Genomic DNA, 140,468 nt, shown 5'->3' with positions numbered 1-140,468 from the left:
AAAAGAAATCTTTTTTTAAGATTTTATTTATTTATTCATGAGAGACACACACACACAGAGAGAGAAAGAGAGAGAGGCAGAGACACAGGCAGAGGGAGAAGCAGGCTCCATGCAGGGAACCCGATGCGGGACTTGATCCCAGGTATCCAGGACCACGTCCAGGGCCAAAGGCGGGCGCTAAACCGCTGAGCCACCCAGGGATCCCCGGGACCCAAAAGAAATTAAGTTTTCTCCACTTTAATCAAAGTGGTAAAACATTGCTATCAGTAGACTGTGATAAGTATTGCAATCTGCACATTGTAATACTATAGCAACCACTAAGAAAATAACACAGATATACTCAAAAATTACATATATAAAAATAGAATTCTAAGAAATATTTGTGTACCCAAAGGAAGGTAAAAGGACAGAAGCAGAAGAATAAGAATCAGAGGGAACAAGTAGAAAACAAATAATAAAATGATAGACATAAGTCCAAACATATCTTACTAATTACTTTTAGTGTAAATGGTCCAAACATGTCAGTTAAAAGACAGAGATTAGCAAAATAGATACAAAACACACCCCAACAATATGCTGTCTACAAGAAAGTCACTTCAAATCTGATGACAAAGGTAGGTGGAAAGTAAAGGGAAAGAAAAAGATGCAATGTTAACATGAATTTTTAAAAAGTAGACCTCAGATCAAATAAACTTATAGGAACAGGGCAGCGCGGGTGGCTCAGTGGTTTAGCGCTGCCTTCAGCCCAGGGTGTGATCTTGGAAACCCGGATCGAGTCCCATGTCAGGCTCCCTGCATGGAGCCTGCTTCTCCCTCTGCCTGTGTCTCTGCTTCTCTCTCTCTCTCTCTCTGTGTGTGTCTCTCATGAATAAATAAATAAATAAATAAATAATCTTAAAAAAAAACTTATAGGGACAAAGAGGAACATTACATAACGATAGAAGAATATACCAAGAAAATATAGCAATCCTAAACATGTATGCACCAACAAAACAGCTTCAAAAATGCAAAGCAACAGAGATTGGGCTGAAAGGAGAAATAGATAAATTCACAATTATAATTAAGGACATCAACACCCCACATCAGCAATTAATAGAACTATGGAGAGAATTCCAGCAATGATAAAGAAAAACTGAAAGAAAAATTGATTAACAGGATCTAACTGATATATATAGAACATTCAACCCAGTAACAACATATTTTTAAAATTATTATTCGATCCTTGACATGCCAGGTGCCTAAAGTTTGGAGTTTTGAAACTCAGGTAGCCTGCCAGGGATAGAGCCCAAGGTGTACTGCCCTGCTAGGTGGGCAGATGGCCCAGACACAGATAGGATGAAAGTAGCGAGCTGAGGGACACCTGGGGCACACGAGGGGAGATGTGACTTCCACTGAAGTCTAAAGACTTCCCAGACAGTGGAGGTTGCAAACTCCCCTCTGGGACGAGGGGGCTGGCTGGCACCATTTCCCTCCCCCACCCCTCAGGATAAACTAACTTCAGTAAGCAAGTGTGCTAACCTGCTACACCAAGCCCCACCCCCCAGCCCTCTGCAGGTGCTTCTGAGTGTGTCTGAGAACCACAGCAGCGGCCCCTTCCCAGAAGACCAGCACAACCCCCCACCACATGCATCACGTCTACAGACCATAGAGGTCTAAAGCTTCAGCTCCAGTGGGAATAAGCATCAGGTTGGTTTTAACAAATAGACCCTAGAGCACACCTAGTTAAAACTTGCCACACTCAGGACAAGGTCCAAACACTCCCTACTGCAGGCAAGGAGAAACTGCAGAGGACTGACCTGAGGGAAAGAGCAGCCACAAAACAGCAGCAGAGTGCACATAGTATATACAAGGGATACTACCTGAAGTGCCAGGCCCTGGACAGTATATGACCTCTTCTTCATTAAGCCATTAACTGTCAGAAGCAGGAAACATAACATGCTTTCCTTTTCTTTTTTTAAAAATATATTTTATTTATTTATTCATGAGACACACAGAGAGGGAGGCAGAAGAAGAATCAGGCTCCTTGTGGGGAGCCCGATGTGGGACTCAATCCCAGGATCCCGGGATCTCGGCCTGAGTCCAAGGCAAACACTCAACGGCTGAGCTACCCAGATGCCCCTCCTTTTCTTTTTAAGTAGGCTTCCCCATGGGCATGGGGCCCAGCCTGAGGCTTGAACTCACAACTCTGAGATCGAGATCTGAGCTGAGATCAAGAGCCTGATGCCTAACTGCCTAAGTCGCCCAGGCTCCCTTGTAACAGGCTTTCCTAATACACAAAAGAAGACAGAGACCTAGACAAAATGCCAAGATGGGGGAATTCATCCCAAAAGAAAGAACAAGGAAAGGTCACGGCCAGGGATCTAATCAAAACAGATTAAGTAATATGCCTGATTCAGAATTTAAAGCAACAATCATAAGGATACTAGATGGGCTTGAGAAAAGCATAAAAGACACCAGAGAGTCCCTTACTGCAGAAATAAGAGACCTAAAAACTAGTCAGGCCAAAATTAAAAATCCTAGAACTGAGATATAAAACCAAGTGAATGCAATGACCAAAAGGATGGAAGAAGCAGAGGAACAAATAAGTGATAAAGAAGATAAAATTATGGAAAATAATGAAGATGAAAAGAAGAGGGAAAGAAAAATACTGGATCATGAATATAGACTGATTGAACTCAGCAACTCCATAAAGCATAATAACATTTGTGTTTTTTTTAAGATTTTATTTATTTATTCACGAGAGACACACAGAGAGAGGGGTAGAGATACAGGCAGAGGGAGAAGCAGGCTCCATGCAGGTAGCCTGATGTGGGACTTGATCCCGGGACTCCAGGATCACGCCCTGGGCTGAAGGCAGGCACTAAACCGCTGAGCCACCCAGGGATTCCCCATAATAACATTTGTATCATAGGAATCCCAGAAGAAGAAGAGAGGGAAAAGGGGACAGAAGGTTTATTTGTGGAAATGATAGTTGAAAACGTCCCTGATCTAGGGAAGGAAACAGATCTCCAAATCCAGGAGGCACAGAGAACTCCCAACAAAATCAGTAAAAGCAAGCCAAGACATGTTATAGTTAAATTTGCAAAATATAGAGATAAGGAAAAAAATCCTAAAGCAACAAGACAAAAGACATCCCTCCCTTACAAGGGAAGACAAATAAGATTAGCAGCAGGTCTTGCCACAGAAACTTAGCAGGCCAGAAGAGAGCACCAGGATATATTCAACGTGCTGAATGGGAAAAATCTGCAGCCAAGAATACTCTACCCAGTAGGGCAATCATTCAGAATAGGAGAGATAGTTTCCCAGACAAACAAAAACTAAAGGAGTTGGTGACCACTAAACTAGCCCTGCAAGAAACATTAAAGGGGATTCTGTGAGTAGGAAGGACCAAAGCATCAAAGACTAGAAAGGAAAGGAGAAAGTCTCCAGAAACAACAAAACAAGTAATAAAGTGCATTAAACTCATATCAAAAAATTACTCCAAAAGATAATAATAATTACTCTGGGGATGCCTGGCTGGCTTAGTTGGTGGAGGATGTAACTCTTAATCTTGGGATTATAGGTCTGAGCTCTTCATTTTGTGTAGAGATTACTTAAAGATAAAATCTAAAAAAAAGAAAAAATTACTCTGAATGTAAAAGAACTAAACGCTCCAATCCAAAGACACAGGCTATCAGAATGGATAAAAAAAAACAAGACCCATCTATATGCTGCCTACAAAAGACTTATTTTAGACTTTAAGACATCTGTAGATTGAAAGTGAGGGGATGGAAAAATATTTACCATGCAAATGAATGTCATAACAATACTTATATCAGAAAAACTAAAATGTTTTTTTCTTTATATATATATATATATATATATATATATATATATATTTATTTATTTATTTATTTATGATAGCCACACACAGAGAGAGAGAGAGAGAGGCAGAGACATGGCAGAGAGAGAGAGAAGCAGGCTCCATGCACCGGGAGCACGATGTGGGATTTGATCCCGGGTCTCCAGGATCGCGCCCTGGGCCAAAGGCAGGCGCCAAACCGCTGCGCCACCCAGGGACCCCCTAAAATGTTTTTAAGTAGGCCCTACTCCCAATGTGGATCCCAATGCAGGGCTTGACTTCATGATCCTGAGATCAAGACCTGAGCTAAGATCAAGAGTTGGATGCTTACTTAAATTGACTGAAAGACCCAGGCGCCCCAGAAAAACTAGATTTTAAACCAAAGGCTATAACAAGAGATGAAGAAAGGAACTACAAAGAAGATCTAACAACTGCAAATATTTATACTCCCAACTTGGGAGCACCCAAATATTTAAATATAAAGGACCTCATTGTTAATAATACAATAATAGTAGGGGTCTTTAAGACCCCACTCACAGTAATGGACAGATCATTTAAGCAGAAAATCAACAAGGAAACAATGCCTTTGAATGACACACTGGACCAGATGGACTTAACAGATATATTCAGATCATTTCATCCTAAAGCAGCAGAATACACATTCTTTTCCAGTACACATGAGATATTCTCCAGAATAGATAACATACTGGGTCACAGATCAGCCCTCAGCAAGTACAAAGAGATTGATATCATACCGTGCATATTTTCTGACCACAATGCGATGACTTGAAGTCAAGCAAAAGAGAAATGTTTGGAAAGACCACAAATACATGGAGGTTAAAGAGCATCCTACTAAAGAATGAAGGAGTCTACCAGGAAATAAAGAAGAAATTAAAAAGGGGGCACCTGGGTGGCTCAGTCAGTTAAGTGTCTGCCTTTGGCTTGGGTCATGATCTCAGGGTCCTGGGATTGAGCCCCACATTGGGCTTCCTGCTCAGTGGGGAGTCTGCTTCTTCCTCTTCCTTTCCCTCTGCCTCTAAACCTGCTCATGTGCTTTCTCTCTCTCTCTCTCTCTCTCTCTCTCTCTCTCTCTCTCAAATAAATAAATAAATAGGGGATCCCTGGGTGGCGCAGCGGTTTAGCACCTGCCTTTGGCCCGGGGCGCGATCCTGGAGACCCGGGATCGAATCCCACGTCAGGCTCCCGGTGCATGGGACCAGCTTCTCCCTCTGCCTGTGTCTCTGCCTCTCTCTCTCTCTCTGTGTGACTATCATAAATAAATAAAAATAATAAATAATAAATAAATAAATAAATAAATAAAATCTTAAAAGAAAAATATATGGAAAGAAATGAAAATGAAAACATGATGGTCCAAAATCCTTGGGATACAGCGAAAGCAGTCATAAGAGGGAAGTATATAGTACTACAGGCCTTCCTCAAGAAGCAAGAAAAATCTCAAATACACAACCTAACCTTATACTGAAAGAGTTAGAAAAAGAACACCAAATGAAGCCTAATGCCAGCAGAAGAAGGAAAATAATAAAGATCAGAGCAGAAATACATGATATAGAAACAAACAAACAAACAAGAAACCCAACCCAGTAGAACAGATTAATGAAACTAGGAGCCAGTTCTTTAAAAGAATTAATAAAACTGATAAATCCCTAGCCAGACTTATCAAAATGAAAAAAGAAAGGACCCAAAGAACTAAAATCATGGAAGAGAGAGCAGAGATCACAACCAACACCCACGGAAATACAAACAATTATTAAGAGAATATAATGAAAAACTTTATGCCAACAAATTGGGCAACCTGTAAGAAACAGATAAAATCCTAGAAACCTATAAACTACCAAAACTGAAACAGGAAGAAATAGAAAATTTGAAGAGACCCATAACCAGGAAAGAAATTGCATCAGGAATAGAAAATCTCCCAACAAACAGAAGTCCAGGGCCAGATGGCTTCCTAGGGGATTCTATGAAACATTTAAAGAAGAGCTAATACTTATTCTTCTCAAACTGTTCTAAAAAATAGAAATGGAAGGAAAATTTCCAAACTTACTCTACAAGACCAGCATTACCTTGATTCTAAAACCAGACAAAGATTAAAAAAAAAGAGAGAGAGAGAGAGAACTATAGGCCTACATCCCTGATGAATATAGATGCACAAATTCTTTTTTTTTTTTTACAAATTCTTTTTTTTTAGAGATTTTATTTATTTATTCATGAGAGGCACAGAGAAAGAGAGGCAGAGACACAGGCAGAGGGAGAAGCAGGCTCCATGCGGGGAGCCTGATACGGGACTCGATCCTGGAACTCCAGGATCATGCCCTGGGCCAAGGCAGGCGCTAAACCGCTGAGTCACCCAGAGATCCCAGATGCACAAATTCTTAATAAAATACTAGCTGGGCACCTGGGTGGCTCAGTGGTTGAGCATCTGCCTTCAGCTCAGGTCGTGATCCCCGGGTCTTGGGATCCAGTCCTGCATCAGGCTCTCCACAGGGAGCCTGCTTCTCCCTCTGCCTATCTCTGCCTGTCTCTCCAGGTCTCTCGTCAATAATGAAATAAAATCTTTTAAAAAAATTTTTATTTATTTACTCATGAGAGACACAGACACACATAGAGAGAGGCAGAGACACAGGAAGAAGGAGAAGCAGGCTCCACGCAGGGAGCCCGATGTGGGACTCGACCCCAGGTCTCCAGGATCAGGCCCTGGGCTGAAGGCGGCGCTAAACCACTACGCCACCCGAGCTGCCCGGAAATAAAATCTTTTAAAAATCTCCAAAATACTAGCTAGTCCAATCCAACAGTATATTAAGAGAATTGTTCACCTCAATCATGTAAGATTTATTCCTGGGTTGCAAGGGTGTTTCAATATTTACAAATCAATCAACATGATACACCATATTAATGAAAGAAAGGATAAGAACCATATAATCCTCTCAGTAGATGCAGAAAAAGCATTTGACAAAGTACAGCATCCATTCTTTGAAGATTTTATTTATTTATTTATTTATTTATTTATTTATTTATTTGAGAGAGTACAAGTGAGCCCAAGCAGGGGGAGGAGCAGAGGGAGAGGGACAAACAGACTCTGCACTGAGCATGGAACCTGATGTGCGGCCTTGATCCCAAGACCCCAAGATCATGACCTGAGCTGAAATCAAGAGTTGGACGCCTAAGTGACTGAGCTGCCCAGGCGCCCCTACAGTATCCATTCTTGATAAAAACCCTCAACAGAGTAAGAATAGAGGGAACATATCTCAACATCATAAAGGCCATAAATGGAAGACCTACAGCTAATACCTAAATGGGGGAAAAACTGAGAGCGTTTCCTCTACAGTCAGGAACAAGCCAGGGATATCCACTCTCACTGGTATAACTTCATATAGTACTGGAAGTCCTAGCCTCAGCAGGCAGACAACAAAAAGAAATAAAAGGCAATCAAATCAACAAGGAAGAAGGCAAACTTTCACTCTTCAAAGATGATGTGATGCCCTATATAGAAAACCTGAAAGACTCCCAAAAAATTGCTAGAACTAACATATGAATTCAATAAAGTCACAGGATGCAAAATCAATGTACAGAAAGCTGTTGCATTTCTTTTTCTTTAATTTTTTTTTAGCTGTTGCATTTCTATGCACTAATAATGAAGCAGCAGAAAGAGAAATCAAGGAATTGATGGCATTTACAGTTGCACCAAAAACCATAAGATATCTAGGAAAAACCTAACCAAAGAGATAAAAGATCTGTACTCTGAAAACTATAAAACACTTAAGAAAGAAATTGAAGAGGACAGAAAGAAATGGGAAAACATTCCATGCTCATGGGTTGGGAGAGCAAATATTGTTAAAATGTCTATACTAGCTTGTGGCGCCTGGGTGGCGCAGTTGGTTAAGCATCTGACTCTTGGTTTCAGCTCAGGTTGTAATCTCAGGGTTGTGGGATCAAAACCCGTGTTGGGCTCTGTGCTCAGCGTGGAGGCTGCTTGGAATTCTCTCTCCGTCTCCCTTTGTCCTTCCTGCTTGTTCTCTCTCTCTCCCTCTCTCTCATAGATAAATAAATCTTAAAAAAAATAAGTTGACTATAAAGAAAAAGAAACTAATGTAAGATTGTATGTTAATTTTACTCCAATTTAAAAAAAAAAAACAGAAAAAAAGTAAAGAAGGGAGGAAAGTTCTCAAATCAATAATCTGATTCCTACCCCCAAGAAACTAGAAAAAGAAGAGTGAAACAGATCCAAAGCAAGCAGGAGGAATGAAATTATAAAGATCAGAGCAAAACCCAAGAAAATGGAAAATAGAAAAGTAATAGATAAAATCAGTGAAAAAAAAAAGATAAAATCAGTGAAACAAAGGGGTAGAGCATTAGAAAGAGCAGTAAAACTGAAAACCTCTGGCAAGGGAATCCCTGGGTGGTTCAGTGGTTTAGGGCCTGCCTTCAGCCCAGGGCGTGAGCCTGGAGTCCCCAGATTGAGAACCACATCAGGCTCCCTGCATGGAGCCTGCTTCTCCCTCTGCCTGGGTCTCTGCTTCTCTCTCTCTCTGTATCTCTCATGAATAAATAAATAAAATCTTTAAAAAAAAACCTCTGGCAAGACCAAGAAAGATAAAAAGAGAGAAAATACAAATCACAAATATCAGGAATGAAATACAGGACCTCTCTGCAGATCCTATTAAAAAGATAGTAAGATAACCTGGTGAACAGCTTTATGTTCATAAATTCAACAACTTAGAAAAAAATCGACCAAGTGCTCTGAGAATACAAACTACCAGACTCCTCCAAATAGTCCTAGAACCATTGAAGAGATTACATGTGTTGTCTTGCCCTCAAGAAAGGAATCTCCAGGTCCGGATGTTTTCACTGGAGAATTCTACCAAACATTGAAAGAGAAATTAGCACCAACTTTGTAGAATCTCTTCCAAATAAAAGGACATTTCCCACCTCATTTTATGAGGCTAGTTTCATTTTGCTACCAAAACCAGGAAAAAAAGCACACACACACACACACACACACACAAAACCCCACAACAGACTGAAAGATCTCACTAACTCAGCCAGAGAAATTCAACAAAATAGTAACAAATCAAATCTGGCAATGTTTAAAAAGAATTATACAGTATACCACAACCAAGTAGGATTTATTCTAGGTAAAAAATCACTCAACATAATTCACCATATCAGAAGAAGACAAATCATATGATCATATCAGTTGATGCACACACACACACACACACAAAACCCCACCAGCATTTGACAAACTCCATCAGCCAGACTTCTGGTGCCCAGAAAAGATAGAGTGGACACACCTCTCCCTATTTCTAGTATTAGTTAGGGAACCCGGAGCGATGATCAAATAAATAGTATTTCTTATTATAAGTCACAATATCACAGTAACAAAGACAAGCTATTTACATTCCTGGCTATGAGTAATCTTCTGTCTAAATATTCCATCCAGAGGAAAAAAGCATCAAAGAGATTATTTTCCGTCAGTCCAGGTGGCTCAGTGGTTTAGCGCCGCCTTCAGCCCAGGGCGTGATCCTGGAGACCTGGGATTGAGTCCCACATCAGGCTCCCTGCATGGAGCCTACTTTTCCCTCTGCCTGTGTCTCTGCCGCTCTCTCTGTGTCTCTCATAAATAGATAAATAAAATCTTTTAAATAAAAGATATTATTTTCATCTGATTAGGGGAACTATGAAAAGGATCCAGAACTTTTTAAAAGATTTTATTATTTATTTGACGGAGAGGGAGCACAAGCAGGGGGAGGGTCAGAGGAAGAGGGACAAGCAGGCTCCCTGCTGAGCACAGAGCCTGACATTGGGCTTGATCCCAGAGTCCTGGAATCATAACCTGAGCCGAAGACTGATGCTTAACTGCCTGAGCCACCCATATGTCCCCAGGATTCAGAATTTATATGACTTAGCCATGGAGTTATGCATTAGGTTGTGTACCTGTGGCCTAAAGTACCTGTAATATTACTATTGGGAATTATACTTTAGAAATTTTCAAACTAGAAAGACAGTTGATTGCCTTTTTTGTTGTTTATTTAGTAATAATGGAAATCTGCCTTTGAGAGGAAACTCGGAATATTTTCTGCTTTAAGTTATTTTCGTGTTCTCTTAGAATAAGGACCAGCAAACTATGGCCCATGAACAAATATGGACTGCTGTCTGTTTTTGTAAGTAAAGTTTTTTTGCAACACACACACACACCCCAATAGCATTTCTATATGCTAACAAAGGTAAAAACACAATGCCATATATAATTGCTCCAAAGAACATAAAATACTTAGGTATACAGTTAACAAAAAACATACAGGGTCTGTATGCTAAAAATTATAAAATATTGATGAAGAAAGTAAGAGGAGATCTAAATAAATGGAGAGATATATTGTGTTATGAATTTTAAGAGTCAACATGGTAAAAAATGTCAATTCTCCCCAAATTGATGTATAGGGTTAATGCAATTACTATGAAAATACCAGCAAAGTTTTCCATAGATAGAGACAAGCTTTTTCTTTTTTTCTTTTTTTCTTTTTTTTTTGAGACAAGCTTTTTCTAAAACTTATATGGAAAAGCAAAGAGTAAAATACCAAAGACTAAGATAATTTTGAGCAAGGAAGAAAACAGCAGGAGAAATCACTCTACCTGATATTAAGGCTTATTATATAGCTACAGGAATCAAGAGAGCGTGGTACTGGCAGAGGAATAGACACATAGATCAATGGAGCAGATTATAGAACCCAGGCATAGACCCACACAAATGTGCCCAACTGATTTTGGTCAAGGGAGCAAAAGCAATTCAAGGGAGGGACAGCTTATTTGACAAAGGTGCTACAGCCAAGCGGACATCAATGGAATTAAAAAAAAATGCATCTGGACCCAACCTTGCACCTTATACAAAATTAACTCAAAATAGACCATAAACTTAAATATAAAATGTAAAACTCCTTAAAAAAAAACAGGAGAAAATCTTCAGGATATCAGGCTACAGAGTTCTTATAGATGACACCAAAAGCAAAATCCATAGAAGGGAAATGTGACAACTTGGGCTTTATCAAAACTAAAAGTTTTGGGGATGCCTGGGTGGCTCAGTGGTTGAGTGTCTGCCTTCAGCTCAGGGCGTGATTTGGGGTCCTGGAATCGAGTCCCACATCAGGCTCCCTGCAGGGAGCCTGCTTCTCCCTTCTGCCTATGTCTCTGCCTCATTCTCTGTGTCTATTATGAATAAATAAATAAAATATTTATTAAAAAAACCACTAAAAATTTTTGCCCTGGAAGAGATGAAAAGATGAGCTACAGACTGGGAAAAAATAGCCACAAAACATATATCCAACAAAGGACTTGTATCTAAAATACATTTAAAAACTCTTAAAACTCAACCAAACAACCCAATTAGAAAACCAAACAATTCCATTAGCAGATGGTGCAAAAGACATGAAGAAACATTTCACCCAAGAGGATGTACAAATGGCAAATAACGATGTCAATATCACTAGCCACCAGGGAAATGCAAATGAAAGCCACAATGAAATATCCCTGCATACCTATCAAAATGGTTAAAATAAAAAATAATGATAATACTAAATGCTGGAGAGGATGTAGAGAAACTGGATCACGTATGAAGTTGACTCTTGAATAATGCAAGGTTGGGGCACTGACCCACCCAGCCATGTATAACTTGTGACTTCCCAAAAATTTAACTACTAATAGCCTACTATTGACCAAAAGTCTTACTGATAATTAAAGAATCGATGAGGGATCCCTGGGTGGCGCAGAGGTTTGGCGCCTGCCTTTGGCCCAGGGCGCGATCCTGGAGACCCAGGATCGAATCCCATGTCGGGCTCCCGGTGCATGGAGCCTGCTTCTCCCTCTGCCTGTGTCTCTGCCTCTCTCTCTCTCACTGTGTGCCTATCATAAATAAATAAAAAAAAAAATTATTAAAGAATCGATGAACACATATTCCATATGTTATATGTACCTTATGCTGTATTCTTAAAATTAAGCAGCTAGAGAAAAGGAAATGTTATTAAGAAAATCATAAAGATAGGAAAATATATTTATACTATTGTACTGTATTTATGGAAAAAATTCCACCTATAAGTGGACCTGTGCAGTTCAAGGGTTAACTGTTCGTTGCTAGAGAGAATGCAAAATGATCCAGCTACCCTGGAAAATAGTTTGGCAGTTTCTTATAAAACTGAACATGCAACTACCATATGGTCCGGCACTGCATTCCTGGGCATTTATCCCGGAGAAATGGAAACTTACATTGACACAAAAACGTGTACATGAATGGTCTTAGCAGCTTTGTTCATAATAGGCAAAAACTGGAATTAGCCCAGATGTCCTTCAGTGGGTGACTGGTTAACAAGCAGCAGACACATCCGTCCGATGGAATATACTCAGGGATGAAAAGCAACAGTCTATTAAAACATGCAGCAACTTAGTCGGATCTCAAAGGAATCATGCTGAGTGGAAAAGCCAATCTCAGAAGGTTTCATATTGTGTGATTCCATTTATGTAACATTCTTGAAATAACACAATTATAGAGATGGAGAAAGGATTAGTGGTTGCCAAGGAGACAGGGATGGGGGAGGGGGACTGTAAAGGCAATAGCACAGGGCTCTTTGTGCTAAGGGAACAGTTCCCTGCCCTTACTGCAGTGCCATTAATCTACACTTGTGATAGAATTGAACAGCACTACACACACACATACACACGAGTGCACATAAAGCTGATGAAATCTGAACAAAGTTGGGTTGTGCCAATGTCAAGTTCCTCTTTTTTTTTAAGATTTATTATATTTATTTGAGAGAGAGAGAGAGAGAGAGAGAGAGAGAGAAAACGAGTGGAGGGAGGGGCAGAGAGAGAGGGAGAGAGAATCCTCAAACAGACTCCCTGCTGAGCGCGGAGCCCCAGGGGTGGGGGGGGGCTTGAGATCTCAGGACCCCAAGATCATGACCTGAGCCTATATCAGGAGCTGGCTGCTTGACCCACTGAGCCACCCAGGTGCCCCGAGTTTCCTCTTTGATATTGTACTATAGTCATGCAAAGCTAAAAAAAAGGACACACGGGGCAATTTGGTGTGAATTTATGATCATTTCAAAATCTAAAATTTAAAAAATTTGGGATGTCTGGGTGGCTCAGCGGTTGAGCATTTGCCTTTGGCTCAGGGTGTGATCCCGGGTCCAGGGATCGAGTCCCACATTGGGGTCCCTGTGTGGAGCCTGCTTCTCCCTCTGCTTGTGTCTCTGCCTCTCTCTCTCTCTCTGGGTCTCTCATGAATCAATAAATAAAGTCTTTTTTAAAAAAAACTCTAAAAATAAATAAATAAATAAATAAAAAATAAAAAAAACTCTAAAAAAAGTCTAAAAAATTTTAAGAATTAAAAAAAACCATGGAATCTCTTTGTATCATTGGGGGGGGGCAATTTGGTGTGAATTTATGATTATTTCAAAATTAAACATTTTTTAATTAAAAAATTTTTTTTAATTTTATTTTTATTTATTTATGATAGAGAGAGAGAGAGAGAGAGGCAGAGACATAGGCAGAGGGAGAAGCAGGCTCCATGCACCGGGAGCCTGATGTGGGATTCGATCCCGGGTCTCCAGGATCGCGCCCTGGGCCAAAGGCAGGCGCTAAACTGCTGCGCCACCCAGGGATCCCCTAAAAAAAATTTTTTTAAAGCAGCCTGTGTGGAGAGGAAGGCTGCATTCTGTGGGCAGAGTTGCAGGCTGTGGAGCTGCCCCAAACTCAGACAGGAGCCTGGCAGCGAGGCCACAGGGTGACCATGTGTCAGCCTCCACGGGGACAAGCTTTCTGGCAGATCGCACAAGACCTACACCCCTGTCTGTGACCTATGTAAACGGATGCCCCGGAACAGGACCCACTTTGGGATGTGTCAATGGATCGACCAGCTAGTTGGCTCTGCATTGCCTGCATCAGGACCACGGACACCCAGACACGGCTGCACAGGGCCCGGGAACTGGCCACTGTTCACGACTGGGCCCCAGAACAAGGCCCGTGATTCCAGCACAGGAGACCAGGAAACCCAGCAAATGTGCTGAGGCTGCAGGTTAGTTACACAGTAAGGGTGACAAAGAGAGCGTCAGGGCCCAGAGCTCTCTAGAATCCTTCCCTCTTCGACTCTTTGAAGGTGGGGGGCGCTGACTGCAGTAGGCGCCTCTTCAGGGCATGGCCTGGGCACTCAAGGTCTGCACAGCAGGTGGGGACCTAGCACCCTAGCACTCCTAACCGGGCTGGGCTACATTTTGAATTCCCCCAACACATCTGATCACACCAAATGGTGAGGCCTCTGAGCGCAGATGACCAGGCAGTGGGCTGTGTCGCAGAACGTTCCCTGGCCTGTATCACCTCCAGCTATGAATGCCATTAAAAAAAATAATAAAACAGATTCATGACAGAAAAAAAATTTTTTAAACATTTTATTTATTCATGAGAGTCATACACAGAGAGAGAGGCAGAGACAGGCAGAGAGAGAAGCAGGCTCCATGCAGGGAGCCTGACATGGGACTCAATCCCCAGTCTCCAGGATCATGTCCTGGACTGAAGGCGGCGCTAAACCAGCTGAGCAACCAGGGCTGCCCTATGAGAGAAAAAATTAGACACCTGGGCCACTACAGCACAGCTCCTCAGGGGGAGCACACATTTTAAGCAGGCGGTATGGGCTCCAGACGTGGCAATTCTCCGCAAGAGAACCTCCCACTTGAAGAAAATGTTTAATTACAAAGTTGAGGGCAAGAGGAGGAGGCCCAGACTGGCTGTAAGAGACCCGAATCACATGAGGGGTCCTTTTTACCTTATTTCTTCCCCTCCCATGCCTACCAGCAGGAAGCCAAACAACTGGAGTGGCTGAGAAGAGATGGGGTGAGGGGGTAGGAGACACTAACCTGGTGTTTCTCTTCCCATCCTGTTAGCCAGCAGGGCTGGATGGTTAGAGACTGATGACAATGACAGGAGACAGGAGGTGATGACTCCTCCGTTGGTCCTGGAGTGGTACACCCAACCCTAGGAAGGCCCGAACTACATAAAGAAACCACTGGACCGGGCAGCCCTGGTGGCTCAGCGGTTTAGCGCCACCTTCAGATCCTGGAGACCCGGGATCGAGTCCCATGTCGGGCTCCCTGCATGGAGCCTGCTTCTCCCTCTGCCTGTGTCTCTACCTGTTTCTCATGAATAAATAAACTCTTAAAAAAAAAAAAAAGAAACCACTGGACCATCTCAGGATGAGTCTAGACACACGGGGGCGGGGGGATATGGGGGAGATGACAATGCCTGAGTGCTTCAGAGACTGGACATGCCCATCACGCGGCCACCAGAGCACAGTGCCGTCCTGGGCGAAGGAACATGTCAGACTAGGGGGGTTTGGTGTAGCGAGGGGTGTGTGTGTGGGGGAACCATTAGGTTTGCTTGGCTCTTGCCACAGGACACCCGACTTGTCTTGTCATCTCCAAATGCTGGGGAAACCTTGCTCTAGAGCCCAAGTCAACAAAGTGCTGCTGTAGAGTTGGCTACAAACCGAATCCAGGTCTCACCGAGCAGGCCGTGGCAGGTGGCTGGGCTGCCTGGGCTAGCCTAATGGTTCTCTGCAGAAACATTTGAGCCCATTCAAACGGTTTGTCTGTATTAAGGGATGCAAAATTGGTTTATTCTGGTTATAATAAATGTAATAAATTATTCCATCCTGCTACAGCTTCTGTCCCAATAGGGTATCTCTTCTTCTTCTTCTTCTTCTTCTTCTTCTTCTTCTTCTTCTTCTTCTTCTTCTTCTTCTTCTTTTAGGATTTTATTTATTCATTTGAGAGAGAGAGAGAGAGAGAGAGAGAGCAAGCACAAGCAGGGCAGGGTGGAGGAGGCAGAGGGAGAGGGAGAAGCTGACTCCCTGCTGAGCCAGGACCCTGATTTGGGGGGGGTTTGTGAGACTTGATCCCAGGATCTGAGCCGAAGGCAGATGCTGAACGATTTGAGCCACCCAGGCACCCCTAGGGTATCACTTCTAACACGGACATCAGGCCTGTACTTGCCTGCCACACACAAACCAGTCCCAACTCGCCGGCGTGCCTAGAGATGCACAATCCCATTGCCCTGGACTTCCCGCTGGCCACCCAAGGCAGGCTGTGTGCCAACACCTCTTGCTACATCTGGATTCATGGCATATTTAGGTGGCTTGGCTCTGGACCAGGAGCCTGGCTGTGGTCTGTCTGTCTACTGGGAGTCATAGCCATGATACACCCATCTGATTTTACTCAAGACAAATGGAAAAGCTTTCATTCAAGCCCCTGTCAGTTACAATTGATGTAGTTTTTTAATATCTGTCTATCTATCTATCTATCTATCTATCTATCTAGTCTGGTGTGGTCTGGAGCTGACGACCAAGAAAGAATTCTTGAGACATCTTCAGTGCAAAATGGTGTTTTTTTTTTTTTTTTTTCAAAGCACGAGGACAGGACCCACAGAAAGAGCTGTGGCTGCCTGCTGCTCCCCGCTGCATCTGATGGCCTGAGATTGTTAGGAGCAGATGATTATGTATTTTGGGATTGAGGGAAGTAAAGATAAGGGAAATCCCAAAAGGATCTTCATATGCTAAAGGAGACACAGGATACCAGAGGCCTGGCTATTGTCAAACCAAGGTTACTTTCCCCTCTAGCAAGACATTAACAGGAAGATAGTTAGGAACTTCCTGGAGGAACCTGTACTTTGCCTGCCTCAAGTATTTGTCAATGGGCTACAGGTGATCTGGACATTTAATTTTATCTACATTTCCTTCTGCTTTTGTTTCCCACATCACAGTTACTTGGGCATCTGATGGGGTGGCCCATGCTTCTAAATTCTCAGGTGAATACATGAGAGATGCGCAGTCAGTTGTAGGGAAACAGCTCTTTTGTCATGGCGTCATGGTGACTTGGCACAGCCTCACACAGGCCACAAGGCGAAGGCCTGACCAAAGTCTGACAGGAGTCTTGGCAGAAGGACCTTTGATCTTCTTTGGGACATGACTAGACAAGCAGCCTGGTGAGGCCTGGTAAGGAGTGTCCCTCACCTCCCTGGTTCTGGTCGCAGCTGGGACTTCCCACCTTGACCACATGTAGGGTCCAGACTCAGGCTTCTGTGGAAGTCCACAAAACTGGAGTTTTGTAGTTCTGGAAACAGAACTCCTTCTGTTTAGAATTGGCTCTTCAGTAACAGAGTGGCTCCCTGCCTGTGCTGCCTGTCATCTGGCTTCTCTGGTTCGGTGTCATCCTGTAGGACTAGAGACATGCAGCTGTCACCACGCTGGTCTTACTTTCTGTTGCCTCCTGTAAGTAAAAAACTGAATGTATTTGGGCTTGTTGTCTTTTTCTTGGCTGGATCTGGGGACATGTGACAAGCTAGCCTAGCAGCTGCTAACACACTGCTGCTTAAGAACTGTTTGCCTGAGTGACATAAATGTTCTGAAATGCGAGGGAGGATAGGCTTCCTCATGCTTTGGCATTTGGATGAAACATCTTCCCAATGTCACCTTATCTTACAATTGCCCACGTCAGTTCCCGGAGTCACATTGCCCTGGACGCACCGCCACCCATGAGGAATGCAGAACTCTGCTGCACGTTAGCCATTGCAAGCCCCCTGGAAGCTGGGAGGTTGCTTAAGAGATTCTTTTTTATTTATTTATTTATTTATGATAGTCACACAGAGAGAGAGGCAGAGACACAGGCAGAGGGAGAAGCAGACTCCATGCAGCGGGAGCCCGACGTGGGACTCGATCCCCGGTCTCCAGGATCGCGCCCTGGGCCAAAGGCAGGCGCTAAACCGCTGCGCCACCCAGGGATCCCCGCTTAAGAGATTCTAAAGGGCAAGACAGGAAACCCTAACTGCCATTTTTCTTTTTTTTTCTTTTAAGATTCTATTTATTCATTTGACGGAGAGAGAGAGAGAGAGAGAGAGAGCCTGAGCAGGAGGGGAGTGGCAGAGGGAGAGGGAGAAGCAGAATCCCCGCTGAGCAGGGAGCCCATCCTGGGCCTCCATCCCAGGACCCCGGGGCCATGACCCCAGCGGAAGGCAGACTTCCAACCAGCTGAGCCACCCAGGTGTCCCTGCCATTTTTTCTAGACAACAACCCCAATGGAAGGAAATTAGTTCATCCGTGTTAATATGTAAGATCACAGATCACAGACGTTTGACAGTGAAAAGGGTATTTGGAGAGTAGTTCAGCCAACAGCAGCCTCAATCAAACAGGCAAGGATTTCTGGACCTGTCTTACAGGTCAGGAACGGAGCCACAGAACACCGTAAGGTGCCTTGTCCGAAATCCCAGGCCTGGATTTGGGATTGACGATTGTCCCTTTCTTGCACCTACAGCCTGGCTCCTTACACGAGCTGTTGTTGCTGGAGCAAACAGCAACAATGACAACAAAGAATATGTGCCCACTCTTCGGCTCTTCGGTTTCTGATTCTCTTCCCCTTTGAAAAGTTAAAGCCTAACTCTTAGATACCGAGAACAAACTGGTAGTTGCCAGAGGGGAGGTGGGGGGGTGGGGTGGGGGAATGGGTGAAATAGGGGGTGGGGATTAAGACTTCACTTACATCCTGGTGAGCACTGAGTAAGTGATACATGGAAGTGTTGAATCACTATCTTGTACATCTGAAACTAATATAACAGTGTGTGTTAGTTTTACGGGAATTGCAATTTTTAAAAAAGATTTAATTTATTTATTTGAGAGAAAGAGAGTGAGCGAGAGAGTGAGCACGCAAGTCGGGGAAGCAGCAGAGGCAGAGGGAGAAGCAGATTCCCCGCTGAGTGGGAAGCCCCAAAGAGGGCATTGATCTCAGGACCCCCAGATCATGACCTGATTTTTTTTAAGATTTTATTTATTTGTGAGACACACACACACACACACACACACACACACAGAGAGAGAGAGAGAGAGAGAGAGAGAGAGAGAGAGAGGCAGAGCCACAGGCAGAGGGAGAAGCAGGGTCCATGCAGGGAGCCCGACAGTCCCAGGTCCCCAGGATCACACCCCGGGCTGAAGGCGGCGCTAAACTGCTGGGCCACAGGGGCTGTCCCTGACCTGATCTGATATCAAGAGTTTGACCCTTAACTGACTGAGCCACCCAGGCACCCCTGGAATTAGTTTTTTTTAAAACATTACAGTGTTACATGAAACAAAGCAGGCAAATAGATGAACGCTTTCACCCTTACAGAAAATGCCTGCCTTACAAATGAGACTACTTGGCATGCTCTGGTCATGTTGCCAACACTAATGTGTAGCACCAGTAGGTGCTGTCTTGTAACAATTGGTGTGCAAGCCAGTCTTTGCACAGTGCACATACATGAAGGGCGCCAGTCGTCTACACACTGGTCTCCCTGTGTTTAGAATGACTTCTTTGTGCCTGGCCACCTTTTCCCTCCCAATCTCTGTTCTGAGGCTGTCATCCCTCCCCAGCCTGGTGTATTCTGAAATGGATATGCGGGCTTAGAGAAGGATGATTAGCAAGAGAACCAAAAGCTTATTTTATTTGCAGTTTTTGGCCAAATACATTAATCAGAATTGCACAATAGCTATACAGTTAGTTGACCCTTGAACAAAGCAGAGGTTAGAGGTGCTGGTCCCCACACCATGCAGTCAAAAATCCGTGTGTAACTTTTGGCTCCCTAAAAACTTAACGACTAGGATCACCTGGGTGGCTCAGTTGGTTAAGCATCTGCCTTTGGCTCAGGTCATGGTCCCAGAGTCCCGGGATAGAGCCCCACATCGGGCTCCCTGCTCAGAGGGAAGTGGCTTCTCCCTCTATCCTTCACCCAGCTCATGCTCTTTCTCTTGCTCACTCTCTCTCTGTGTCAAATATATTAATATTTTTTAAGATAAACTAAAAAAAATATTGAAAAAAACCTGAACTACCAATAGCCTACTATTGACCAGGAGTCTTACTGACAAAAGCCAATGAACACATTTTTTTTTGTTTTATCAGTTATATGCTGCATTCTTACAATCCAGTAAGCTAGGAAAATAAGAGGTTATTCAGAAAGTTATAAGGAAAAAATGATAAGGAAATGAAAATACATTTCCAGCACTATACTGCATTTATTAAAAAAAAATCTTGTATATAGTGGGCCTACACAGTTCATACCTGTGTTGTTCAAGGGTCACCAGTATAGCAACTCACAGTTTGTTATATAACATAGTCTCAGATAGTTGAGAAAGAAGCAAAATACTGGAAAGATCTGGCTTTTTCTTTGGCATTCCTATTTCTTTTCTGAGTTTCAGTGTGGCTGTTTGAAAAATCTCTACAGGGACGCCTGCGTGGATCAGTGGTTGAGTGTCTGCCTTCAACTCAGGTCGTGAACCCCAGGGTCCTGGGATTGAGTTCTGCATTGGGCTCCCTACAAGGGGCCTGCTTCTCCCTCTGCCTGTGTCTCTGCCACATAAATAAAGATTTTATTTACTTATTCATGAGAGACACACAGAGAGGCAGAGGGAGAAGCGGGCTCCATGCAAGGAGTCTACATGGAACTCAATTCCAGGTCTCCAGGATCAGGCCCTGGGCTGAAGGCCGCACTAAACTGCTGAGCCACCTGGGCTGCCCAATAAATAAAATCTTAAAAAAAAAAAGAAAAGGAAAGGAAAGAAAAATCTCTACAATTGTGAATTGCTTTGACTGAGCAGAGAACCTGATGCGAGGCTTGATCCCAGGACCCTGGGATCATGACCTGAGCTGAAATCAGATACCCAGCAGACTGTGCCACCCAGACACCCCACTTTTGTTTCTAAGTTATTACTTTTTCCTCCCTTTATATACTGGGGGTCAGTACAATGAAAACAAAATAATCCTACTGAGTCATAGCTAAATCCTACCATTTGGTGGAGGTTCTGAGCCTGAGGCCTGCTCTTCTGTTGTCATAAATTCCAAACTGAGGCTTTCTACCTGCTGTAGCCACAGATGCTGAAGGAGCCCGGGGAAGGTGCCATCTCTCTCATCCTTTGATTCACTGATATTTAGTGCTGTGTCCATAGTTACCATCAGTGATAAAAGCATCCTGCACTTAGGACTGAGCGTCATTTTATTTAACCTTCAAAATATGCATCTGTTTAGGGATGCCTGGCTGGCTCAGCTGGTGAAGCATGAGACTCTTGATCTCGGGTGTGAGTTTAGCCACCCCCTGCCGTTGAAATAGAGTTTACTTAAAGAAAAAAAAAACTAAAGTATTTTTAAAATGAGCATCTGTTTAAATAAACAGATGAAATGGATAACTTTTATGTGGTATATGGATATGGCAAAAGTAGTGATGGTTGCACACGAATTAATGAAATCAGCACTGCATCATCTTGTATGTATGTGTTTTTTTTAAGATTTTATTTATTTATTCATAAAAGACACAGAGAGAGAGGCAGAGACATAGGCAGAGGGAGAGGCAGGCTCCATGCAGGGAGCCTGACGTGGGACTCAATCCCGGGACTCCAGGATCACGCCCTGGGCCGAAGGCAGGCACTAAACCATTGAGCCACCCAGGGATCCCCTGTATATGTTTTATATGTATGTGTGCCACATAGGTATGTCACCTGTGTCATATGTAACAGATATAATATGAAATCCAAATATCTAGTTTTTATATATATCCTATATATTAAAGCTCTGGAAATCATGAAGAAAGCATCAGAGTCTCTGGATTTCCTTTTTTCTTCCATTCACACCTAAAATCTTTATGACAGAGGGGTACCTGGCTGGCTCAGTCGGTGGAGCATGTGATTGACTCTTGATCCTGGGATTGTAAGTTGGAGCCCCACATTGGGTCTAGAGATTACTTGAAAAAATAAAATCTTAAAAAAAAAATCTTGGGGCACTTGAGTGGCTCAGTGGTTGAGCGTCTGCTTTTAGCTCAAGCTGCCATCCTGGAGTCCTGGGATTCAGTCTTGCACTGGGCTCCCCATGGGGAGCCTGCTTCTCCCTCTGCCTATGTCTCTGCCTCTCTGTGTGTGTCTCTCAGGAATAAATAAATTTAAAATATTTTTTTAAAGATTTTATTTATTCATGAGAGACAGAGAGAGAGAGAGAGGCAGAGACAGAAGCAGGCTCCATGCAGGGAGCCCGACGTGGGACCCGATCCTGGGACTGCAGGATTATGCCCTGGGCTGAAGGCAGGCACCAAACCACTGAGCCACCGAGGGATCCCCCAAATTTAAAATAAATTTAAAAAGTCTTTATGACCGAGTGAATTGAGGGGAAGTCATTGGGAAAATTAGGCTATCAATTAATATATCATACACCAACTTCAGAGAATGGACTTCTGTGGCCCTTTGCCATAGTGTTTCTAGCCGTACTTGATCACTAAGCGGGGACTCCAACCAGTTCTCTGACTCCAGTGCTCCAGTAGTTTCTCCTATGCCTTGTGCGTGGTAAGTGGAAAAACCATAAAAGATAGGAAAAACACACAGTTAATGGGAACGGAAATTGATACATTCCACAGTGTTCACACAACATAAATGTGTCAAAGGAAGGATTTATGGTGAACACATTTCCATTATGACATAATTATGCACTGTTAAGGGTGAGATTTTTTTAAAGGGGGGGCATTAGGGAAGCCTGGGTGGCTCAGTCAGTTAAGCATCTGACTCTTGGTTTCCACTCAGGTCATGATCTCAGGGTTCTGAGATTTCGGGCCCTGAGGCAGACTCCCTGGAGTCTGCTTCCCCTCTCTCTCTCCCTCTGCTCCCCATCCCTGCTCGCGCTCTCTCTCAAATAATTAAATACATCGTTTTTTAAAAGAGGGGCTGGCATTATGGGACATTTCAATTCAAAATATTGCCCTGTGGTGACAAAAATTGGGTGGGGCGGGGTGGATATTTATTCCATTGAGTTTAAGATAGATCAGTCCTGTAAATTGATCCATTTGAATGGTACTCTCTGAAATCCAAATGTTCAAAGGGCCAATCTTAAAATTTATAAAAAGGCTGCAACTGGATCCCTGGGTGGCTCAGCAGTTAAGCACCTGCCAGGGCGTGATCCTGGAGTCCCAGGATCGAATCCCACATCGGGCTCCTTGCACAGAGCCTGCTTCTCTCTCTCTTTCTGTGTCTCTCATGAGTGAATGAATGAAATATGTTAAAAAAAAAGAAAAAGGCTGCAACCATCACTTTAACACCCATTCTGTAAGTTCTTTTTATTTTATTTTATTTATTTATTCACAAGAGACACACACACAGAGAGACACAGGCCGACTCCATGCAGGGAGCCCAATGTGAGACTCTATCCCGGGTCCCCAGGATCAGGCCCCGGGCTGACGGCAGCACTAAACCGCTGCCCCCCCCCCCCAGGCTGCCCTCGGTTGGTTCTATTCACTGACCATTTGTTCAAAGCCTAGCAAATGAGGGACCCTAACAGGTGGCCTTCTGCCTCCTTTCTCTGGCTACTTCTCATAGCAGCTGAGTTAATCTATAAGGTAAAGCAGTCATTAAGGAACAAAAAGTATAAGGGGCACCTGGGTGGCTCAGTCGGTTAAGCATCTGCCTTCAGCTCAGGTCATGATCTCGGGGTCCTGAGATCTAGCACCAGGTCGGGCTCCCTGCTCAGCTGGGGAGCCTGCCCCTCCCCCTGCTCGTGTTACTCTCTTTCTTAAATAAATAAAATCTTTTTAATTTTTTAAAATATTGTGTTTATTTATTCATAAGAGACACACCGAGAGAGGCAGAGACATAGAGGGAGAAGGAAGCTCCTCACAGAGAGCTTGATGCAGGACTTGATTCCCAGACCTGGGATCACGCCTTGAGCTGAAGGCAATTGCTCAACCGCTGAGCCATCCAGATGTCCCAATAAAATCTTTTTTTAAAAAAGAAACAAAACGTATGTTCACAAAATCCTCCAACTCACCTTTCAACTTTTTTCCAGAGGAAAACAAGAACTCTGCAATTCACATATTGAGACAATTTTATTACTAGGACTCAGAGGAAAAGCCTGTTTGGGTCTAGCAAAGTTCTACAGAAAGCTCCTATATTTGGTAAAGCAGAGAATATTTTTTTAAAGATTTTATTTACTCATGATAGTACAGAGAGAGAGAGAGAGAGAGAGAGGCAGAGACACAGGCAGAGGGAGAAGCAGGCTCCATGCAGGGAGCCCGACGTGGGATTTGATCCCGGGTCTCCAGGATCGCGCCCAGGGCCAAAGGCAGGTGCTAAACCACTGCGCCACCCAGGGATCCCTAAAGCAGAGAATACTGAGATCCAGCAGCTCACTAATCTTTTTTTTTTAAAGATTTTATTTATTTATTTATTCATGAGAGACACAGAGACAGAGAGGCAGAGACACAGGCAGAGGGAGAAACAGGCCATGCAGGGAGCCCAACATGGGACTCGATCATGGGTCTCCAGCATCACACCCTGGACTGAAGGCGGCGCTAAACCGCTGAGCCACCCGGGTTGCCGGCAGCTCGCTAATCTGATTAATGAAATGCTACCCTCCATACCACACCTGGATTATTAATTTTTCCAAGAATTGGAATGCAAAAAATTTGCCACTAAATCTGAAGATAATTTCAACTTCATTTCACAATGGAGAAAGTGTGTCACAATCCCGCTGAGTTATAGGTGCCTGCATTTTACCACTCTGCTAAGAAACAAAGATATCCTTTCTGGAGCACAAACTGTTCCCTGGCCATTCCATAATCTTTGTCGGATACATTAGGGTTCTGGGAGTGATAAAATGAGAGCTTCATTTGTTTGATTTTCTTTTAAAGATTTTATTTATATATTTATTTGAGATAGAGAGAAAGCATAAGCAGAAGGCAGAAGGAAAAGCCAACCCCCTGCTAAGCAGGGAGCCCAATATGGGACTTGATCCCAGAACCCTGGGATCATGACCTGAGCTGAAGGCAGATGCCCAATTGACTGGGCCACCTAGGCACCCCCATTTGTTTGCTTTTTAATCACTGTGGTCTTTAAAAGAGCAGCAATTGGACTTCCAAGAAAGTCGTGGGCAATAACAATATACCAGAGCAAAAGCTGAAATTATTTTCAAGGCCTAAGAAAAGCAATGCATGGTACATACTATGCGTTATCTGTTCAAATAGCCCACTGTGGTGAAAGATCTTTGGGAAGAAAAGTAGACATTTTTACCAACGCAGAAGAAAATGTTACTTCTCTGGGTCTAAGTACAGTAATGAGGACAAGGAAAAAAAATGTCAGAACAAGCAGGAAAATCAGGTTCTACATCTTGAGAATAGAAACCTCTTAGGAGTCTCACTAAGAATTACTGTGAGGGGCACCTGGGTGGCTCAGTCAGTTAAGCACCTGATCTCTTTGGTTTCAGCTCCTGTCATGATCTCAGGATCCTGGGATCGAGCCCCATGTCCATCTCCATGCCCAATGGGGAGTCTGCTTCCCCCTCTTCCTCCCTTCTCTCTCTCTCTCAAATTGATAAATAAAATCTTTTTTTTAAGAGAATTACTGTGAATAAGAGGCTGAGTTTAACAGCAGCATGGAAGCTAGAAAGGGAGTGAGAAAAGCAGGAAGCAAATTCAAATAGCCACTGGAGCAGCTTTGACCATGGGTCAGGATTTCAGGAGGGACAGAAAAAGCAGGCAGGCAGATGGCAGACGGATTTATTTGCTGGAAACTTCAAGCCATAAGCAAGACTTCTGAATATGTTATCATTGCTTTAGAATGCTTTCACAGCTATAGCTGTCTGTGAGGAAAAGCTCTGCTAGCCTTTGAGACCGATGAGGACTGGTTGTCCTGCCATGGGAAACGTGGGAGGTTTAAAATGGAAAAGCCTAGGGTTTCTTGATGAGAAGAAATCTGTGATGGAACATTCACATCCCAAGCATTATTTTTTTAAGATTTTATTTATTTATTCATGAGAGACAGAGAGAGAGAGAGAGAGAGCTACAGGCAGAGGGAGAAGCAGGCTCCATGCAGGGAGCCCGATGTGGGACTCGATCCCAAGGACCCCGGCCAGGATCACGGCCTGAGCCAAAAGCAGACACTTAACCACTGAGCCCCCCAGGATCCCTTAGCATAATATATATATATATATATATATATATATATATATATATATATATTTAGAGAGAAGCTAATTGGCATTTCTGCATGGTTGTTTAGGTGTTATAAGAAAAGAGGCTTCAGGGATCCCTGGGTGGCACAGCGGTTTGGCGCCTGCCTTTGGCCCAGGGCACCATCCTGGAGACCCGGGATCGAATCCTACGTCGGGCTCCCGGTGCATGGAGCCTGCTTCTCCCTCTGCCTGTGTCTCTGCCTCTCTCTCTCTGTGTGACTATCATAAATAAATAAAAATTAAAAAAAAAGAAAAGAGGCTTCAGGGTCGCCTGGGGGGCTCAGTTGGTTGAGTGTATTTTGGCTTGAACTCAAGTCCTAATCTCAGAGTCCTGGGATCCAGCCCAGTGTCATCATTGTCATTAGGCTCCATGCTCAGCAGGAGGTCTGCTTGTCTCCATCTCCCTCTGCTTCCCTCCACCACTCACGTGCTCCTGTTCTCTCTCTTTCAAATAAATAAAACTTTTTTTTTTAAAAAAAGAGGCGGGTTGGGCAGCCCCAGTGGCTCAGTGGTTTAGCACCGCCTTTGGCCCAGGGTGTGACCCTGGAGTCCCAGGATCGAGTCCCACATCGGGCTCCCTGCAAGGAGCCTGCTTCTCCCTCTGCCTATGTCTCTGCCTCTCTCTGTGTGTGTCTCTCATAAATAAAATAAAAGAGGCAGCTGGCTCAATCAGTTGGGCAACTGCCTTTGGTTCAGGTCATGATCCCAGGGTCTGGGACCTCCTGCTCAGCTGAAGGTCTGCTTCCCCCTCTCCCTGCCACTCCCCCTGCTTGTGCTCTCTCTCTCTCTCACAAATAAATAAATAACAGGAACACCACCTTTTGTGATACTTAAAGCCACTCAACTGCAATTCCACTTCTGGTGTCACCAGCACACAAACAAAATAAAAGCATGCTTCCTTAGGCCAACACAGATCACAGAGGGACTCCTGCTCTCTGTGGGTCCTTCTGATAATATGCGTTTTCACAGCTCACCTAGGGGATGACCGTGAAGCTTGGTAAATTCATCAGGGACTCTCGGTACATTTCTAATAGCACCGTGAAAGCTACCAGAAGGCCATGGAGAGAAATGACTTACCAGCTACCTGTGCCTTGATGAAGTCGTGGCCCGAGTGTACAACTGGCTGTTTTACTTATGAGCTCATGTTCACAATGTGACAATTTGTTCAGCCACCTGGTTTAAGGAGGGTGATGAGGATGTTTTGTGGTAGTTCTTAAACTCTCATGAGGAGACTTTACCAAATGAAGACCTCAGAGACTTGTCCCCAACAAGCATAAGATGACTGAGCAGCTCAGCCAAAAAGATTCCCCCAAATTCACTTAAATGCAAAGTGTTCTTAAGTCTAGGCAGCACTTGAAAAAAAGCTCCAGGGGCACCTGGGTGGCTCAGTGGTTGAGCAGCTGCCTTTGGCTCTGGTTGTGATCCTGGGGTCCTGGGATCAAGTCCCGCATTGGGCTCCCCCCAGGGAGCCTGCTTCTCCGTCTGCCTCTCTGTGTCTATCATAAATAAATAAATACATAAATAAATAAATTAATTAATTAAAGAAAAGAAGCCCCATCCTGACAGCCTTGGTTGAAGGACAGAGTCGATGCAGAAAGACATTACCATTAAAGAAAGGTTTTGAGGGGTGGTTGGTGAGGGGAAGTCGATACTAAAATCATCTTTTTTCTGAAGTAATCACGTTTGTTCCAGAAAAGGCTAAAATGAATCATCTGTCTCCCTGCATCTCTGCCACCCACCGCTTCCACAGCTCTTATGATTCCAGAGCAGAAACAAGACCAATAATCACTGCGATTACAAGTAATTGATGATCATGAATGCATGATCATGAGCATAAAATCATTTATATTTTAAAATACAAATTACAAAATGGGTGAAAGATGTACACTCAGAGCCAGTGGAGGTTACCATAGAGACAGTCAGCTATATTGTTCCCAGTTTTACTGTTTATCATTGCTCAGGAATGCATCCACATAACTATATTCTTCCTAGAATACCAACACACACACTGACGTGCCACATTTCTACAGAATTTAGGTTACATTGTTCTTTCATTTGTGCTCTTGGAAGCATGAAAACTCAGAGCAGCAAGAGCTCTGTGTTTAGAGCATCACCCAATGTATTATGTTTACAGATGTAGAGAATGAGAAGTCAGGGATGGGAGTTAGGAGCAGCCTTCTAACTAGACGTAGAGTAAGAGGGCATGGTGGAGACCTCTAGAAAATGCTAACATCTGACAGAGGAGGCACCCTGTGGCTTTGGAGAATGAGGTCTATCATAAATAAAGCACCATTCTGAAGACACTACTGGGCTCTGAAATGTGAATTATTCCTCTGTCTCATATTTTATCATCTAATAAAGCTTTAAAAGTGCAGATATCACTTTTTGATGCTATATTTTCACTGAAATTAATAAGTGACTGTTGTAGTTTTTAAAATTGTACTTCTAAAATAGAAACATAACTCCTGATTTCTTGGGAATACTTATCACATAAGAGACTGGCTCATAAAATTCCAACCTTAGGGGTACCTGGGGGGCTCAGTCAGTTAGGCCTCTGCCTTTGGCTCCGGTCATGATCCCAGGGTCCTGGGATTGAGCCCTACACATTGGGCTCCCTGCTCAGCAGGGAGCCTGCTTCTTCCTCTCCCTCTCCCTCTCCCCCTGCTCGTGCTCTCTCTCTCTCCCTCCCTCTCCGTGCCCTCAAATGAATAAATAAAATCTGCAGGCTCCTTACATGGATCCTGCTTCTCCCTCTGCCAGTGTCTCTGTCTCTGTGTGTGTGTGTCTCTCTCATGAATAAATAATAAAAAAAATCTTTAAAAAAATGAATAAATAAAATCTTTAAAAATTTTTCCACAGGGATGCCTGGGTGGCTCAGCAGTTGTGTCTGCCTTTGGCTCAGGGCATGATTCTGGGGTCCCAGGATTGAGTCCCACATTGGGGTTCCTGAGTGAAGCCTGCTTCTCCCTCTGCCTGTGTCTCTGCCTCTCTCTCTCTGTGTCTCTCATGAATAAATAAATAAAATCTTAAAAATTTTCCAACATTAAAAAAACACAGGTCTCCCACAAATTCTACTTTAGGAAACTGTTGGAAAAAATGTAGGTGAGGGGATGAGGAGGGGTGGCAGGAGGATACGATGGGAAAAATAAGAAACATCACAGCATTCCAATAAAAATTAAAGATGTCTGTTCTTCCTCCAAAAAGATCTTGCTGTGTGAGGTGACAGGTGTTCACTGAATGTATTGTGGTGATCATTTCACAGTATATATAAACCATATTATCATCTCAGAAACTGAAAACTAACACAATGTTATATGTCAATTATATCTCAATAAAACTGGAAAAACAACAACAAAAAAAACCCTAAAAATATAAAGATTTCAGGAGAACCCACACCTGCTGTGGGTTCAGCATTCACTTGCCCTGCAGATTCACCCTCTTTGCTCAGATTTGGGGCTTCAGATGTAGTCAGCAAGTAGTGCATACACCTACTACATTTCCTTGTCATCAAGTTAATTCAGTAAGCCCAATAAAAGTCACCTACCAGATGTGTCTAACTCTGTGGGGTGGTTCCTGACCTATTGCCAACAAAACAACTACTGTCGGTTTTCTGCTGAGTTTTATCTTATTTTTTTAAGATTTTATTTATTTATTCATGAGAGACACAGAGAGAGAGAGACAAAGGCACAGGCAGAGGGAGAAGCAGGCTCCCTCAGCAGAGGGGACTCCCCTGCAGGGAGTCTGACTGGGGACTCAGATCCCAGGTCTCCAGGATCACACCCTGGGCTGTAGGCGGCGGCGCTAAACCACTGAGCCACCGGGGCTGTCCTGAGTTTTTTCTTTTTAAAGTAATCTCTACATCCAACATGGGGCTCAAACTCATGACTCCAAGATAAGGAGTGACGTGCTCTACAGACTGAGCCAGCCAGGCTCCCCTTCTGCTGAGTTTTATTTTTATTTTTTTAAAGATTTTATGTATTTATTTGACAGAGATAGAGAGAGAGAGAGAGAGAGAGAGAGAGAGAGAGAGAGAGAGCGCGAGCACACGCACAAGCAGGGGGGAGGGCCAGAGTGAGAGGGAGAAGCAGGCTCCTCAGGCTCCCTCCTGAGCAGGGACCCCATGTGGGACTCGATCCTAGGATCCTGGGATCATGACCTGAGCTGAAGGCAGACCCTTAACTGACTGAGCAACCCAGGTGCCCCTCTGCTGAGTTTTATTTTTTATTTATTTATTTTTTTCTGCTGAGTTTTAATATCAGAAAAGATGTGAGTTTCTGGCTATGATTATATGATAAACTCTTCTAAACACAAAATAATCTTTATTTTCTTTTAACTTGTCTTGTAAATAAGATTACTGCAGCTAAGGGGGTGGCTGGCTGGCTCAGTCTGAAGCACACATGACTCTGGATCTCAGGGTCATGAGCTCAAACCCCACGTTGGGTGTAGAAATTACTTAAATATATAATATATAATTTTTTTAAAGAAGTTACTTCAGCTGAATACAACAGCACAATCTGAAGCTTCCAGTATTTCTGTGTCCTGTTAAAACAGAGAAGCAGCCCTGTGCTGTTCCATCATGGGAATTCACAAAAGCCAAAGATAGGGATGAAGACATGGAGGCCTTACATTGTAGTGGTCAGCGGTTGATATTCTCTCTGTGTGGGCAACAAAATAACCACCTCCTCTTTTGATTCTGGGTTAAAACAAAAAGCTACACAAATAGCTGAAATTTGGGGGGAAATATTTCTAGAGAAGGCAGGTTTTGCTAATCTGCTGATTTTCAAACCTCATGCCAGAACCACAAAGAGAGTAGCAATCCCAGAGACATCCCTCCCTTGACCATTTTATGACAAAGAGCCTTTCAGAAACTAGAATGGCATTAATCTCACCTGGCAGGATGCAAAGTAGTAAAGCTAAGCAATGAAACGATCTAAAATAATGAACTGATCTCTAAACATTCAGCCCTAACCAACATGGCTCACTCCTTCAAATTATAGGACTACATTTCCTTTTTTAAAGCTTACACAAGATCAAAAGCAGTAGGAGGGGGCACCTGGGTGACTCAGTGGTTGAGCATCTGCCTTTAGCCCAGGACCTGATCCTGGGGTCCTGGGATTGAGTCCTGCATCAGGCTTCCCGTGGTGAGCCTGCTTCTCCCTCTGCTTATGTCTCTGCCTCTCTCTGTGTGTCTCTCATGAATAAATAAATAAAATCTTTAAAAACAACAACAAAACAAAAAGCAGTAGAAGGACGGAAAGTGCTTTCTTTTTCTTTAAACAAATAAGATTGCTTTTTAGCACATGCTAGAAGGAATAGAGTAGTAGGAAAAGTAGGGCTTTGGGCAGAAGACTTGGCTAAAAAATACCACTTGTTTGCTACATGACCTTGGGCAAGGGCAGACTTGCCTAGCCTCAGCAGCCGCTCCATCATCTGTTAACATGGCAACAACACATTCCATAGTGTTATCACGAGGGCCAATGAGAATATATCTGGAATTCCTTTTAAATTTTTTTTATTTTTAAAGATTTTTATTTATTTATTCATGAGAGACACAGAGAGAAGCAGAGACATAGGCCTAGGAAGAAGCAGGCTCCCTGTGGGGAGCCTGATGTGGGACTCCATCCCAGGACACCGGGATCACGACCTGAGTTGAAGGCAGATGCTCAACCACTGAGCAACCCAGGCATCCCCTATATCTGGAATTCCTGAAGTTCCATCTACCTAATTGTATTTATGACAGAGCTGTACAGTTTTTAATAATTGTTAAAGTATTTTTGTTTCCAGGGCAGATTCAAAAACATTTTATTTTGAAAAACATATTTTACCTTCACTGAAACTCAAGCTCTATTCAAACCACACAGAAAGAAAGGGCTGGCTGAAAGCCAAGGGCAGGAGCTTGGGAAAAGGCAGGAGTGTTTCCAAATGGATACAAAATCTGCTGCTTTCAAAGCAGTCTCTTTTTGGAAGGAAAGATCCTCTTGATCCCTCCCCCACTTCCAACTGGGCACAGTAGAGCCTATTGACTGAGGTAGGGGGAGGAGAAGCCCCTTGGTGAGTATAACTGCTAGTAGCAAACCCAAACCGAAATTTTGTTAGGATCTAGAATGGAAAGAATCAAGATTCTAGAGCTGCTCAGAGATTGGGACATGGATCTTCTATGGCAATGGGGGGTAGGGGGAAGGATGGTCCCTTAAAACCCTGTTTTCAGACATTGTTCATTCTTCACACCAAAAACCTATATTCACAGTTAAGTTTTCTTCTATGGTGCTTTTACCATTTCATAGAGTAGTTAATGTAGGCAGCAACTCACTCGGTGGGGTGGCTGGCAAATGCATGTGGACTGTGACCAGCGGTACATCACGTTCTGAGGAAACTGTAATTGTAAACTTTATCCATGTGCTATTCATTTTTTCCTACTTTTCTGTTCCTCTTTCTTGCTTTCTTCTTTCCATACTTCTTTTTAACTTCCAGATTGCTTTCTCTCCTATCTCCTTACTGCACTGGAAGAATGTACAATTTTTAGAAGGTGATATAAAAAATGTTTTTATTTGTTTATAAACAATGGAGTTTTAATTGTGTTTTTTCAATTTCACAAATATTCCAGGTTTCCTTCTATAATCAATTAAGCAATAAATCTGCTTCTTTTTTTAAGATTTTATTTATTTATTCATGAGAGGCACAGAGAGAGAGAGAGAGAGAGGCAGAGACACAGGCAGAGGGAGAAGCAGGCTCCATGCAGGGAGCCCTATGTGGGACTCGATCCCAGGACTCCAGGATCACGCCCCGGACCAAAGGCAGATGCTCAACCTCTGAGCCACCCAGGCACCCCAAGAAAATGTTTTTAAAATATAGATACTTGGGGCACCTGGGTGGCTCAGTGGGTTAAGCGTCTGCCTTTGGCTCAGGTCATGATCCTGAGGTCCTCGAATGGAGCCCTGCATTGGCCTCCCTGCTCAGTAGGAAGTCTGCTTCTCGGGATCCCTGGGTGGCGCAGAGCCCAGCAGACCCTTCAACTCAAGGAGACAGAGCAGAGAGTCCATGGAGACCAGCATGACTATAGTCCATAGGACAGAGTCACAGAGGAGATTGATGTACAGAAGACCGTGGAGATTTGCAGAGAGTCCTCCTTGAACAGTCTTCAGAGTATGAATCAGAGCCTGTGTGTGAGGATACTACTCGAGCCTGGGGAAAGAGCCATCTGATTGGGTTATGGGAACCATGCCTAGCATTCATTCAGGGTGAGGAACAGAGGCTAATCCCACTAGCAAGACTGGAAATCCTCTTAATTTACAAGTCCTGGGCTAGAGAACTCAGTAGCGGGGAATAATTAGCCCTAGAACCAACATTTCTTTGGAACTGCCTAACAAGTCATAAAAGCAATACCTTAAAGGATCAAACTGTTTCTAAGAAAATTAGATGCCTAACAGAACAAAGATCCAGGAGATTTATAGGAAGACAAAAAAAAAAAATATCCAGCAACTAGTAAGATAAAATCCACAATATTTAGAATCCAGCCAAAGATGACCATAAATGCCTTTGCAGGGAAACATGACCCATAATAAGGAGAATCAGCAATTAATGAAAACTAACTTAGAACTGACTTTGATAAATTAGCAGAGAAAGTCACTAGTGGTTATTAGCAGGACTATATGCCATCTGTTCAAAAAGTAAAATAGAGACACTGAGAAGATAAAAAGGACCCCCCCTCAAAAAAAACTACTGAAAATGAAACATATTGGGCTCCTGACTGCCTCAGTGGATGGAGCATGCAACTCTTGATCCCGGGGTCATGAGTTCGAGTCCCAAAATGGGTAAGAGATTACATAGATAGATAGATAGATAGATAGATAGATAGATAGATAAAGATATTCTATATAAAGGAAAAGAAAATGAAACACATTGAGTAAAAAGAATTTTAAAAAATTAAAAGTGCATCAGTGAGCTATGAGACAACTTCAAGCAGCCTAATACATGAGTAACTGAAGTCCATGAAAGAGAAGAGAGAGGGGAACCTCAGAAAAAAACATTTGAAGAAATACTGGCCAAAATGTTTCCAAATCTGTTGAATACTAGACATCCAGAGACCCAAGAATCTCAAAGAAACCCAGACACAATAAACATGAAGAAACTACACCAAGGCATATCATAATCCAATTGCTCAATACCAGTGCTAAAAAGAAAAATATTCAGAGCAGCCAAGTGCCAAGAAGGACATACTAGGTACACAAGCACAAATGACAGATTTCCCACTGGAAACAAGGTAAGCAAGAAGACAGTGGAATAACATCTTAATTTAAAAATTTTTTTTAGGGATCCCTGGGTGGCGCAGTGGTTTGGCGCCTGCCTTTGGCCCGGGGCACGATCCTGGAGACCCGGGGTCGAATCCCACGTCGGGCTCCCTGCATGGAGCCTGCTTCTCCCTCTGCCTGTGTCTCTGCCTCTCTGTCTCTCTCTGTGTGACTATCGTGAATAAATAAATAAAATCTTTAAAAAAATAAAATTTTTTTTTAAAGATTTGTATTTATTTGAGGAGAGAGAGAGAGAGAGAGAGAGAGAGGACCATGAGCAGGGGGGAGGAGGCAGAAGGTGAGGGAGAAGCTGATTCCCCACCAAGCAGGATGCCCAATACAGGGCTCAATCCCAGGACCCCAAGACTATGACCTGAGCCAAAGGCAGACACATAACTGACTGAGCCACCCAAACATCACTGGAGTAACATCTTTAAAGTACTGAAGGAACTAGAAACTGTGTACCTAGAATTCTATACCCATGAAAATATCTTTCAAAAAATAAGGTGAGGGACACCTGGGTGGCTCAGAAGTTGAGCATCTGCCTTCAGCTCAGGGCATGATCCCAGGGTCCGGAATAAAGTCCCACATCAGTCTCCCCACAGGGAGCCTGCTTCTCCCTCTGCCTTTCTCCCTCTCTCTCTGTGTGTCTCTCATGAATAAATAAATAAAATCTTAAAAAATAAGGTGAAACAAAGACATTTTCAGACATTCAAAAACAGAGAATTCATCACTAGCCGACCTACACTCTAAGAGATATTAAAGGATGCCCTTAAAAAAATAAAAATAAAGGATGCCCTTCAGGCAGAGGGCAAGGGATACCAGGTGGAAATCAGGAGCTACACAAAGGAATAAAAAGCGCTGGAAATGGTAACCATGGTATGGCATGATAAATATACATAATTCATTTTCTTATTGTTTAAATCTCTTTATTTTTTTTAAGATTTTATTTATTAAAAAAATAAAAAATAGAGATTTTATTTATTCATGAGACACACAGAAAGAGAGAGAGAGGGAGAGGCAGAGACACAGGCAGAGGGAGAAGCAGGCTCCATGTAGGGAGCCCGATGTGGGACTCGATCCTGGGTCTCCAGGATCAGGTTCTGGGCTGAAGGCAGCGCTAAACCGCTGAGCCACCCAGGCTGCCATATTTAAATCTCTTTAAAGTGATTAACTGTTTAAAGAAAAAATACCCAATGTATCTTGGGGTTTATACATGTAAAAGTAAAAGTCCAAGCAGGAGAATGGAAGCACACTATGGGGAAGTTCTTTTTTTGTTTTGTTTTTTAAGATTTTATTTATTCATGAGAGACACAGAGAAAGGCAGAGACATAGGCAGAGGGAGAAGCAGGCTCCCTGTAGGGAGCCTGATGTGGGACTCGATCCCAGGACTCTGGGATCTGGAGCCAAAGGCAGATGCTCAACCACTTAATCACCCAGGTACCCCAGGGAAGTTCTTATACTATATGCAAAGTGGTATCTATCACTTGAAGTTAAAGATGTATACTATAAACCTCAAAGCAATCAGTAAATAAAATCAAGAATTACAGTTAATAAGCCAACAAAAGAGCTAAAGTGGAATCATTAAAAAAACATACCTAATCCAAAATAAAGCAGAAAAAGAGGGAAAAGGAAAAGAGGGAATTGGATAAATAGAAAACCAACAGCCAGATGAAAGACTCAACTTGCTTAAATGTCAATAATCACATTAACTGAATGATCACCCCAATTAAACACAGATATTGTCAGATCAGATTAAAGATCCATCTAAATGCTACCTAAGTGTGTTAAGAAATACACTTAAGGGGATCCCTGGGTGGCTCAATGGTTTAGTGCCTGAGTTCAGCCCAGGGCCTGATCCTGGAGAACCGGGATTGAGTCCCACGTGGGGCTCCCTGCACGGAACCTGCTTCTCCCTCTGCCCTTCTCTCTCTGTGTGTCTCTCATGAATAAATAAATAAAATCTTAAAAAAAAGAAATACACTTAAATACACTTTGGCATCAGCAAAATGGCAGACTGGGAACCTTCAAGCTCTCGTTCTCCAACAGAAACACCAAAAACCAAACACCAAGAAGAAACATCAGAACAAACCATGTCAGAGCCCTAGAGAATGGAGTTTTACAGCAATGGAGCAAGCATCCAATTAAGAGAAAGCCACCTTCAAAGCTGTAGGAAAGTTTTGGGCTTTCTTACCCACCCTCATCCGACCCTCTCCCTGGCACGGTGACAGCCATGCTCTTGAAGTGGCAGCCCAGTTCCCAGTCCCCTTCCTTGAACTGAGGGGACAGAGATGACTTTATTTGTAAATGATCATTTATGTGCTCTCTATCCATCCACCTTACTCTATGTTCCCTTCTGGATTGATAATTCATCATTCTATTTCCATTTGTTTGAAATGTGTATCTTTCCTATTCTTTAATTGGTTACCCTTGGTTTATCAAAATACAGTTTTTAGTCCAACTTAAAATCTGCAAGATACTTTCCTTGGTACACTTAACCTCTAACTGTTATATATTTTATTTACTCATTTTATGTAAGCTCTATGCCCAATTGGGGCTTGAACTCACAACCCTGAGATCAAGTCACAGGCTCTAACTCAGCCAGCCAGGTGCCCCTGCTTTAACATCTACCCAATTCACCAATTTCTTCCTCGGCTGCATATAGTGTGTTGTTCAACAAACCTATTGGTTTCTTAAATTTTGTTATTACCTATCTCAGGACTATCACTTCTTGGTTCTTTTTCAACTTATTTTCATTTTTAAGTTTTACATTTCTTGTTCACTTAAACTATCATCTTTACTTCCATGACCAGAGTCAGCACAACTTTTTACATTGATTTCTGAGAATTCTAATGTAGGCATCTCTGTGTAGCTGTGTCCATTGCCTCATGCTTCTGATTCTTTTTTTTTTTTAAGATTTCTTTTTTAAAATTCATGAGACAGAGGCAGAGACACAGGCAGAGGGAGAAGCAGGCCCCATGCAGGGAGCCTGACATGGGACTCCACCCGGGTCTCCAAGATCACGCCCTGGGCCAAAGGCGGCTAAACGCTGAGCCACCAGGATTGCCCCTCACACTTCTGATTCTTATGCGTGTTGTCATTCCTTTTTTTTTTTTTTTTAAAGAGATCTTATTTGAGAGAGGGGGGCAGAGGGAGAGGGAGAAGCAGGCTCCCCACTGAGTAGGGAGCCCAACTGGGGGCTCGATGCCAGAACTCAGAGTTATGGCCCAAGCCAAACACAGTTGCTTAACCGACTGAGCCACCCAGGCCCCGACGTGTTGTCATTTCAAGAGATTTTTGGTTACATCAGGCAAGTAATTTTAAATGGTTTCCCTTTAGGCCTTTGTCCAGGACTGATTATGCATAGGTAATGAGGTCTTCCTGTACTTAAGGAGCATTCTGAACTAGCTCTTTATACTTGTTTCCTCATTTGCAAAATGGGTGGCTCAGCAGTTGACCATCTGCCTTCCGCTCAGGGCTTGATCCCAGAGTCCAGGATTGAGTCCTGAATCCAGCTCCCGGCAAGGAGCCTGCTTCTCCCTCTGCCTAGATCTCTGCTCCGCTCTCTCTGTGTGTCTCTCATGAATAAATAAATGGAATCTTAAAATACAAACAAAAACAAAAATCAGGTAATAGTGTTCAAATCATAATGGTCTTTGTGAAGATTAAATGACCACTTTTTTGAGTTCCTGGATCTGGTCCTACCGGGAATTAGTGTCTATTGAGTTGGGTTCCTCACAGCAACTACCTCCATTCTTGCCGGGGGTCAATGGCATGACTGGGATGGGAGGTTTGCCAGTGGTAATGCTGGGCCGAGTGACCCTCAGTGTGGGACTCACTAGAGGGATGTGGAGGCCCCTCCTGTGCCAACAGTCCTTCAACCAACCACCACTGTGCAAGATTCCCTTCCTCAGTGTGAAGGGCTGGGGGCTTGTCTACACTGCTCCACTCCCCAGTGGCTATCACAGGAGCCGTTTTTCAGAGGAGGTGGCTGGTGCCTACAGAATGGGTCAGGTGGGAGGTATGTTTAAACGGTGTCTTATACCCATACACACTATGCTTTTCCCATTCTGTGGTAGGTGTTCCATTACCCTCTTCCCTGGGATGGGGCCGGAAGGACTGTGCCTGGTCGGTGAGCAGGAAGGCTAAGTACAGGGACAACACAGATAGCATATTTGTCCATCAGGCTGGCTGGCTTGGGTCAGGTGTACCACCTCTGCAGTTCTCCTCAGAGTACACTACTGGGAGTCTGTGAGGTGGTATGATTACTCTGTGTCCAGAAACCACACATTTGCCCACATGGATGCCTGTCTGTTCCAGGGCACCTTTTTCAGATCAGCTGTAGGGCAGGCCATGTCCACAGAAAGATTTCTGACTTGGGTCCAGAGAGTCAAATGCCCCCTCCAGGAACCAACACTGGTGTAACTAACAAGGCAGGATCTCCTGACAGAACCTGAGCGATTACTCGATCTCTGTACCTCAGTTTCCCCAACTGAAACTGGAGAGAACTCCCACATGAGACAGTTGTGAGGATTATGAGTCAGTGTGTAAGATGCTCTGGAAAACCCTGGGTACGCAGTTGGTGCTGAGAAGCATGTCTGCCGTGCAGATGGTGCTAAAGATTTCCCAAAATGGTGCTCAATGAGCACTCGGAGAAGCACTCATCACACACCTGGCATTCAATGAGCACACATAAGCACACAGGCATCCAACTGGTGCTTAGTAACCATGTGGGGGAAAAAAAACACACTGCCAAGGAACACACTGGCACTTTATATATACACAGCAGAAGGTACAGGGTCTCGATAAGAAAATACACTCTGTGTTCAGGTGCACCCCACCACCACCCCCTCAGAACACCCCAGGTTGAGGACAGAGGGAAGGGGACAACCATAAATAGAGAAGAGAAGGGAAGATTAATGCTCTAAGGGGCAAACACAGGCGGGGAACACACTGCCGGGAGGAGACACAACCTCCTCTTCCCCGGAAGAGAGCAATATAAGCAGCACAGAACAGTAGCCACAATCAGGCCTGCAATGCCTGGCACGGGGCACCTAACGCGGGTAGGAGGGCGAGGGTGGGGGTGGATGGATGTGGGAAGGAAGAGAGCAGAGATGGCTTCCTTCCCTGTGGCAGGGCCAGAGCCCCTCAGTTTACATCCATGAACTCAGAGTTGGGTGGGGAACCGCAGGCAGGGGATGCTGGGGGGTCAGATGAACTGGGCTGGGGTTGCAGGCGACGCGCCACATCCTGGCGTTGGTAGAAGAGGACATAGGCTGCCTTGGACTGCAAGGAAAGGACAGGAGTCAGCGTGGGCTGGCTGCGGGCCAGGGGTCAGGAGAGGGGGAGAAGGAAGGGTGGAGATCACACCTCGATCTGATTCTCAGTTACAGGTGAGACACTGTTGTCATCGAAGTAATGCCACTGGCCGCTGTCCTTGTTGCAGGCAAATGTTGTGTCTGCAAGAGAGGGGTGCTGTCCACACCTACTCTCCTGCCCCAGAGAGGGTCCCCCCGGTCACTCCCCACTCCACCCACCATGATGACCTTGCCACCGGCTCAGTTATCTTAGTCACACACGGGACATCCTGCCCCCCAACCCCGGGCAAGCCCTGCCACAGCCCGGCACATACAGTGTCCATCACGCAGGCCCCCGTAATGATTGGAAACTGCGATGAGGTCATATTTGTACAGCTCTGGAGCTGACTCATTCTGTGGCTTGATGACAAACTCGGAGAAGTCCAGGTCCCTGTGGGAGAGGACAGTTACTCCCAATGTGCCCCTTCCGTACTCCCTGCCTCCCCCCACCCCAACCATCCTTCTCCAGCCCTCGCCCAGACCGGATAGGAAACTCCACAAGGGTGTCCAGCTTCTCGCGGGAGAACTTGGTATAGGAGAAGCGCTTCAGGTGGATGATGAGTGTCTCGGGCAACATCCACAGGTCTAGCTTCTTGGTGGCCAGCTGGTGCTGCTTGCAGGTGGGGCAGTACCTACAAACCAGAGCCCAAGTCAGCACACACACTGGCTGGGCATCTACCGCATGCTGTCCATTCTGTGTGGGTCCCATGGGCCCCAAGCAGTCCACAGAGATGCTGCTCTTCCTTCCCACCTGCCCCTTCCTCTCATCTGCTCTCCTGACACATTCAAATCCTGTCATTCATCAGGTACTACATTGCTTTTATACTAGTGTGTGTTTTGCTTGGTTTCTGCTCCACGAGCCATTCCTTTTTTTTTTTAAGATTTTATTTATTCATGAGAGAGAGAGAGAGAGAGAGAGAGAGAGAGAGAGAGAGGCAGAGACACAGGCAGAGGGAGAAGCAGGCTCCACACAGGGAGCCCTATGTGGGACTTGATCCCGGGACTCCAGGATCATGCCCTGGGCCGAAGGCAGGCACTAAACCACCAAGCCACTCAGGGATCCCCTGTTCATCTTATTTTAGAGCATGCCTCTGTCCCTCCACTTCTCTGTTTTCTCCATTTGCTCACTTGCTGGGGACTTACCAGCTGACCACCTATGGCTGACTCCTTTGGCCACTATTTTGTATTTCTGTTCCCCTCCTGCTCCACAGAGATGCTGCTTTAACTTTTGAGACTAGTTTTACCTTCTCGGTTGCCCTTTATATTTTGTTTATTCTGCAAAGATCTACTGAGCATGTCCTGCACCTCTCCCCCCACCCACCATTATGATCAGTGAGAAGAGACACATAGTAAAAACTTAAAAGTCTTCACCCTCAAGGGTTTACTCTTCCACAAAAAAAACCCCAAAAAAACAAAAAAAAGAGAGAGAAAGATACAAAAGGGGATTTAGGACAGGACACCAAATGGTATTACAGAGCTTGGAACAAAGTAATGCTTGGCTAGATGGAAAGGGCACAGGGAGGGAGAAGAGGACATAGGCTGCCTTGGTCAGGGGGAGTGGCTTCTAACAGGGTAGTAAGAGAAGAGCTCTGATAAGCTGATATGAGCCAAAGGAGTCCAGTCCTGCACACAGCTGGAGAACTGGAAGAAGAAACAGACAAGTGCTCTCAGGTGGGACACTAAGCCTGGGTGTTTGTGGCCAGAGTGGCAGGAAGGGTCCGAATGTGGGGCAAAGGAGGGAAATGTGCAGGTAAGAGGGATCTGGGCAGGCCATCCTACCCAACTACACCCACCACAGACCCCTATACTGGTCCCTCACCAGGGATTTTCCTTCTCCAGAGTCTCGACAGTGGTGAAGAGCTCAATGCACTCCTGCAGCCGCACAGGAGCCTTCTTCAGCACGTACCCAACACAGTCATGTTTCACGTAGCCCTAGGCCAGGGGGAGTAGATGGCCGGGAGTGAGGACAGTAGATGAAAGGGAGTGGAGGCAGAAGACACATGCCCCATGGTGAAGAGCATGGACTCTGAAGCTAGGAATCCAAGACCCTGGGAGCTCCGTGGTCATGGCTTGGAGGGGATGGTAGTGGCGGGTATGAAGGGTTTCGGGGGTGGAAACAACTGGGATCTCATTTACCTCGGCCTCCACCTCGTCATAGTAACGCTTCTTCATCTCTGGTTCCCAATCGATGGCAATGTACGGCTGGGCTGGGGGCGAGGGAGGTGGTCATGGGCCCTGCTGCCAAGGAAACCCCCCTCCCGCCTCCCAACCCTGGCTCACAGCTGAAGGAGACACCATGGGTATCCTCGTTGAAGGTTGAGCGGTCGCTGGTCCCATTGGAGTTCACTGTCTGCAGGGTGAACAGGTGCTTGCGCCGTGCCCTCTGGGGCCAGTGAGATGGTCCAGGGGAGTTGTCCACGGGGGCACGGCTTCCGCCTGCGACTCCAGAGCTGGGCCCCGCCTGCTCCGGCCCAGAATCCTGGGAGCTGGCCCCAGCCATGTGTCCTGGTTTGGGGATGTTGTCCTTATCCTCTATGTCTGCTAGGATTAGGGGAGGGTGGCAGGCACAGGTCTGTGTGAGCCCCAGGCGGCTGAGACAGCAGTACGCATCCAGGTGGACCTACCCCAGACCCTCACCCCCATGACCCTCCCTCGGGCCCTGGCATGGCTTGTATAGACCCTCATCCTTGTCGATCCTCTCTCCTTCCTCTTCCTTACCTTTCTCATCCCCGTCATCTTCGTCATCCGAGCTGGGTCTGGTCACATAGCGCCTGCCAAGAGAACATAGGAGCCTCTTGAGGAGGGATGCAAGGGCAGGGAGGCCAGGGCCCAGGATTCTACTTTGCTTATGATGGGAAACCACTGGCACACCCCCACATGAGCAGCTGAGGAGATGACATAGAAACGCATGAAGAGGTGGCTCGACAAGGTAGGATCTCGTGAGCCATGACTAAGGAGTATGGACCTTAAGTACGATAAGCCACTTTAAACACACGATCAGCTGTAAACTTTGATCAGGGAAGGCCTCTGAGCAACAGACTCGTTAGGGAGAGATTAAGCCAGAGAACGCACCGCTCCAGATTTTAGGTACAATGGAAATCTCTTAGTAAAAATCCAAATAGCCATGCCCCTTAAGGAGAGAGTGATCACGTATAAGACAAAGTTGTGTATACTTTGTCCTTTTTGTTGACCCCTGTTATCCTCAACACCCAGGAGAGAGGGAGGCAAAGCCAGAGGTTTAGACAAAGAAAAAAACCCTACAAGCTCCCTCTGGCCACGTTAAGCTTAGCTGTCTTTTGGAAGTGGATGGGGGTTGGCAACAAGCAACTCAACACCCAGGTCTGAGTTCAAACCCCATCCTTCCCTTGCCCCTCAGAAGGCAGACTCACGAGAGGCGGTACAGCAGGATGTGATAGAGGGCATCCCAGGAGAGCCGGTCACGGGGCACCGACACCAGGAGAGGGTGCCCAAAGAGCATGAGGCCATAGTAGGAGTTGTTGTAGTCCCGGGCTGGGGTGCGCTCTCGCAGGTAGATAGGAAGCACAACGTCTTCCCTGGAGTTTTCACCAATAGCAGACCTGCCTGACACCTCATATCTGTGGCGGGGTGGTGCGGGGGGGGGGGAGACATCAGGTCACACCTGATCAGGACACTCAAGAGGGACTTGTGGACGATGCCCCACCCACTCACCCCACACAGCCCAGCCTAGAACTTTTTTTTAAAGGGTCTGAAGAGCCACCCAGTGTTATGTGCTTTACAAACTGGTAGACGGTACAACACTTGGTTTCTGTGATGTTTTACAAAGCACTCTGGTGTTAGGAAAACACTGAGAAGATTAACACCAATTTTTAGTGACAAAGGGATCTAAAACCATTTTGTTTTTGGAAAACACTCCTTGAAAAAAAAAAAAAAAAAAGGAAAACACTCCTTGGTTTAAAAAGATCTCGGGGATGCCTGGGTGGCTCAGCAGTTGAGCATCTGCCTTCAGCTCAGGGTGTGATCCTGGTCCAAGGATTGAGTTCTGCATTAGACTCCGTGCAGGGAGCCTGCTTCTCCCTCTGCCTATCTCTCTGCCTGTGTCTCTTATGAATAAATAAATAAATAAATAAATAAATAAATAAATAAATAAATAAATAAATAAAATCTTAAAAAAATATATCTTCTCCACTCAAGATGCACTTTCTATTTTATTCTTTTTAGCTTTTTTTTTTTTAAGATTTATTTGAGTGAGTGAGAATGAGAGAAAGCACGCATGTGTGCACAAGTGCAAGTGGGAGGGAGGCGCAGAGGGAGAGAATCTCAGATTCCCTACTGAGTGGGAAGCCGAATGCAGGGCGCCATCTCATGACCCTGAGATCATGACTGAGTTGGAATTGTAAGTCGGACATTTAACTGACTGAGCCATCCAGGCGCCCCTGCACTTCATATTTTAGTTACCCAAAGATTTCTCTTTTTTTAAATAAAGATTTTATTTATTTATTCATGAGAGACACAGAGAGAAAGAGACAGACAATAGGCAGAGGGAGAAGCAGGCTCCATGCAGGGAGCCCAACGTGGGACTCTAGGATCATGCCCTGAGCCAAAGGCAGACGCTTAAATGCTGAGCCACCCAGGCATCCCACTACCCAAAGATTTCAAATTTTTTAAAAAAATATTTTATTTATTTATTTATTTATTTATTTATGAGAGAGAGAGAGAGAGAGAGGAGAGGAGAGAGGGAACAGACACAGGCAGAAGGAGAAGCAGGCTCCATGCAGGGAGCCCGACGTGGGACTCGATCCCTGGGCTGAAAGCGGCGCTAAACCGCTGAGCCACCTGGGCTGTCCAAAGGTTTCAAATTTATTCTGAATGCTCTTATGTTCAAAAAATATCTTAGTGTTCCCTATTTCACAAATCACTTTTGATTTTTGAGGACTGCAACAGGAGTTAAGGAATGAAGATCGAGCTTCTGATACACACAGGAGGTACTTAGTGACTGAATAAAATAAAGAAACATGAGCCTCCACCATGTAAGAAGAAAGAGAACACCCTATAAAACGATGTCTTGCCCACCCCACTGACAGCCCCAAGCCTCCTGCTCTACTAAGGCACATGGCTAAAGCCCTGAACAAGGCAGGTGCCGTGGGAGTCAGGCCAAAGGGGACAGGGAAGTTGGTTACGAGGAGATTCCTGAGTAGCCCCTAAATCCCCTGGTCCCCTCACTCACATGAAAATATCATCGCGGTCCAAGATGCTGCTCAGAGACTCCTCTAGCTGGTAGATCTTATAGAAGCGGTGGCTAAAGACATCAGCCACCATCATCTGGGAATGGAATGCAGAGAGGAGGCTGGTCAGTCTGCAAGGTCTCCCCAGGCCCTCTGCCTCCCTGCCCCTAAATCCCACCCTCTCTGTGCCTGCAGAGCCTCACCCTTTCTGGCGACATGCCAGTGTGTTTGGCCAGAGCCACACACAGATCCGAGATCTTGCCCTTCTTGGGGACCACGAGCCGGTGCTGAGGGAAGAACAGTATCCACAAAAGAGCAGAAGGGTATGTGATGAGTTAGTGTGGGCAACATTAAGGTATGGCAGAGTAATCAAACTGACTACACTCCTTATTCTATTCTCGTATCACCATCACCTCATACCTGCTCCGGCTTGCGGCGAGGATCCATGGAGACAAAGAAGACCTCCATGACCCTCTTGTGGCTGACAGGCAGTGGGACACTGAGGTAGCAGAAAGGGTCGAAGGTCACAGATACGTTGCCGCAATCAGGGCACACCAGCGTGGACTTGAAGAGACCATGGAAAGTGTCCACAATCACAGAATCATTCCGCCGTTTGTGGTTCTGCCAGGCCTCCTGAGCGACCTCCTATTGACAGTGTGGGTGTCAAGGTTTGCCCAGGGCAGGGGAAACCATAGTTTGGGGTGGATATGCATGGGGTTGAAGTCAAGGCTAGGCCATGGCAAAGTCCAGAGACAGAATTACAGCTAGGGGTATCTGAAGCTATCAGATTGGGTTTTATTTGGGCAGGAGACTGAGTGAGGGTCAACTCTGGGCTGGAGCCCAGGCTGGGACTAGGGTTGGAGATGATGTCAGGCAGGGTGTGGGATACCCCGGGGAGGCCAGAAAATCCCGGGTGGTTTTAATGGAGCTCTCAGGATGGGGTCTCTGAGGAGTGCCTACCTGATCTGGCCGTCCAGCAGCATCACACAACTCCACATATTCCTTCTTCTTGACACGATTGAGGTCCTCATGTAGCCCATCCAGGAGGAACGACAGCAGCTCCTGTGAGTCATGCTGCTGGTAGCCCAGAAACTGGGATGCAAAGTGGCCAACCTTGGTCTGAGAAGATGGGTAGGGTGGTCAGAGCGAGACAGCGTCAGCTGGGGCAGGGTGGAGGTGGGGGGTGGAGGAGGGGCAGGGGCAGCCCAGGGCTGAGTCACACCTTGAACACATGAGGCACAATGGACCGGTGGTGGCCGGACCAGGCCTGCTTCACCAGGTCTGCGTAGGCCTCTGCGATCTCACCCTTCATGCCCAGTGGGTTGCAGAAGTTGAGCTCTTCCAGGTAGCGGTTTTTGAGGAAGTACTCGGTGAGCTGTGGCACATTGCTGAGGCACTGCAGGAGGCAGGGCCCAGGAAAATGAGGCAGAGAAGGCGATGAATAAGGTAGAGACCGAAATAAGGAAGCAAAGAGGAAGGGGGAGGCAGGGAGGTGGGGGAGAGAAGGAAGAATGTGGTGACAAAGGAGAGAAGAAACCAGGAAAGAAGGGGCAATCAGAGGGAGAGGGTACTGGTGTTTCTGGGAGTACTATGGCTAAGTCAAGTCTGACCTGTGGGGCCCCAGCCTCCAACCTGACCCCTTGCCCTGCAATCCCCTGCCCCCCGCAATCCTCATCACTTGGAGCCCACCCCTGTGGCTGTGCCAGACACAGCTCTACTCGCCCAACCTGCAGGGCTGAGTTCATGAAGCACGTGTTGCCCAGGTTGGTGAGACCGCAGATGCCTGGCTGGCCCTGGAATTTCTCCTCCTCCTCCAATGCAGTGTTCCTAGGGTGGAGGGGAACTCTCATCAGCTGAAGGCCAATTACATGCAGGTGTGATGGGCTCATGAGCACTGTCATCCTGCCTACTGGGGGACCCCACTCTGGGCCGGATACTGCATGTGCTTACACGGCCTGTGGCTGGGCACTGGGCCAAGTGCCATCCTTGTTTCGGGTCTCCATAATGACCACCTGAGTTGAGGAAGAGAAAGAAAAGCAGGAAGGCACTCAGGGAGGGCCTATGGGAACCTTACCCTCACTTCCACCAACCTGAGCACTGCCGGGGAGCAGGAGAGCCCTCCCCACCCTCACCTGCCCTGTCTTGAGGGCAGCGTCAAGCACTGTGACACGTGTGTTGCACAACCTCTCGAAAGAGCCCTCTGCGTTCTTGATCCACAGCCGTGTCTCTTCCTGAGGGCTCACCAGGAAGTGCTCTCGGGCGGTGCGCAAAACGAGGTCTGTGGAAGGTGGCAGAGCACATTCAAGGTCTTCCTGGGACCCTGAATGATCGACCCATCTCTGCATCAGACCCTGATGCATCCTCACATACCTTGCTCACTTGAGTCAATACCTGTGTCCTTGAGCAAAATTACCGGTGCATGCTCAGGACTTGAGACCCCCAGTAAATATTCTCTGCCACACCATTTAAGCCACCAGGCTGCAACTCACATACCCTCAGGACCATAAGGCACCCCCTCCAACCAGGGCCTCTGCCCAACTTAACCAATACCTTCTTGGTCCTCCGAAGTCTGACCAATGCCTTCTCAGTTGGCCATAGCCAAAACCCAGGCATTCCTAGATCATTGAGATCATTGAGCTATGGGAACGCCAACTCACTCTGTGACCCTCAGACTCACCAACAGAATCTGTATGGCTGAATTGAGCAGTGTGAGGTGTGTCCATATCACTGTGCCGGACAAGCAGCAGTTCTACTGGGTACACTTCCACCTTCTGGACGCTGGGCAGCTCCACAACCTGGAAGGTGGGAGGTGCATACACAGGTGTACCCACATGGCACATATACACAGGCACAAGCACGACAACCTCTGAGATCAGAGGAGCACGCATATAGACAAACACACACTTGAGAAACACTGAGATACTTGAGGGGAGAGGAGTGCAGACAAGGTATATCTACACAGCATAATGGAGACCCGTGTACACACAGGTCTAGACCCACCCTGGGCCTACAGGGCCTTTCTCCTACTCCATTCCTCAAGAATCTAACCCGAGCACCCTCCCTCATTTGCTATACCTTGCGTTCAATGGGTGGCTGGCCATGCTCTAGACCATACCAGTCGACCAGGTAATGCCAAGCAGCCGCTGGGAGCAGCACATAGTCCTCACCTTCCACTAGACCCTTCTTGAGGTGCCAGTTTACCTGGTCTGTCGGGGGCAGAGGAAGAATCAGGGTAAGAAAGTGGTAAGTCACTCTGGCCATCTCATCAATGATCTAGCTCAGTGAAGAGGCTTATGATCATTTGTTGTAGGGACAGAGGGGACAAGAACTCTGGGGCTGGGCTAGGTAGGGAGAGGCCAGGTACCTTCAAAGAGGTCAGCATTATTGATGCAGCCAGGGAATGTGCCGGAGTCCTGGTCTCCTCCCTGCACGTACACTTCCCACCGTTTGTACCAGTGCTGTTCCACGAGGAACCTGGACCAGACAGGTAACAAGGGTATCACATGGCTACCTGGAGTTAGTGGCACCACTTCCCATGGTTATTAGACTAAAAGAATCAACATGCTGCAAGTCAAGATGTTAAATTTCACGTACACCTAAAACTAATACTGTGGCATATGTCAATTATAACTCAATAAAAAAGGGAAATCTCTCCCAGAATTCAACAAGAAAAAAAAGTTTCACCATCGTATGAAAATAATTGAAAGCAAAATATATTCAGTGCAACTCAGGTTTGGATAGATTACCAAATTTCTTAGGATACTAAGAGACTGGATTAAGAACAAAAATTGGCAAAACTCCAAACAAAACAAAACAAACCACCAACTCACACCCATGGTGCCAGGAAATATGAGGTTTTATTATAGAACAAAGAATTAGGCTGAAAATTGTCTGTTATTTACACCTAATGTTATAATAAAGCTTTAGCCATTCATTAAGTGTGCAGTCTTTGTAAAGAATATATAAATGGAGAATAAGAAATTAATTTTTTTTAGAAATTAATTATTTAAATTCTGGAAACCTGCTCAGAAACTGAGAGGAATTTAAAATGCTAAAAGAATCGTAAGGTTTTCCTTCAAAGACTGCATCTCACCATGTTTCATCATTTTTGTGTTGAAAAGTTTATTTTGGGGGATCCCTGGGTAGCTCAGTGGTTTAGCGCCTGCCTTCGGCTCAGGGCATGATCCTGGGGTCCCAGGATCGAGTCCCACATGGGGCTCCCTGCATGGAGCCTGCTTCTCCCTCTGCTTGTGTCTCTGCCTCTCTCTGTGTATCTCTCATGAATAAATAAATAAAATCTTTAAAAAAATTTATTTTGGCTTTATAATAGGTCTCTGAGCTTATGGTAACTAGCTCATTCTTCTTCTTCTTCTTCTTCTTCTTCTTCTTCTTATTATTATTATTATTATTATGGCAAAAAGCAGCACATGCCATAAACTTTAGCATCTGAACTATTTTTAAGTGTATAGCTTGGACAGTTCTCTTTTAAAAGAGAAAAAAATTTTAAAGGTTTTATTTATTTACTCATGAGAGAGAGAGACAGACAGACAGACAGGCAGAGACACAGGCAGAGGGAGAAGCAGGATCCATGCAGGGAGCCCGATGCAGGACTTGATCCCGAGATTCCATCCCGGAACTCCAGGATCACGCCTTGAGCCGAAGGCAGACGCTCAACCGCTAAGCCAGCCACCCAGGCACCCAAAAGAGAAACTTTTATATGCACTATACCTAGGATAAACATTTAAGACTGCTAAAGCCTGGCTCTATAAAATGTCATGAGCAATTCTTAAGTCTGGAAAAGACTTGACAGAGTAAAAATGCTAAATAAATTTTAGCAAGTTACTGTTTCAATCCCAGGGTTTGGAACTCAAAGCTCACATACACAGACACACAAACCCGGTCCCACACTTAGAAATCTGCTCTGCTATGGGATTTTTGATACATAAGAGGCTGTCCCAAATAGTTAACTACCTCAAATAAACACCTTTTAAAATACTACTCTCACACTGTAGTGATTAGTGTGCTAGCAATTTAACCTTTAAATGGGATTCTTTAAAATTACAACTTTCCTGTATTCATAAAAGGCTGAGGGAGATGGGGGAGATGGAGGGCTAGAAAACCTTGCAATAGTCACGAGTAACCTGGACAGGCACGCATGCACACATTTTGGTGGGGTTTTGTTGTTTTTACTGCACTGAGCCCCACAGACCCCGCACATGACTCATGCCAGGAACACACATCCTCCTTATCCCAGTGGCACATGCCCCAATCTCCCATCACTCTCTGGAATACCCCATCACTGACCCTACCCCTCCACCACTCATACCCATAAACCCATCCTTCACCCTCGTGGCTTTCACTGCCTCCACTGACGTCTATGACGTTAATTTCTTCAGTAAAGCTCCATTATGGTTACCGGGACTTTCAATGCAAAGGGCATCATTGCTCAACTTTTTTTGTTTTTAAGCCAGATTTTTTTAAATTTTTTATTTATTTATGATAGTCACACACACACACACAGAGAGGCAGAGACACAGGCAGAGGGAGAAGCAGGCTCCATGCACCGGGAGCCCGATGTGGGACTCGATCCCGGGTCTCCAGGATCGCGCCCTGGGCCAAAGGCAGGCGCCAAACCGCTGCGCCACCCAGGGATCCCCTAAGCCAGATTTTTAAGGAAAACCAACATTAAAATCACTCCCTAGCATACATCTGAAACTAATGTAACACTGCACATCAACTATACTGCAATTAAAAAAAAAATCACTCTGCGATCCCTGGGTGGCGTAGCGGTTTGGCACCTGCCTTTGGCCCAGGGCGCGATCCTGGAGACCCAGGATCGAATCCCATGTCGGGCTCCTGGTGCATGGAGCCTGCTTCTCCCTCTGCCTGTGTCTCTGCCCCTCTCTCTCTCTCTGTGTGACTATCATAAATAAAATTTAAAAAAAAAAATCACTCTGCAGCCCTTAGCAAAACCCCCATACCTGGCTACAACCTGAATTTCTAGAGTCTTCACAGGAGACTCAAGTTTTATAGCAATTTCACAGAACAGGACTACCAGATTTCTTCGCTTCAAGAACACTTTAAAAATGCCTCTGAAATGGGGATGTCTCATCATCTGTCAGACCAGATGGCAGTCATGACATAGTTGTCATTGTCTGAGAGGGAAGCACCCACACTGTTAGATTTATCTCTAGGTATTTGATTTGAGAAGATGCGATCATAAATGGTGTATCTTTCAAATTTAAATTTTCCTACTTCTTTCCTTCTTCCTTTGTTATTTATCACTGTGTTTTTACAAAGTTGACTGTAAGTATTTTCTGTCCTTACTTCAATTTATCTTTTTTCTTTTTTTTAAAAAAATATTTATTTATTTATTCATTCATTCATTCATTCATTCATTGATAGACAGAGAGAGAGAGAGAGAGAGAGAGAGAGGCAGAGACACAGGCAGAGGGAGAAGCAGGCTCCATGCCAGGAGCCCGACGCAGGACTCGATCCTGGAACTCCAGGATCGCGCTCTGGGCCAAAGGCAGGCGCCAAACCGCTGAGCCACCCAGGGATCCCCTATCTTTTTTTTCTAATGATTATTCTTGATTTGTCTTTACCAAATTCAGAATAATAATACTGTTAAAATGTTCTCTTATGGGGATCCTTGGGTGGCTCAGCGGTTTGGCGCCTGCCTTTGGCCCAGAGCGCGATCCTGGAGTTCCAGGATCGAGTCCTGCGTCGGGCTCCTGGCATGGAGCCTGCTTCTCCCTCTGCCTGTGTCTCTGCCTCTCTCTCTATGTCTATCATGAATAAGTAAATAAAATCTTTTAAAAAATGTTCTTTATGGCTAAACTATGTCTGAGAGATAACACAAAGATTTGCTCCTTTGACCTATAAAAGGAATGGCAATAGGCATAATTAAGTTTAATTAAAATTCTCCAAATTTCAATGAACTTAAAACTTTTATAAAAGCTCTTTCATTTTCCAAACTTAGTATTTTCTTTCAATTTTATTGTTTTTAATTTTAATTCTAGTATAGTTAACTCAGTTTCAGGTGCACAATATAGTGATTCAATAATTCTATATACGTTACTCAGTGTTCATAATGTACTCTTTAACAAACTTAATGTTTTTTAAAAATGACAAATCAAAAAGCAAATTTATCTTCCTAGCTTAATTATATTAATTATAATTAGATACACAAACATCTTTCAATAATTGCCTATTTTTCAAGCTAAAAAGCATACTCCTGTTCAAGCAACAAAGACTGGTACATTTACTGTCTACCAAAAGATTTCCCACTCCAGGACTCTAAACTCATAAATTCTCTCTCCCCAGTTCATGAAAAGTCTGAACAAGCACTAGGGGGATGAACTCAATGACAAGGGAATTGCCAGTCTTTGTTTATTTCAGTCTTTCATTATATCCAGAAATCAAGGCATAGCCACCTTGTTTAAGAGCTACGCAGCAATCACCAAAGAAGCGAAAACTGCTGATTTAGTTCTAGCATCTTCGTTACACTTAAAATGGTCCTCCATGTTGTACAGACTTCTCCACTGATAGAAAAGCCTCAACATTTCTAAGGTTAGTCCTTCACCTCTAATGGAACACTGTCACTTTCCCTTCACACATCACTATCCACTCTGCAACACTGAACCCAGCCACACTCCTTCTTTTATCCGAACAAAGAATCTCTTGCCTGCTGCTTACCTGTTAGAAAACTACCCACACCCTGCACAAACCATCTAGAGACTCCCTTTCCTCTCCCTGATTTAATTATGTTTGTAGATGGTTCATCCTCAAAAAGAAAAACTGGAATTTGCCAAGGAAGCTATACTATCACAGATATTAATTTACTCTTAAAATATAAGCTTCTCCTAGAGATTTAAATCAGTTCAGATAGCCAAATTACTTCCCCTTGCCCAGATCTGCCAGCTGACGAAAAGAAGGTGTAAAATATTAATATTGGTATTAGATATGATTTGAGGATTATTAGTCTGTGACTTTGTAAACACACATTTCCTGACCACTGCAGCAAACCTCTATCAAATCAACAGCAAATTAAAAAACCTTGAAATGCTTTGCTCTCACCTAGGTAGATAAGCATTTAAAAAATGGAGCTATGGAAAAATGCTTCATGGTATCAGCTACAATAGCAGAGATAAACTGGCGTCAATACTGAACCAACATTGGTGGGGTAATTTTTTTTATTGACAGAACATAATTTTATTTTATTTTATTTTATTTATTTATTTATTTATTTATTTATTTATTTATTTATTTATTTTATTGGAGTTCAATTTGCCAACATATAGCATAACACCCAGTGCTCATCCCGCCAAGTGTCCCCCTCAGTGCCCATCACCCAGTCACCCCAACCCCCCCCCGCCCACTTCCCCTTCCACTACCCCTTGTTCATTTCCCAGAGTTAGGTGTTTCTCATGTTTTGTCATCCTCACTGATATTTTCACTCATTTGACAGAACATAATTTTAAAAATTTCACATAAAATTAGCCATTTTCAAGTGAACAGTTTGGTGGCATTTAGTACATTCACAATGTTGTGCAACCATGACCTCTATCTAGTTCCAAAACATTTTCAACACCCAAAAAAGGAAATCCATACGGGTGGGGTAACTAAAGGGTACTGTCACAAGGAGGCTGTAAAGGCATGATGCATCAGGAACCAAAGCCCCCAACCCTGTTTGAACACATCCAAATGAACTATAAAAGATGATCCAGTTATTGTTTATTCTCAGCAGGGTGGAATGAGGCTTTTCCTTGCCCGAGAGCTACAGCACAACAGTTAAAAAAGAAAAAAAAAAAGATTTCGTATTCTCTATTTGGGGAATTTCAATTTGTTTCTGAACTCTCCAGTAACAGGGATACACATATTGTGATTAGAGAACTCTAAAATAAGCAAACCTCACTCAGAACAGCCCTTAGGTGAGAGCATGCCTGCGGTGTCTGAGGAACAGGAGTCCAATATGGCTGGATGGAGAGAGTTGGGGGGGTGGGCAGTGGTAATCAGAGCAGGGGGACCAGACTTTCTAGTCCTTGTAAGAATTTTAGCATTTACACTGCACGATGGGACGCTGTTAAAACGTTTTGAGGAATGGATGGCTATAATATGTTTTTAAAAGAATTACCGCATACGGAAAGAGAAAAATACTACCTTTATAGTGGAGAAACAGGGCAGATACCATCTTCACCAAATGATCAAGGTTAACGTCACCAATGACGTAATGTGGATACCGTATACCATCTGATATGATGCAAAGGGCACACGGTACGCCTCTAGTAGGATTTCACATATATCCTCCATGAAATGAAAGCTTAGACCACAAATACTATTTAGGGATGCATACAGAAGTGGAAAAACGTTAACAAATTGAAAAATTCAGAATAATAGTGGTGCAGGGAGAGGGATTTCCATCTGGGAGGAGACTTCTTAAGCTAACGGTCTGATATCTTAACCTGAATGGTGAATTCACAAATTTTTATTATTCTTTTTTTTACTTTGAAATAGACTCAGAAAAAATTGCAAAGATAATATAAAGAATTCCCGTATACCCTTCATCCACATTTCCCAAATTTAACATTTTAGCCATTTGCCTCATCGTTTCTTTAAATACATCTTTACATACGCTATTTTTTTCCAACCATTTGCGAGTAAGCGGCTTACACGATGGTTCTTTATCCGAAAAATTTCAGCATGTATTCCCTTAAAAAAATTCTCTTTCATAACCACAATTATCCAAAGCAAGAAATTATCACTACTAATATCTAATCTACAAGCCTCAGTCAAATTTCATCAATTTTCCCATTAACATCTTTTACAATAAAAAAAGAGAAATCAATCTTATGAGAAAAATCCTGATTTTTAAATAATTTATTTTTCTGCTCCGGGATCCAATGCAGGATCACACATTGCATTTAGTTATGATTCTTTAAATCCCATTAATTCCTTCAATCTGGAACAGTTCTTCATCCTTTGTCTTTCACGACCTTGAAATTTTTGAAAAGCACAGGCCGTTTATTTTTACAGAATGTCCATCAATCTGGGCTACGTAAACGTTTTATGCAATCTTTTTAGGTCTTACGTATATCACAATTTAAAAAATGAGATGCAACTTGGCGAGAAATAAAATAAATCCAGAAACTGTATTTCAAGCACTGGTTAGCCAAGAAATCAGTAAAACAAGCCGATTTATCAAGACACGCATTGACATTTTAAAAAATAACTATTCCTCCTGATTATAAAAACGAAGCAGTACTAAAACACAAAACAAATGTAATAGCGAAGGCCCCTCCCGTGCCAATCACCTGCACTTTCTCCCGTCCTGGGAAGAAGGCCTCGGCCAGAGGCAAAAACCTCGCCGCGTCACAAACTTTGCTCATTCGCAGGCGCCATTTTCTGCTTCACAGGCACTACCTCCCCTCTGCAGTCTTTCCTTGGCCTCAGGACACGCCCCTCAGCGTCCGTCACAAGCCTCGTTCCCAGGCGCCAGCTCCCTCCACCACGCAGGCTCCGACTCCTTCCCTCCGCCCACAGCCCTACGGCTCGGATTCCGCTCTTCTGCCTGACGTCATCCCCGCCTAGCTCTCAGGCGCGGAGAAACCGCAGGCCGCCGCGCCGCCAGATGCTACTTAACGCCACGCAGACCACGCCCCTCGGCCTAGGTTGCGAGTTCCATCACGCACTCCCGGCCCCACCCCCTCGCCTCTCCAAAACAAACCTCCAGTTCTCAGGCCTGGGGCGCCACCATACAGGCCCCGCCTTTTTCCCCAGACAAGGCGATCCACTCACAGGCACTTCCCCGCCCCTCCCGTCCTCAGTCTCACAGGCCACTCCCCCGCCCCCACAGCAATTCTTCGGACCTCAGCTTCCACGTTCCCCCAGCCGAGGCTCCGTTCGCAGCCCTGTCTCACCAGCTTTCGCCCGCACGCAGTGGACGCTCTCGCCCACTCTCGCTGTTTTCGATTTGGCGCCACTGGCTCTCCAGGCCCGGCACCGCTTCGCGCTGCGGCTCTCGGTCTTCAGCCGCAGCCGCCACATTCGCTGCGACCGCCGCCATCACCGTTCGCCCTCCTCTCACAACCACCGCAGCTGGAGATAGGAAGAGGCCCCTCAACGGCCACTTCCGGATTCTGGTCCCGGAAACGGAAACAGAGCCCCCCAAACAGCCAGGGGGCTACTGCCATCTTGGAAAGGGACCCCACGCTCGCACGCGTGGACCGGCTAGGCGGGCGTGGGACTGTGGGCGGTGATCTCTGCGGCCAATGGGCGGGGCAAAACCTCCAGTTAGGGACTAAGGAAGACAAAGGTGCCTTGTAGGATTTTAAAGCCATGTTGAGTCAGGGCAAAAGGTGGTGTGGAAAGGTGGAGGGTGAGGTCCCGCTATGACGAGGACATTTTGGGGAGTGCTCAGGGACACGAAGGTTCCGCGCTTTCTCGGTCCCATGCTTTGCTGGGGACCACGGCCCCTACCCTGAGAGTTTTTGTTAGCCTGACCAGAATGCCCTACCTATTCACTGCGCTGCTCTTGTCCATCAGAACCTAATACAAAAAAGGTCACCACCCAAGCCTACGGGCTGCTTCCCTGCCTGAACTAGATTTATTTTCCTGACAAACGTGTTGAAGGCAAGTCAGCCTCAGGCCCAGTGTATTTGTTGGCGTTATAGCAATGATAACTAATAATAGTTGGCCCTGTTTAAATGCTTTATTGCACGTAAAAGGTAGCCTTAGGCAACAGATAAACATCACCGTCCCCTACGGACATCAAAGGGGCAAAGTGAGGACCAGAAACACTCATTCATTTTGCCCCAGCTAGTAAAAAACACCGAGCTGTGGTTCGAACTCAGAGCTGTGACCTTAAGCACAAGGCCAAACTGTGATTTTAGGCTTCCTACTGGTTCAGGAGACCTTCTCAGGAGGGTTCACAAAGTCAAAACTATTTTCACAATACTTTTGCATTGTCAAGCTGTCTTGCATGTGTGATGGAATATTCTGAGAGGCTATATAAGCAAAAGCTCTTTAGATGTCCTCAATTTTTAAGACTATTAAAGGGATCATGACCAAAAAGTTTAGAACCATTGCCCCAGGTCAGGAGTTCTCAATCAAGATCTATTGACATTTCTGTTGTGGGAAGCATTGTAGGATATTTAGTTGCATCCCTGCCATTTACCCACTGGATAGCAGTATCATCCCCTAATTTTCTCATCACCAAAAGTGTCTCTAGACTTTGCCAGTGTTCCCTGGGGGTGGAGATCTCTGGTTGAGAACCACTGCACTAGGCTCTGTCATCCTTTTCTGCTGAGGCTTCTAGCCCTTCCTCTTGTTGATAACTTTAGCATTTCACTCTCTGGCTCTCTTTATCTACCTGTGTTGGCTGCCCCACCTGACCGTCCCACATACTCTCCCCCAAGATGGGCTCATGATTCTGGCTCTGGTTCAGTGACTTATCACCACCCATTCCCACAAGCAAGACCACACAGCTTGCCTTCCTATACCTCTAGGCTGGTGCACACAGCTCCCTGGGCTTGGAGTGTCCAGAATACCCTCACCTCTCCCTGAACAATTTCAAATCCCACCCATCCACCAGATATAATTTACTCTTTTCAGTTAACCTCTACAGGGCAGGGATTGTCTTTATTACTGTGATTCCAGCCCCTGGCCCAGACCTGAACAGCCGAGGGGTTACAACTCAGTTGTGTAAATTCTGGGGATGGAAAGAGAACAGCCCTTTCATCCAGGGTTCTCTATAATGGCATTGAATTTGGTCTGGCACATGGCAAGTAGCTGCTTTTGAAGCCCAGCTTAATCTGGTCAGGTCCTCTGAATTGCCTTTCCTCATTGCCCCTCTGCAGACTCTCCCTCCCCATTTATTGGATAGCCTGTCCTTCCTACAATTCAAGAGGCCTCCCTTCCCAGGCCTAGACTGTTTGGTTTCCTCACCTTCCAAAGGCCAACCTCTGCACACAGCAATGACCCTACCACTTGCCAGAGCAGTTGTGTAAATTCCAGCCCTTCTAAGTTTGGTTTGGCAATCCTGTCTCCCTTTGCAGGGTCTTCATTTTCCCAGCATCCCTTGCTGCCAGAGGTGGCCATATCATCTTATGCGAGCCATAGAATGGCTCGAGAAGTCTGCTAAGAAGTTTGTAGAAGGTTCAGCCCTATTACAAGGAAATAGGGTGTCCGGTTTTCCTCGCTTGCTTCCCCATCTCTGAGAACATGGCAGGTGTCATGTAACCATAAGGCTACAAGCCGAGAGATCACCAAAATGCTTACAGCGGCACAGTGGAATGATTAGAAGTTCTTGGGCCGCCACCCCGGGACTACAGTAACCAGCCTTAGGCTTATTACCTGCAGTATTTGCCTGGCCCTGCCCACCCCCACCTCTTCTGTTTGAAAAGCTGTCCTTGGCTTTGCCCAGATGTTGGGACAGAGGCCAGAACTCCCAGGACAAAGGTAACCAAAGCCCCCATTATCCTCACACTTGAGTCCAAGTTCTAGGCTGTGCTATTTGGACTCTCACAAACCACTGCATCCTTCTCAGGATTTCTGTTACTCCCTGGACACCAAAAATCCAAACTTCCAGTTCCATCCATCGGTGGCTCCATTCCTGAATTTGATCCATTATGATTCCCCTACCTACTCAGTGATCCAAAAATCTATCCCTCCTCTCATACTCTCTCTCCACCTGGCCTGCCTCATGGTGTCCAGTTCTGATGTGTGGTCATACTGGTCCTCCCTGCCTCACCTCTTGGTTTAACGGAGTCTTCCAAGTGTCTCTCACAGTCCCTCTACATACACCTGTCCCCGCCCTATCTGGCATTCTCATATTCTTGGGTAAATCTCACTCTTCTTGATTCTTAGCTCATCCTCTTTTCAGCCTGCCCTACCTGCTTCAACAAAAATGTTCCACTATTGTGTGTGCAACCCCTCAGATGGCTTTCAGTCATGCCATGTCCCTGGCCCATCTCAGTGCTCTCCTAGATGTCGGGGGCCAGGTATGAATTCTCCAAGGTCCCAGAACTCACCTTGGACTGAGCCCACCCCCACCCCTGCAGGGACTTGCAATCAGGTTTTTCACTTTAGACTTTTTAATATTTCATACAGCGATTATGGTGCATTCAGGAACCCAACCCCCCAAACCCCACTAGGAGGGCCCCCACCCCAACCCTCCCACCCCATTTGAGGGCCCCAGGTTTAGAGTGGAGGATGGGGAGGTAACCACCCATCTGGGACTGACCCCAGAGACTGTCCCTGCCCTGCCTCACCCTCCCCAGGGGTTAGGGGATAATGCCTGGGCACAGACCCCCAGCACCCCTCTGCCCCTGCTTGTGCACATATACACACTATGGCTCCTTGAAGAGTTGGTCAGTTCCTGGCAGGGCCCCTACTCAACAGCACCGAGTGGGACAGGGGCAGGAGGGTTGGGCTAAGGAGACCCTGAGAAGGAAGGAGGCCCCAGCTGTGGGACTGCAGGAGGGAAAGAGTGGGGGGCCCCCCACCTCATCCACCTCCCAGAGAGTCTCCCGTAGTCCCCAGGTCCCCCTGCTGCTGGGGATGGCGGGTGGGGGTGGGGTGGGGTAGGAAGGCAAATGGTCGAGGCATGCTTTCCCTTAGCCAACCCCAGGGTCTAGTGATGGTCAGGGTTCCAAATAGGGGCTGTGTCCCTGCCTTGGAAAGGCTGAGAGCAGGGCTTCATTGCACAAAATACTGTGGGAGGGCCACACGCAGGGGGTGGGGCCCAGCCAGTCTGTATACAGAGATATTGCATTTAAAAAATGAAAACCTCATTTAAAATAATTAAAAAACGACAATGAGTGAAACAAACAACAACAACAACAAAAAAAAGCCCACACAACATGAGGCAAGTGGGGCAGGCAGGAAAGCAGGCAAGGGAAGCCTCAGACCCAAGGCATTGCCAGATCCTGTCTGAGCCGAGATCCCCAGCCTGGACTAGCTCCGGACCCCTGGCTGGCCGTCGGGTAGCGGTCAGTGGTCCTGGGGGAGGATATGATGGGGAAGAGGGGTAGGCCTGGCCTCAGTGTGGGAGGCTGGCACAACCATGCTGTCCGCCGGCAACTACTGAGACAGAGACAGACAGACAGACAGACAAACCAGGCGAAGGAGCGATGAGAGCTTTGTTAGCACCCAGCAGACAGGCCAATGGGTGGGCTGACAGGCCAATGGTCGGGTGTTTGGACAGGCAGCAGGGAACATGTGGGCAGGCGAGCATGAGTCAGGCAGGTAGGCAGGCAGCAAGCAAGAAGGATGCAGTTGGGGGCTGCCCTGTGAGGGGAGTGGCATCCCTCCAGCTGCTGCTGCCTGCTGGGGCCTCGGTTTGTGGCTTAGAACTCAGCTTAGAACTCGGTGTCCACCACGCGGAAAGCTGGCCTGCCTGCAGGGGAAAGCAGAGCGGATGGCTGTTGGTAGGTAAGCAAGTAGGTGGCTGGGGCAGGGAAAGAGGGTGAGGGCCACACCTACCCGAGTCAGGCATTGACGAAGACCGAAGGCTGGCCTCCTTTTGTAGCTGGATCTCCTTTAGTGCAAATATGGAAGTAGCTGTGGGTGGAAGACAGACAGTGGAAAATGACCCATAGGCCCATCCAGGATCACTGCCCACATGGCCCTATTGGAATTACCAAAAATTGCCTTTTCTTTGAGAGGCATGGCTTTCACCTGTCAAATAATCCTTACACACAAACCAGCTACAACTAGGGAATATGGAATATGGATTATTACAGGACACTAGGAAATCAGTAATTCTGTCAAGTGTGATCATAGTGTTGCAATTACCATCTGTTGAGTCCAGGTGATGAACACTGGGATTTGATTTAGATTAAACCACCGGGGAGATACAGGAAGTGGGCCAATTTTTTAAAGCTATAATACCAATAGTTATTAAATGTTTGAGATACATGCTAAATTTATAGATGAATGATATATCTGGGATCTGATTCAAAATAATCAGAGGGAATATAGATAAAACTAGATTGGCCACAAGTTGATGAGATGTTAGAGTACTTGGGGACTCACAGTATTTCATCTAATATATAAATAAGTATCATTTATTTTCTAAAATAAGATTTTGAGAGAAAGCGAGTAAGCAAGAGAAAGAGAAGTGTGAAGAGGGGCAGAGAGGGAGGGAGGGAGGCAGAAGGACAAGCAGATTCCATGCAGAGCATAGAGAGTGATGTGGTGCTCACAACCCTGAGATCACGACCTGAGCCAAAACCAAGAGCTGGACGCTTAACCAACTGAGCCACCCAAGGACCCCTATTTAATTTTTTTCAAGTAATCTCTTCACCCAACATGAGACTCAAACTTACAACCCCAAGATCAAGAGTCCTAGCTCCACTGACTGAATCAGCCAAGCACCCCTAAATATATATAATTTTAAAGTGTCCATATTAAGAAGTTTTTAAAAATCAGGCATGAAGGGGCACTTGGGTAGCACAGTCAGTTTAACATCAGACTCTTGGTTTTGGTTCAGGTCCTGATCTCAGGGTCCTGAAATTGAGCCCTGTGTTGGGCTGTGTGCTCAGCATGGAGACTGTTTAAGATTCTTTCCTTATATTTATGTCCCTCCCCACTGCCTACTCTCTCTTTCTCCCTCTAAAATAAATAAATCTTTAGGGTGCCTGGTGGCTCAGTCAGTTAAGTGTCCAACTCTTGGTTTCGGCTCAGGTCACGATCTCAGGATCCTAGGATCAAGACCCAGTTGGGCTCCATGCTTAGCTGGGAGTTCACTTGAGGATTTCTCTCCCTCTTCCCCCCACTTGCTTGCTCACTCTTGTCCTCTCTAAAATAAATAAATACATCTTTTTTTTAAAATCAAGTATAAAAAGAGAATACCCTGTGTGATTCCATTTCTGTAGAGTACAAGGATGGGGAAAACTTATCTATGCTGTTAGAAATCCAACTAGTGGGGATACCTGGGTGACTCAGTGGTTGAGCATCTGCCTTTGGCTCAGGTTGTGATCCCGGGGTCCTGGGATCGAGTCCCACATCGGGCTCCTTACATGAAGCCTGTTTCTCCCTCTGCCTATGTCTCTGCTGAAGGAGGGGCAGAGGGAGAGGGAGGAGCAGACTCCCCATTGAGCAGGGAGCTCAATATGGGACTTGATCCCAGGACCCTGGGATCATGACCTGAGCTGAAGGCAGATCTTAACCAACTGAGCCACTCAGGTACCCTCACATCCTATTTCTTGACCTGTATGCCAGTTACATGGGTGTGTTTAGTTTGTGAAAATTCATTGTGCTGTGTATACTTATGACCTGTGCATTTCTCAATACGTATTATTTTAAAGATTTTATTTAGAGAAATAAATTCATGAGAGACAGAGAAAGAGAGGCAGAGACACAGGCAGAGGGAGAAGCAGGCTCCTTGCAGGGAGCCCGATGTGGGACTTGATCCCGGGACTCCAAGATCATGCCCTGGGCCAAAGGCAGGCGCTAAACTGCTGAGCCACCCAGGGATCCCTCAATATGTATTTTATTAAAAAAAATATTTACAAAAAAAAGGGAAAGTGATGTTGCATCTATTTTCATGTAGGTTTAAAAATTTCCATGAAAGGTAAAAAGTAACTAAAAGTAAAATAGTTTTTGTAATAGACACATCACACTTGTGAACAAGGGTGTGCCTCCTCAGAGATGACCTAGCCAGAGCCCTGCACAATCTGCCCCATGTCTTGTTCCCCACACCCCCCTACCAGTTCCACTCACTGTCAGGAAGTTTGTGGATCCGCTCCCCCAGACTGAGGAAGAATGGATGTTTCATGGCATCCTCCGCGGAGATCCGATTGCGACCTTCAAACTGAGTAGGGGAAAGAGGGATAGGGGCAGGGGCGGTGGCAGCACTGGTGGTGTACTGACACCTTCAACAAGTAGGCCTCTCTTCCTCCCCACCCCAGACCCTACCCCTGGAGCTCCCTGTCTCCCCACACCTAGGATCCCCTAACCCCCAAGGCTGGCCCAGGAGGGTGGGCTTACCTGCAGCAGCTTGGTAAGGAGGTCAGCCCCATCACTGTCAAGTCTACCGCAAGGACAAGAGGACCTGCTTTAAATTGAGTTTGGGCATTCTGGCCCTTAACACCCCCCCACCCCCTGCCATGAGCCTCACCGGGGTGCATGGCTCAAAAGGGCCTCGGCTCGATACTTGGGGTAGTTGTATGTCTTGAACTCTTCGTTGGACAGAATGCCTGGCCACGTCTCTTCAGTTGGGGTTCCTGGCAGGGAAGAAAAATTACTCTAAGTGTTCACAGGGCACCTCTAAATGTCTCCATGGCTCCTAGTGGGCTCAACCATCCTCACCCAAGATGCGGAAGATGAAGTGCAGCTGTTCCTCCACTGTGGAGCCTGGGAAGAGGGGCCGGCCCGTGGCCATCTCATAGAAGATGCAGCCCACACCCCTAAGCAGGGAGAACACAGCGAACAGGGGAGGCGGTCAGCTGGTTGGCTGCCGTGACGAGCCACCCCCTTCAGCACACTGGCTCCTGCCACACTTCCACATGTCCTTACCACATGTCAATCTGGGTAGAGTAGTCTGTGGAGCCAAGCAGGATGTCGGGAGGCCGGTACCACAGTGTCACCACCTCGTTGGAGTAGGTCTTCGTTGGAATTGACTTAGCTCGGGCCAGGCCTGAAGGGTTGAGAGAAGGGGCAGCTGGAATTGAGGAGGTCCCAGGCAGTCTGGGGGACAGTAGAGCTGGGGACTAAGGGCGTCTGAAGCAAAGCTCAGAAAAGCTGAAAGGAACTGAGATGAGGTAGTCATGAGGAAGGGGGAAAATAAGAGGGTAAGGCTGGGGGATCACTGGGAGGAAGGGGGAGGCCAGGGTACCGAAATCCGCCAGCTTCAGCTCTCCTCTCTCATTGATAAGCAGGTTTTGGGGCTTGAGGTCTCGGTGTAGCACCTTCTGCCGGTGGCAGTAGGCCAGGCCACGGAGCAGCTGGAACAGGAACAGCTAGGACCCAGGAAGGGCAGGGAGAGGTCAAAGGGTATCCAGTAGCCTGACCCCCAGCAGATACTGTTCCCCCTCCCAAACACAGACACTGAGCTCAGAGCCTTATCTCACAAAAGAGGACAGGGTCCCAATGCCCTCCAAGGGCTCCCAGCAAAAAAAAGCCAAACAGGAAAAGTCTGTTTCTGGGATTTTGTGGGGTGGAGTGGGTGAGTGGGGGCCCCCATGTGCCCCTGCTTCCTGCCCCACACCCACTTTCACGTTGTGCATGTTGATGACGTTCCCACAGTCATCCAGGTACTGCTTCAGGTCCTTGTCCTGAGGAGAGAAGAGGAGATAGTGGAAAGAAGAGGAGATAGTGGCCATCTCCTCATCTTCCCCCCAGGACCCACTGCCACCCAAACTTACCAGGTACTCAAAGACAAGGGTGAGGGACTTCTCCGTGTGGATGATGTCATGTAGTGTGACGATGTTGGCGTGTTTGAGGTCCTTGAGCAGGGACACTGCAGGAAGTATGAGGGTGAGATGGGGAAGAGTCAGGACCTCACCCTCAGGATAGAAGTGAAAGCAAGGACCAGACAGGGATGAGTCCAGGGTTTCCTTGTTTCCCTGAGCACTCTGGGCTGATGGAGAGCCATTGGCTCTTTCCCACCTAATACCAAGAAGGTGTTTCCTTATGTTGCAGATGTGGAAACTAAGGCTCAGAGAAGAGTGTGGAGCAAGAACCTGGGACTGCAGCCCCAGTTTTATGTGACATTAGATTTTCACAACTTGTTTTTTATTTCTGTACTGACTTCCCTCAGTACAGAGGCCTGCAGCTTTGTGTGAAACTGAGTTTGCACACATAATACCTATGCAATTCAGGTTCATTCCATGTGATATTATGACTAGAAATTGTTGTGTCAAGGAAATTGTTGAGCATCTTCACGGGTGCTCTCAGAACCAAGGCAAGTACCCTGCTCTCTAATTCCTTGGCCTCTTCTCCAAACAGGAACAGATTCCTGGTTATCTTGATTATTATCTAAATATTTGCATGATGGGCACTTTCTCCTGAAGCCCGGAGTGTCAGAAGGGAAGTCCCCAAAGCCCCAGTCTCTGTTCTCACTATGGGGCATGTGTGTATGTGTGCGCACACACGCGCATGTTAATGTGCCATGGGGAGAGCCCGGGAAGCCTGGGACAGCCTTCTTGGGTGTCTGTACCTTCCCGGATGGCGGTGCAGGGTGCCCCCTCTTCATGTTCCAGTCTGATCTCCTTGAGTGCTACAAGGTTGTCTGTGAGCTTGCTTTTGCCTTTGTAGACGGTGGCATAGGTACCCTAGGGTGTGGGGAAGAGTGATAGGAGAGGAGCTTGAGGCTGCAGGAAGTTCTCACAGACCCCTATCCCCACCACAGGCCCTGTGACTCTCTCTCACCTCGCCCAGCTTGTCCAGCTTGATGTAGGTCTCCAGTTTCCCAAAGCCAATCTCAGACTGTGGGGTAAAGGGGTAGGCTGAAGCAGGCTCACAGGAGGGGACTGGCTGGGGAGAGAAGTGGGGTGGAGGTGGGGGAGAAGCCGTGGTGGGGGGGAAGAGGACCAGAACAGGAGATGCTCACTAGGCTGACGCGGCGGAGGCGGCGGCTGAGGGGCTTGTCGAAGATGGGGCTATTGAGGGTCAGCTTCTCAAGGTAGCCCTCAGGCAGCCGGATGTCGGCTGGTAGTGACAGGCGCTTGTTGATGTCCTAGCAGGCAAGACAGGTGAGAAACAGGGCCATGAGCTCCACCTCCCCAGGTTGAACCCTCTTTTCTAGCCCCACCACCAGCCAGATAGGGGGTTAAGCACCTCAGTGGAGATCTTGCGTGGGGGATGGTTGCGCATGCGCACCCTCACTGGCGACTGCACCTCATCCGAGGACGTGGCTGAAGCCTGGTCACTTTCCCCATCAGACCCCATCTTCAAGTCCTCATGTACAATCTCTGGTAGTGAGGACAGGGGGAGGAGGGCAGACCAGTTGAGGTCTGGAGCCCCAGGAACCCCCCTCCCCAGCAGAACACATTCCCTCATCACACATGTACACACAAGCCCCCAGAGCAGCCTGGAGTCCCTCAGGGAGAGGGAGGCAAGGCCCAGGGAAATTCAGACAGGTCGAGACTGGTTGGATAGGGGTGGAGGGACAATAGTCACCTAGTGGAGCACCCCATTCCAGGGGTGAGCTGAGACTGGTGCTGGCCCAGGGCCAGGAGGCAGGCAGTGGCAGAGTAGCCAAAGGCCCTGGGAAGGCAGGCACCAATAGGCCTAAGGGGGTGCAGAGTGCAGGAGAAGGGCAAAGGGAAGGTTGGGGCAGCTGCAGCAGGCAGGGCACTCTTTCTCCCCCTGAGGCCTGGGCACAAAGCCAAGGAAAGGGACACAGATGGACGGAGAGAGAGTGTGGAGAAGATGGCAGGGAAAGGAGAAAAAATGGAGAAAGGAAAACGGAAATAGCACAAGTCTAAGGGGGAGCTCGGCTGGGAGGCAGCACCTGGGGGCCAGACTCAGGGGCAGGAGTGGTCAGTGGACCTACCTGGTGCAGAGCTGAGTGGGCCCCGTCCAGAGCGAGGTTCCCCAGGAGCAGCACGAGTGGGTACCTCTCCAAGGTCAGTGCCACCGCCACCCCCACTCTCATCCAGGCCTATCTGTTCAGGGGCACCATTGGTCTTGTCCGTACTTCGGCCCCCTCGGAGTGTCATCGACAGCTGCCGCTTGATCTTCTTCATCCGATCCATGGCGACCTGAGCAGGGGATAGAGATGGGAATGGGTCCCACGTTAGTACCCATTACTAAAGGGTACCCTTAAAACCCAAGACAACTTAGTGAGGCACACTGACATGGATTTGTATCAGTGCCCACCCAACCAACCACTGTTGAGCCCTGGAACTGCTCGGGAATCCTAGAAACCTGCCATAGATGGGGACCCTTGTCAGTACCTCCCACCAGCCCCTGGGGACCCTGCTCCTAAGTAGCACACCTGGGTATTGAGGCTTGGGTGGCTGGCTGAGGGTAAGGGCCCAACCGGTGAAGTGTTGGCCTCTATGGGGGCAGCCTCACTGTGGGAGCAGAGGCCTCCACAGCAGGCCTTCTCAGGTGCAGCGGCAATGATGGACCCAGCTGTGGATGGGGTGAGAGGCTCGCCCAGGACTGAAGGGCCACCAATACGGCCCTGGGCACGCCCATAGAATGGCATGTTTCGCCGGCACCAGCCCCACATCACCCCCAACTGCCAGGGCAGAATGCTCCCCACAACCACAAGGACGCTCCTACCTTCCCTAACAACCATCGTCATGGTGACTAAGTGGACTACCCCACTGGTCTACCTGAGTGAGGGGTGCATGGAGAGGGGAGTCTTGCCCAGACCCAACCACTGGGTAGGGTTGTGGGGGGGGCATGGATCTCAAAGCATACCAGCTGTCCTGAGGGCTGCTGGAAAGTTTCAATCAGGTTAGGACCCTATGGGTCCCATCCAGATTTTTATAAGCCAGGTCTCATTTCTCCTCTACTTGAGAGTATACATCTCCCTTATCACCCCAAATAAATGTCCCAGTCCTCAAGGGTGGTCCACTAGGTCTTACCCTATTAACCCCTATTATCTCTTTGGCCTCACCTCCCCCTCAATCATTGCTAGTTGCTGGTCTGCAACCACACCCAGCAGTCCTACCTCAGGGCCTTTGCACTGGCTATTCCTGGTATGTGGAATACCCTTCCCCCAGATTTCAAAACAGCTCACTCCCTCGCCCTCTTCGGACCATTGTTCAAATATCACCTTTTTAATGGATGACCCTGCACAAATAACCCTATTTAAAATCTCAACTACACTGAGCTCCCTCTCTTTGCCAAATTACCCCCCCAGCACTTATCACCTCCTCAGAAATGACACCATCTATTTATTGGTTTCTGTATTCTTAACTGTCTGTCTCCTCACCGCCATAACTAGAAGATCAGCTCCGCCAGGGTAGATTTCTGTTTAGGTCACGGCTATATCCTGAGGACCTGGAACAGTGACTGACACAGAGTAGATGCTCAAAAAGTGCTTATGGCAGAAATTAATGAATCAGGGTACTGAGGGCCTAAGACCAATCTCTACCAGGATGGGCAGGGTAAAGTTGGCTCTTCGTGAACAACTCCAGAAAAGGTGGCCCAGGGACACTGGCATCGGCAGGAAGATGACCTAGATGGGGCTGCTGGAGGGAACAGGGCCACCAAAAGGCTTAGGCTGGCCTTCTTCTGCTTCCTCCTGGGCTCTAGGCCAACAAGGAGGGGGAAAGACCTGGCCTAGGAACCATATGGACTCACAGCAGGACCTACGATGGCCCTGGGCCCAAGGGAAGTAGAGCTAGATAGGAGGTGGGAAGGTGGGAAGGTAGGAAGGTGGGGCTGGGGCTGAGGCTGGATTCGAGGAGAGAAGTGGGTCATCTGTTACCTTGAAATCAGGTGCTTACCTCACTGGTCCCTACACCCTGCTTCCGCCTACCTGACCTCACCACCCCCAGGAGGGGCCAGCCTAGCAGAAAGACCCCAGTAAAGAAGATGAGGTCCATTCAGAGAACCCAGAATAACAACAAAAATCCTGACCCAGTAGGCCAAACACTGGACCTGAAGCTGAAGAAGCATGGCCAGCCCCCAAAGGCAGTCTTGCATCCATGGTACAAATACCCAGTCGCTTTGCCTGTTGTGGCAGGGAATGGGACATCTGGGGGGACGGTAAGTAGGGCTGGATGGAAGATGAGGAGGGAGCCAGAAGGAGCCAGGGTCCATGACCTCTAACTGGAAACTCCAAGGGCTGGACATGTTCCAGAGTTCAGTTTTTTGGGGATTTTAGGAAGACAGGATACAAAACCTGCGTATCACACAACATTCCCAGCAGGGGTGCCCTGGGCAGACCTTTGTGAACAGAGACACTTGAACATTAATATACGATAAAACTTTTAAATGTTATTATTTCCATCTTCTGAGCTTTTTAGATTTTAGAATAGTGAGGGAGGGAACAAGAAATTGGATACACAACTCCACCAAAAAAGGGCATATGTCCTTCCTGACCCCTGAGGACACACACCCATCCTCGGAATACTCTCACACACAAGGGCACTCATCACTTCACACCACACTGACCACTGAGGACATAGCCATTACATTTACTCACTCCCACCAAGAACACATCACCCTCAGCCTGTCCAGACTCCCATAAGCACACATTGGACCCTCAAAAAGGCCTCCCTGCATTCTAACTTTCAGCACCTGCAATTTCTCCATTTATTTCCAACCCCCATCAGCATACAGAGCCCCCAAAGAGCAGAGAATTCTGTTTGAATATGCTCGGGCCCCTCTAGTTTAACTCTTACCACCCCACATTCTTGGATGCCTCCCAGGCCCAGCCGCCTGTTAGGTTCTCCAAAGCACTTACCCCCATTAACACACTGTTCCCCGTGCATGATTCTGACCCCTATTAACACGCACTTGGGACCCTCTACAGCTGACCCACATTAGCACTCACTGGACCTTCACACTCCCCTGAATCTCATTAACACAAAGTGAAACTTGCCAATCCCTGACCTGTTTTTGCCCACACTCAGACCCCTCCACGGCTATAACCATCATTAAACACATATTCTGATCCTTCTACACTACCCTGTCCCCACCACTTCCTGTCAGCACAAGCTGGACCTTCACTTCACCCTGACCTCTATTAACATACACTGGAACTCACACAGTACTCCCTATTAGCACACCCTGAACCCTTACTCAGCCCCATTCCCCATGGACACACAAACACTGTTCTATAATGGCCTGACCCTCATTAGCGCACACAGGTCTTCATTCAGCCTGGAGCCCCATTAGCACACTTCAGCCCTCCATCGTTCTAAATCCACTTTACCACACCTAGACCTTCACATATTCCTGTCCTTAATTTCTCTTTGCTTCAACTCCTCCACAGTTATGCCTGTTCTCTTCATGACCCCAATCCTCCTTACTGCACCCTTTGGAACCTCAACACACCCCAGTTCCCCGTGGACACAAACACATACTGTCTTCGCAATGTTCTGATGCTCGCTAGCATTTTCCAGACCTCATACTGCTGACTCTTCCCCTGATGGCACACATTTAAGCACCTCTAAGGCTCTAAACCCATATCAACTGTCATTAGAATTTCATACGTAACTGTCCCTTATCGCATCCCAGAATCTCATAACCCTTGTCCTCATGGATACACACTAACTTCACACCATCTTAACCCTTAATAGACTGAACCTCTTACAGTGCTAAGACATTTCCCTCACCACTGTGCCCTCCCACTCCACATAGACCCATAACTCCTGATACCCAGTAACACAGCTCGGGTCTTCCACCACTCTGTCCCCATTAGCAATATACTGGGCCTCATACTACTCAGACCTTTATTATAAACACAGGAACGTACCCTCTACAGCGATGACCCCCATTAGCACACTCTTAACGCTCCGAGTTCTTCCACTATCCTGACCTCCAGGAGCACTCTCCAGACCCACACGCTGCAGTCCCTCATGGACAAATACATAGTATTAACACCATCCTGAACGCTCATTACCACACATAGGGCTTCAGAGCTCTGATCCTATTAGCATACCTCCTGCTATCTCTACCACCTTATCCCCCATTAACACACACGGGGTCTCTCCGCACCTATAACTCCGTTTGCATACCTCAGCATTCCTCTGACATACTCTCCCCTATCACACACCGTCGGGGCCACCCACTGTCCACCCCCCGGTTAGCATACGCTGGGCGTCAAGCCCTACACAGCGGTAAGACTTATCACCGGCTCCGACCCCTCCAAAGCTCAAGCCATTAGCAAACCTCGAGCCTTTCACCACCCACTTCCACATCTTTTGGTCTTTTGATCACCCTGCTCCCCATTAGCACCCACAGGGCTGCCCATCCCCAGCTCCCAGACCGGGCCCAGGGCGGGGCCAAGGTCAGGGAGGCCCCGAATGACCCTTGCCCCGGTGCACTCTGGGAAATTCGCTGGGGGAGGGGGCACATGCCAGCTGTGCAGCCCAGACCCCTGGGCACCGCCCGGGGTCTGGGTTGGTTCTGCAAGAGGAAGGGCAGCCCCCACCCCACGTCTCGCGGACGCGCTCACCGGCGGGGGCGCGCGAGCAACCTCAGCGCCGCGGGGCCGGCGCGGCGGCGCCTGGGGCGGCGGCCCGGGCTGAGGCCGCGCGACCTCCTTCTCCTCCTGTTCGCCGCAGGCGCCCGTCCCAGTAGTCTTCGGCCATGGCTGCTGGGCCCGGGCCGCCGCCGGCTGAGGAGGAGGAGGCGGCGGCGGCGGCGGTGGCTGAGGCGGAGGCGGCGTCCCGCTCAGCCGGCCATGAGCTTGGCCGCTGCGGGCGATGCCCCCGGGCTCGCTGGCGCCCGCTCGAACCCGAGAGCTCACGGCGGCTCGCGGCTCAGAGCCGACTGCTTGCGGAGACGCGGCGGATCCCAGGGCCGAACACCCAACGGCCCAACCGCCGCGCGCGCCGCGCTCCGCGCATGCGCACGCACGCGCCGAAAAGGCTGAAGTGGGAAGGAGGGGACTCACCTCGGACTGCATGTACCAAAAGACCCGTCCGCACCGGGAGGGGGCGCGGCCATTGCGCGCCCACCGGGGAATGTGGCGCCAGCCCTGGAACGGCGCCAGGGGGAAGTGTAGAGGTTGTTTAGTACTCAGTTCCGATTTCGCTAGAAGTTTGCTTGCCCACCGAAGTGGGCAGCAGCCAGTAATCAGCCTGCCGGTCACCACTCGGTCCCCCTACTTGGTCTCACTTGGTACATCCCCATGGTGGCAAACGGGACTTTTGCAAGGAAGAAAAAGATAGATGAGGCTGTCAGTTTGAGTCCCTTGAACTGCCTCAGAAGGCAGGAATTTTAAAGGTTCGCGAGAAGATGACTTTTCTAGGAGAAGCAACCTGGAGAATCATTTGCCTTTACCACCTTAAATAGGACATAGTCTAACCCCGCCCAGCTTCCCCCCACCCCCCGCTCCGCTAGCTCATTCCCACTGTGAACATGTGCGGCCCCGCCCTTTGAGGTTGTCGTCCAGCCAATCGGATTTGCCCCCTGGGGTGAGGCCGCGCAAGAATGAAGGGAGTGGCTAAGCTGGAGAGGCGTGATTCACTGCCCCCCCACACCCCCGCCTCTGCCCGGTTTTCATTGGTTTTCAGCGCCGGAGGCGGGCATTTCTTTTTGTTCTGAATGCCTCTCTCACTATAGGCCGAATATTTCACAAGATGATTGGCCAAAAGAGCGTTCAATCGCCTTTAGTCCCGCCCCTGGCCCCTCCCATTTTCCCTTTACAAGACTCCCGAGGTGGAGCTTAGGCTGAGAAAAGAGGAAAGGCGGACCTTTAGAGGGGAAGGTGCGTTAGTGCGCATGCTTGAGACTTTAGGTCGGGAGACCTCTTTACCGCCTCACGGGAGCGTTTGCGTATGCACCCGGTTTTGGGTTTTCTTTCCTGCCACCTCTCAGGTAACACTTGCCTGTCAGAGTCGTCCCTCCGCCCCCGTGGCTCTTCCCAGGTCTGCGATTTTCTGTTTTATTTATTGCATGCCTATTATGTGTAAAGCACTGACAGCATACCTAAATGCCTCACTGCTCTATGCCTGGAAAACTCTATCAACAAGCCCAGCTCAAATGGCGGCAGCTTTTGGCAGGCCTTCTGGGACATCTTTAATCTTTACACTGTATCCCAGTCCAAAACCAGCTTCCCCGCCTCTTCTGGGCTTCGTTTTATGGCAGCCTTGATCACACTGGTAGATTCATACTAGGGAGGATTTACCAGAGTACGATGGGAGGGGAAATACTTGACAAGGACTAAAGTCCACCGTGGGCTAGACCATCAGGTCCATCATTTCTCTGACTTCATTCTCATTTCCTACTCTTCTTTGTCTCACTCCATATTCGTTTCGTTCTAGCTGTTTCTGAATAAAGCAGGCACAATCCAGCCCTAGGGACTTTGCACTTGCTGTTCCCCCTGCCTAGTATATTCTAGATACCCACATGCTTAATACCTTCACTTCTTCTAAGTCTTTACTTCAATGTCACCTTCATGAAGCCTACCCTGAATTTCCTACCTGCGTTAAAAATGCCTACCTGCACCCCCAACATTCTAGACCCCCCCAGGCCTGGTCCTTTCGAATGATACCAGTTAACTTCTTACAATTTACTTGTGTTTGTCTATTCTGGGTCTCACCCTAGCAGAACATAAGCAGCACCCGCCCCCTTCCCCAACACACACCCAAGGCAGGGATATTTTTGATCCATTGCTGTCTCCAATGCCTAGAATAGTGCCTGGCACATAGTAAGCACTCAAGGATTGCTGTGGCAAGTATTTGGTGGCAAACAGCTCTAGGCCAAGAAAAGAGAAAACCACGTACCATCCTTTCCTTCATGCCTGCTGGGTGCAGGGGGCAGGGCTCAGTGAAGTGACCCAAATCCTGCCCACTAACCCTCGTCTTCTATCTTGTTGGTGTTAAAATGGTAGCCAAACATGACAGAAAATGGCACACATTGGGGAGCTAAAATGCAACCAGGATTCAGGGGTTCTTGATGAAGCTGTTCTTGGTGTTTCAGGTATGAGTAAGGTTGTAAAGGGGATCCAGGAGCTGGGGTGAACAAAGGGACAGAAGTGTCTGGAGAATCAAGGGCTGTAATGGGGGAGATCATGGACAAAGAGTTGGGATAGTAGAGAAAGGGAGCAGAGGAAGTTTTTTTCAAGTCTCAGATGGTAGCAATGGTGGACAGAGGTGTGGGGTACTCTTGAGCAGCAGTAATGGAAAAAGTATCTCTGGTGGGAAAACCTCTCCACTTAAACAGCATCACCACTAAATAGATGCCAGAGGTAAAGCACTTCAGTCCCCAGTGTCCTGGAGGGGAATAAAAAGGAAGTATGGAAGGATGAAGTCACCCAAGCAGAGTAGGCCAAGGGAAAAAAAAATAATCACAGGATGGAGGTGGACAAGGGCATACACTGTGCCTGGGGTCTGGAGCTGGCCCAGGAGGCAGCAGATGTGGGGCAGGCTGTGATGAGTGTCAGGCCAAGTTCCAGGATAGGTTATACTATTCCCAGTACCCAGGTTTGAATGAAGGAACGAGGGGTCTATTTCCAAGTGGGAGAAAAGTTGGGCTTCTGGCTGGCTGAGGGAGAGGTAGGATTGGCATCCTCAAACACCAGGTAGCCAGTCTGATTGGTGCTTCCAGCTGTCCGGAGTACTCAGTCAAGACCAAGGACGAGCGTGGGCAGCTCTGCAGTCCTAGTAGGGCCTGTGGTGAGCCTGCTCTAACTAACCAACAACCCAGAGCCCACTCTCTTCTTAAAGGTAGGCAGCCTTGGGACAAGCAGACCAGGCACGAGGGGGAGCAGGGTGGAGTGGGAAAGGGGCTTTTCCTCTACAGATGTTCTCAGCCAAGTATTTTCATAAAAACTGCAAAGTCTGAACAGTCATGATCTTCCTCAGTCCAACAGTTGTTTAGAGCCCCGTGTAGCTGGGAAGTTGACCTTGGGCACTTGGTCCTGGGAACCATGATTTTAAGACTTGTCTGGAGTCTCGGTGCTTTAAGCCACATGGGAAGGGATCTGCCCCCCAAGGACATAAGCCATGCTAACCAAGCCCTGGTTGACGGGTTGCAGTAACGTTCTTATTCACGAAAGACAAGGTTAGAGAAGTTGCAGGGCTTGCTCAAACATGACTCTTCACTACCTCTCAAAATCAAAAAAATAAAAAATAAAAATAAAAATAAAATAAAAATAAAAAAAAATAAAAAAATTAAAAAAAAAACAACAACACCAAAATCAACATGGTGGTGGGGAGTTGGGAGCTAGAGCTGGACAAGATGGAATTTGAACCCAGCTCCAATACAGTCACATGGACCCAGCTACCTCCACCCTATGCCTCCATCCAACTCTTCCCAAACACGGAGGGTGGGAGGAAGAAGCGGCAATTCCCATTTTCTTTGCCCAGGCAACTGGCTGCTGGGGTGGGGTTGAGCCCTCTGTGCTACCACCTGAACTGGACAGCTCTGGGAAGTCTCTTCCTTCCCTGGAACCAGCAGGGAATGCCACGTCTGGGTTAATAATTCTTTATTAGGATTCAGGTTCCAAATAAGGTAGAAAGCAGCGGCAAGAGGGGTGCAGGGAGGGAGATGAGGAGGGGACACCAGGCGTGGCTAGCTGGACCACTGCCAGAGGCTTGATGGGAGCCCTGGGCTGGGGGGTGGGGTGGGGTAGGAGTCAGGGCTGGGGCCAGCCTACGGGCGTGGACAGGGGTCAGCGGATGGTGTATCGTACATAGGGAACCTCGACGTCTTCGCCGCTCTCGTCGTTGCAGCACAGCTCAAGCACCAGCGCCCGCACATGGCGGCCCAGCTTTCGCTTCGACACACGGCTTACGATCTCTGTCATCCTGAGGGGTGGGGGGAACAGAGGGTCAGGGAGGCAAAAAGTGAGGGAGGGCTGGGTGGCAGGGACAGAGGCAAAGGGCAGCCAAATGGGCTAGAACAGCTGTGAGCAGAAGCCCCCCAACTCACGGCTGATCCAACCGTTCCTTGAGCTTGGCGGCTGGCATGAAGAAGGAGTAGAGCATGGACACACCCTGGGACAGCATGGTGATCTCCAATTTATGCTCTGTCTGGAGGAGGGGGAAGGGGGGACAGCGGTGTCACGGGGGTGGGCAGCCTAGTGAATCTCACCAGCACTCTGCCTGTGGGTGGAGGTGAGAAAGGGGCCTCACCTTAAAGTAGTCAAGGAACTGTTTGAGTGTCATCTCCTCGCCGTTAGGCTGCAGACCCTGGACCTCAAAGCGATCCCACAACGTCCACTCCTGGTTATAGTACTGTGGGGCAATAAGTGGGCTGATGGGATAGGGGCCAGCACAGGGCCTAGCCCCGTCAGTCCTGTCCTCACCCCTGCTGCCCACCCCGACTCAGGCTAATGTGCTCAGACTGCAAGCCTCTTCCATCAAAAACGTGGCTTCTGTCACAACTTGAGCTAGCAACCGAAACCTTTCGGTGACCAATGACTGACAAGCCTAGGCACTGGGAGCCTGTTCTGGCCTAACCTCCTACCCCGTCATCCCGCCCCAGCTCTACCAACTTACTCTTCCTCAAACACACCAGGCACCCTCCTACCTTGGGACCCGTGAAGAGAATGGTCCCTGTGGCCTGGGAATGTTCTCCTCCCAGGAGCCTGCATGGTCTGTCTCCCTCCGGAGGGAGGGAGCCCAAGTCTGGGCTTACAGGTCATCTTTTCAGCAGGGCCTTTCCTGACCATCCCACATTTGAAGGCCCCATCCCATCCCCCTGCCACCTGGTAGTCTCAAGTCCTCCTTGCCCTGCTGTTTCTTGGGAGGTTCTAAAATCATTTATCATGTTATATAATCTGTTGCACAAATACAATCCTACTACCTACAAGAGTATCTGGCACACAGGTGCTCAGCAAACATTTTAAGTTAATGAATAAAGTGAGTAAAGGTACTTGCCATAAGCACCCAGTAAATGTTGATAGCTATTATTATGTTATTAATAACCTCTTAGGGTACAATTAAAATATTCCATCTTTTTTGAGGGCTTCTACAGGCAGATTCACACCAGTGCTTAGCGCAAAACAGGGCAAGGAAATAAATGAATAAGGTGTGCACAAAAGGAGTAGGTGCATGCTGACAGAAACCCTCACCTAGTGACAGGCTATGCAAGCAAACTAAAGCCAGCTCCACAGAAGAAACCCCCCTGCTCACAAACCTACCTGCCCTGATACAGGCCCTTACCTGGTGACGGGGTGCAGCAAGGGGTTCAGAGAAGCCAAAGAAGGGCAGGGCCAAGTTGAGGAAACCATTCTTGTAAGAGTCAAGCTGTCGGTGCCCATGCACCACTTTATACAACTCCAAACACACCAGGCCAACCACAGCTGCTGTGGTTGTGGCAATGGCTGGGATGATCTTCCCTGCAATCAGCTTGCTCTGTGAGGCAGGAAGGATCAAGAAACACGGTAGTTAAGGTGGAAGCGGCTCAGAGCCTACATTGAATGAATGGAATGTAGAGAACTCAAGCCAGGGGTGAGGGGGGAAATCAGGTCCAGACTCCCCTCACCTTATGCCGGTCCGCAGGGGGAATGTCATAGTTCTCTGCCCGGAGGTTGGAAGCAGCCACAATGAAATCCATATGGAAATTGCTGTCATCATCCTTTTATGAATGAGGTAGGGAGAAGGGGAAGGGTGGGGAGAGGACGAGAGAGGATCAGTGTCAGAGGAGGAAGAGGATTCCTGGCCTCTGTGGACAAGTATCCTCCACTGCAATTACCTGCCAGGCTCTCAGATCACAAAGGCATGGCTGGGAACATCTATACATTCAGGGCCATATAGCAGGCCCATGATCCAATTCCCATAAGGGCCTGGGGCTGCCATCAGATTCCTAAAGGTCAGTTCTGTCTAGCCCATCCCCCTGCCTGCCCAGGGCCCCCACCCAGCACCTTCTCAAAGTCGATGGGATACATCTTGAATCCAGGGAGCTTTTCTGGACTGGGCAGTGTGGCCTTGAGCTCCTCTAGACGGCTGTCATCTGCAGGAAGAAAGGGACACCATCAGCCCCTTTAGATCCAGGCCAGTGTCTGAGGTGGAAACAGGGGCCCTGCGGCGGGGGGATCAGGAAGGGCAAAAGATGTTCACATAGAGAAGACTTGAAAAGGAACCTATCCTGGGAGAGAAAGGAGGTCCAGAGGGAGAGGCAGAGCAGGACAAGAGAGAACAAACCTGAAGGAGACAGAAAGGGAGTTGGGTATATCAAAAGAGAGCTCTCCAGAGACACTAAGGAAGACATCAGGATGAAGTGGACACGGATAAATCCTAATGGGAGAGCTGCAGATCTTAGGGAGAATGTTATATAAAAAGAGATGAAAAGACATGGAGAATATGAGTGAGGGGGAAGGAAACAGGGGATGAAAAAAATATACAGAGAGGATACTGGGGGGAACACGCAGACATGGAGATAGAGGAAAGATATGGTGTGGGAGAAAGAAGATCAAAAAGGGGAGAATGGGGACATGAGACATGTAGGTGTTCTACATTTCATACATGCTTTACATGTATCATTTATATACATTTTACATATATGTTACATACGTTATATAAATCTCGTGTACAGCTACACAGCTTCATGCACGTATGCACATGTCTATGAGGAGAAAAGTGGAGAAAATACAGGAGTAAAGTGAAGGGAGATATGGAAGGAAAGATGGGAAGAAACATACAGAGAGGAACATGAAAGGGCAGAGATTTGGGAAGGGAGATGGAGAGACGATAGGGGAGACAGCAGGAGAAGAAGATCTATGGAAAGGAAGATGGGGGGCATAAAAGGTAAATGCAGGGGGAGCCCCACAGCTGCGAGTGCAGTATCTAGTCTATGGATAAGAAAAGGTACGGAAGAGAAGATAAATAAATCTACAGGGCCGGGGGGGGGGGGGACGCGGGGGGGGGGGCAGGGCGGCAGCAATGAACGAAGGCCCCGAGCCGAGGTCAGCCCACCCGCCCTATGTTGTATCAATAAAATTTTACTGGAAAACAGCCACACATATTCATTTACATGTTGTTCATGGCTGCTTTTGTGCTTCAATCATGACAGGTGATTAGCTGCATACAATCTATAGCCCGCAAAGCCTGAGAGTTACTATTTGGCCTCTTACCTGATACGCAGCATGAGCTAGAGGAAAGAGATGGGGAGATGGGGAGTTGCAGGGAGATGGGGAGGGAGTGCTGAGGAAAGATATGGAGGAAGATATTAGGGTGAAGACACACACAGAGGAACTCGGGGGCCAGATGTCAAGGGAGAGAGACCACTGGTAGAGATCATACCCCCCAGAGAAACATAAAACAGAAACAGAAGTTGTGCTTTCCAAGGCAAATACAAACAGAAGGCCAGAGAGTAGGGAGAAGGAAGAAGTGAGAGAGACAACTTGCCCCAACTGACCACCTTCTTCACACTTCAGAAGGAGAGAGGCTCAAAGGAAGGTGTGGGGAAGCCTCAGGCCTGGGGTGGCAAGAGCGGAGCCAGAGGTGGAGAACTGGTGGGGAGCCTGGCCCGGGCAGGGTACAAGTGAAGTGGTGACTCCTGGCCGACTGGCCAAACACCCTCACCAACTGAGGCATTGGCGCTCTGCAGCTCCTGGTCAGAGACGTGGATCTTGACACCAGACTTGGGGGTAAACTCGGGGACCTGCACAGACCGTAGGAGTGTGGCCACAGCAGCTCGGTCCTGAGAGCCTGTCAGCCCATAGGTCTGGGCAAACAAGTTGGCGGCAGCCATCACGTAGTCCAGATGCAGGGGCTGGGAGAAGGCAGGGCCCAGAAGGGTAATAAGCACATCGGCTCTTGCCTGAAGAGTAGGCCTCCTTCCCTCCCTTCCTTCTCCCTTCCAACCGTCCACCAGACCTAAGAGACTCACAGGGAAGAGACTTACATTGTTGACATCAAAGGTGAGCGGGTGTGGACAGCGTTTGGGCCCAGACCAGAATGGAGCTCCTGAGCTCGTGAGCTAAAGGAGTAAAGAGATTTTTGAGGGGCAGGACCTGAGAGCAGAGGCCTCTCTAACAAGCCTAACTCCTCGCCTTGGTCCCAGATGTGCCCTCACTACCCCTGGCTGGGCACACACAGGGCGCGCTGGAGTCAGTCATGAAAGACCTCACCTGTAGGGTCCTATAGATGGAAGTTCTGATGCCAGGCTTAATCAGGGACCTCACTGAGCACACAACTGCCAAATTCCTGGGCACTTTGTTTTGTGCAAGATACACAGCCATCTCACAAACTCTTACGGACTACCACGCACCAGACCAACTTACTATTAGTTAAGTACCAATAAATTCTGACAAAAACCCCCATGAGGTAAATTACTGTTAGGTCTCCTGCACACATGACAAGACTGAGGTGCCGAGGAAGTTATGTGATTTTGCCCAAGTGCAAATGCTACTGGGGTTTGAACCCATACTGATTCCTACTCTCTTGACTACAAAATTTCTCCCCCATAATCTATACAGCCTGGGAGTTGAGTAGGGCTCAGAGTCTGCCACTGGCAAAGGAAATAGAAATGCAAGTTTCTTGCTCGAAGGCAAGGCGATGGGAAAAACAGGTCAGACTTAATCATTCTTCTGAGATTCCCCATGCCCTGGGGGTACCTGCCACAGTTGGCTTGACAGAAAGAGCATGTGGAGAGCCCAGAGCAGGTCCCTATTTCAGGGAAAATGCATTGCACCAAATGGACCTGGCAAGTGGGCATTACCTGGTCGGGAGGGAAGTTATGCAGCAGCTGCCGGATGTTGTTAGAGTACTGGGTGTGCCAGTGGTGGCAGGCCCAGGTCACACAGTCAGCCCAGGTCTGTGGCCGCTGCAGCACCAGGCTGCGCTGCACAGCCTCCAGCACCTCCAGGGGTTGGGTGCCCGCCAGCCGCAGGGTCCGCTCCACAAACTTGGGGTCTCTATCAGGAATTGGAGGGGTCAAAGGGGCAGGATTACACAGCAGCCCCAGGAGTGGGCTCCAGGGCAACCCCACTTTCTCCAGGGAAAGCTAATCCTGACCCCCAGTGGTATGAGGCCCAAGCCTTCACTGATTCATTTGCAAAGTGTGCCTGGTGCTGGGTGTTACTGGCAAGAAAAGTAGACGGGATGCCTTGGCTACTAGCAGGCAGGGTGGGCTGAAGGGGCGTTTGGTTACTTACGTGAGGTACTGGTTGACGTTTTCTGCTGGCTGCTTGAAGAGGCCTTCAAACTCATCCCGAGCCCACTGCAAGACAGAGCAGATGGACTGCATGGAGTGACAGCTGACAACTGGCTATTTGTCATTACAAAGACCGTCCGTAAATAAACCCAGTTAGAAGAACACCGCTGCTCTGAGCAAAGAGAAACCTTCCGCCCCTACTCCCCAACCTTCCCCACACCCCCAGTGCCTCAATTGAAAAACGAATGAACTTGATTTGGGCCACGGAATAAAATTATTAAGGATCTGTGTACCTCACTAGAGATCCATATGTCTCGATTAAAAAAAAACAACAAAAGCCAAACTTTTAGCTATGTATATTTTACCAGTTTTAAAAAAGAAAAAAACCATCAGACCCAAATCAAAAATGATTGCCATACAGGCCCTGGGGCTGAGCAGCAAACCAGACAGACACTCTATAAATTCCTAAGGAATTCCTGTACTCTGAAAATTCCTAAAGACAGTAAATGCATTCACTGGTGGAAGGGCTGGGAGGAGAGGACATCTAGGTTCAAACCCCAGCTCTCCTACCTAGTATCTAGTTTTGGGACTTTAGAAACACACAGCAACACTTACCTTTGCACTCTCCTTCCTAAAACAGATATTGTTATCAGTAATACCTATCATGAGGTGGGCTTGCATGAGGTGGGCTTGCAAAGAAATGAGCAAGGACGTATCCACTCAAAAATTCGCTTAAACAGCACCAAATAAACAGTAAATGCCAAGTGCTTCGCAACCATGAGACTGACAATGCTGTCAGCCCCGTTTCACAGAGGAGTCAGGCACAATGAGGTGGAATCCAAAGTCACACACAGCTCAGTGAGACCATGGAGGGCGCACAAATATGAACGTGCATACTCTGGAACTACAGGCAGAAGGGAAGGTGGCCAAGGAAGCCAGTTTTGCCCTGTTTGGATCTCGCCACCCCCCCTTGCTCCTAACTGAATACTCTGAATGGTTTGTTCTCGAAGACTACAGTCATTCTGATAGCACAATCGTTATCCTCAGGTCACCCTTAGGTTCTCCTTCGTGGCCCTGGTATACCAGTTACATAGGTGCGTTCACTTTATCAAGACTCAGCCTGGTGAGAGGTGCACAGGATCATCCTGAGAAACTAGCTGTTGAAGCCATTCTGAGCATCACCTGGTGACACGTGAAGAAGAACTAAAACATTAAAGACCTAAATAACTGCAGGAGGTAATCACCAGTAATTTTGTTCAGCGTGCAAGCAGGATTTGGGATAGATAGCAGTGGTCCTCACCTGGGAGCGATTTTGCCCCCTGGAGGAGTGGGGGGATATCTGACAATGTCTGGAGACCTTGTGAGTAGTCGCAACCGCACCCTCCTGCAGCCAGGGATGCCGCTAAGCAGTGGACAGTGCAGATGCCACCCACCCACCCATCCACCCTGCACTGGCAAGGAAATACCTGGCCCTCAATGTTAACAATGCCGAGGTCGAAGAGACCCTGTTAGGCAGAACATACTTCCCTCACAGATGCCTGTTAGAATGTTAAGGAGTTAAGTGCTGTGATACCCATGAGACACTTCAGCACAAAGAAGGAAAGATATGGCAATCTAAGAAGAAAATGTGTCAAAACATTAACTATTACATCTAGGTGACGAACGCTGAGTGTTCACCATACCGCTCTTTGTCTTTCTGTGTTGAAAACTTTTCAAAATGAAAGATGAATGAAATCGCTCTAGAAACACAGGCTGTTGGATGGGAAGCGAGGGAGGAAAGTTTGGAGAGAAAGCACATCTTGAGCTTTGGCTGGTGACACCGGAGGGGGAGGGGGCCTAGTTGCCATGAAGGTGCCTGCTCCCTCCCTTCCCTGCCCCTTCCCCCCCCAACAAAGCGGATCACCTGCAGAGTGTGCTCACCTGCAGAGTGTGCTCGATGGCGTTGGGGAAGTTCTTCAGGGTGCAGATGGGGATGGACTTCTCAGGCGGATCCTGGCTAGAGCTGTAGGACTCTGTCAGGAAGGGGATCACCACCTGCACGTTGCCCTTGGTACCCAGTGTGCCAGACTCCAGTAGTGGCTTGCGGTAGTACACACAACGGCGGTCCATGTACATGCCTAAGGGGGATAGGTTGTGTGTGTGTGTGTGGGGGGGGGCACATGTATCAGGACAGGAATGTCAACAGAGAATGGAAAGACAGGCATCCCTGATGGCACACCTGCACACCACCTCCCCCGCCTACCTCCTCACCCTCCTCCAAACTCACGGGCATCCACGTTGTCAAGGGCATTGGCCACACCATCCAGGTTTTGGAAGAAATCATCATCATAGATGCGTTCTGTGTCAGGGCCCACACGGTTCTGGTGGCTTGTCACCCGGATGTGCGGATTCATCTGGCGCACAGCTGCAGCGGCTGTGTCAGACTTTAACTTCTAAGGGGGATAAGGGTGGGACGAGGAAACACAGAACTCAGTTATTCACGCATTCACCCAACAAACCTCTACAGGGCCATCCTCCTAAAAATGGGTTTACTTAATGCCTGGGAAGAACCAGGCTCTGAGTTCAGAAGGCTACCTGATTTAGCAGGAGACAGTCTGTGACAGTACCACACGGCTAGGGCTGTGACAGTAGTGGCAGGGGCTCAGTGGAAAGCGAAGCAATGAACAAATGTAGACGAGAGGCAAGAGGCCACCATCTGTTTCTATGACTACCCAACATCTATTGTTCTTTCCGGTAACAGCACCCAGGCCTCGGGTCCATCCTCTCAAACAAAACAGGATCTTTCCAAAGCCTAGGTCAGTCACGTCCCTCCTCTGCTCAAAACCCTCCTCTGGCTTCCCCTTCCACAGAGGAGAAAATGAGTTAGCCCCCACTTCCTCTAGCTCATCTCCTACATCCCACCCCGCCAACAGGATCCTGGCCTAGGGTGCTCTGAACCCAGAAAAGGGGTCTCTACTCCCTTCTACCCTCCAGGTGTGCAGGACTGAGCCCTTTCCTAACCACTATAATCGAAACTGCCAACCTGTCTTCTAGACAGGCCCAACTTCCCTTGCCTTGCTTTTGTTGTTTCCTTTGCACAGCACTCATCAACATTAACTACAAATCTATTATACTGTGTTGCTTGCTTATGGTCTGTCCTCCCTCCTTAGAACCTGTGTTTCCTTGCTGTATCCCAAGTGCTGAAAGCGGTGCCTAGGCCAATGACTACCTGATGACATCACTGAATGGAAAGGAGAACATATTTTTTTAAAAAAAAAAAAAAGGGCAGCCCGGGTGGCTCAGCAGTTTAGTGCCATCTTCGGCCCAGGGCCTGATCCTGGAGACCCGGGATAGAGTCCCACGTCAGGTTCCCTGCATGGAGCCTGCTTCTCCCTCTGCCTGTGTCTCTTCCTCTCTCTGTGTCTCTCATGAATAAACAAAATCTTAAAAAAAAAAAAAAAAAAAAAAGAAAGGGGAACAGATCCCAGGCAGGCAAACAGGGCACTGTCCCCCATGGAAGGCTTCCCAGCTCGAGCCCCTGAATGACCTAGACTCCATCTGGCAGAGAAGAGTGACCCTAACACAAACGTTCTCCTAGGGAAGGCCTACCGACAAGATCAGCCCTTGGTCGGCATCTGGGAACCTGGATTTCCAGAGGGTTCTCACCAGGCCTTACCTGCTAAGGGCAGCTCACTGTACCTAGACTGCTTATGCAAAGTGTGGTTTCTGTTGAACTTCTGCTTTCCTTCTGGGAGGCTGGAATTTGGGTATGTGCCCAGTGGAGGGTGCCTACGTGACCAGCCCATAGTACAAACCCTGAGTACTGAGTCTCTAACGAGCTTCCCTGGTTGGCAACATTTCACACGTGTTGTCACAACTTGCTACTGTGGGAGTTAAGTGTGTCCTGTGCGACTCCACTGGGAGAGTAGTCTTGTGTCTGGTCTCCCCCAGATGCCTTTTCCCTTTGATTTTGCTCTGCATCATTTTGCTAGAAGAAATCATAACTGTGAATAGGACTATAGGCTGGGTCCTGTGAGTCCTTCTAGTCAATCATCAGACTTGGGGGTGGTTTGGGCGACCCCCCCAACACACTGGCCCAACCAGCACTGATAACAGGTCAAAAAGAAAAAAAGATGAAAAAATGGTAGATTCAATGCAAGGATGCTCAAGAAATGTTTGCTAAAGGAGTGTCGCAGAGAAACTGAAAGAGCTGAAGGAAAAAGATGGAGAGGCCTCCCTCCTTTCCAGAAAGAATGGAAACAAAAGACAGGAGGAAAGGGAGAGGATAAAATCCCACTCCCTTCTCCCCATTCCACTCACCGTGACGTCCCACGGCCGGAAAAGAAACTGCCGGTTCAGATTTGACTTCTCAATAGTGTCCATGTCTGTGACAACAATTTCTCCACCCTCCCCACAGCCCAGCCCAATCATGGCGAAGTTCTTGAGCAGCTCACAGCCAATGGCACCTGCACCCACCTAGAAGGCAGCCAAGAAGACAGATAGAGGCTGGTTGGGGTAACACAGGGGAATGTGCCAGTATGCATCACTCCACACTTCCCACCCCCTACCCATGACAGAAGACAACAGGAGAGGTGGAGTGGGGCTAGCGCCACATCCTCAAGTCCCAGGGCTATCAGAAATAACCCAGAGCCATCTGAGGGAAGGCAGCGCCAGAGGAGGAAACAGAAGGACAAACCAGGCTTTCTCTTGAGATAAAAAAATAAGTGGTAAAAGGCACGCAACAGAGTTACGAGAACCAAAAGACCCTCCCTTGGGAAGCAGGAGACTCCAGAAGAGGGGGCCAGAGGCTCAGGGAGATGAAGGCAGTGGGTGTCTAAGGGGGTCACACTCACTAGGAAGTACTTCTGTTTGCCCAACTTCTCTTGCAGGTCTAAGCCAAACACGGCCACCTGCCCATCATAACGGTTCTGGCGCTGAGGAATGCGAAGGGAGGAGGGTCAGAGTGCGGGGGGAGCCTCGCCAGAAATGCCCCCAAAGACATCTTCCCCATGGGCCCCACTCCCATACCGGGTGGCACTTGTCTTCTGTGAGGGCCTCTTTGTCCTCAGGGAGACACTCCAGGGCATCAAAGTACAGCCACTGCATGATGGGCATAAACTTCCCAGAGCAGGCCTGCGGGGTGGGGAGGAGGAAGCGGTCAGTGGTTAATTGAGGCAGATGGACAGTAAGTGATGGAATCAGGGACAGGCCTGGGCCACTGTTGGCCCTGCCCTTCCCCACTGTGCTGACCTTCATGACCTCCTGGGCAGCCAGGCCCCCAATGAAAGCGTTTATAGGGGCCAGATCACCAGCAGCCACATAGGCCAGCTTTCGGATGAGGTCCTCATCCAGGCTGTCCTGCTGCACTGCTTGCAGGGCTCGAGCATTCACGGCCCGTGCCAAGGTCACCAGCTCTGTTGCATCTTCCTGGTGGGGCAGGAAAGACCAAGAAGACCTCGGTCAGGCCACTGTGGGAAGAGGGATTTGTTGGGGGCGGGGGGGGGATGCAAAAGGAAGGGAGAGCAGACAGGTAGAGGCATAGGTCACCTGGCCTGGCTGGCCCACCCACTCACCCACCTCATTGCGGGGCCGAGGGGGCCGGCCATGCTGAGCACAGAACTGGTGTAAGGCCTGGAATCCAAGGTGCAGCTGGGCAGGGCGGGAGTACTTGGCAAAGTCTGTCATCACAAAGTCAGGCTCTGCCAGTGAGGCCAGCAAGGATTTCTGTGGGGGATGGGACATCAGAGCCTAGAAATGCCCAGGACCAACCCCTCCCCGCCCCCACTACCCACCACACTCACAAAGCTGATCTTCTTAGGTACTTTGACCTGACTGACAATGCCTCCACGGATATAATCGGAGAAGTTGGAGGTGTCACAGATGCTAAAGGTGTAAGGACCTAGGTAGAGGAGGAAACTGTCAGGCTACCGGCCCTCCCCTAAAACCCTCAATACCCCCAAGATAAGGCAAACTCCATCCCTGACCCAGCTCAGTCATCAGGAGCCAACTCTCCACCCCAGGTCCTGCTGGGACATCAGAAACCATGTCCCCTCTGCCCAAGACACAGGCTTGCAACCCACAAGACCCTGGGCCCTTGGACCCAAGACTATACTAGAAGACATTCTCTGCCCCGGTCTACATCAGCTTAGACAGGAAGTGGATCGTCTCTGATCTGCTCTGTTTAAACACCAAAGACCTTTCCCCCACTTAGCGCAGATGCCAGGGACCTATTCCTAGGAATAGCTCAAACACCAGACAATACCTCTACCCCATGCCCACCAGCTCTGGTTGGACCCAGGGGACTCTGTCCTCTCAGACACCCAGCATGTGTCTTTCTCCCCTCGCTCAGAGCCCAGGGACATACCTCCTACCACCCCTGATTCCTCCATAGCCTTAGCTCACCCAAGACTTTGATCTCCATGGGCTGACTTCCGTTAAGTTCAACCATGCCCTGTACTTCTGAAAATGAGACATAGTCGCCACTCTCAAACCCATGTCGGGCCTCATCCAGGCAGGTGACCACACCGGGGCTATCCTGATTAAAGGAGGAGTGAGCCTCAGAGGCAGGCTCAGGGTACCAGGAGCAGACAGAAGGCCTGCTGCTGCCCATCGGCATTCTAGGACCCCTGAGGCTCATCTCCTTACCTTGGTGACCATAGAAACCATAGCACTGAGTGGCTGCTCCCCATTGGAATCTGTGAGGATCATTTCCTCTCCAAAGTCACAGAAGAGCTGCCTGTAAAGGGAGGCAACAGGGCTGAAGCCCCAGAGTCCCATGCTCATGGGGACTGGACATATCCCTTGAGATAGAACGAATACTTGCTGAGCAAATTCAGCCCATCACTGCTGGGAATCACACAGCACTCAGGTCACGTGGGGAGGGGTGGACACAGAATCTGAAACCCAGGTGGCCAAGGGGCAAGGCGGTGAGAGCTTAGGGGTCTTGGCGCAGGCCTGGCAAGGGTCGGGGGATGAGGATAGGGGCACTCACCCAAACAGGCCCCGTGTGTCTGCCACCACCAGCTTGATACCACGGCTGTGACAGAACTCACCGACCCGCAGCTGGTCCTCCAGGGGGGTGTTGGTGAGGACCACCACCTGTGGAGAGGTGGAGGCTCAGGACAAGGGCCCAGCACTGGGGCAAGAGGGAGAGAATAATGCAGGAAGGCCGGAACCAGGGGGGACTCAGAAGAGTCCTTAAAGCTTTCACAGAATTATCTACTACAGTTCAGTGGATACTGTCTCCCAAAGCATCTACTACATATCACATTCGGCCAGGGTGAAACCCAGCAAAAAGAAATGCGAATCCCTACACCAGGGCGGGCAAGGTAGCAGACAAGGTAATGAGGCAGCCAGGAGGGGAGAGTGTAGAGAGGAGCTGACTCATTTACGCATCAACACCCACTACTGCCCGCCTACAGGCCTGCCTTGCCCTGGGAGACACAGAAGTAAACCTCCCTTCACAGCCAAAGTCTGAGCTCACTCCTACCACACCCATTTGCTTCCAATTCTCCAGACAATGCCTACTGAACCAGGTACCTTGGGACTTTTCTTTCTACCCGAATGCTCACCCTTGCCCACCAGGGTGAGCTCCTACAACTAACTACTTCAGGTTCAGCAGCAGGGTCCGGCCACTGGGATGCCCCAGGGCACAAGCTCAGCTCCCATAGCTCCTCTTTCAGGCTCAGAGTTTTTATTTAACAAATAACCAGATGGCCCTTATCATGCACCAGCTGCTATTCTAAACACTTAGCCGTCACAGAAACTCTACAAAGTAGGTACTACTACCGGTCCCAAGTCCACAAACAAGAAAAAGAAAACAAAGCAGAAGAGATCAAGTGACCTGCCTGAGATCATAATAGAACTGGAGACCCACTCAAGGGCAGTCTGGCTCTGGCCTGTGCTCATAATCACTACGCTCTATGGCCTGCCCATTCACACCCCTGCCCCCCAAAAAAGCAGGTCCAGGGTCTAAAACCCACCTGCATCTCCAGTGTGAAACCTGGCACACAAGCTGGCCCATTTAATAGAGAACTAATGATCAAAGGAAAAGTGGGTTTGGAGAAAACTGGGCAGGAGGCTGGGTGGTTGGTGTGCAACCCCCCATTGCGCCCACCAAGGTACCTGAAAGCCACTAAGGAAGTCCTCGACCAGAGGCCCAGTGTAGGCACTGACAGGCACATAGCTGTTGAGCTCAGCGAGGCGGGGCTGTGAGACCTCAGCCCGATTTTTACCGATGTCCTCCTCCCGCAGGTAGAACTGCAAAGGGGAACCAGGGAAGAAGGTAGTGGCAGTCGAGTCCGGGGGTGGGGGACCAGCACCTCAGCAAGGGAGAAGGGCTAGCAAGAGGTACCTGGGAGGAGAGGTCAGCCCACTGGGCAGTGCCCTGGTCATGTAGGGTGACAGCCTTGACCCCGCCAAGGATGATGTTCTTGGCAATCTCCACGCCCAGGCCCCGCAGGCCTGACACCAGTACACTCGATGTCTGGAGCCTCTTCATTGCCTCATGGCCCAACACATACCTGAGGGGTTGGGGGGTGTTCCAGGTCAAGGTCTGGTCCTCCAGACCCAATCCTCCCAGTGCCCCTCCCCGTGCTTAGCCCAACTGAGGCCCCACTTACAGCTGCCGAGAGTAAAGGCCCTCATCTATGTCTGCTTCGCTGCCGTTCTTCGCCATTCCCTAGAAACAGAGGAGAAGAACAGGTTTGGGTAGAAACAGAGGAGGGCGTGGACAGATGCAGGGTAATACCGAAGGCTCTCCCACCCACCACTCTCACTACCCTAACCTGCCAGGGTCCAGGAAGGAAACACTTACGTTGGTTGGCACTGAGGGCACTTCAGACAACACGGAGTGGGCAGGGGAACAGTTAGAACCCGGCTTTGGATCAGGCCCGGACACGCGACGTTTCTTGGACAGCGGCGAGCTGGACATCTGGAAGGGAAAAGGAGTATCAGAGGTGAGCCTAGGGCATGTAGGTGTTACAGTTGGTTAGTGGTGACTGTAGGGGAAGGGAAGACTTAAGGGCTGGTATCTCCATTTTACAGAAGAGGAGGCAGGTGCAGAGAGGTGAGGTGACTTGCCCAGGGTCACACAGCTGTCAGAGCTAAGATCTGAACCCAGGTGGTCTGGCTTGCAATCCATGCTGCTGACCACTAGGCCATTCGCCTTTCTCCCCAGCCCAGCATGAGGGAGAGACTCCAGTCCTGCGGGGTGAGAGGAGTGACAAGAAGAATGTCCTTGTGGGAAAGTCAGGAGGGTGTCAGCTCAGGTCAGACCCTGCCACTCTTTGACAGACCTCATTCAAGCCCCATTGGCTCAATTGCCTCACCTGTGCAAAGGGCTAACAGTGCCACTTACCTACCCCACGGAGTTGCCGAAGTGATGAAAGAGAGCCCAGACCACAGAGCCTGGCACAGAGCAGGCGGCAACAACAAGCAGCCGTTCTCCTCCCCCTTAACCCCCGTGACAGGGGTGCAGGAGGGAAACGTGCCTTAGACTTCCATCAGGGTAGCATGATGGCAGGAGACACCTTGCCGGAGACCCAGTACCCGGAGGGGCTTGGGGAAGAGGGTTTTCCAAAGCCCCCCTCCCCCCCCCAGCTCTGGGAGGGGAAAGACCCAAGCCAATAAAAAAGGTCATGGGAAGAAAAAATACACACTTTTGCCTGTGGAGTCCCTTAAACAGGTTAACAATAATGGCAGATGAATATTTATTAGGAATCCTCCCAGTGCCAGATGTCACGCTAAGCCTTGCTTCACTTTGCCCTTAAGGCATCTCCGTGAGATCTGGACTACCATCAATAACATCCCCCAACTCACAGTTGAGGGAAAAAATTCACTCGGGGACATTTGGTGACTCGACCAAGGTTCCCATAAACACAGTGGCCAAGCAGAGCCCAAGACAGGATCTGCTGACCCTGAAGCCTAGGCTGCTGCCTGAGGTTTTCACATTTCATCCCCTCGATGGTCCCGGCCCTGCAAGGCAGGGCTGAGCACCTTTGCCAGACAAATGAGAAAACCTGAGCTCGTGAGGTTGAGCTAACCTGCCAGGCATCACACACTGGGTCCCAGAGACAAAACAATAGAGTCTGCTGTGGGAGTGAGATCTGTGTATGACCAGATCCCCATGCCAGAGACAACAGGACCCTCAATCATTTCCCCTCGCCACCGATGCTCTCCCCACTGTAAGCCACCTACACTGAGACTTTCCTGACCCCCAAACACACCGAACACCCCCACGGTACCCAAGATTCCATCTTGGCACCTGTCACACTCTCACACTAACCAGGAGAACAGAAGCTCCCTATCATCTACCAAGAGCTTACTGCCCGTCAATCACAGGGTAAAGGGCTTTGTCTAATCCCACACCAATGCCCACCACATCACAAGTAAGAAAACAAAGGCTCAGAGAACTCAATCACTTGCCCACAGTCATGCAGCTGGTGCGGGCCTGTTTGCCAAATGCCTCCCGGGAGAAGAGAGTCAGGACCAAGCTCAGGGCCCAGCCCACAGAGTTAAGGGATGAGGTGTGAGGAAGGAGGACCCAGAAGGCAGGAGGCTGGCTAGGACCCTGGAGCCAATCAACCTAATTACTGGGAATGCAAAGCACCAACCTAGACAAGAGAAAGTTGGTGAATTAGTATGGAGACAAAAGCAAATCATGATTTTTCCATTCACTGACTCTCTGACCTGGGGAAGGGATCTCATTTACTCAGAGCCCTACTTTTTCCAAAAGCAGGAACAAACAGAACTATCCTCAAGGGGCTGCTGGGAAGGGTAAAAAAAAAAAAAAAAGTCTACTTCTGTGGTCAAAACTCAGCAACTTGAAGACCTAAGTAAGATCCTCCCTGGATACCTGCAGTGGCCTCTGTTACTCAGTTAACTATCTCCTTGTCTTGCCACTGGTTTGCTCATCTAGGACATACCATCTCCCTTGCTTCCTAGATCAGAGATGATCCAGGGCCAGAGAGATCTTTAATATCTGCATTTTTTTACCTCAGGATTCTTGTTGCTGCCAGCAAGGGTCTAAGCAGGATTTGGGTGACTGTTGCAGAGATTTCAATTGCAGAGATTCGGAACAGCCCAGTCTCAAGGCAAGCAAGAGGATTCTGGGACAGAAACCCCAGAAAGGAGCTAAAGATCCCCCATTTCTCCCTCAACATATGCTCAGGCCCCAGTAGGATGCACATACTATCCATTGTTCAACAAAGCTGAACTGGGCTTAGTGAGTTTCAGAACTTGCCTGAGGTCTCCAAACTGGTGATTCTGAAGCCTGAACATTCTCTACCACCCAAATCAGAGAAGGTTTGAGGGAGGAGTCCTGGAGCAGGTTTGAGAGGGGGCGGGGACAGGGTCAGGTTATCAGGATAGAGAAGTTAGGGAACAGGATGCTGGGGCCTGTCAAGCCTCCTGGGAGGGATTAACTGAGAAGTCCCTGGTAACATAAAAGAAAGAAGTCAGGAGGTAGTTGTTTGAGCCCATGGAGGCTCAGAGGGAAACGGAAAAGGGGGTTAGAAGTCATGGGGGGCAGGCAGGACAGAGTCAGGCCAGGTCGTTAAGACCCCTATCTGGCTCTTTGGAAAGAATCTTTTAGGGGAAGGCCAGGAAATTGCACTAGAGGCCCCCCTGAGGCTGCAGGGAGGTAGGAGGGCAGTAGCTGAGCCCCATGGAAGCTACACAGGGGATGGGTGGGGGGATTCTGGGGCCCAAGAAGGCCACAGGAAAATGCTAGGGCCTGCAGGGAGAGGTGCTCTCCATCAGGAGGACGCTCGGGTCCTAGGGGGTCTCTGGAAATGGATGCTGTCAGCACAGAAAAACCTCTGACCAAAAATAACAGGGACACGTAGGAAGAGAAGAGCCTATGACATCAATGTCAGAGTCGCAGAAGGCTATGAAGGCAAACGTGGAGTCCTAGGGTAGAGTTTGGGAGGAATTTCTAATGGAGCACAAAGGCCTTGTGTTGATATCTCTGACTGGTACATGCTAGGTACACCAGCTGCTTGACAGAGTGGAAGGGGAAGGCTGAGCCCAGACGGTTCTGGCCCTAAAAAGTTCAGTAAGCAGATACCGGCTAGGTCTCCAAGTAGGGTTGGGTTTCTCTGACCAATTCTGTGGAATCATATGGAGGCTCTGAGAGTAGATGCTGAGAAGGGGATTGTCTACTCTGACTGAGGACAAATAGGCCTGTTGGGGGAAGGGACATCTACATCTGACAATGATGCTGAGATCCTACAAAACCTAAAGGCCTCTAACTGATGCTGGGGACCTTGAAAGACTCCGAGGGCAGATTCTGGGGCCTTATGTGAGGTTAAGAGATCTGTGTGAGAAGCTGCAATCCTGGTTGGCTTTTGAAGGCAGAGGCTGAGTGAAGGGTGGGGTTTGAGGTGAGTTTGATAGAGAGAGCTAGAAGGCACAGGGTCTGCAAGGGCAGCTGCTGGCAGACTGATTGGTGATGGGAGAATTATGTATCCAAACAGTTCTGCCCTGGTATCTGGTCCTCTGGGAGGCTCTGAGGGAGCATCCTGGGAGTTAGGGGAGTGTGTAATCAGGAAGATCCCAAGGCCCACAAAAGGTAGTCTCTGAAAAGAATACGGAGACCATGAAACAAGGCATTCCCTTAGAGTAGAAAGTCTGTAAAAGCAAATACTAAGAATTAAAGAAAATCTTAAGGGTAGTTGCAAAGGAGAACCTCTGACTAGAAAGGCCAGACCCAGAGGGCTTTCTGATGGAAGATGCTAGGGCTAGGTTGGGGTTATAGATGTGAAGGAATCTCTGACACAGAAGCCAGGCCCAAATCGTCTTTCAAAGTCTAGTTTCCTTGGAAGTTCTGAGGGCAGAGAATGCCTGTGAGTTGGGGGAGCGGTCTGAAGGAATATACTAGAGAAGACTTACAGAAATGAAGGCCCTCCCCGGGGTCTAACCTCTCTTGGAAGTGAGCAAACACTGAGGAACTAGGAGGGCCTGAAAGAAGATTCTGGGGTAGGGCTTTAAGCATACATTGGTGGGGGGCTTCCAACAAAAATGCCAATCCCTTAAGTCTCTACAGGCGACTGAGGGGCGTTCTGACCTGCGATACAAGGTTCTGGATAGGGTTCCGGTCCCTGACTAGGGATACTAGGCCTGAGTCTCTAAACCCAGATCTCAGGGGGTCTGACCCCAAGGTCAGATTTCGGAGGTTGAGGGCTGGTCCAGGATGGGAAATGTCGACCCCGCCCCAAAATCTACCCCCCTCCCCACGGATGCCTAGCATCCGAGTCACCACCGCCCATCCCGGCATCAGCCTGGCCCAGCACCGACCCAGGCTCCTCCAATGCTTCCCGAAACCCTTGCCCCGGCCAAGGCGCTGAGAAAGGCCGTTTGTTACCAATGCCGGTTCCCCGGGTCGCGCCGCCGCCAACTCCTCTAGGAGCCGAAGCCAAGCCCGGCCGCCACCCTCCTTCTCCTCCTCCTCCTCCTCCTCCCCGCCGCCTGGGCCGCGTAGAATCGCCGCCGCCTGGGCCGCCTTCTCCTCCCCCGGCGGTAGTACTTGTGCTCGACCCTGCCACCTCCTTCACCTCCGCCGCCGACACAAGATGGCGGCCGTTGAGCCCGGGGCCGGAACAAAACCTTGAGCCCCACCCACCAGGAACCCGGATGCAAGCAGGCCGCGCCTATTCATGAATCATGTATAATGGTCCCTGCCCGTCTGTGACTCATTTGAAGAGGAAGAGCTCCACCTGGTGGCAAAGGTGGCAGTAACTAGGAAAACAGGTAAAAAAAAAAACCACCAAAAAACGCAGAGGCCACGCCACATGGAACGTGAATAATGAATACATGGTTGTATCCAGGCTGCCAAGGAAGCGAAGAAAGGACCTCAAGGCCACACTTCCTGATCATGAATTATGCACGAGGCCGGGTGGTTGGACTAACTCCCTGCAACCTGAAAAGCCAATGTTAAAACATGGAAGCCATGCCCCATTGCTCATGAATAATTAATAACTTCACAGATGCCCGGAAGCCAAGGAGATTAAGGCCACATCTTTTCATGAATAATGCATGAGGCCCGGTGGGCTGGAACAAAAGATACAGGTCCTCCTATTGCTGCATCTAATACCCTGTAAGCAGGGAAAAAGGGCTACCACAGGGAAAACACACTCCCTTGGCTCATAAATAATGAATAATGCTGCTGCTGCAGCGGCTCAACCTGGAAACTCAGAGAGGTCAAGAAAGGTCCCACCTAGTTACTTATGAATTATGTACGAGGCTGGATGGACAGAAACACTCAAGACAGCCCTAGCTACTGGAGATTATAGTACTCCAGCCAAGGCAACACAGCCACGCCTTCCTATTCATGAATAATGAAAACCGATGCTGCAGAGCCACAGGGGAAACCCAGGGGAAGTGTAGATGCCTTCTCCCCACCCCTGACTAACTGCACAGGAACCAGGGCTGCCTTGGTCCAACGGAATCCAGACTCACTAATATGACTTTGCCAGGTGCTTCAGTTTCCAAAACTGTAAAATGGGGCTGGAAATAGAACCCATTTACCTCATAAAGGCAAAATGTGCTATTATGAAAATCCGAGAATATGGATTAGGGAGTGAGCTGGCAATGCTGACACAGGGCGCTGTTAAATTAAAGTATTATATATTAACATGAAAGAACTATGTAGGGATCCCTGGGTGGCGCAGCGGTTTGGCGCCTGCCTTTGGCCCAGGGCGCGATCCTGGAGACCCCGGATCGAATCCCACGTCAGGCTCCCAGTGTATGGAGCCTGCTTCTCCCTCTGCCTGTGTCTCTGCCTCTCTCTCTCACTGTGTGCCTATCATAAATAAATAAAACAAAACAAAAAAAAAGAACTATGTAAATATATATTTATATTAATATAAAACTGGTTAGGGGTGAGAGTATACTCAGCCACCAGAGAAACCCCCAACTGGGAGCATTATTTAAAAAACAATGTCTTAACCAGACAATGAAATATCATTCAGCATTAAAAAGAAAAAGAGGGATGCCTGGGTGGCTCAGTGGTTTAGTGCCTGCCTTCGGCCCAGGGTGTGATCCTGGAGTCCCAGGATCGAGTCCCACATCAGGCTCCCTGTGTGGAGCCTGCTTCTCCCTCTGCCTCTCTCTCTCATGAATAAATAAATAAAGTCTTTAAAAAAATAAAAGAAAAAGAAAACAATGCCTTGAGTCAACCAACCACAGAAGGACAATGGAAAACAGAATGCTAAAACCTCCAATGTCTACTGAATAGGTAAGATGGATAGAGGACCAGGTCACGAGAGATACAACTATATACCAAAGCCTCAGGTACACAATAAACACCCAATACACTTCTCTCAAATAATAATAGATCATATTTAACAGATCACGTATTATGGTGATGTGTTCTTCCCATGCATTGTGCCACTGTTCTCAGGAATGCAGAGCAGGAAATTGGTTCCTTCCTGGCCTTCAGGTCTTAGCTCAAAGGCGACCTCCTTAGAGAGTTCTTGAACCCTCACAAAAATCATTTCCACCCACCTACAACTGGCTGTGTGACCAGGGGCTAGAAATTTTGCTTTTCTGGGCCACCGTTTCTCCAGTCATAAAATGAGAACAATAGTAACCTACCTTGTGTGATGGGAGTTTAAGTGAGTAAATAGGCAGACAAGGCTTTGAACAGTGCCATGCACAAGTGCTATATGATTAACATCAGTAGTAGTATATGCCATTAAAGTGGTGGTGGAGGGTACATTACGGCATTTGATTAAGACTACAGACTCTGGAACTAGGTTGACTGATGGGGTTTGAATCCTGGCCCAGCCACTCACTGACTCTAAGTAAGTTTAGGCAAATTACTTAGCCTCCCAGTGTCCCAGTTTCCTCATCTATAAAATGGGATAATAATAACCTATCTCCTAGGATTGTTGTGGGGATTAAATGGGCTAATAAAGTGTGAACTGAGTGTAAACTCATCTGATCATTATTGTGCCCATACACATTTTCAGGCTCACAGAAAGATCTGCTAAAGATCACAGGGTTTGGCAAGGATCGATGGGATTTGAATCTAGAGCCTTTGTGGATAATCTGGAATTACTGGGTCATAAGGAATGAACAATGTAGGAGGCCTCGTCCCTTTGGTTGACTTAAGGCTTAAATCTTGGAACCTGTAAGGGAAAGCTAACAGCGGGTCAAGCAGGTGAAACTGCAAAAGCTACGCCCCTCATGAATTATGCACAATGCCCCTACAAAAGCCACAGAAAACTCTGGGCGCTACTCACCTTTACGATTAATCAACGAGTTCTAGTTTGCCCGGGAGACTGCAGAATGCCCGTTCAGTACATCCCTCCAGCACGCTGATCCGCCCCCTCGTGAATAATTCACAAGCCGATACTTCCAGCGGACCAGGTGTGAAAGCGGCAAAAATGGGCTTCCTTAGCAGCCCCACCTCCTCATGAATAATGAAAAAAGCCGCGACCAACGGAGGCCCGGTAGCACGCCGTCCCCTCGGGAAGAGCCCAGCACACTGGGTTCCAGCGTCCCTTCAACAGCCTGGGCTGGGGGGGGGGGGTCCCTCTCCCTAAAAACGTGTGGGCCCCGACGTGTCCGGTCGCCTCGCCGCGAGTACCTAAGCGCGGGGGGACCTCATCATAAAACTAGAGGTCACAAAGGCCATAGATACATCCACAATGCCACGTCGGTCCCGAACGTTTCCTCTGTCATAGGACCTTGCTTGAAACAAGCTCTCCCAAAATTCCACCTGGACTTCGGGAACCTCAAACTTCGCTTCTCCCTTTGGAGAGCACCTCCATATCCTGCCTCATGGACAGAGAACTCATACACGGACCTTAAGGGTCTCCTCAAACATCCCCCTAACGCCTGCCTCCGAGGGGTATATAAATCCTGCCTCCCTCCCAGTGATACTCCTTAAAACAGACTCAAAATACCATCCTGGGGTCCCCAAATGCCACTTCCTAAGGGACCCCTCGAACACAACCACCCCAAACGCCACCCCGGGCCCAGAACCTCCAAATGTGCCCATCAGGGGATCCCCCAAATTGAGTCCCCTCCCCCAAATGCTGTCTAGGGTTTGGGGGCACCGTGCTCCAGCTCACCCCCTGCGCCGGGCGGAAGCCTCGCCTTCCTGCTGGAGATGAGCCGAAGCCACGGGGCAACGGAAGAGCAAACCACCTCCGTCGTACAAGAGCCAGAGTTTGCGCGGAGCTCGGAAGCGCGGGGCCTTGAAGGGCCCCCAGTTTGGGACGTACCACAGATGCTTAGCTAGAGGGGCGCCCGCCTCTGCTCCCGTGCCGTCGGCGCCCGTGTCAGACCCAGACACCCCTACGGGCTGTGGTACGTCCCTAACGCGCGAGGCATGCTGGGGGTGGTAGTCCTGTCTGGCCCGTGCCTGGTGCACGTGGTGGGCTACAGCGCCCAAAGTATGGGAGAATGTAAACCCTGACTGTGGAATTCTCGGAGCTGTGCTCTGGGGGATGGAAAAAGGATGTGGAACATGGGGTACCTCCAGATGTAAAGGCACACCCATCCTATGGATGGGAAGACTGAGGCTCAGGTAGCCAAGGAGTTCATTCACTTGACATTTATGGAGTTCAAGCTGTGGGCGAGGTGCTAGGGATTCTTTCCCTGCCCTCACGGAGCTGATGTTCTAGCGAGAGAGACCAGAAATATGGCAAATAAGTAAAACTTAACAGTTTCGCATATAAATACTTATTATAATAGATATATGTGACTGTATAGTATAAATTATATGTAATAAAATATGCATATAAATACTACTTATTGACATAACATGATAGTGTCAATATGTAAATAATTTACCTCTGTATGTGATAAATGTCTTATATACATTGTGTGTATTCTATATTCATATGCGAATATATAATTAAGTACACATGTAAATACATGTTGTATATATGTATGTGACAACTGCCAAGTGCTATGGAGAGAAATAGAACAAGATCAGGGGAAATCTGGGGGTTAAGTCTGTATTTTTAGTATGGTCAAAGAAAGCCTTGCTGAGAAGGTAATGTTTGAGCAAAGGTGTTTAACAGAAAATATCTTTATCACCCTATCCCAAATTTTGCATCTCATATCCTGTCAATAACCTCCAAATTTATTCATTTGAAAAAGATTTCTTGCATGCCTACTAAGTGCAGAACACTGGGAATGTAGCAAAAAACATGAAGGAGGGGATCCCTGGGTGGCTCAGCGGTTTTGCGCCTGCCTTAGGCCCAGGGCGTGATCCTGGAGTCCTGGGATCGAGTCCCACATCAGGCTCCCTGCATGGAGCCTGCTTCTCCCTCTGCCTGTGGCTCTCTGCCTGTGGCGCTCTCGCGCGCGCGTGCTCTCTCTCTGGTGTCTCTCATGAATAAATAAATAAATAAAAATCTTAAAAAAAAACATATGAAGGAGATTACCCTTGCAACAGTCGAGAACACTCTTCAATCAGATCTTTTCCTTCCTATTTATCTTCTGCCACCCCTCAGAGAGACCTCCCCTGAAACTCCATGTAAAGTGGTCAGGGACCGCCTCTCTGAGGAAGTGGCATGTGAAAAGTGAGGAAGCAGGCCTTGTGTCACATGGGGGAAAACATTCCAGACCGAGGGATCATCAGGTGCAAAGCCTGAGGTTGTAGTTTTCTTGTCTGAGTAAGAGTGCAGAAGTCTCTGTAGTCAGAGAAGAGTGAGGAGCAAGGAAGGGAAAACACTGGTCATGAGATCTGAGGCCATGTGTGTCAAGGAGGGTATTATAAGCCTTAGAATAAACAAGCTGGCTGCTCTGTGTGGAGAGAGAACAAACTAAGGGGAAAGATGGGAGCAGAAAAACCAGCGGAAAGGCCACTGCAAGAGCCCAAAAGTGCAGAGAGAGGATCAGACTAAGATGGTAAAAGGTGAAAGTGGAAGTGGTGAGGAGGGATTTGATTTTGGATTGATTTTGAAAGCAGAGATGCCAGGACTTCCCAAGATATCAGAGGACATGAAAAGTAGAGAGGAATCCTGGCTGACCCCCAGAGTAATTAGCCGGAGCAGCTGGGAGGATGGAGTTGTCTTCAACTGACATGGGAAATACTGTTAGGATCAGGTGTGGGGTAAGATGAGGAGTTTGGTTTTGGATGTGACATTTGAGATGAATGTTGGACATCCAAGTTGTGGTATGTGTTGGTCAAGTGAACAATTGGGGACCAGGTGTGAAATTCAGGGGATGGAGCGAGGTCTGGGGCTGGAGATACAGATTTGGGGACCATCAGAGGTGACAGCTGAAGCAATGAGTGTGGCTGAGTTCTTTGAAGAATTAATTGCCTTCAAATAAATCAGTGGGAGGAACTGAGGCAGGATTTGGACTTTCCTAAGTGAGAGGGAAGAGCATTCCAGCTGGAGGGAACAGCTTGAGCAGAAGCCCATGGAGGTAAGAAAACAGGAAAAGGAGAGAGAGGGGGAGGTGGAGGTGAGAAAGAATTGTACCATTTCGCTTTGCCTCCAGCCATGTATGAGAATGTCTGCTTGTTCACAGCCTGAGTGGATTGCCAAGTCTTTGGATGTTTGCCAATCTGTTGTAATTACAATTTGAATTTCTCATAGTAGGAGTGAGCTTGGGCATCTTTTCATAGATTTAAAGGTATTTGTGGTTCTTGTTTTGGGGAAATTTTGTTTGTGTCCTTTGTTCATTTCTCTTGGGCTGCTGTACTTCTTCATGGATTTTTAGGGACTCTATTAACCTTTTTTTTTTTTTAAAGATCTCATTTATTTATTTATTTATTTATTAAAATATTCTTCTTTTTTTTTAAGGTTTTATTTATTTATTCATGAGAATACACAGAGAGGAGAGAGAGAGAGAGGCAGAGACACGGGCAGAGGGAGAAGCAGGCTCCATGCAGGGAGCCCGACGTGGGACTCGATCCTCCGTCTCCAGGATCACACCCTGGGCTGCAGACAGCGCCAAACCGCTGAGCCACCTGGGTTGCCCCTTAAAGATCTCATTTAATGGGTGATGGGCACTGAGGGTGGCACTTGACAGGATGAGCACTGGTTATACTATATGTTGACTAATCGAACTCCAATAAAAAATATAAATAGGGCAGCCCCGGTGGTGCAGCGGTTTAGTGCCGCAGCGGTTTAGTGCCGCAGCGGTTTAGTGCCGCAGCGGTTTAGTGGCGCCTGCAGCCCGGGGTGTGATCCTGGAGACCCAGGATCGAGTCCCACATCGGGTTTCCTGCATGGAGCCTGCTTCTCCCTCTGCCTGTGTCTCTGCCTCTCTCTTCGCTCTCTCTGAATGAATAAATAAATAAATCTTTAAAAATATAAATAAATAAATAAATAAATATATTTAATTTATTTATTTATGAGAGACACAGAGAGAGAAGCAGAGACACAGGCAGAGGGAGAAGCAGGCTCCATGCAGGGAGCCTGATGCGGGACTTGATCCTGGAACCCTGGGATCACGCCCTGAACCAAAGACAGACACTCAACCGCTGAGCCACCCAGGCGTCCCATTAACCTTTTTTGGTTTTGTTTTTTTCTCCTAGCCTTTTTTTTTAAGTGAGAGTGATTTGAACAGTTGTGTGTGTATTTATTCATGCTTTTGAGTCCTGGTATATGTCAAACCCTGTTTTAGGCATTAGGGACACGGTGGTGAGCAACACAAGACCAAAGTCCCTTCCCTCATGGAGCTTTTGTTCTGGTGAAGGAGACAATATAGAAAAGGGGGAAAAATATATGGAGAGGATGTTAGAAGTTGAGAAGTGTTATGGAGAAAAGTAATGCAAGGAGCAGAGCCTAGGGAGTATGGTGGGGGAGGGTTTGGAATTTTAAATAGGGTAGCCAAGGCAGGCCTCATTAAGGAGGTGACATTTGAACTTTCAAACGGCATGTCTCCTTCAGTCTGAAACAGTTCTTCAGTCTTCCCTTGACCTTCATGACCTTGATATTTTTGAAGATGACAAGCCAGGAATTTTGTAGCATGTCCCTCAGTTTGGTTCTGTCGGATGCTTCCTTGTGGTTAGATTCAGGTTCTGCGTTTGGGGTGGGAATATGACAGAAGTATCGCTGACTCCTCATTTCATTCTATCAGATAGCTCATTATTTTAGTACTGGTAAGGTTTGCTTGTTCCCTTCATTAAGCTGCTATCTGCCAGGTTTCTCTACTGTAAAGATATTCTTGTTCCCTTTGGAATTAACTAATATATATTTCATAGGGAGATACTTTGAAACTGCAAACATCCTGTTCCTGATCAAAATGTGACCCACTGACTGCTACTATAACCACTAGTTTTAGCACCTATACATTTTTTTAAAAGATTTTTATTTATATATTTGTGAGAGTGAGAGAGCATGAACAGGGGGAGGGGCAGAGGGAGAGGGAGAAGCAGACTCCCCACTGAGCAGGGAACCCAAGACCTGAGTCAAAGGCAGACGCTTAACTGAGCCACCCAGGTGCCCCACACCAATAAATTTTCTACCTCTATCATTGTTGACAATTATTAGTATTATTAGTTGACATTCCACTGTAAAGAATAATATTTCCCTTCCTTTCCAAGTATTTACTCTTTCACCCATTAATTTATGTAAGTATGGAAGTGCTTTTTCTGTGTTTCAGATGCTTATGTTTTGTTTACTTTGGGTCTGTTAACATAGAGAACTACATTCATAGCCTTTTCTGATGTTGACCCAATTTTGCATCCCTGGGATAAATCCTATTTGATCAAAACACGTTTGCTGGGACACCTGGGTGGCTCAGCAGTTGAGTGCCTCCCTTCGGCCCAGGGCATGATCCTGGAGTCCCCAGGATCGAGTCCCACATCGGGCTCCCTGCATGGAGCCTGCCTCTCTCTCTGTGTCTCTCATGAATAAATAACATCTTTTAAAAAACAAAACATGTTTGCTAAATATACTACTGGATTCATTTAGCAAAGATTTTGTTAAAGATTTTTACATCTATAGATATAAGTGTATCTAAGATATAAGATATATAAGATATAATTTCAAGGGCTTGAAATTTTCTTGTATTATCTCACCTGCCTCAGGAATAGAGATTACACTAGCTTCATAAAATAGACATCTTTTCTTCTTTTTCTAATACCTGGAACAACTTTTTTAAGGTAGCAGTTAACTATTCATTCCTTGGGAGTTGGGTAAATCACACCTATAAAAACCATTTGCCCCCCCCCCCTTTTTTTGGTGGGAAGAGGAAAGCTTTTGACTATTGTTTCAATTTATTACTTTTTGCTCCATTCAACTAATCGGTTTCTTCATGGACCAGTTTTGGCATTTTATATTTTTCTAGAAATGTATTCATTCCACCTAGATTTTCAGATATGTTCATTCTTTTTATTTATTTATAAAAGATTTCATTTATTTAAGACAGAGAGAGAGAGAGAGAGAGAGAGAGGCAGAGCCACAAGCAGAGGGAGAAGCAGGCTCCATGCAGGGAGCCTGATGTGGGACTCGATCCCGGGTCCCCAGAATCAAGTCCTGGGCCGAAGGCAGGTGCTAAACTGCTGAGCCACCCGGGCATCCCCTGTTCATTCTTTTTAAAAGGTCTGTTGCATTTGTAGTATGTTCCCCTTCTTAATTTTGTATTCGGTGCTTGCTTGCATTTTTGATCTTTAATTGATCAGTCTTGCCAGAGGTCTGTCTTTCCTCTTACTTTTTGTTTCAAAGATTTTACCTTTGATTTTACTAATCTGTTGTTTCCCTATTTCATCTATTTCTACTCTTATTTCCTTGCTTCGTATTGGTTTGCTCTGGTGGTCTTTTTCCAATTTCATGTACATATGATAAAATGCTCAGATGTTAATTGTACAGCTTGAATTGTACATACACACCCATGTGACGAGTACCCTAGTCAAGGTCTAGAACCTTCTCATTATTCCAGAAAGCTACCTTATGACCCTTTCTAGTGAAAGACACCCTCCCCACCTCCACTCGGCTCTATCACCAAGAAAATCTTTAAGATTTTATTTTATTTTTTTTAATTTATTTATGATAGTCACACACACACAGAGAGAGAGAGGCAGAGACACAGGCAGAGGGAGAAGCAGGCTCCATGCACCGGGAGCCTGACGTGGGATTCGATCCCGGGTCTCCAGGATCGCGCCCCGGGCCAAAGGCAGGCGCCAAACCGCTGTGCCACCCAGGGATCCCAAGATTTTATTTTTAAGTAATCTCTACACCCAACTCAGGTTCAAACTTACAACCTTGAGATCAGTCACATGCTCTGCTGACTGAGCCAGCCAGGCACCCCACCAAAATGTGTTTTGATGGAGACCTTCACATAAATGGAATTCTACAGTGTGTACCCTTTTCTTTTTTCACTCGTGTTTGTTGAGATCCATTTATGTTGATATTTGTATTAGTATTTTGTTCTTTTTATTGCTGAGTTGTAGTCCATTGTATGAATGGACAATTTATCAATTCTCCCCCTCTTTTTAAAAATATTTATTCATGGGCAGCCCCGGTGGCGCAGCGGTTTAGCGCCGCCTGCAGCCCGGGGTTTGATCCTGGGGACCCTGGATTGAGTCCCACGTCTCCCACGTCTATGAATAAATAAAATCTTAAAAAAATTTATTCATGACACACACACAGAGGCAGAGACACAGGCAGAGGGAGAAGCAGGCTCCATGCAGGGAGCCTGATGTAGGACTCCATCCCGGGTCTCTAGGATCATGCCCTGGGCTGAAGGTGGCGCTAAACCGCTGAGCCACCCAGGCTACCCAATCCATTCCCCTCTTGTTGGATGTTTGGGTTCCCAGTTTTTGGCTACTGTGAACACAGCTGCTACTTTCCATGTACATATAGCCAAGTCTTTTTGGTGACATATGTTTACATTATTTGGGGTAAATATCTAAGAATGAAATTGCTGGGTCATAGGGTAAGCATATATTTACTTTTATATGAAAGTTTTCCACAGTGGCCTCACCATTTACTACTTCCAAACACACAGAAGGGTTCCTTGTTGTGGGATTCTGAGAACCCTGGGGTGTGGGAAGAGGGAACATGTGGGCATCTCCAGGCTAAAAGCCACCCATCCTGAGACAGGTGGCTTCCATTTCTTGTCCCTCTCCCCTCCCGGTGTCGGGAAATCACATCACCTCTAGGGGGCACCCTCTTTCTAACCTTGCCTCCTTCTGCTGGTGCAGGGAGGTGTCACAATGCAGGCCAGTTAATGGGGGGAGGGGCTCTGTGCTGACTGCCTTTTCCCTTGGCACCTCCCCTTCCACTTTCTCGCCTCACAAGCATTTGGAGGAGGGGCGGTTCCTGGCCCCATTTCCGGCTCAGCCATTCTCGGCCGGTAGAGGGCAGCCCAGCTTCAAGTTCCACTGCACCCAGACCCGTGCTGAGCATACACATAGTTAGGAATCACAGGGTACAGACTGGCCTGTTGTGACCGGAAGGCTGGGTCCTGTGCTAACAACAGTTGTGGAGAGGACAAGAATGAGTATGGGCCCAATCAGTCCCGATGAAGCATCTCTGGGATGTGGGATTGGCAGGCTGAGCTGCTCTATCCCTACCCTTCTGGGGTCATCTGTCCACTGAGGAGGGCACAGGGGTGACTGGTGCCAGAGTGGCCACTGCTGTCCGTTTGGAGATGCCCTTGGGCAGTCCCCAGATTCAGGGAGGGCCAAGTGTGGTTCGGGTTTAGCCCTTCGATTGTACAGCTGGTACAGCAGCTGGGTGGAAAGGCCAGGGGGTGGGAGGTTCTCAGTGCTGACTCTGACTCAGGGGGACTTCAAGCCCTGGTGGTGTAGGATTTCCTGGTAGGTCAAGACCTGCTGGACTTGACAATGGTGAGATGGCTATGACTAGGATCTTGTGGGTTAGGGCACAGACCAGAACTTCCTGTTATATTTATCTCAAGTGGGTAGCCCCTATGCACCAGACACTGTGAATGCTACCACTGCCACCCACCTTATCCACTCATGTTTATGTCCATGTGTGAGCCACAAACCATGCTGGTGCATGAGAAAGAGACATGCAAGCTATTGACTTTTCAGCTTTTATTACAAAAAGAAGAGCATGATCCCAGCCCAGTTCTCCAACAAAAGTCACCAACTCAAAGTCTGACTTGGTCAGGGCCTCTCTGGCTGGGGAATAGGCTGGTAGACAGGTGCAGGGCCCCACTCAGACCACCCACCACTTCACCCTCCCCTGTCCCGGGCTGGACACCCGACATAAGTAGAAGCAGCTCCTGCAGCTGCTCACTGAGCCTCGTTGAAGCGGGTCACCATTGTCTTGTGCAGTGTCTCCTTGTAGGACTCAGTCGAAGTAACCCCATAGGAGCTGCCTCGGGCACCTAAGCCGGAACCCCGCACCCGTGTCTGGGCCTATGTGAGGGAGGCAGGCTGTTAGGTTGGATGCAGGATGGGGGTGCAACAGAGAATGCTGGAGGATGGGGATGGGATCACAGGAGACTCACCTCAATAGGCGTCACAATGCCCTGCTTCTTGCGGCCCAGGCCACTACCCTCTTTCCAGCCCATGGCCTGAAGCATGCGACTGCCAATGTTGTCACTGCCCAGCCCATCCCTTGTGGGCTGCTCAAAGTCCCTGGAGGGGCCAGTGGTACAGTGTGAGTGACTGGCCCACTGGCCCTAAGCCCCTCACCTTGACCCTGGGGACTTACACAGAAGCTGCAGACATGCCACCATACTTCCTCCTCTTGGGCTCTGGTGGCTCAGGGATGCCGTACTTCTCTCTGCGTTCAGCTGCACGGTCCCGGTACTTCATTTGCTGAAAACGTGTGTGTGAGAATAGGGTAGCTGGTCACTCTTTGCAGGAAACACCAGGGGCCCTGTGGGGACTGGATCTGGCTAACAGATGAATGCGAGCAGCCAGGCTACCTCCAGCTGAGGGACCTGAGCACCAGCTGCTTGAGGGGAGAGAGTCCAGGAATGGGTCACCCCTCACCTCCATGTCGTTCTTCTCCAGTGCTTCCAGCTCGTTCTCTGATAGATGGGCTCGCCGGTGAATCTCAAGGTTTTGCTGCAAGGGGACAGACAAGAGGAGGTGTGATGCAGCCAGGCCACACAGGGCCAAGCTAAGGTTCCCTGCCAATCCTCTCTGTTACCTTGTGTAGCCCGGAGAGCTGCTGGTGGCGGATGAGCGCCTCCTTGCTAGGGAACTGGCGCCGACAGAGCAGACAGGCCAGCTTCTGCCAGTCAGTGAGCTTCTCCTCTCGCTCTGGACCCCCGCGTTCCTGCTCCTCCTCACTGTCGCTCTCCCCACTGTAGGCTGCCACCAGGCCCCGAGGTGGGCTCTAGAGAATGTGAGAGTTGGGGAGAGAGGTCAGGCCTGGCTACACTGGAGCACCGCCCCCTCCTGCCCTGGCCACTCACTGGGCGGTCGTCGCTGGCCAGTTTCGGGAGGTCCATGCTGGTGTGCTGTCTCTCAGCTAATGCTCCCTGGGGTAGACGGACACACAAATTCAGGGACTTCACAGAGGGACCACTGCGATGACAAGACTAGGGGGGATAATGGAGGGGTGGCCACAACACACCTTCTTCTCAAGGATGGCATAGCCGGCATCTGCAGTGGCTGACTCCCGCCTCTCGTCATCTCGCAGAGAGCTGATGGGCTGGAAGCTGTTTTTGAAGTTTTCTTTTTGCTTGTTGAGGCTGCGGGCCCAGCGTTCCATGTCCTTGGCAATCTAGGGGTAAAGTTGGGAGTGAGGCTCTCAGGGACCCTCCAATGGCTGGGACGGCCAACTCCATCCATTGCACCTTCCTGCCCTGCAGTCTCAAGCAGGTGAGGAGGTGGTGATGAAAGTCATGGTTTCTCGCCATTCTGTCGTCGGTGCCTCTTGCCAAGCCCTCTGGGGCTGTGCCTGCTCTCCTCACAAGCACTCACACCACGATTATGCTTTCATTTTATCATTTTACAGTGCAGATGATGGCTTCCTCTAGGTAGGATTTTAATACGTGTGATTCCATGTATCCCATATTCTGTCTGCTCTCCCCGCCCCTGCACTTTTAGAATTTACCAGGTTGCCAAGGGAACACTTAGTTCTTGCTTCTAAGTGCTACACTCAGACTGTCATACTCTTCCTCCATAGGAGGACACCGAAGTTCCTTCCAATTTCCCACTCCCATCAGACACAGCAGTGGCCATTTTCCACAGCCTGATGGGCCCATGAGAAGTTCTCTGGGTAGACAGACCCGGACACATACCCAGGAGTTGGGTTCGGGTTCTGGGCCCAAAGGAGGTCTGCATGCCCATTTGTTTCCACAGGCAGGATTAGCCTGGCTTCAGGCATGCAAGCAACGTGAAGGTTCCCACTGGGGGACAGAAAAGCTGACTGGTCTCACTCGGATGGATGGCACTGGCCACTCAGGAGGTGGGCAGCCCTACCGTGTACAGAGGCAACTGCCTTGGCTCAGGGTCATGCATCAAAGAGCAGAGCTGGGCCAGGAGCCTGGTCTCTCTTGAGCATGGTCACTCCCATGCCCACATCCACCCCTGTCCCTCAGCAGCAAAAGCTTAAAGATGATAGAAATGCATTCATCAGAAGACATTAAATAGCTAGCCAGTGACTGCTGGACCCCCAGTGTTCACCTGTTGGGCTGTCTTGGTCTTGTGCTTCTCCTTCTTCTCTTTACCCTCTTTTGAGGGGGCCCCCGTCTCCTTATGCCCGTCGGCCGACTGCTCCAGGGCAGGGACGTAGGTCCGCCTTTCCCCGTCCCAGTACAGGTACTGCTGGCTTTGAGCGTTGTAATAATACTGGGGGAGGGGTGGGGGGGGGCGTGAGGGAAGACCTCCGAATGGGAACTGCAGACCCCACCCACTCCCTGGGCTACCCTATCACCTGGGAGTTGGGGTCATAGTAGAGACCAGTCTGGGGGTCATAGTAGTAGCCAGATGTCTCATCATACTGGTAGGTAGAGACGTCAGGAACAGCTGGGGAGGGTAGTGAGAAAGAAGGGGGGGGTCACACTCCTCTCTGCTTTGTTAAGGAACTCCTTGCCTCCCTACCACCCACAGGCCACGGCTACTCACGGTACTGGCTGTAGGACTCCTGGGCAGTGGGACTGGTGGCCGGTGGCAAGGCAGAGCTGGGATGAGTAGGGCTCTGGAGCTCAGATTTGAGCACAGCAGGTGACATGATGGTATATGACTGGTCATGGGGCCAGACAGGGTAACAGGGCTCAATGTCTGCCAATGCCTCCTGTACCCACGCCCCGCAACAACCCAAGATCCCCTGCCTGACACCCAGGAACCCCTCAAGCTCCCTCACCTGGCTGTTGGCAGCAGTACCCTGGCTGCCACTCGCTTCAGCTGCTGATTGCTGGTAGATGCCAGGGGCAGCACCAGGCTGGGCTCGAGAGAAAGCCTGCAGTGACACGGGGTCTGCCCCAGGTTCCAGGGAGGCCTCTGAACCTGTAATGAGAACAGGGAAGGAAGAAGAATGCCTGTGAACAGGCAGGGCCCAGGACCCAGGGCCTGCCACCCTCCCTAACCCCACAAAATGCTCAGAGACAGATGTTGGGCCTCACCTGCTCCAGATGGGTCCCCTTTGGTTCCAGTGATGCCGGGGCCCTTGGTGCCCTTGAGGTAGCCATGGGCATAGAGGGATGACTCTGTGCCCTGGCTGCCGCCATAGCCCTCATCCTGTTGGTAGTAGCTGTAGTCGACCGGTGGCTCCTCGGGGGTGGCCCAGGCACCCTCCCCACCCTGGGAGGCCTGAGGGGCAGTGGGAGGGGCTCATTAGCAGAGGAAGGGGCGCAGGGGGAGGGGAACCTGCTAAGAAGCATTTGCCCACAGGTGAGGCTAGTGTCTGTCTGCTGACAGAAAGCATGCAGGCCTCAGACAAGTGAAGTATGAAGGCCACCCAGCCACAGCAAGGCAGGGCAGCGGCAAAAACAAGAATCCACCGAAGACATGTGCCAAAACGCCCCCAGGGCTGACACTGGTATGTGTGTGGCATAGTTCGAGTGCTGGGTTGTCAGGTCAAGAAGACACTGTCCTCCCCTTCTTTATTCTCCTCTCCCAATTTTCTTTCAGCCATTTATAAATTCCGTTTTATTAACAAAGTTGTAACAATGCAGGTCGATAAAATAACCACCAAATAGAAGTGAAAAGCAGTCACGATGGTGTTGAAGTTGAAAGCCTGGGAGGAGGTGACTGAGAAGGGAGCTGCAGCAAGGCCCCCAAAGCCAATAGCAGCCACTGTGAGAGGGTTTGGGGTCCAGGGAAAGCCAGACAGCAAGCCAGCCCTCTTGGTTGCAGAGAAGGCATGAGAGGGTCGAGACCGTGGCCCCAGTATGGGGATGCTGGGGCAGAGGGGAGTCTTTGAGTACCTGTGAGATGGCCCACTGGGCCGCGGCAATGGCAGTACTGGCCACAGAGGCAGCATTGATGCGACTGCCTTCGTTGGAGGCCATGTCCCTGGGGAGGATGTCAGAGACTGGGAGTGAGATGGGAAGCCCCAGGCTGGGGGGCCAGCTAGGAAGGGGCATAGGTGGGGTCCTGACCTCTTAGAACCCTTGGCAAACTCAACGTTGATGGTCTTGCCGTCAATAGTGAGTGGTGGGTGCAGGGCCTGCAGGATCTGCAGGAGCTGGGCTGCCTCCTGGGGGAGTAAGGGAGGCAGGGGCAGAAGGGTCAGGCCCGGGGAGGCCCCCGGCTCCATTGCCCTGTTGCCAGGCTTGGAGTCGCGGTGGCGCAGGGTGAGATGGGGGGGGTGTGGGTCAGGGTCCCTCCTCCCCACCCCGGGGGCCGGGACCCTGGCTGCCCGGCCCCCCCCTGTGCCGCCCTCACCACGATGGTGGAGAGCTGGATGAAGGCGAAGCCACGGTTCAGTTGGGTCTGCTTGTCCTTGATGACACGGACATTGGAGGAGGATAGCACCGCGTAGGGTGCCAGGGCCCCCAGGATGGAGTCCATGGTGCTGTGTGGGTTCAGGTTGCGCAAAATGATGGCTGTGGGAAGCGGCCCAGCATTAGGGGGCACCCCTGACACTCTGCTCCAGCCATACCCCTCTGATGGCTCCCCACTGCCCCTCTCCTCTGGCCTCTGTCTTTGCCCTTGCTGCTTCCTCTCACCTCTTCCTCCTGGATAAACTCTGCTTGTTAGTCCAAGTCCCAGCTCAGTCGCTCACCTGCCGAGACCCTTCACAACACACCCCCAAAGTCGAGTCGGGCAATGCTCCTCCCCTGCTCTCGCTACATCACTTCTGTACCCCTGCCAGGCAGAGACCCTGGGAGGATTGAGTCCTGGTCACTACCATCTCTCTGGCCTCGGAGAGCCCAGCCCAGACACCCTAGGGCAGGGAGAAAGGAAGGAACAACTGACTCACTGTCATTGGCGTTCTCCGAGCTTGGCTCTGAACCCTGTGACAGGGCTTGGGAGGCCAGCACTCCCTGGGCCTGGTAGGGCTGTGGCAGGGGGAGCAGGCCCTGGCTTAGCTCCCGTCCACCCAGTGGCAGCGTCTGCTGATCCAGCCTTGCGCCCAGGGGCAGCTTCTGCTCTGCCTCTGTCAGGGGTGGCAGAAGATAGGCCGATGACAAAGGGGGAGGCTCCAAGGCTGGTCACCCTCTTCCTCCCCTCTTCCACCAACACCCTGGGTGGGGGGGAGGGAGGAGGCAGGAGGGCCTCACCTGACTTGGGCACACCACATTTGAAGCACTTCTCACGGCGTTTGAAGTTCTGGACACCACACTGTGAGGCACAGGCCAGGCTGTCAGAGTGGGTGGGGCTTTCCACCACACCCTGCAAACTTGGGTCTAGAGATCACCCAGGGAACCCTGCAACACCCCCGGGAAGGAAGGTCCCAGGATTGGGGTGGCGGGGAGCTCTGGCTGTCACTCTCAGTCGGAAATCTTCCCTTCACAGGGTCTCAAGTTTGTCCTCAGTGCCACCTCCTCAACTCAGGAATCAACAACTAACTCCCCTACCTCTGCCATAAGTGCCACCTCCTCCGAGGTTCCAACTCCCAGGATTGCCCCCCTGTTGTCCCTTTAGCAAGTTCTTCCTAAAACTTGCTTCCCTGTTCAGAAACCTTCAGTGTTTCTACCCCTAAAAGCCAGCAGCCCTTCTCTTGCTAGACTCCCATCCTTCCTTCATCTCGAGACTAGATTGGCATTCTTGAGAAACCAGCCTTGGGCATGACAACCTCCAGGAAGCCCCAGCTTTCACCCCATTTTTATTTCTGTTCCACGTTGGGGACCGTGCACCGTTCCTGCGCCAGGCTCTGCCCCATATGCCCAGGATGTGGCCTCTGCCACTCTTGTGTCCCCCTAACAGAGGGCAGGTTAGTCTGTGGGGACTCAGGAAGGGGAACAGTCCCAGAGGGGCCTGGCTCACTCAGCTGGGGACAACATTGGATGCAACATTGGATCTAGGAGGCCTAGAAGTTTGCTTTGGTTTGGTTTTGCTGGGAAGCTACTGCTGGTAAAGGGAACAAGAGATTTTCTGCAGCTGGTGTAGGAGGGTGAATGGAGAGGCAAAAGTGGAAGCTGGAGAAGGCAGGTGGTACCAGATTATGGAGGGTGGTCACACGTAGCTCAGAGTTGGGGAGGTGAGGTGGTCTTCAGCAGAGGAGTGACAAGGTTAGAGGTGGTTTTGAGGAGTATTATAGGTGAGAAGGTGGGAGAAAGAGGCAAGGGGCCAGCACAGCGGAAGAGGGGCCCACTGTAACGGAGGGAGTGGGTGACGACTGGCCTAGCCAGTGGGAATTGCAAGGGAGGGCATTCTTGTGATGGAAGGGACAGGACCTGGTGATCAATGGGATGTGGGGAATAAAGGAGAGTAAAGGAGAGAATTCTCTGGTTTTGAAAAGTAGCTGAAAATACAAGGAGGGACAGAGTGCCACTGTCACTTCACAGTCCCTACCCCTACAGAGACAATGGACACCGGTGCTACTCCCCTTAGTAGACAGTTCTTCATGGGGAGAGGGTTGGGGGCTCCTCCCCTTAGGTCTCAACACTGTCAGCTGGCTGCAGGAGGAGGGGCTGTGAAGCTGCAAGGCTGCTTCAGGGCTGCTTGGGAAGCTGGCCCCAAGAGAGACCTGAACCCAGGGTGGGGATCCATGGCCCCCGTGATCATGATGGTGAACATATCGCTCAAGGCTAACTCAGGTTGGCACCTCTCTGAGCCTTGCCTTCCTCGTAGGGAATATAACTGGAGATACCACAGCTTGAAGCCTTGACCTCAGATGGACATGGCTTTGTCAGAGTGACAGTCAAGGTTACTGACATAGGGTCCTAGAACAACCTGTGCTTTTCTTTGGGGGAATAGGCAGACATTCGAGGGTGCTAACTGTGGACCAGCTGTTGTTCCAACTGCTACACTGGAATCCTCCCAACCACCTTGGGGGAGAGGGGGTCATTACTATTCCTGTTTTGGAGATGAGGAACGTGAGGCAGAGACCAAGGAGGATGTAGGAGGCTCTAATTCCAGCCAGCCTGCTCGGAAGTCCACCTTTGACACACCACATGTTGTGCCTCCACTGTCATTAGGTAGTCGCTTATGTTAAGTACTTGTGGAAAGTATACTGGGGCTTCAAGAAGGACTGTGCCTCCTGAGGGCAGAGCCTGGTGCTGAGTGAAAGCCCAGTACACATGGGTGGGTGGGCAGGCGGCAAGGGACAGTGGCTACTTGAGCTGAGCCAGTCCTCAACACCTATGCCATTTCAGGCCCCAGGGAGATAGATGTTGCCACTGCTGCCGCCGCCTCTGTCTCTATCCATGGCAACTGCTGCCCACCGCCCCTGTACCTTATTACACAGCCAGTCCTCATTGATCTTGGGCTTGGGGTCGCTGTAGTGCATGGACACCTTCTGGCCCAGGATGTTGAGGGAGTGCTGCGGGAAAAAGCAGAGCACAGTGAGGCCCAGGCAGCAGTGCCCCACGCACCGTTTCAGCACAGGAGAAGAGAGTGAGCGAGCCCTTCAGCTGGATGGATGAGGGACAGGGAACGGAGGGAGGTCGGAGAACGGACGAGGGAAGAAGGAAGGGAAGGAGGGAGGGAAAGCGCCACAGCCCTTGGGCGCAGCTCTTTGCTGCCTTCCGGGCACGCACACGTGAACACACGCCACCAGGCACACAGTGCTCGGCTGACCGACGCTTGCCGGACAGTGGGGAAAACCCCCCACTCGGCCCTGACACTGCCAGGCCACACCCAGGGCCAGCACTACACAGGCTACACTCGGGATGAGGGGGACAGGGAGGGAAGGGAGAGGAGGGGAGAGAGAGAGAGAGAGAGCGCACGCGCGCTATTGCTGGAGAAGGGGAAAAAGAAAGAGCCATATTTAAAAGATGGAAGTTCCTGCTGTGAGGCTGTCTTCCTGGGGCTGGCTGGGTCCTGGGCCCCGAGGCATTAGGGCAGAGATGGCCCCAGGGCTGCCCTGCTGAGCCCCACTTCCACCACACCTGCCCCTTCCTCCCCTGAGGCTTTTCTTCTGTGCCCAACACCAGTGAGCCGGGCTCTGGGTAGGTGAGCAGAGCAGGTCCTTGGGTCTCTGAAGGTCCCAAAGCTGCTGGGTGGGGAGACCGTGCCAGGTGAGGGAGCAGGCTCCCTTCCCTTCCTGACAGCAGGACTCCTTGCTGAAAAGGCAGGCCTGCCCCCAGTGGAGTGGGCATGTGGTGACTCCCGTAGGGGGTAGGTGCAGGGGGAGGGCTGGGGCACCCGAAGTGAGTTTTATCACATTTGACTGGTGCTTTAGGTCAACAGAGCGGTGCTGGCCTCTCACATGGAAATCAAAAGGCCAAACTCACATGCAGGGAGAGAGCTGGCAAAACGGGACTTGCTAGTTAGTGTGCCAACAGCTAAGTTCCCCAGTGGCTAGACTTCCAGTGATGCCTGAAAGTGGAAAGAAATCTTGTCTCTGCCTAACCCCCAGAGCAGGGCGGTCCCCGAGGAGTGGGAGCCTCAGTGGAAGAAAACTTCCCCCTTGCAGCCCTTTCTCCAAAGGCTCAGCTGGGAGGTGGAGGGGCAGAGCTAGTGCCTGGTGGTGGGAATGGGCCAGTGTTGAGTGTGGGTTCTTGATGGGAAGCCCAGTGGGTAGCAAGAGATGGGAAGAGGAGATAGTGAGGGTCAGGAAGGGGGAGAGAGAGGGGGCGGGGGGGATGGGACACAGGGCCACAGGGCGGGGAACTGTGTCCATAAGAATCAGGCGATGGGGAGCGCTCGATTACAAAGTAGTATTTGTTTGGGGGGGGGTTCAAGTGCGGCAAAGCAACCTGATTGGCTTCCATCCATCGTGTAGCGTCCTGCAAGTGACTAAACTCGACGAAGGCGAAGCCCCGGCTCTGACCTGGAGACAGCATTCAGATACAGACGCAGTGGGTTAGTCAACAGCTTTGGACACACGGCGTTCCCGGGGGTGGGACCCGAGGGGAGAGGACCAGGGGGCAGAGAGGGAAGGGGGGAGAGGAGAGAAGAAAGGGAGAGAGAGAAGTAATCAGAGAGAGAAAGACCAAGGGGTGGGAGGCAAGGTAGATGGCCAGGAGGGGCAGGAAAGAGGGATGAAGGAAGAAGGATAACTGAATGGGAGTGGGGGTTGGGGGGAGAGGGAGATACACACACGCCAGCTCGGAAAAAAGAGAGAGGGGCTCAGGCAGACCTGCCTGGGGTGATGGAGACTGAGAGGAGGAGGTGGGAGGGAAAGGGTACAAGAAGGGATCTCAGAGGAAGGAAGGAGGGCAGATGGGCAAACTATTGGCTCCACATGGGCCAGAATAAATAACTGAAGGGTTGGGCCCAGCATAAGGCTGGGGTACCCAGGAGGGGTCTTGTGACAGGTGTTTCATCAAAAAAGCAAAAGAGAACCTGGGCCAGGCTGCTCAGTGAGGCTAGGAAGGCTCTAGGCCCATCAAGAACCAGGGGGACTTAGGGACACAATGTCACCTCAGCCTTTGCACAGTGCAGGGGAGGTGGGCCTTAGCAGGGAGCCACCTCAGGGCCAAGCCAGGAAGATTACGTCCACCCACAATGCAAGTCCTCCTAGACAGCAGGAGAATGGGGGCCAGATTGGCCAGGCAGACGTTAAAGAATCAGTGGGTACCTGGGAGAAGTGCTGGTGGGGGGGGCGGCACACCTAGGACACTACCTTATGGAGAGAGAGAGAGAGAACAGAACCCTGTCAGTATGTGGTTTGGCTGGGGTCAAACAGCAAGACCTACATGCAACCAAGAGAGACTCCAGGCCTGGTCAGGGCTGGGACAGGGATCCAGGGCTTGAAGCTGCAGGAAAGCAGCTCCTCTTCTGGAGGTACACACACAGGATGGGCTTGGCATATGGCAGGGTTTGTCTATGCTTGTCTATGGCAGGGTTTCTCAGGGGAGCATGATTGATCTCCATAAGAATAATGGTTAGGATGCACAGGAAGATGAAATGGTATGATCTGGGGTCGGGGAGGGAAGGAGAGACAGAGAGGAAAAGAGAGGGGGGAGAGAAGGGAAGGAAAGGGAGAGGGAAAAGGGGAGGTAGAGAGATATAGAGAGAGATAGAGAGATATATGGAGGTGTGGGGAGGAGAGAGACTGAGAGATGGAGAGAAGCCCAGGCAGTGAAGCCCCACTGTGCCTGCCTTGGGGAGCCTGGGCCAGAGGTCCTGCAGAGACAACTCCCCCCCACCACCCTGCTAACCTCAGGCCAGCTCCAAGCAGCCTGCAAGAGGGAGGGAGGGAACAAGCAGAGGCCAGAAATCCTGGCTGCTCCTTGGGATGCACCCTTGGATAAGAGCCATCCTCTGCCTCCCCTCTTGGGACACGTGGGTGCAACCGTGTCAGACCTACTTTCTGGTCACAGGCTGTTACCAGAAAATGTGGGGGAGATTGAGGGGCATGGGAAGGAGAAGAAGGAAGAGGGAAGGGAGTATATGGGGGGAGGGGTTACCACCTCAGATACTCAGAGTCCCAAAGAGGAGGTTCCCCGGAGCCTGGCCCTGGCCCTGCCCCCGGGGAGCACTCAGCTCAGTGCTGCACCCCCTCCCCGACAGCCCCAGAGCTGTGAGGAGGATGGGTCGAGGGGAAGAGAAGAAGAGAGGGTACCCCAAACTGCCCATTCCCAGCTGTGGCAGGAAGGCAGGGCAGGGAGGGTGAGGGAAAAGGCAGAAGCAGGAGGGAGACTGGAGGCTGAGGCTGGCCAGCGGAAGGGGAGGCACTGGGAACAAAAGCTCACCTGAGGATTTGTTCCGCATCAGCCGGACCTCTCGAGCTTGCACTCCATGGGACTGCAGCTGGCCCCGGATCTGTACGGGGAAATACGGATTGGGGCAGGCTCAGCACATGAGGGTGGGTGGGGGGCACCGGAGGCCTCCAGGACCCTGAGCAGCTGCCGGGGATGTGCATGCACTGCCTTCTCTCGAGTTCTTGGGGCTTTTCCCCAAGTGGCTGTGGCCCCGGGCCCACACCAGCACCTGGTCTTGGTGCTCGGCCCCAGACGTGCAGAGAGTGAGTGAGATGAAAGGGGCATGGTGCGAGGGTGGGGGGCATGGCAGCGTGATGATCCTCAGAGGCGGAGAGCAATGAGAGAGCGGAGCGAGCCAAGCCAGAGCTCAAGAATGGCCTGCCTGCTGGGGTGATCTGACAACAGGCTTGGTGTAGTTGTGGTGAGGAGAGCTGGGGCTTGCCTCAAGAGACCCATGATGCAAATATCAAAACGGGAAGGACTGGAGTCTGAGCAGAGCCCAGCTGCATGTGGAGCAGTATCTTGGGGTGGAGACCAAAAGGTGTGGTCAGAAGGTTGGGAAAGCTTCCTGGATGAAGCCAGAGGGAAGCTGCAGAGGCAATTTGGGGTTTGGACCAGGTGAAGCAAGGTCTCTAGGCCAGTGGTGCCTCTTGCAGAAGCCCAGAAGCACGTACTGGGCATTCTCAGGCGGCAATCTTATTGCCTCTGGGCTTAATTTTCCTCATCAGGTGAAAAAGAAAGGAGATCTCTATTTCTCACATACACGCACACGAGCACTCAAGGATAAAAAGAAACATACATAGAAGAGCTTGTTACTTGTTAGGACTACAAATATTCAGGGAGGGCTCAGGAAATGGCAAGAATGTGGGCTCTGGAATCCAGCTGCCTAGGGCCAGACCCCAAATCCACTGCCACTCACTGGCTGTGGGAGTGGGACCTGGGGCAAGCTGCTTCACTGCTGGGGGCCTGGCTTCCTGATCCGTAAGATGGAAACACGCAGAATACCTTCCCCACAGGGTGGCTGTGAGGATTAAATGAGACCTGGCCTGTGGCCCACCCTGTGATCAATCCTTAACACATGTCAGCATAGAGCTACTGTCTGACCCTGAACACAGCAGCTGGGCCAGACCTGAGAAGCTCCCAAATACACAGGTGGGATTCTCTCTGCAACAAAACGGGCAGCTGGTAGGTTTCATAGGAGAGCTGGGCAGAGAATTCAGGGGAGGTAGAGAGGAGACTCAGGGAGGCTGGGGAGGAGGCTATTTTAGTGGCTCCCTGGGGTTTTACTGCGACTCATTAGGGGAAGCCTCTATGAGAAGAAAACAGAAGAAAAGGGAGGAATACGGAAGGAAATGTCACAGAGCATGGGGTGGGGAGGCTGTCAGTAGCAGCAAAGGAAGTCAAAGAATGTAGGACTCTGTGGCCAGGCCACTGAGATTTGATGCTGCTAACAAAATAGGGAGGGGGTGAGCTATGGGGAGAGAATGTGAATAAAATCTCAGAAAATCTCATGGGGACCCTCCCTATCCCCAGGGCTGCAGGGCCCTACATCATCTCTGCCACCAGGAATACCCAGCTCTGGGCCTGGTGAGCATCTGGCCCTCAATCAACATACGCCGAATGGATGGATGACCAGTGGAATGTTTGGAGGAATGCTCCGTTCCCTCCCACACCCACCACCGCAGCCCCTTGGCCAAGCCAGCCTATCCGACACTCCTCCCTTCCGGACCAGGAGAGTACAAGGGCCTGCCCAGAGGACGGATCAGTGCTGGGGGAGAGAAGGGATAAAAGGTGCTGAGGTCGGGGTGAGGGAGAAGCTGGGGGCCCTGGAGGAGACCCAGCCTGGCCTCCTGCTCTGTCGCCTGCCCAGAGCCATGGTGGGGGGGGCACGTACGTCATCCTCAGTGGCTGCCTGTGGCAGCATCCTCAGCATGACGATGTTACTGGCCTTCTCCTCCTCCTCCTCCTCCTCATCCTCCTCCTCCTCCTCCCCTTGCTCGGTCCGATAGTCCTGGTCCCGATAGTCGCCGTCTCGGGGGAAGCCTGGCGGGCCAGTGGGGCTGTGCCTGTGCCGCCGCCGCCGCCTACGCTGAGTCTCGGAGCCCGGGGAGGCCTCGTAGGAATCCTGGCCAACAGAATGAGACGAGAGACACCAGACGGGCAGTCAGTCTGGGGTGGGCCTAGGGGCTGGCCGCTGGCTCTCTGAGGCAGGCGGGCTCTGAAAGCCAGGGGTGGGCGGGCTCCGGCTAAAGACTCAGGGGAGGCAAAATGGGTCAGCCCTGGACTGCAACCCTTCTGGGGTGGGAAACTGTCCCCGGATGCCTTTTGGGGGCTGCCTTGGTGGGGAGTGGGGAGAGGCTGGTGGCAGTAGTATTACTGTAGGGGAGAAACTCCCACAGACAGGTGACCAGACTGCTTAAACTTCCTTGGGTCTGGGGTCAGCACCCTAAATCCTGCCCCCTGTTTCTCCCTCGTCCTCCCTTGCCAGCTCGGCTAGAATGTGCACAACTGTTCTTTATGCCTTATGATTTCTGGCATGGGCCAGGGTTCTAGGAGTAGCTTAGTATCTCAACCAGAGCCAGTCAGCAGGGACTGGCAAAGGTGTGAGGGCCACAGCACTGCCCCCAGCCCCTGATCCTCCTCTGCCTGGCCGGTGCTCTATCATCACTAGGCTCCCTCCTAACAGGGTGTGGTCACGGAGTTCTTGGATGTTGCCCAAGCCATCCTGCCAGGACTAAGCAGGCCAGGCCAGGGTCCACACCCCTTCTGCCCTCAGGGGGACCAGATAACTCAGCTCTCCACTCCCACTCTTTCCAGTGGGTCCACCTAGGGCCTCCTGGTGCCCTGGAGACATCCAGGCACAGATCACAGCTGCCACTGTGAAGCTTGGCTGCCCACTCTATCCCCTGGGGCTGGGTTGCAAAAGTACCCTTCCCACCCTGCTGGATAGGAGAGCTGCTTGCTTGCGTGGACCCAGGGTCCTCTCAAACTGGGGTTCCCTTAAGGCAAGTCTGCTGCTTCTCCTCAGATGGTGAATGCCTCCCCTCCTCAGGCTAAGGCTAACTACCCAACGTGGAACTGGCTACCCTCTGAGCTCAAAGGGAGAGGCCCTAGAGGGTCTTTCCCTTTTGTATATGGGCTCTGTCGCCCCTGTAAACGCCCATGGTTGGGCTCCCAGAGGTACTCTGCTTGGTGATATCCAGTGTCCCCACTGCCCTCCCAAGCCCCACATGCTGGGTCTCATGCAAGAGGCTCTCCAAGGACCCCAAACTGGCTGGGAGCAGGCAGTAAAATAAAGGGCTTGCAGTGAACCATGAGCCCAAATTAAAAAACAAGGAAGAAGGGAAAGAGGTGATGGCCAAGGGCCCTCAGAAGTACAGAGCCAAGCAGGTGGAAGTCAGGGAGACCCAATTTGGGAGAGAAGCCCTCAGAGAGGAGCAGGGACAGACCCTCCAGGTGAGGCAAAGCCACTGAGCACAGTCTGAAGGCATGGGAACTGAGAGCTACCCGCACATGGTGCTACAACCAGAGGCCCTGCAGGAATTCTGTCCTCCTCGGCCCTCACCTCTGCACTCTGCTCCTCAGATGAGTCGTCGTAGTCATGCTTGCCCTCCTGGCTACCATACTCTCGGGGATATGAGCGGTAGTCCATGTCCCGGTAGTCGTGGTCTCTGCTGCGATTCTCCCCGCCATCATCCTGCGAACGGTCAGTGGCCCCATAGCGGCCAGTCCTGTCCCCACGACCACCTCTGACGGAAGAAGAATGGGGAGGGATTAGAGGGCAGTCCTTTCTGAAAGGTGTAAGAGGTGGGGGGCTCCCACTCATTCCCTCTAGACCCTAGATCCCACTCCTGACAGGGGTCCCAAGATCCTGACTCCATGAGGCGAGCTGGTCCTTACCTCTCAAATCCAATCCATTTCTCTTTCCCCCTGCCACCTCTCCAGTCCATGTCTGTCTTCCTTCACAGGGCCCTCGGGTGTGGCATCAGGGCCTGGCTCACCTCCACCAGGCCTCTCCTAGATCATTCTTTATGCCCCAAATGTGAGCGAGTGTTCGATCAGGCAAAGCCAATCAAGCCCAACCACTGCACTCCCTTCAATGGCTCCCTCTCATTCTCAAGATAAAATACCAAAATGCTCACCAAGGCCCTGCAATGTCTGCAGGGTATGTGTGGTGATGTCCAACCGACCTCTCCCTCTGCCTCACTGTGTGCTATGCTACCCTGCCCCTCTGTTTCACAGTTGCCCTGCTAAGCACTGGTAGCTGTTTTGTTAAAAATTTTCCTATTGTGATTACTGTAAGATAATTATCTCTAAGTTGACTTCATGTGCATTTCTTTTTTTTAAAAAAAGATTTTATTTTTAAGTAATCTCTACACCCAACATGGGGCTTGAAATTACAACCCTAATATCAAGAGTGGTGTGCTCTACTGAGCCACTAAGGCACCCCTCACTTACATTTCTTTGATGATTTAAAAAAAAAAGTACTCGACTGTGAGTTCTGGGAAAGAGGGGACCACACCCAGAGGGTCCACTGCCCTACTCCTCAAAGCTTAGCTTAGTACCTGGTACTTCAGTAGGTGCCCAATAATTTTTGTTTGGTGAAATAATGATTTAAAAAGTATTCTAAAATACATGTTAACTTCAAACAAGAAAAAAACAGACACCATAGTAGACTAGCAGGGTCCCATTCCTAGTCAGGAATGACACTTTTAGAGTATTTAGCATCAATACCACTATGAATGTTATTCTAAGATACTAGATGAAACAAATAAGAGAGTAAAGAAAAGAAGATTAAAGGCTGGAAAGGAGAAGGCAAAATTATCATTATTTGTAAATGATATGAGAATATGCCTGCAAAGTCGAAGAGAATCAAATGAAAAATGGTTATAAACAATAAGAGTAAAGATGCTGAGTACAAAAGTAATAGGCAGAAATAAATACATTGCCTCTGTTCAGAGAGGCACCATTTAGAAATGGGAAGATCCCAATTATAACTGAACCAAAAAGGTTAAATACCTAAACAAGTGCAAGATCTCATGACTATGCTTCACACATGTAAACCAGGATATGGTTAAAATGGGTCAAAGATTTGCAGTGACATGGATGGAGCTAGAGAGTACAATGCTAAGTGAAATAAATCAGTCAGGGAAAGGCAAATACCAGATGATTTCACTCTTATGTGGAATTTAAGCAGAACAAATGAGCAAAGGGAAAAAAAGGGAGGCAAACCAAGAAACAGACTCTTAACTATAGAGAACAAACTGAAGGTCACCAGAGGGTGTTGGATGGGGGTTAATGGGGGAGATAGGGGACAGGGATTGAAGCATACACTTCTCATGAAAACAAACTTTAAAAATAAAACAAGAAAATGTGAAAAAAATAAAATGCATTGTTCAACAGTAAATAATAATAATAAGAATAAAGCAGGTCAAAGATTTAAATGAAGAACTGAAACCACAAAAGTAGAATATATGAGATGATTTGAGAATCTTCAAATGGGGAAAACTATGACACAAATCCAGAAGCCACAGAAAAGATTATTAAAGTTGACTATATAAAAATAAAACACTTCTGCTTAGAAAAGAAAAAAACCATCACGAGCCCAGTCAGGACAAATCAACTGGGAAAAAGTATGGGAAGAGGAAGAGGAAGGGAATTCACAGAAAAGAAATACAAGCAATTTGTATTTTTAAAAAGATGCTCAGTCTCACAATGAAGGATGAAAATGAAAACTACCCTGGACAGGCCATTTAAAAATAAATGTCTAAAATTTATTTTTGTAAAGTTTTAGGTTGTTTTTATTGTGGTAAAACATGTATCTCACAAAATTTACCACAAAGTATATTCCCAATGTTGAGCAACCATCAGCATCTATTTCCAGAAACTTTTTTCATCATCCCCAACAGAAACCCCATACTCACTGAACATTAACTTCACACCCCACCCCACTCCCTCTATTCTACCTTCTGTCTCTATGAATTTGCCTATTCTAGGGGCCTCATATAAATGGAATCATATGTTTGTCCCTTTGTGTCTGGCTTCTTTCACTTAGCATCATGTTTTCATGGTCCATCTATGGTGTAGCATGCATCAGGACTTCTTTCCTTTTTATGGCTGCACATGTATATAGGTATGGCATAGACTACACTTTATTTGGCCATGCTTCTGTCAATGGACACCTAGGCTGTTTCCAGCACCGATTGTTTGGGTGTTGTGACTAATGCTGCTATGAACACTGGTGTACAAATATATGTTTGACTCCCTGCTTTCAATTCCTTTGGACAAATACCCAGGAGTGGAACTGCTGCACCATATGGCAGTTCTAGATTTAATTTTTGGAGGAGCCAAAATTCCTCCACACGGTGGAGGTACAGTGTTCCACAGCAGCTGCACCATTTACACTCCCATAGGCAAAGCAGCAAGGTTCTAATCTCTCCACATCCTCACTGACACTTGTTATTTTCTAGCTCTTCATGTGCTTAGTGGCCACTGTGTATCTTTTCCAGAGACACATCTAATTCAAGTCTTTTGTCCATTTCTGAATTGTGTTTTTCTGTGCTGCTGTAGGAGTTCTTTTTTCCATTCTGGGTGTTAATCCCTTATCAGATATATGATTTGCAAATACATTTTCGCATTCTGTGGGATGTCTTTATACTCTCTCGAACCATGTCCTTTGATGTATTTAAGTTTCTAAATTTTTTTTGACATTTTATTTATTTGACAGAGAGAGCATGAACAGGGGGGAAGGGCAGGGGCAGAGGCAGAAGCAGACTCCCTGCTGAGCAGGAGCTGACCCAGGACCCGAAGATCATGACCCAAGCTGAGGGCAGATGCTTAACTGACTGAGCCATCCAGGGGCCACTTAAGTTTCTAATCTTGATGAAGTCAAACTTATTTTGAAATAATTTTAGATTTACAGAAAAGTTCAGAGATAACAGAATTCTTGTATACTCTTTACTCAGCTTCCCCTAATATTAACAAGGGACAAATATAACCACAGTACATTTGTCAAAACTAAGAAGTTAATTAAACTATAGACTTTAAGTAAGATTTCAACCATTTTTCTACCACTATCCACTTTCTGTTCCAGGACTGAATCCAGGATACCACACTGCTTTGAGTCATCATGCACCCTTAGTCTCCTCTGGCTCTGGAAGGTTTCTTAGTCTTGCCTTGCTTTTTTTTTTTTATGACCTTGACAGTTTTGAAGAGCACTGGCCAGCTATTTTGTAGAATGTACTCAACTTGAGTTTGTCCGTTGTGTTCTTGTGATTAGATTTGAGGTTATGGTTTTTTGGGGGGAGAATACAAGAGAGGTGATATGCCCCACCAATTGCATTGTATAAAGGGGCCCATGATATCAACATGACTTATCACTGGCGCTGCTGACCTTGATCGTGTGGTTGTGGTGGGGTCTGCCAGGTTTCTCCACTGTAGTTTCTCTTTTTCCCTTTCTATACTCTGTTCTTTAGAAGTGAGTCACTAAGACTAGCCCATATTCAAGAGGAAGAGAATTAAGCTCTACCTCCTGGAATGGAGAGTACCTATGTATATTATTTGGAATTCTTCTATAAGATTTGTGATAGAACATTTCTAATGCAAGTCTGTTTAAAAGCCAAATGTTTGAGGGCACCTGGGTGTCTCAGTGGTTGAGTGTCTGCCTTTGGCTCAGGTTGTGATCCCTGGGTCCTAGGATCGAGTCCCTCAACAGGGTCCTCACGGGAAGCCTGCCTCTCCCTCTGCCTATGTCTATGCCTCTCTGTGTCTCTCACGAATAAATGAATAAAATCTTAAAAAAAAGCCAAATGTTTGACAACACACTGTTAGTAAGACTGTATGAGAAAGAGGCACTCTCATACTGCTGGTAGGAGTGAAAATAGAACAGTCACTAAGGAGGGGAATCTGGCAATACCTGGTAAAACTAAATATCTACCCTCTGACCCCCAATTCTCCTGAAAATTTAGCATACTAATATATTTGCACACATACGAAAACATCATTCAACAACACTGTTTATAATGGCAAAGGACAAGAAACAACTTAGAAGAGTCAAGAAATTCTGTTAAAAAAAGATTAACAAGAGGGATCCCTGGGTGGCGCAGCGGTTTAGCGCCTGCCTTTGGCCCAGGGCGCGATCCTGGAGACCTGGGATCGAGTCCCACGTCGGGCTCCCAGTGCATGGAGCCTGCTTCTCCCTCTCCCTCTCCCTCTCCCTGTGTCTCTGCCTCTCTCTCTCTCTCTCTGTGACTATCATAAATAAATAAAAATGAAAAAAAAAGATTAACAAGGGGGAGAAGAGCTCCACCAAATATTAAAACATATAATAAAGGTGGAACAATTGAAACACAAATAGATTAGTGAAATTGAACAGAGCCCCTACTACAAAAAACACATGGAAATTTAGAGTAACCCAAAGGTTGTATCTCAAATGAACAGGGTGAAAATGGATTAGTCAATAAACACCAGCTGCAGTAATGGTCTGACCCAGAGATTAGCAACTACAGCCAGTGGACCCAATCCAGTCACCTGAATAAAGTTTTCTTGAACACGGCTATACCCATTCATTTACATACTGTTGTGGCTACTTTCAGACAAGTAGTTGTAACAGAGACTGTGTGGTATGCAATGCAAAAAATATTTACTATCTGGTCCTTTACAGAAAAAGTTTAAGAAAATAAAGTTGTTTATCTACATTACTTCTTATACCACATAAATTCTAAATAAATAAAAAATTTAAATCCCTGAATAGAAACCATAAAGACATTATAAAGAAAATATAAGAAAAAATGAATCACCCCAAGAATGGGGAAGGCCTTTCTGAGGAAGATAAAACTCTGAAGTCATTAAAAAAACCCTGATAAATCTGGCTTTGTAAAAACTTAAAAAAAGTATTAAAAATAACATAAATACACGTCATAAAGCAAGCATGGTAAAATGTTAATGGTAGAATCCAGTAATGGGTATAGAAGTATTCACTGTAAAATTCTTTTTCTTAAAGATTTATTTATTTATTTATTCATGAGAGACATACACAGAGAGGCAGAGACATAGGCAGAGGGAGAAGTGGGCTTCCTGCAGGGAGCCTGATACATAACTTGATCCTGGGACCTTGGAATCACAACCTGAGCCGAAGGCAGATGCTCAACCACTGAGCCACCCAGACATCCCTCACTGTAAAATTCTTTCAACTTTTCTGTGTGTTTGAAATTTCATAATAAAATATTGGAAAGGGACACCTGGGTGGCTCAGCAGTTGAGCATCTGCCTTTGGCTCAGGATGTGATCCCGGAGTTCTGGGATTGAGTCCCACATGGGGCTTCTGCATGAAGCCTGCTTCTCCTCCCTCTGCCTGTGTCTCTGCCTCTGTGTCTCTCATGAATAAATAAAATCTTTAAAAAAAATACTGGAAAAACACCATAAAGCTCAAAGTTAATTAACAAATAGGGAAAATAAAATGTTTTCAGACATCTGGTTGGTTTCCAATTTTTCATAATTGTTCTTTCATTTATTCATTCAACAAATATTACTAAAACATTTGCTAAGTGTCAAGCACTGTTCTAGGTGTGAGGGCTACTGCTGTGAATAAAATGAAGTCCCTGTCCTTGTAAGCTTGGCTTGAAACCCAAATTGTTTCTTTACGATAAATACCCAGACAAGAAGTGGCTGGTATGAGTGGTCTATTTTTAAGGGTTTTGTTTTGTTTTGTTTTAGAGGAGGAGAGGGTGGGAAGGGGGGGATGGAGAGAATCTTTTTTTTTTAAGATTTTATTTATTTATTCATGAAAGACACAGTGAGAGAAAGGCAGAGACGTAGGCAAAGGGAGAAGCAGGCTCCATGCAGGGAGCCAACGCGGGACTCGATCCTGAGACTGCAGATCACGCCCTGAGCCAGGGGCAGGTGCACAACCACTGAGCCTCTTGGGCGTCCCAGAGAGAGAGAGAGAATCTTTTTTTTTTTTTTTTTGGAGTTCAATTTGCCAACATATAGCATAACACCCAGTGCTCATCCCGCCAAGTGCCCCACCCTCAGTGCCCATCACCCAGTCACCCCAACTACCCGCCTACCTCCCTTTCCACTACCCCTTGTTCGTTTCCCAGAGTTAGGTGTCTCTCATGTTTTGTCACCCTTACGGATATTTTCACTCATTTGAGAGAGAGAATCTTTAACAGGTTCCATGCCTAGCGCAGAGCCCGACTTGGAGCTTGATCTCACAAATGAGATTATGACCTGAGCCAAAATCAGGAGTTGGATACTTAACTGCCACCCAGGCACCTCTAAACCAAATAAAAAAATTTTTAAAGATTTTATTTATTCATGAGAGACACACAGAGAGAGAGGCAGGGACATAGGCAAAGGGAGAAGCAGGCTCCATGCAGGAAGTCTGATGTGGAACTCGATCCCAGGACTCCAGGACCACGCCCTGAACCAAAGACAGAAGCTCAACCACTGAGCCATCCAGGTGTCCCCCAAATAAATCTTAATATTGAACTCTTGCTATCTAAACTCGGGAAGAGAACAGATTTTGACAGTAAAGCATGCTGTCCAAATCTGTTCTCTTCCCTGTTCATAATACATTTCCACAAAGCTGGACTGAATCCTACTATGTGAGGACCTCCACAAAATGAATATATTTCTGAAAAACATAAACTGCCAAACTTGGCAGAAGCAGTAGGGAGAATGATCATTAAAAACCCAGGCCCTTCTAAAGCTCAGTTTTACCAAGCTTTCAAGGGACAGATAATTCTTACACATAAGTTTCTCCAATAAAGAAAGAAATGGCAAAAACTGCCCAAATCACACCAAGGGGCTACAGTGACTGTCAGATGGATACTAGAAAAGGAAATCTCCTAGACTACTTTACTGAGGGACACAGACACACAGATACAACTGTCTGTTACAGTATCTAATCAAATATAACAGTGTTTTAAAAATATACAAATTAAGGGGCACCTGGGTGGCTTAGGGGTTGAGCATCTGCCTCTGGCTTAGGTCATGATCCTTGGAGTCCTGGGATTGAATCCTGCATCGGGCTCCCCACGATGAGCCTGCTTCTTCCTCTGTCTATGTCTCTGCCTCTCTCTCTGTGTCTCTCATAAATATACATCTCTCATAAATATATATACGTATTAAGTAATTTTTCTGCCAACAGTTCATGAATAAACATTAGGAAAACTCAAATTCAGAAGCATCTACAAAGCAAATGACCTGTGCTCTTAAAACATATCAAGGCCATAGAAGAAAAAGAAAAACTCAGTAATTGTTCCAGAGTAAAGGGAACCAAATATATAAAGTAGTTCCAAAAAAAAAAAAATAAAGTAGTTCCACGTAGTATATGACTTTAGACTGGATCCTAGATTAGGGAACCAATGCCATAAAGGACAAGGGATGACAATTGTATACACTTTTTAAGAGGACAAAAGTATTGCAATAATGTTAAATTTCCTGATATTCAGAAGTGTACTATGGTTAAGGAAGAGAAAGTCCTTGGTCTTAGGATATACATGCTATTGTACTTAGGTCACCTCCTTCACTAGCTGAAATGATATAGAAAGAAAAGTTGCCTATATATAGATACATGGATATATATCTGTATCTCTACCTATACATAGAGAGAGATGGGGGAAAGAGAGAGATAGTGAGGCATGTAGGTAGGTAAAATAAATGTGGCAAATGTTTACAGTTAGTGGTTCCAGGGAGAAGATACATGGGAGTTTACTGTACTTGCAACTTTTCTGAAAACTGAAGTTTTTTCAAAATAAGAAGTTATAAACATACACATCTGTTCAAGGAAGGTGTATCTCAACAATGGCAATGATATAATTTACTGTAATTTGTGAAACCGATGGACAAAAGGAGAAAAAGAATGTAATTATAAAGTTTGATTCTCATTTTTTAAATGTTCTTTGAACCCAACATTGGTTATTTTTTAAGATTTATTTATTTGAGAGAGCGTGCACATGTGCACGAGTAGGGGGGAGAGGGAGAGAGAATCTCAAGCAGACTCTGTGCTCAGTATAGATCTGGTATGGGACTCAATCCTAGGACCCTGAGATCATGACCTGAGCTGAAATCAAGAGTCTGGTGCTTCACTGACCGAGCCACCCAGGTGCCTCCGATTCTCATTTTTTTTTTTAAGATTTTATTTATTCGAGAGAGAGAGAGAGAGAGAGAGACAGAGACAGAGACACAGGCAGAGGGAAAGGGAGAAGCAGGCTCCATGCAGGGAGCCCGACATGGGACTCGATCCCAGGTCTCCAGGATCAGGCCCTGGGCTGAAGGCAGCGCTAAACCGCTGAGCTACCCAGGCTGCCCTGATTCTCATTTCTGATCAATCTTGGCAAACTAAGATTAGAGAGCTTTCTTGGTTTATGAAAGGCTACATTCTAACAGCCTATAGCACACATTGAATTTGATGGCTAAGCAGAAGGGGCTGCCCATCAGGCCGGGACTGACTGCCTATCTGCAGATGTCCTTTATGAGAAAGAGAATAAACTACATTGTTAAGCCATTATTCTTCAGGTTTTCGGTTACAATCTACCAAAATGAATCTTAATTTGTACACCAAGCATCACTGACACCATTTAATATGGTACTAAAGTCTAGGACAACATTGTACGTGAGGAAAAAGAAGTGACAGGACTGATTTGCATACAGCACGACCAACTACTGAGACTATCAGAATCAACAATGAATAATCAGAAATAACAAGAGAGTATAGCAGGGATAAGATAACTTACAAAAAAATCAACAGCTTTCCTCTACCCCAACAAACACAAGCTTGAAAAATATAAAAGAAATAAGATGTCAATGAAAACTACTGAAGCGTCTAGCAATGACAAAAGACTTGTATTTTCATTTATTCAGATTTGAATATTATTCATTCATTCATTCATTCATTCATTCATTCATTCATCCATCCATTCATTTTTAAGTAGGCTCCATGCACAGTGTGGAGCCTAATATGGGTCCTGAACTCACCACCCTGAGATCAAGACCTGACTGGAGATCAAGAGTCAGACACTTAACCGACTAAGCCACCCAGGCACCCCATGGATTTGTATGTCTTTTAAACAAATTTTAAAATATTTTCCATACAGGTCTTGGATGAGATCACTACTTAACAAAGATAATTCTCCCCAAATTACTATACAAATTTGATGGAGTCTCAATTAAAATTCTTGAATGTTTTTGAGGGACTTGATATATATATATATATATATATATATATATATATATATATTAAAGATTGTATTTATTTATTCATGAGAGACACAGGCAGAGGGAAAAGTAGGCTCCTCTCAGGGAGCCTGATGTGGGACTCGATCCCCAGACCTCGTGATCACACCCTAAGCCGAAGGCAGACACTCAACCACTGAGCCACCCAGGCATCCTGATATATCTTCTATATAAGGCCTACAAATGGCTAAAGTCAACTTTGATAAATAAGAGAGCAAAGTGGGAGCTAAGTTAAGAGATTCTACAAAGCCACAGTAACAAAAACAATAAGGTTCTGGTATGAGAATTAAGCAAATAGACCAACAAAACAAACCAGATTACTCAAGACAGATCCACATGCATGAGGAGACTTGAAATGAGATGACGTAGTACCAATCAATAAAGAAAGAAAGGACTATTTAAAAGGTGGTACTGGGAAAACTGTCCACTATATGGAGGAACACAAAACCAGAACGTAATTTATAACCATATTCAAAAGTGTACTCTACATGTTATTAAAGATCTGAATGTGAAAAGGAAAACTTCAGAGTGTAAACAATCTTTGTAATCCAGAGGTAGGAACAGAGAAGGTTCTGAAAGCACAGATTATAAGAGAAAAAAGTGATGAATTTTACAGATATCCATCCTTCAGGGAATCATTAAGTAAAAGGCAACAGGCACACACCATGGTGTCCTTGGGACCAATTAGAAGCAAAGCACTCATATACACATGGAAAGGGAGACAGATCTTAAAAATGCAGTGCTGAGTAATACAAAGTTCAGGAAACAATGAAAACTGTAGCACTCTGCCATTTGTATAAATAGAAAACACAGACGCTCGAAGCAGGGCTACATATTTTAGAAGAGATAAATTTCAAACAGGAGAGAGCAGCTGCCTACAGCCATAGGCATTGGAAATAAAAAGGAAAAAAACAAATATGGCAAGAGAAGGCCCTATAGTGACCCATGATAGAAATCAACCTTGAACTGAAAAGGTAGGATTTAACTCAAACCTCTGCACTTGAGGTCCTCTGAAAGCCAAAAGAAAGAGAGTGGCTTTATTTGGTTATAAAGTCTGAAGCAAGTATGTCACCTACTCAAACTCAGAAACTGCCACAGAGCATTTCAATTTTACTACCCAAAATTGAATGCTTTCAAAAGACATTTTTTGGAGAAGACTGATTAACACTAGATGATGACCACATCTCAAACTTAGGTTCGCTTTTCAGAAAACATCTTTTTTTTTTTTTAAGATTTATTTATTTATTTATTCAGAGAGAGAGAGAAAGAGAGAGAGAGAGAGACAGGCAGAGACACAGGCAGAGAGAGAAGCAGGCTCCCTTGCAGGAAGCCCGACGTGGGACTCGATCCTGGGTCTCCAGGATCACACCCCGGGCTGCAGGCTGCACTAAACCGCTGCGCCATCGGGGCTGCCCCAGAAAACATCTTTAAAAAGGGTAGTAGAAGAAACTTTTTGTAAGACATTTAAAAAATTATTTCCTCCCTGACTTTTTATAAATCTACTGACTTGATAGAGGCTTTCTGGAAGCATTAGGTCTACTTTCCTATGCACTTTTAAAATGTCAGGAATAGATCATCTGCATGATAATCAACTGGGGAGATCCACCAGGATGGTAAGGGTTGGCCCAGGATCTCTGTATTTTACCAAGTGTCCCAACTGTTTCCTGTTTGTACCAGTTTAAAAATAACCACATGGAAAAAAAAAATAACCATGAGAGTATCCCATTCGAAGACAAGTATCCCATCAGCTTTAGCCCACTTTGTCCCTGAAGTCTTCCACTATCTGACATGGTCTGCCCCATACTTGTCCTGTACAAATGCCTGACTGAAGGCACCACTCCCATCCATCCCTCCAACCCAAAGCCACAGTTCACACCTCTCCCGTTAGAATCCACAGGCGTTTACAACCCACCACCCACCTGTCACCCACTTCTGCCTCTCCTCCTGCAGTGGCTGTCCACACCTTGGTGAATGGCACCATATGCCTATCTGAGTCACCCAAACTGGAAACTTGGGCCTCAGCCTCCAATCCTTCCTTTCTCTTGATTCTTTCCCAACTTCACAACCAACCATGTCACCTATCAAGTTGTTTCTTAATCACCTGTTTACTGTGTGGTCTCCCTTGTGAGACCCTGAGGGAAAAAGGTGAAGTCTCATCTGTCTCGCTCACCACTGCACTGCCAGAGCCTAGCACAGGTCCTGGCTCACAACAGGTGCCAAGTAAATGTCTGCTGAAAAGAAACCAATTATCTGCTGCACTGTTTCCTCCGCCCAGAAGTCCCCTCCTAGCACCTAACTGGATCAATTTTTACATGAGGATTAGCCTAGGATGCTTGGTAGGGGTGGGAGTGGGAAACTTACCGTCTTTCATACTCCATGTCCTGATAGGGCCTGCGGGGGCTGCTGGGGCCCCTCCTCAGCCGCTGGCTCCGTTTCACTTCCCAGCTACCCCCGCTGCTGCCACCATGATCTGCCAGCCTGGGTGATGCCTCCTGCAGGGACTCTGGGAAAGCAGAAGGAAGAGAGGTGTCAAGGCAGTTGGGGCCTCCTGGAGAATCCCTTGTCAAAGCTATCTGCTGTCCCTCAGCCCAGGGATGTTATTTCCCAACTTCCTGGTGCTCCTGGGGACTACAGCGGGAAGGCAACCTCTACTGGGCCTGCTCCTTCCTTTCCTCACAGACGGGAGGCTACAGCCCATACCACTAAAACAGCAAGGACAGGGACACCTGGCTGGCTCAGTCAGTAAAACGTACAACTCTGGATCTTGGGGTCATGAGTTTAAGCCCCACACTAGGCATAGAGCTTACTTAAATAAAATAGAAACAGCAAGGCCTTCAGCAGAGAGGGATCATCCTGCAGAGAGACCTGGTAGTGCCACTTATTCTGTGATCAGGGTTCTGCCATCTGAGATCGGTAGACAAGTCCCAGCCTGGAGCTATCTGCCTAGGGGGCTCTTGGTGCTGGATGACTTGTCTACAATCAGGCATATCAGGCATGGAGGCAAGACTTTACAACAGGAGTTGTAGGCACCCACCAGGCTCCTTCCATGGGCCCCCAGGTGCCATTTCATCATCCTCCCAATAAGATGTTGGCTGTCTTCTATAAGAGAGCAGGAGACCGCAAAAGGCCTAGAGGGTAAAGGGGCTAACTTGGCAGTGAGACAGTTGACGCCTCCCTGGGCTCCTGGCCAACACAGCTTTGGCCCTCACTCTGCAACTAGCTCAGCCTCCAGCCCTGTCTCTTATGTGAAGCCAGGTCCCCAGGTGGTTCTCTCCCTGGGGCTCTGGGCCCAACTTATTCAGAGGCAAAAGGAGCCCTTCTGAGGCTGCTCCCAACCACTGTGCTGTTCTGCTGGGATGGAAGGGCAGTCACTTCACCAATCCGCAGGGCTGCCATGAGAACTAAGTAAGTCCCGAGAGCCCCGTGACCTGGCCGGGGGTCACCAAGAAGTATCCCAGAATCTTCAGGCCCCACCCTCTGAGCAGGAATCAGGCAAAGCTGAGCAGTAACACTTGCCCAACACTAGGTTGCCACCACACCTTTCCTCCATGTATACACACAACCAATTTTCTCTTCTTCCTTAAGCCACTGGGAACCAGAGCTCCTAGCTCCCAGATGGATAAGAGTTAGAATCACAACCAAGGGCCCCAGTGGATGAGAGCCAGATACAAAACCCTCAGTAGACTCTGGCAAAGAGGTCAGAGTCACACACTGGTATCCACAACAGATAGGGACCAAAGTCACAGACACGCACCCCGAATTAAAATGGACCAAAATCACAAGACAGGAACCCACAATAAATACGGGCCATAATCACACACTGAGGTCCTTTCAAAGGATGAGCGTCAGAGTCACAGATACGAACCCCTCCCCAAAGAAGGGGCAGTAAGTCATACACACATTCCTTGTGCTCCCTCCCCACCTAGCAAGTGGATTAGGGCCAGTTCCAAGAAGACTCCCTAAGGATAAGGACCCTTCCCCATGGATAAGAACCTGAGTTACAGCAGAGACTGCAAGAATAAAGATCAGAGTCATACAGACGTTTCCCTCCCTCCCTCCCTCCCTTCTCCTCCTCCTCCTCCTCCTCCTCCTCCCAAGAATAAGGACCAGAGCCACGGAATACTTTCCCATGGACAGGTAAGTGCCCAAGTCACACAGAGAAGACAGCACACCCTCTCCCCTATGGATAAAGACCTCGACCTCTTCACGGATAAAGTTCCGTGTCGCAGACACAGTAAGCCACATTAGCCCACTCTCATCGGTCCCTCCCTTCCCCCAACCCGCGTGCACCCATCCTGTGCTTCAATCGCGCACGCGCCTCCGCTCTCGAAACCGAGGAGGGGGGGAAGACACCCCCCTCCCGGGCTCAGGCCGTGCACCCATCTCCTGGTTCCGTGCGTAGCCCAGGCCCACATCCCGCAGTCCGCCCTCGAGCCTCCTCTCCGCCCCCGCCCGCCCCCAGCCCCTTACCTCCGCCCCCACGACCAGCGACGACGCTCACCTTCTCGGCCCGGGCTGTCAAGGGAGGGCTCCCGGACATCACCTCGGCGCGCCGCCACCTCCTCCAACTCTCCCAGCTCAGCCGGAGCCGGCCCGCACCACCGCCAAGTCCGAGGCTGGAGGCAGAAGGGTGGAGGAGCGGGGAGGGGAGAAGCGCCAAGCGCGCTACCCTCCCCAGGAAACCCACTGCCGCCTACTCCCAGCCGGCCGCAATCACCAGCACAAAATGGCGACGACGAGCAAAGAGCCGGCGCTTCGACCACCATCCACCTACTAAGGGAGCGCGCTCTGGCCGGCCTCGTCTATTGGTCGCTGGCCGCCGACCGCCAGCCCTGGCCAGCTCTGATTGGCAAGCGTATGCCACCTCCCCACTCTCCTTGCGAACGCTCGCAAGTCTGGAAAAGGAGTAGCTATTGGCTAATCCCGCGAGGCCCGCTTTTTAGAAGCTTGGCTTCCTTCGAAGATGAAAGACAAACGGAAACTCCGCCCCTTCCCCCAGAGGGCGAGGGAAATCTCGGTGCCATTGGCTGGGACTTGCACCCACCCAAATGTCAACGCTTTCTTATCAAGGAAAGGGGCAGAGTTATCCGCCAGAAACTCCTTAGCCTGACGGGGGGGGGAGGGGGAGGTTAAGAAAATGGTCGCCCCCATGAGGTCATGACAGGGCTACTCAGCGCCTCATCTCATTTGAAAAGCAAATCCAATCTCGGGACATATTTAGTGCGGCGGGGCGGAGCGACAATTGTCGCGCTCGGGTCAACTGCAGCTGCGCACAATCGCATTTCCGTCCCCGCCCCTGAGAGCCTGCAGAACCATTGTCATGGCGGCGGGGCTGTTAGGTCTGGGCGCTCGCCGCCTTTTGGCAGTAGCGGCGACGCGAGGGCTCCCGGTCGCCCATGTTCGCTGGGAATCCAGCTCGTCCAGGGCCGTGATCGCCCCGTCGGCTGTGGCAGGAAAGCGGACGCCGGAACCGACTGTACGCTGGCAGGAGGACCCAGATCCGGAGGACGAAAACCTCTATGAGAAGGTGAGAGGGAGGGGAAACGGGTCGCCAGAAGGGTCAATCGGGGGCCGGTGGACGGGGCGCTGTAGAGGACGTTCTTAGGCGGCTGTGGATTGCGCTGCTGGTGAAATCCTCGAAGACTTGGGAATCTTCCCTAGCTTGATTTCCTTCTTTGTCCTCTGGTAATCTCAGGTCAGGGCCAGAGGCGAGACTGCCTTTATTTTGCAGACATATATCAAACCTGAAGTGAGCAATGCTCAAAACACGTTAGAAACAATACAGTATGACAATGATACTCACATGGTGCTTGCTCGGTGCCCGTGATCTAAACGCTTGACTTACGTTATCTAATCCTCAAAACAACCCTGTTTAGAAGTAGGTACTATTAGCATACCCATTCTACAGCTGAGGAAACTGAAAAATAAAGATGTTAAGTGACTTGCCCAAACTCGCACAACTGAACGTGTGATCCAACCAGGTCTGTTGGGCTATGGTGATAGCAGAGACTCAAATCAGAATGCCGGAGTTGGAATACAGGCATTGACAGTTACTCTTCTTGGTAACCTTGGGCAAGTAGCTTATCTCCTTGGTGCTTCTTTGTAAAATGGGGAAAGTATTAGGACACCTTCTAGAAAATAAAATACTACATCTGCCTGATGTAATCAAATGGATCAAAATGCTCAGAACAGCAGTTGGTATTTAGTATCCAGCATTAGAAGGTGTTAATTATTGTTGCTACTTTCTGCCTTACTGGGATATTGTGATGTTTGTGTGTGGCGCACAGTAGGTTATTCATCAGTACTGTCCTCTGGCTTGGGTATATAGAATGTTTATTCACTTATTCATTCATTTTTGTGAATAAGGAGCCAGGGCCTGTTGTATGCCAGGGGCAGTTCAGGGCTCTAGAGGTTCGGCAATGTGGAAATCAAATAAAGCTCATGCTTTTGTAGAGCTCATATGATAATGGAGAACACAGAAGATAAACATGTAAAATATTTGGAAACAATAACATTGAGTATGTAATATATAAGACAATGTGTTAGGATCTAGGGAGATTCTACCTTGGTAAACTAGTAACTGCTAGAAAGGAAGTTCAGTAAGATAAATAGATGGAGAGTGACTTAGGGGTAGAGGGTAATTTTATTAGATGAAACTATAGGAAATTGGCTATATTCAACCATTTTTAACCTATAAAAGTGGCAATTTCCTGTAGTTTGGATAAAGTGACTAGGGAATGCTCTCTAAGGGAAGTGATTATGAAACCAACACTTTGAATGAGGAGACAGATCTAGCTATGACGAGATCTGGAGGAAAGGCTTTCAAGGCAGAGGGAATAGCAAAGGCCCTGTGGTAGGAAGGAGTTTACAACTCCTAAGACTAGAAGGAGGAATTAAATGAGAGAGAGGAGATTGGTCTGAGGTGAAATCGGAGACCAACTGATGCAGGGCCAGCATAAGGCTTTTTGTGGAGCCACAGGAAGCCCTCATTGTCCTCTTCTTCTTGCCATAGAACCCAGACTCCCATGGTTACGACAAGGATCCTGTTGTGGACCTCTGGAACATGCGGGTCGTCTTTTTCTTTGGCTTCTCCATTGTCTTGGTCTTTGGCAGCACCTTTGTAGCTTATCTGCCTGATTACAGGTGCATGGGAATGTCCAAGAGAGTGGAATGGGTGGGGGTGGGGGCGGAGGTTGAAGGGGACTGTGCCAGGAATCCCATTCTTTGTGCCAGTGGGGAAGGGGGAGCTAAAATGGGGATTGGTGTCCAGTGAAGCTCCCTCACATCTTCCCCCATTCCACTGCCTCCAGAATGCAGGAGTGGGCCCGCCGGGAAGCTGAGAGGCTTGTGAAATACCGAGAGGCCAATGGCCTCCCCATCATGGAATCGAACTGCTTTGACCCCAGCAAGATCCAGCTGCCAGAGGATGAGGACTGATCTGTTACCAAGCGGGGCTCAAGAAGCATCACCTTCTCCACTGCCTGCCTGTCATTCTGCCGTTTCTTTAGAGCACCTAATTAAAGGGACTGAAAGTCTGGCTGGCTGGTGTTGGTTTTGTTGTGTGTGGGGAGAGGGATGTGGGAACGGGGTGTCGGGTCTTAAAAGACCACTGCAGCCTTTTCCGGGTGTTCTGGTTTCTGTTGCTGGGTAACAAATACCATAAGACTCGATGGGTTAAGATGACAATTTAGTATTATCTTCCATGGTCCTGTGGTTGACTGGGCTTTAGCTAGGTGGCTCTTACTGGGGCCTTAGGTGGTTGTAGTCAGATGGTGGCTGGGGGGGCCCAGGGGCATCTGAAGGCTTAACTGGGATGGACGTCCAAGGTGGCTTCTTCACTCACATATCTGGCACTTTGGTGTCCTTCCATGTGGCATCTCTCTCCAGCAGAATAATCTGAGCTTCTTATATGGTAGCTCAGGGCTCCTCTGGATGGAGGTGTAGCATATAGGAAGAAATCAGTGGCGACCATCCTAGAAGAAGGGCCTGGATGACTGGGGATTGAGGGTGGTGTGTCAGAGCAGGGCTTTTCTACTGCTGAGGATGAGTGTTTGTCTCCCTCGCTATCTTCTCGGTTTCTCTCTGTGCTTTGGAGTTTGTGCCTGTCTTGCGTTTTGGTGAGTCTGGATGGGTCTCTACCTCAAGACGCACATCTCTGTATGCATGTGTGTCTTTTCCTGCTCCCCTTCTCTGTATCTCTCTCTTTCTCTCACAGGAATTCTCCCCCTGCACATTCTTTCTCTGGGAATAGGCTGTCTCCTTGCATCAGGGGCTCATTCTGTCTCTCTGGTTTCTGGAAGATGGAATAGGAGACTTGCTCTGGCTGTTTCTTTCCAGGGAGTCTCTCCTAAATCCCTGTTAAGTCTGGACATCTAAGCTCCCTGTCATGCCCCTAGCATCTCTGCCCTCTCCCCGGTGGCCTCATTCCACAACTCATACCTCAAAACTCCACACCACATGCTCATTGCTACCATCTCCGTGCATTCTCTGCTTGGGACTTCAGAGAGTGCAGGAACCCCCATTTACTGGCTACCAGAAGAAAATCTGGCCTGCTGGACCCACTGCTAGAAGGTGATGTCTCTACCCCTAGCTACTGAGTCTCAAGAGGAGCCCTAGTCCACTGGTATGTGGCCAAGGTGGGAGCACTGTCCATGTGAACAGTGACCACGTGAGCTGTTTCACTCCCTGAGTGCTTCCTTGTGAGCCTGTCTCCCAACCTGAGGATAGGCCCCAAAGCAGAGTATCCTAACATGTAAAGGGTACACTCCACCCTCCAGCCTGTAGTTACTGGGACTGGAAGTGAAAGGGACATGTCCCAGCCACCGAGTACCTGAGTACTCTGGGGTAATGCTCCCTATAATAAACCTCAGCCTGTTGCTGTCATACCCTGCTGTTGGTCTGGAGAACCTATCCCCCCATGACCCCATCCAGGAGGTAAGCTCCATGAAGGCAGATTCTCAGGCATGCCTGTTCACTTACAGCAGGAGTTGGTACAGTGCTTGAGAAACATGGTATTGTTACCTCGGGTATAGGTGCCATCCCTTACCATCAATGCCCTTCAGGCTCACTGCCGCTGGGGATGAGCACTCCAATGCACCCCCCCCACCCCCCACCCCCGTTCTGCCTCCTCATCAAGCTCTCGGGATCTCAAGAAACTTCCATTCTGGGGCAGCCTGGGTGGCTTAGCGGTTTAGCGCTGCCTACAGCCCAGGGTGTGATCCTGGAGACCCGGGATTGAGTCCTACATCAGGTTTGCTGCATGGAGCCTGCTTCTCCCTCTGCCTGTGTCTCTGCCTCTCTCTGTGTATGTCTCTATGAATAAATAAATAAAATCTTAAAAAAAAGAACCCTCCATTCTGGCCAAACTGGAGCCTGCACTTAAGACTAAATCATGAAATCCATGCCTTTGCTTCCTTTCTGATGGCAACAATACCACCTACCCCCAACCTCCCTCACTGGGGCCCAGCCCCACTGGCCACCTCAAAACTCTTTTATTCTGACCATTGAATTAAAATGTACATACAGCCTTCAAAGCTCATTTACTTTTTACAAGCTGGACACTCTCATATAACCAGCACCCAGGTCAAGAAAGAACATGAACACACTAGAAGCTCCCTTCAGGTCCACCCCCCACCCCACCTTGCTCCAAGGGTGACCACTCCTGACCTCGAACAACCTAAGTTAGTTTTGTCTGCTTTGGGACTTCCATATAAGTGCAAGTATACATTTTTCTGTCCAGCTTCTTTCATTCAGCATGATGTTTGTGAGATGGATCCATGTTGTTATGTAATTGGTAGTTTGTCCATTCTTGTTGCCGTAATCTCTTCCATTGTGTGAATAAATCACACTCCATCCATTCCAGTGTTGATGGGCATTTGGGTAGTTTTCTGTGTGGGGCTATTAAGAATAATTCTGTGAACATTCTTGTACCTATCTTTTTGTTGCTCGGATAGATGCCCTCATTTCTCTCAGGCATATACCTAGGATACAAGTCATGGAGTAAAACGTGATCAGCTTGGATAGATGACACCAATTTTCCAATCTCCACGATCCCCAGTGGCGAACGCCACATCCCCACCATCACTCAGCGCCCTCCATCATTCTCACTGTAGCCATTCTGGGTGAGCCACTGACCACAGTGAGGGCAGCCCTGGTGGCGCAGCGGTTTAGTGCCGCCTGCAGCCTGGGGTGTGATCCTGGAGACCCGGGATCGAGTCCCACGTCGGACTCCCTGCATGGAGCCAGCTTCTCTCTCTGCCTCTCTTTCGCTCTCTCTGAATAAATAAATAAATAAATAAATAAATAAATAAATAAATAAATAAATAAATAAATCTTAAAAAAAAAAAAAGGACCACAGTGAGATGAAGAGGTGGAAGTTTGTTGCCTACTGTGTGCCAAGTCCTGACTGTATGCCAGGCCCTGATACATACCAGGATCCTTGTCCTCAGGAATTTCCCAGGCTGGGGGTGAGGGTGGGGGCCGGTGTGAGTTGTCAGAGCACCTATGCCCTGCCGTTTGACCCCAGGTATATTTGAACCTTGATATGCAGGGCCCTGCTCTGCTCTAACAACATAACAGATACCAACCTCCTTCATCCTTCAATCTAAAAGAGCATCTACTATGTGCAAGGCTGAGGGAACAAGACAGTCACAGACCCTGTAACAGATACTGTCAGTTCCCTGCCCGTATCCCTGTGTCCTTACAGCTCCAGTGTGCACTGGCCAACCG

General features: G+C 48.3%; 5 protein-coding genes across 17 annotated transcripts; 1 reads left to right on the top strand and 4 right to left on the bottom strand.

Annotated features, from left to right (window-relative positions):
- Positions 1-38,931: 38,931 nt before the first annotated feature.
- On the bottom strand, positions 38,932-55,917 carry USP11 (ubiquitin specific peptidase 11). Of its 5 annotated transcripts, none has more exons than XM_055338718.1 (21): positions 55,659-55,917; positions 48,104-48,213; positions 47,815-47,945; positions 47,417-47,534; positions 46,872-47,017; positions 46,690-46,751; positions 46,467-46,566; positions 45,962-46,135; positions 45,700-45,858; positions 45,160-45,384; positions 44,943-45,026; positions 44,742-44,836; positions 42,925-43,131; positions 42,254-42,306; positions 41,816-42,040; positions 41,672-41,742; positions 41,355-41,467; positions 40,018-40,167; positions 39,811-39,926; positions 39,549-39,637; positions 38,932-39,464 (listed from the first exon to the last, which is right to left on the bottom strand). In XM_055338718.1, the coding sequence occupies exons 1-21, from the start codon at positions 55,802-55,804 to the stop codon at positions 39,327-39,329; spliced, it is 2,712 nt and encodes a 903-aa protein (XP_055194693.1). In that variant the 5' UTR covers positions 55,805-55,917; the 3' UTR covers positions 38,932-39,326. The 5 variants fall into 5 exon arrangements, with proteins under 5 accessions (XP_055194693.1, XP_055194689.1, XP_055194690.1 ...); XM_055338714.1 differs by having other exon boundaries at positions 41,816-42,076; positions 55,659-55,916; XM_055338715.1 differs by having other exon boundaries at positions 41,816-42,073; positions 55,659-55,916.
- A 3,944-nt stretch (positions 55,918-59,861) lies between these two features.
- Positions 59,862-71,177, bottom strand: CDK16 (cyclin dependent kinase 16). Of its 3 annotated transcripts, none has more exons than XM_055338776.1 (16): positions 70,829-71,177; positions 66,239-66,446; positions 65,521-65,654; positions 65,294-65,419; positions 65,113-65,169; positions 64,901-65,015; positions 64,107-64,201; positions 63,954-64,016; positions 63,578-63,701; positions 63,259-63,379; positions 63,052-63,149; positions 62,861-62,966; positions 62,731-62,794; positions 62,464-62,554; positions 60,223-60,300; positions 59,862-60,136 (listed from the first exon to the last, which is right to left on the bottom strand). In XM_055338776.1, the coding sequence occupies exons 2-16, from the start codon at positions 66,438-66,440 to the stop codon at positions 60,099-60,101; spliced, it is 1,512 nt and encodes a 503-aa protein (XP_055194751.1). In that variant the 5' UTR covers positions 66,441-66,446; positions 70,829-71,177; the 3' UTR covers positions 59,862-60,098. The 3 variants fall into 3 exon arrangements, with proteins under 3 accessions (XP_055194751.1, XP_055194750.1, XP_055194752.1); XM_055338775.1 differs by lacking the exon at positions 70,829-71,177 and adding an exon at positions 67,634-67,650; XM_055338777.1 differs by lacking the exon at positions 70,829-71,177 and adding an exon at positions 67,634-67,649 and having other exon boundaries at positions 62,731-62,773.
- A 3,612-nt stretch (positions 71,178-74,789) lies between these two features.
- On the bottom strand, positions 74,790-97,619 carry UBA1 (ubiquitin like modifier activating enzyme 1). Of its 2 annotated transcripts, none has more exons than XM_055337887.1 (26): positions 97,479-97,619; positions 89,216-89,332; positions 89,022-89,080; positions 88,754-88,922; positions 88,525-88,659; positions 87,392-87,498; positions 87,046-87,136; positions 86,803-86,935; positions 86,202-86,299; positions 85,978-86,124; positions 85,651-85,827; positions 85,429-85,533; positions 85,254-85,334; positions 84,721-84,876; positions 82,688-82,853; positions 82,342-82,538; positions 80,423-80,487; positions 79,987-80,182; positions 79,171-79,245; positions 78,849-79,038; positions 77,189-77,277; positions 76,810-76,902; positions 76,488-76,679; positions 75,456-75,557; positions 75,253-75,353; positions 74,790-75,128 (listed from the first exon to the last, which is right to left on the bottom strand). In XM_055337887.1, the coding sequence occupies exons 2-26, from the start codon at positions 89,330-89,332 to the stop codon at positions 74,993-74,995; spliced, it is 3,177 nt and encodes a 1,058-aa protein (XP_055193862.1). In that variant the 5' UTR covers positions 97,479-97,619; the 3' UTR covers positions 74,790-74,992. The 2 variants fall into 2 exon arrangements, with proteins under 2 accessions (XP_055193862.1, XP_055193861.1); XM_055337886.1 differs by lacking the exon at positions 97,479-97,619 and adding an exon at positions 93,764-93,960.
- Positions 97,620-105,361: 7,742 nt separating this feature from the next.
- Positions 105,362-134,594, bottom strand: RBM10 (RNA binding motif protein 10). 6 transcript variants are annotated; one of them, XM_055337939.1, is made up of 24 exons: positions 134,242-134,594; positions 132,102-132,243; positions 120,068-120,251; positions 118,397-118,627; positions 116,494-116,563; positions 114,553-114,626; positions 113,088-113,174; positions 110,971-111,031; positions 110,670-110,846; positions 110,132-110,292; positions 109,846-109,943; positions 109,672-109,759; positions 108,868-108,982; positions 108,609-108,751; positions 108,371-108,488; positions 108,180-108,271; positions 107,930-108,094; positions 106,875-107,024; positions 106,714-106,779; positions 106,446-106,634; positions 106,286-106,360; positions 106,002-106,108; positions 105,796-105,925; positions 105,362-105,703 (listed from the first exon to the last, which is right to left on the bottom strand). In XM_055337939.1, exons 1-24 carry the CDS (start codon positions 134,504-134,506, stop codon positions 105,578-105,580), a joined length of 3,114 nt encoding a protein of 1,037 aa, XP_055193914.1. In that variant the 5' UTR covers positions 134,507-134,594; the 3' UTR covers positions 105,362-105,577. The 6 variants fall into 6 exon arrangements, with proteins under 6 accessions (XP_055193914.1, XP_055193912.1, XP_055193913.1 ...); XM_055337937.1 differs by having other exon boundaries at positions 108,868-109,054; positions 134,242-134,593; XM_055337938.1 differs by having other exon boundaries at positions 108,868-109,054; positions 110,135-110,292; positions 134,242-134,593.
- A 277-nt stretch (positions 134,595-134,871) lies between these two features.
- NDUFB11 (NADH:ubiquinone oxidoreductase subunit B11) lies at positions 134,872-137,277 on the top strand. Its single transcript, XM_055337943.1, has 3 exons — positions 134,872-135,267; positions 136,753-136,883; positions 137,051-137,277. Exons 1-3 carry the CDS (start codon positions 135,061-135,063, stop codon positions 137,175-137,177), a joined length of 465 nt encoding a protein of 154 aa, XP_055193918.1. The 5' UTR covers positions 134,872-135,060; the 3' UTR covers positions 137,178-137,277.
- The last annotated feature ends 3,191 nt before the right edge of the window (positions 137,278-140,468 follow it).

The sequence above is a fragment of the Nyctereutes procyonoides genome, unplaced genomic scaffold (assembly GCF_905146905.1).
Source record: "Nyctereutes procyonoides isolate TBG_1078 unplaced genomic scaffold, NYPRO_anot_genome, whole genome shotgun sequence".
Lineage (NCBI taxonomy): Eukaryota > Metazoa > Chordata > Mammalia > Carnivora > Canidae > Nyctereutes > Nyctereutes procyonoides.
The sequence above is the reverse complement of the archived record's forward strand: the minus strand, read 5'-3'. Positions and strand labels throughout refer to the sequence as shown.

Excerpts from the sequence above, each read along its gene's own strand:
- NDUFB11 (XM_055337943.1), top strand. The coding sequence starts at position 135,061 with ATGGCGGCGGGGCTGTTAGGTCTGGGCGCTCGCCGCCTTTTGGCAGTA. Across the intron at positions 135,268-136,752 it reads ACGAAAACCTCTATGAGAAG|AACCCAGACTCCCATGGTTA; the intron begins GTGAGAGGGAGG and ends TTCTTGCCATAG. Across the intron at positions 136,884-137,050 it reads GCTTATCTGCCTGATTACAG|AATGCAGGAGTGGGCCCGCC; the intron begins GTGCATGGGAAT and ends CACTGCCTCCAG.
- RBM10 (XM_055337937.1), bottom strand. The coding sequence starts at position 134,506 with ATGGTGGTCGAAGCGCCGGCTCTTTGCTCGTCGTCGCCATTTTGTGCT. Across the intron at positions 116,564-118,396 it reads AGGCAGCCACTGAGGATGAC|ATCCGGGGCCAGCTGCAGTC; the intron begins GTACGTGCCCCC and ends TTCCCCGTACAG. Across the intron at positions 107,025-107,929 it reads AGACCAAGACAGCCCAACAG|ATTGCCAAGGACATGGAACG; the intron begins GTGAACACTGGG and ends CTTTACCCCTAG.
- CDK16 (XM_055338775.1), bottom strand. Across the intron at positions 62,795-62,860 it reads CTTTTGAGCCATGCACCCCG|GTCCTCTTGTCCTTGCGGTA; the intron begins GTGAGGCTCATG and ends AATTTAAAGCAG. Across the intron at positions 60,137-60,222 it reads TTCGTCAATGCCTGACTCGG|GCAGGCCAGCTTTCCGCGTG; the intron begins GTAGGTGTGGCC and ends TTTCCCCTGCAG.
- UBA1 (XM_055337887.1), bottom strand. The coding sequence starts at position 89,332 with ATGTCCAGCTCGCCGCTGTCCAAGAAACGTCGCGTGTCCGGGCCTGAT. Across the intron at positions 87,499-88,524 it reads ACTTCCTTAGTGGCTTTCAG|GTGGTGGTCCTCACCAACAC; the intron begins GTACCTTGGTGG and ends ACCTCTCCACAG. Across the intron at positions 82,539-82,687 it reads CCTTGACAACGTGGATGCCC|GCATGTACATGGACCGCCGT; the intron begins GTGAGTTTGGAG and ends TATCCCCCTTAG.
- USP11 (XM_055338714.1), bottom strand. The coding sequence starts at position 55,804 with ATGGCGGCGGTCGCAGCGAATGTGGCGGCTGCGGCTGAAGACCGAGAG. Across the intron at positions 42,307-42,924 it reads ATCCTGCTGTACCGCCTCTC|GCGCTATGTGACCAGACCCA; the intron begins GTGAGTCTGCCT and ends TTCTCTTGGCAG. Across the intron at positions 39,465-39,548 it reads TAACTGAGAATCAGATCGAG|TCCAAGGCAGCCTATGTCCT; the intron begins GTGTGATCTCCA and ends CTTTCCTTGCAG.